The sequence below is a fragment of the Tamandua tetradactyla genome, chromosome 25 (assembly GCF_023851605.1).
Source record: "Tamandua tetradactyla isolate mTamTet1 chromosome 25, mTamTet1.pri, whole genome shotgun sequence".
Taxonomy (NCBI): domain Eukaryota; kingdom Metazoa; phylum Chordata; class Mammalia; order Pilosa; family Myrmecophagidae; genus Tamandua; species Tamandua tetradactyla.
The window spans coordinates 34,326,059-34,470,237 of record NC_135351.1 but is presented as its reverse complement, the minus strand read 5'-3'; the positions used below and the strand labels follow the sequence as shown (position 1 = coordinate 34,470,237).

The 144,179-nt window shown below is 40.1% G+C and overlaps 2 protein-coding genes and 1 long non-coding RNA gene across 5 annotated transcripts; 1 reads left to right on the top strand and 2 right to left on the bottom strand.

The window, feature by feature from the left end:
• Positions 1 to 38,716: 38,716 nt before the first annotated feature.
• On the bottom strand, positions 38,717 to 39,844 carry LOC143669334 (uncharacterized). Its single transcript, XR_013168862.1, has 2 exons — positions 39,675 to 39,844; positions 38,717 to 39,029 (listed from the first exon to the last, which is right to left on the bottom strand). It is a non-coding gene; the product is annotated as an uncharacterized LOC143669334 (long non-coding RNA).
• On the top strand, positions 39,420 to 99,796 carry SLC2A12 (solute carrier family 2 member 12). The gene is made up of 5 exons (XM_077144049.1): positions 39,420 to 39,770; positions 56,004 to 57,344; positions 80,643 to 80,765; positions 84,005 to 84,137; positions 98,965 to 99,796. Exons 1-5 carry the CDS (start codon positions 39,668 to 39,670, stop codon positions 99,116 to 99,118), a joined length of 1,854 nt encoding a protein of 617 aa, XP_077000164.1. The 5' UTR covers positions 39,420 to 39,667; the 3' UTR covers positions 99,119 to 99,796.
• Positions 99,797 to 102,883: 3,087 nt separating this feature from the next.
• On the bottom strand, positions 102,884 to 140,171 carry TBPL1 (TATA-box binding protein like 1). Of its 3 annotated transcripts, none has more exons than XM_077144050.1 (7): positions 140,062 to 140,171; positions 110,095 to 110,273; positions 107,981 to 108,063; positions 107,773 to 107,836; positions 106,091 to 106,194; positions 105,894 to 105,988; positions 102,884 to 103,427 (listed from the first exon to the last, which is right to left on the bottom strand). In XM_077144050.1, the coding sequence occupies exons 2-7, from the start codon at positions 110,227 to 110,229 to the stop codon at positions 103,348 to 103,350; spliced, it is 561 nt and encodes a 186-aa protein (XP_077000165.1). In that variant the 5' UTR covers positions 110,230 to 110,273; positions 140,062 to 140,171; the 3' UTR covers positions 102,884 to 103,347. The 3 variants fall into 3 exon arrangements, with proteins under 3 accessions (XP_077000165.1, XP_077000168.1, XP_077000166.1); XM_077144053.1 differs by lacking the exon at positions 140,062 to 140,171 and adding an exon at positions 139,651 to 140,040; XM_077144051.1 differs by lacking the exon at positions 140,062 to 140,171 and adding an exon at positions 138,963 to 139,221.
• Positions 140,172 to 144,179: the final 4,008 nt, after the last annotated feature.

The window sequence follows — 144,179 nt, the reverse complement described above, 5'->3', positions numbered from 1 at the left end:
TCAGTAGATGGAACTAGCTGATGTTCTCAAGAGGCTGGGCCTTCTAGGTTTCAGGACTTATCTGGTCCAGGAATCCATCTGGAGGTTGTAGGTTTCTGGAAACTTACCCCAGTATATGGAAACTTTTCTCCCTAATTCTTACTAAAATTCTTAGAGAAAGAGTAATATATGAAAGCTTGCAACACTGAAAAGTAGGCCTTGTAGTATTTCAGGCTCCAAAATAAATTTTCCTTAATTTGAAGGCGATAACCTGGGTTGACATGTCCAGCCCGTGCTGTGATACAGGAGGGTGGGTGATCGAATGCTTTCCAAACCAACTGCCCCTGGACTAAATGCAAAGCCTGGACTAAGAAAAGAACCAGGAGTCTCTCACCCTCCTCTATGGCTTCTGCTTTTTAGACTGAAAATTGCCTTTTCTACCACCATCTACTGAAAGGCAAATGGACAAGAAGTAGGGAAAACATTGAGCCAGGGAGTCTCCATAAGTAAAGTGTGGTAGGCCAAGAGCTTCAACTCTGGCCTTTTCATTGTTCCTATTTTCTTGTGTTCGTTGCCAGAGTATGGGTAGTGGGGATAGAATAAAACCCTATAAGTTCCACATCTAACTTCATCATAAGTTAGATGAAGGTTAACTTGATAGCTTCCAGAATTTGAGCTTGGAGCTGAGTATACCAACCTATAAAACAGACACAGATCTACAGGGAGAATTTAACCAGTGTCCAACCGTCAAGGAGTAAAGCCAAAAGCATCTATATACTCTCTTTGGCGAACTCTGGGTCTGGGGGTTAGTTATTACCTCATGGGACTATGAGTGCGCAAGTAAGCAAATGAGAAAACATGGTGGATCCGTTAGCTATTGAGGTACAATAAACAACCAAACATCTTAGTGACCGGGAATGATGTATATTTAGTTTTGTGGATCTACAGGACAGTCTGGATTAGCTGTTCAAGGCTGGGTACAATTGAGGAGCTCTGCTTCAAGCTACAGGCATGGCTGAGCTGGCTTTTTTTTTAAAAAAAAAAACATTTTTATTGAGAAATAGTGACACACACGCATACAATCCAACCATATTATACAATCACTGGCTCACATTATCATCACATGGTTGTGTTTTCATCACCATGATCATTTTTAGCACATTTATATCACTCCAGAAAATAAATAAAAAGAAAAAAAAAGAACTCACATTTCCTATACCCCTTACCCCTCCCTGTCATTGACTCACAGTATTTCAAGCTACCCAATTTTTGCCCTTTATCTCTCTTATTTTTATCCTTATTATTATTATCATTTACTCATCTGTCCATACCTTGGATAAAAGGAGCATCAGACGCAAGGTTTTTACAATCACACAGTCACATTGTAAAAGCTATATGGTTTTAAAGTCTTCCTCAAGAATCAGGGCTGCTGGAACACAGTTCAACAGTTTCAGGCACTTACCACTAGCCACTCCAATACACTATAAACTAAAAAGGCATATCTATAAATGTGTAAGAATAACCTTCTGACTCTGTTTGAAATATCTCAGCCGCTGAAACTTTATTTTGTCTAATTTCGCTCTCCCTCCTTTGGTCAAGAAGGGTTTCTTAATCCCATGATGCTGGGTCCTGGCTCATCCCCAGGAGTCAGGCCCCACATGTCCAGGGGGATTTAGAGATTTACACCCCAGGAGTCATGTCCCACACAATTCCCAGCCAATAAGTTCATCTGCCAAGTTAGCTTAGAGAGAGAGGCCACATCTGAGCAACAAAAGAGACTCTTATTGACACTTAAGAAGCATAATTATCAGTAGGCTTAGTCTCTCCTTTGTAGGTTGAGGGCTCATCTATTTTAATTGGTTGTCCCCATTGATTGTGAGAATATCAGGAATTCCCCAGGTGGGGAAGTTGAATATTTCCTCTTTTCTCCCCAGTCGAAGGGGACTTTGTAAATGCCTTTTTATTCTCTGCCCAAATTACTCCAGGATATATTGGAGCATCGCACTAACCTATACAAACCAACAAGATCTCATGCCCTATTCAAGGTTCTATTAGTTGGGCTTCTTGCTCAGCTCAGCTCACCTATATTCATTTCAGGTTCAGACTGAAGGAGCCACAGATACCCAGAGAATGTTCTTCTTATGGCCAAAGCAGAGACTCAAGATGGTACCCTAAAATCTGCAGGCGCATGTCAAGTTCTCAATTGCATCATGTCCCATTAGACAGAGGAAGTTACATGGTTGAGCCATAGTCATGAGGTGGGGAAGTATATTCCCAAGGAGGGAAGTATATTTCTCCAAGGAGGTGTTGTCTGTTAACAGTCATCTAATCTATTATGCACTCAAGCAAAATTCATGTAGGTTTTGAAAATGTACCACAGAACAAGAAGCTCATAATACTGAAAACTCAAAAAAACACACACACACAAAAAGTAAAGGAAACCTCTTTTATTGCAGGTTTATTATAGAACCCAGAAGAAAATCTGAGAAAACGCTTGACAATATTCAATAAGATTTAAAATTATATAGTCTATATGAAAATATAAGATCACAAAGTTATAAGGCAAGAAAAGGCTGACAATTAAAAAAGAAAAAAAAAGCAGGCTAGGATGATGAAAGTAGAAAGATGAGCTCAATGGAGCTTTAAAATGCAGAAACAGAAAAATCCACATTTGGAGCAATAAAGAGCTGATTTGATATTGGATAAAATTAAATCAGTGATAGGTGGAGAACTCTGTATAACGCAGAAATGATTAGAGAATAGAAATTCAGGACATAAATTTGAGTTCCCTCAGGAAAACTCAAGCAGTTGAAACAATTGGGAATTACAGACATTACTGGAGGAAAACAGAAATTTCCTGAGTTATGCCAAGGTCCTTCGGCCAAAGACCAACTAGGACCCACTTGCACTTAAACGAAGTTGGTTTTGTTAAGTCGTTGCAGGGAAGGAGAATGCAAACCCTGGGCAGCCGTTTCACATCTCAGTTACAGGTGTGAGCATAAGCTTATTATAGCACCTGGACCAGTGTCAGATGATTAGGGTGGGGAGGGTTCAAGTAAGCAGCATAGTTCTTTGGATTTGCTTTTGTCAGAAGGGTTACTCTATGGTTCGGTATGTTGGTAAATCTTATCTAGATAGATGGAAAAATAGATGGGCTAAAGCTATAATTGGGTAAAGCAGCAGCAATCACTCTCTACTAGCCAGGTGAGGGGAATGCGCGGTCAGTTTTGTGGTTTGGATCATGTCCATGCCTTTGCCTGCGTTGAGACACGATTACAGAGTGGCCTTGGTTTTGTCTTGTTCCATCGCTGTCATAAATGGCCTTGTCTGGTGTTAATATTCTGTGAAATTGTTTTTGGTTAATAAGGTAGGACAAGACAGCTGTGAGTACCGGGCCAGCTGTGAGTAACCCCAAGAACTAACCGAAAGGACTGGGGCTGCACCCTGCCCTCATTCTCAGTTATCACCCCATTTGGTCAAAGGTAGATGAGGTCAGACAACTGGACGTCAGCCTGTGATATCTGGATCTTCACTGTGGCCAAAGTCATGCTAATTAGGTGGCTTTTCGGGGATCCTAGACTGTACACCTCTATTGGAGCTATTTAAGACTTCAAATTTAGCTCTTATGTAACTCTCCTTGGGGCAGTGTGAAATCGTTTTTTGTTTCTCCCAAACAAATGCCAACTTTATCCTAATTTAAGAATTGCCAGCAGAACAACCCAAATACCCCTAAAGATTCAGAAAGGGATCAAAGGAGAAGGAGGAGTTATAACAGAGAAGACAGGATTCAACAAACAAGTATGATTGCTGAATGATAATACTGATATTTCTTTTAGCCTCCCATGTCTGGAGGAAGTTAGAAGGAAAAACCTGAAACTGTGGAACTGTGATCTGTACTAAACTCTGCAATTTGTTCTGTAACTACTTGTTACGGTGTTCTTGGAAATTTATTGCTTTTTTGTGTGTATGTTATATTTCATAATAAAAAATGTTTTTAGAAAAAGAATTGCCAGTAGAAAGGCAAACTAGAAAATGTGTTTTCAAAATATATGAGGCCGTCAGTTCCCTATGTTTTATATAAAGAGAAAGGCTGATTCCATTCCATGGAGAGTCAAGGATAGAGAACTGTGCTTAGATGTTTGTTGAATATATGGAGCTTTAGAGAGCTTGTTTCATTAAAGAAGTTCTGAATTACTGTGACAGTGAGAACTATTTCTTCCTAGTATTTCAGCAAATGTGAAAGGGAGAGGTGTGGGTTTGGTCATTACTGGGAAACTTTTAAATTAAAGCTGCACAAGGCTCCAGATTTATCAGTGGCCAAAGGATAATAAATTTGTTCCAAACCAGCCTAGGGACTTTGTATTTTATTAGTAAGTATTGAGTCAGTTGCCTCCTCCTATTCCAGCTATAGGTAGGGTCAAAATACAATTTCTGGCAAAAATGTTCTGGTTTTATCATGAAATGTGTCAAATGGAACAATTTTTGAACAGTGGCAAAATTTAGAATTAAAGAAAACGCATACTCAAGACACTTGTTTCAGAGCAAATTTCACTGTTTTTCGTAGAGTTGTACTTAGTATTCCCTTAAAATAAGCAATCAGGATGAACTTCACTAAACACTAAAGATCAGTTCAGGCTGCTTCTTTTGGTTGTTTTCTTATCACACTTTTGCTGCTTAAAAACTTAGTGCCACTTCAATTAAAATAATGGTTTATCTGCCTATTTCCACCTCCATTCTCCATGCCCTACTTCCCCGGCCTCTAAGGAGGTTCTGTACAAGAGTTTAGAGAAAACAAAGCGTTTTTAAGCTTCTAATATGTACTATGTGGTTAATGGACTTAAATTCTAAAAAAATAAAAGGAAAAGAAGAAAGGAACGGAGGAAGATTCTGCAAGTCCTAACCTTAGTCACCCTCTTCCCTTCTGGGCAAATACGGACACAGAATGCAAATTCTTTTACCATTGGTCTCAGCAACGCAATCGAAGTGGCTAATATTTGGCAAAAAATGTATTAAAATCATAATATAGGGCAGTGCAACAGTGGCTCAGTGGCAGAGTTCTCAACTGCCATGCCGGAGACCCGGGTTCGAGTCCTGGAACCTGCCCATGCAAAAAAAAAGTAGCCTAAATCTTAACAGCAGCATGTTGTGTTTTGGTTGCCCTGAGTGCTGAGGTAGTGTGTTGCAGCCAAAGGCGCTGAGCTTGGCTCAGTGGGGCTTTCTTCCCTCACAAACTCTGAAATCTTAGATTATTGTTCAGATACCCCATTTCCTCATCTGTAAGGTAGGGTAATAATACCTAAAGCCATGAGGGAGACCCGGGTTCAACTCCCAGCCCATACACAACGCCCCCTGCCCCCAAAAACCCAAAAACCTAAAAAAGATAGTTTGTTAGGATTTGATGATATAATAAATGCCGGTCAACAAATATTAGGTTTTTGTCCTGTTCCTTTTTCTTCTTTCTATACATTTCTACATCTGTGTAGATCCTAAAAGAGAAAGCACTGTATATAGTAGTGCTTTAGATCGTAATTGTGCTAAGCATTGTTTAAACCTATATACAGTCCATCAGAATTATTTGCAGATTTCATATTTGTGAATTTGCTTACTTACTAAAATTTTTTGTAAACCTAAAATCAATACTTGTGGTACTTTTGTGATCATTTTTCGATATGTGCAGCAGAACAAAAAATTTGAGTCGCCAGATGCACATTCCTAGCTGAAATCAAACAAGGTGATGCTCTGCCTTCTTGTTTCAGCTCAGACTGTGAACAAGTGTCTTTTTTGTGGCACCTTTAGTGCCACATTTTCCATGTTGTTGAGCTTGGTGTGAGTGATCTCGCAGTTTAAAATGGTCCCAAGCCTGGTGCTGCAGTGCGGTCCAGTGTCCAAGGGCAAGACGGCTGGGATGTGCCTCTAGACATGAGCTAAAGTGCTGTGGGTTTTGAGTTCTGTGTTAATGAATCAATGATATTAAATGAGGGGTCTTTAAACAGAGACACACATAAAACAAGTCTCTGTGACCAGAGACTCGTAGGAACCTAATCTTGTATTTCCCCTCAAAGCAATGGTTCAGTATTCACTAATTCAGAATTTATGGACCTTAACTACAGCAAATAATAATAATCTACTGTTTTATATATACATGTATGTATGTAGACACACACACACATACATATATATATACAGAATATATACTATATATGTATACATACACATATTTGCATATACATATAATATGTATCACATTCATTCATTTTAGTTGTCAAAGATCATATAAAAGGAATGGAAAGGCCCTTAACTCTCCTGTTTATCAGTCCCTTTCCTCTCTCCATCTGCTTCACCATCTTTTCTCCTTGGCTTTCCCATGACCCCATTCTCTTCCCTTTCCACCTGAGCCTCCAAATCTTCTTAGTCTGGGCTCCAATGTGTGTCCTGCTCCTCAATGCATTCTTGACCCTTGATTCACCTTTTAATGAAGTAGTTCTCAAATTTTAAACTTTATGGATGAGTAGACATTTTTTAATAGGAAGGACCATAATAAAGTTGCTCAGTTCTTATTTCAAATAAGTACATAAAAAAAAAAAAAGCTAAGGAACTATTATCCATTATTGGCATTGTACATGTTTTCTAAAAATGAAACTTGAGTACCAAAAAAATAGATGGAGGAAAAATCTCAGAATAAAGGGAAGTCCTTTAAATTGTGGGGATTTACATTTATCAAAACTCTCAGATGGTTTTTATTTTTCTTATTTTGCTTCAGCCTGGTAAAAACTTGGTCCATTGGCTGGGCTTAAAGAAGTCTTTCTGCTCTCCTCTCTTTCCTCCTCGGCCTCCTCATTCTTCTCCTTTTCCTTTCCCTTCCCTCTCATCAAAACCCAACTGCCTTGTGCTCTATTTCTTAAAAACCTGCCAGGTGACAAGAATTAATTTAAGAAGCTCATGGTAGAAAGTAGCTCAAGATTTGACCGTTCTTTTTAAAGTTTTCTACATATCTTAACTTGTCATCCCAAATAATGAAGACATTTTGTATTTAGGTTACTCAAAATTTCAAAGGCAGGAGACGGTAGGTTTGATTTATAAGTAAGGGCTCCACGTTTCTCCTTTTATTCTTCCAGGTTCGTAAATCTGGCTCCCCCTGGTGTCCACAAGATTGTGGGAAACAGGACCGGGGGGACTTGCCCACCCAAATCAGGGAAAGAGCCTGCTCACAGTTTTACTGAGTTAGATCTTGAGGTTGGATTTCCTGGTAGCAGAACTGCTTTGAATGTCTTCTTGAGCCAGACCTATCTTTCAGCTGTACCACCAGAAGGCCCATTTGGAAGGGCAGAATTAAGAACTGATGGCTTAATAACTGGCCAGAGTCCACTCTTTCCAAAAAAGTTTCCTTCTTTCAGCCTACAATTATTGGCACTGTAGATCAAATCCATAAAGCTACTAAAAATTTAAATTTCTTTTGAAAGGCTAGCCGTTATTGAGAGATTTGGAGAGGGTGGTGGATATGAAGGGAAAAGACAGAACTTCCCTATATGGACACTTACGTAGAAAGTATAAAAATTGGCCATTGTTTTGCATAAAGCTATACTGTCCCTGGAAGAAAATCCTAATTGCAAGTAATCTTGGTTCAAAAAGATGGAGGTAGGGCGGGCCACGGTGGCTCAGTAGGTAAGAGTGCTTGCCTGCCATGCCCGAGGACCTGGGTTTGATTCCCAGTGCCTGCCCATGTAAAAAAAAAAAAAAAAAAGAAAGATGGAGGTAGAAAGTTTCTTTTCGTTCTTTAAAAAAAAAGGGGCTTAAAATGTTGCTCTCTGTCCTCCTTGTATAAACACTTTTAAAGCTATTGCACAGAGAAATGAATCAAAATATATTGATTCAATATCTGTCAGATTTAAATTAATAGCCGAATCACCAAAATACACATATTTCTGAAAAGCCAACAGCATTTAATCTGACAGGATAACAAGAAAACAATTGTCTTCCTCAGGACCTTTGAAAAAATTAATTGCAGTCCTTATACCTTGCTCATTTCAGAAACTCTAAGGAAACATTTTTAAGATCCTAAAATGTTCAAGACTATTGTTATACTTACTTTTAACTCTTGCCTACGATAGGATCAAATGCCAAAAGCATTGAAAATTTGTCTATTTCCTCTTCATTTATAATACTTGCCAAATCTAAAAATGGAGTATGAGAAACAGCTTTAGTTTAGTTAAGATTTTAAATATGTGTGTGTGTGTGTGTGCGTGTGTGTGCGCACGCATTAGAACAAAAACAGCTTACTTCACCAATCCTACCACATTCTTGTGATCACAGAAAGTTGGGCTTAATTTCCAATTTTGTTGCAAAATTGTTCCCAGGCAAATAGCTCTTTCTCAGCAAAACTGTGACGAAGACAAATGCTTTTTTTTTAATGTACTATTTTATTGCAATACACTCACACACCATACAGACCATCTGAAATATGCAATCACTGGCTCACAGTATCATCACATAGCTGTGTGTACATCCCCATGATCAATTTTGGAACATTTTCATGACTCCAGAATGGAAATAAAAATAAAAAATAAAACCCAAATCCTCCCATGCTGCTTATCTACCCCCCTCCCTCCATTGACCAATAGTATTGGTATGGTACATTTGTTAACTGTTAATGAAAGGATATTAAAATATTACTGCTAACTATAGTCCATAGTTTGCAATAGGTACATTTTCCCCCATGTGTCCATCTATTATGTTTTTTAACATTTGTTTCCCCTATTATTTGTTTATTTTTAATCCATATATTTTACTCATCTGCTCATACTGTAGATAAAAGGAACATTAGATACAAGATTTTCATAATCACACAGTAACATTACAAAAGTTGTATCATTATATAATCATCTTCAAGAAACATGACTACTGGAACCACAGCTCTACAGTTTCATGCACGTCCTCTAGCCTCTCTGATACACCTTAGACTAAAAAGGGGATGTCTATATAACGCATAAGAATAACCTCCAGGCTAACCTCTCAACTCTGAAACCTCTCAGCCAGTGACACTTTATTTTGTCTCATTTCTCTCTTCCCCCTTTTGGTTGAGGTTTTTTCAATCCCTTGATGCTAAGTCCCAGCTTAATCTAGGATCTCCTTCCCACATTGCCAGGGAGGCTTATACCCCTGGGAGTCATTTCCCACATAGAGAGGAGGAGGGCAGTGAGTTTGCTTACCATGTTGGCTGAAAGAGAGAGTCCACATCTGAGCAACAAAAGAGGTTCTCTGGAGGTGATTCTTAGGCCTAATTTTAAATAGGCTTAGCCTGTCCTTTGTGGGGATGTTTCATATGAACAAACCCCAAGATTGAGGGCTCAGCCTATTGATTTGGTTGTCCCCACTGCTTGCAAGAATATCAGGAATTCTTCAAATATTGTCTCCCATCATGTAGGCTGTCTTTTTACTTTCTTGACAAAGTTCTTTGATGCATAAAAGTGTTTAATTTTGAGGAGTTCCCATTTATCTATTTCTTTCTTCCACGCTCATGTTTTGGGTGTAAAATCTAGGAAACCACCTCCCATTATAAGATTTATAAGATACTTCCCTACATTTTCTTCTAAAAGTTTTATGTTCTTAGATCTAATGTTTAGGTCTTTGATCCATTTTGAGTTAATTTTTGTATAGGGTGTGAGATATGGATACTCTTTCACTCTTTTGCATGTGAATATACAGTTCTCCAGGCAGCATTTATTGAAGAGACTATTCTGTCCCAGGTGGGTTGGCTTGACTGCCTTATCAAAGATCAATTGTCCATAGATGAGAGGGTCTATATCTGAATACTCTATGTGATTCCATTGATCAGTGTATCTGTTTTTATGCCAGTACCATGATACTTTGACCACTGTAGCTTCATAATATGCCATAAAGTCAGGTAGTGTGAGAACTCTGACTTCATTTTTCTTTCTCAGGATATTATTAGCTATTTGGGGCACCATACCTTTCCAGATAAATTTGGTTATTGGTTCCTCTATTTCTGAAAAGTAAGTTTTGGGGATTTTAATTGGTATTGCATTGAATCTATAAATCAATTTAGGTAGAATTGACAAATTAACTGAAAATGTTGAGGTCATCTACCTTAACTGTATTTAGTCTTCCACTCAATGAGCATGGTATGCCATTCCATTTATTTATGTCTTCTGTGATTTCTTTTAGCAATTTTTTAGTTTTCTTTTATAGATCTTTTGTATCCTTAGTTAAATTTATTCCTAAATATTTTGTTCTTTTCATTGCAATTGTAAATGGAATTTTTTTCCTGACTTCCCCCTCAGATTGCTCATTACTAGTGTATAGAAACACTATGGATTTTTGAGTGTTGTTCTTGTAACCTGCCACTTTACTGTACTCATTTATTAGCTCTAGTAGTTTTGCTGTGGATCTTTCAGGGTTTTCAACATATAGCATCATATCATCTACAGTGAGAGTTTTACTTCTTCCTTTCCAATTTTGATGCCTTGTATTTCTTTTTCTTGTCTAATTGCTCTGGCTAGAACTTCCAACACAATATTGAATAACAATAGTGATAGTGAACATGCTTGTTTTGTTCCTGATATTAGGGAGAAAGTTTTCAGTTTTCCCCATTGAGGATGATGCTAGCTGTGGGGTTTTCATATATTCCCTTTATTGTGTTGAGGAAGTTCCTTTCTATTCCTATCCTTTGAATGTTTTCAACAAGAAACGGTGTTGAATTTTGTCAAATGCCTTTTCTGCATCAATCGAGATGATCATGTGGTTTTTCTGCTTTGATTTGTTGATATTGTGTATTAATTTTCTTATGTTGAACCATCTTTGCATACCTAGGATGAATCCTATTTAGTCATGGTGTATAATTCTTTTAATGTGCTGTTGGATTCAATTTGCAAGAATTTTGTTGAGGATTTTTGCATCTATATTCATTAGAGAGATTGGTCTGTAATTTTCTTTTCTTGTAGTATCTTAATCTGGCTTTGGTATGAGGATGATGTTGGCTTCATAGAATGAGTTAGGTAGCTTCCCTCCTCTTCAATTTTTTTGAAGAGTTTGAGCAGGATTGGTACTAATTCTTTCTTGAATGTTTGGTAGAATTCACATGTGAAGCCATCTGGTCCTGGATTTTTATTTTTGGGGGAGCTTTTTAATGATTAACTCAATTTCTTTACTTCTGATTGGTTTGTTGAGGTCATCTATTTCTTCTCAAATCAATGATAGTTGTTCATGCCTTTCTAGGAAGTTGTCCATTTCATCTACATTGTCTAGTTTATTGGCATAAAGTTTTTCATAGTATCCTCTCATTACCTCCTTTATTTCTGTGGGATCATTGATTGTGTCTCCTCTAAAATAAAATTTCTGATTTTATTTATTTGCATCCTCTCTCTTCTTCTTTGTCAACCTTGCTAGAGGGAGGACAAATACTCTTAATGTATATATTTCATTTAAGAAGTTGTGGATTTCCATAAAAATCATACAGAAAATACAGAGTTTCCATATACCATCCCCATTCTTAAAACCTTGCATTAGCACTGCAACTAATGCTATACAACTGATGAAGAATATTATACTGTACTATTAGCTATAGTCCATAGTTTACATTAGAGGTCACTGTTTGTACTGTACGATTCTCCATTTTTATTTTTATATTAGTAACATATAAACAATCTAAAATTTCCCCCTTTTAACCACATTCAAGTATGTAATTCAGTGGTGTTAATTTCATTCACAATGCTGAGCTATCATCAAATACTCTTGACCTATTTGATTCAACCTTTTTATGGCCTTAGGCCTCATGCCATCTTCTTATTCCACTGTGGTCTTCCTGTTTCCCTACTAGAAAGCTCTACATCTTGGTTTGAGGGTGTCCTCAAATAAATTTTAATTTGAAGGATGGATAGATAGAAATGCAAATGAACAAAATGAGGTGAGCAAAGGCTTCAGTACAATTGCGCATATGCATCTGTATCATGATGTCACACTGTGCTATTATATATTATAAATATCCGCCCACTAGGAACATGCAACCCTGGTATTCTCTTTCATTTTTGTGACTCTCATGCCCAGCTTAGGCTGTGGTACACGGTAGACAGTCAATTCATTTTTGAACAATTAATAAATGAATGGATGTTTTGAAATTTGGACACTTTGACAACATGACCAGTCTCTAAATTCTACCTCTAGTTTCAATTTCATCATTTCTCAAAGGACATGTTTGAAAGTTAGATCTGAGCTACCAGAATGGAAATATAACAGCAAAAAATTGACAACTTAATTCTTACTCTTCATTGCTTTTTCAACCCTGCCCTTGGAGGTATTTCCCTGCCTAGTTGGATAAAAATCCAGGGCAGACCTCATGAATCTTCTCATAACTCTCAAAAAAATAATAAAAAGCCTACAGTTGCCTCTAGTCCTAATAGAAGCTTTATTTCAAGAATCGATATATCTCATTTCATGTAGAATAAAAATTTTGAACTTCATTTCAAGGGAAATCTTCTTCCTTACCCAACTCAGGCCTCCTCTGTCTGGAAATTTGCCATGAGAAAGAGGGGCACAGTCTGTTTTCTTGAGGCACCCTCTCTCTCTCTACCCATTTATCTAGGGCTCCCATCAAGGGTGGGTTATGGGGGCTTGAAGATGACTCTTTTTTCCTCCAAGAGCATTTCTGGACTTTCCAGAGGCCCCTTACAAGACCTCATGTTGTCCAGTTCCCAGATATGGGTGATGTGCTCTCCAGTTGAACTCAGGACAAATCCCATACTCCATGCGCACCAGCCCCCAGTGGGGTTCTCTCACCCAGAAGCTGATAAGATTCCCCCACCCAGCTGCTCTCCTGGGTGGGGTCCCTTCCCAACCATTCCAGTTACGAGCCTCTTTGTCCACGTGGCCCACAGTGAGGTCAAGCTTCCTTGAGTAGACCGCTGCTCCCACCGCAGCCTTCTTTGCCTCCCTGTCTTCAGATGTGGCTTCTCCTTGGCCTTCTACCTTTGGCTCCATATGCATGGGCCACACAGTTTTCCAAACTCTAAGAAACATTCATGCAGCTTTTCAAGTGGGTCTCTGAAGTCATTATCACCAGGCTGGAGCTGGAGGGAAGCATCCCTTTGCCTTCCCCTGAAATGTTTGTAGGTGGGGGAGGAAAAATGGCACAGTTTACCAGAAAGTTATCAAAAAAACTCCCTTTTTTGCAAGCGCTGCATAGATGTTTCAACATCTCACTTGGGAAAATGAAAACATATATCATCTATTATGTTCTACTCCCCCATTTAAGGCTGCAGTCAAAATTGAGAGAAAAATTGTCCTACTTAACAATCCTATTCAAGCACAAAAGCTAGGATTCATCATTGTTTCAAACCCAGACTCTTTGCTAAAATATAAGGGTTAAGTTTCTGGCTCTAAATGTCAGATGAGCATATGTGTTCCAAGTAAAGAAAGAAAGGGATGAAAACAGCCATGACAGCACTGGGGAGAGAGAAGGGGCAATGAGTGGACTAGAGATTTTGACTGATTTTGACCATGGAAAGAAGCTTAGACAGCATCGAATGAATGACAAGACAAGCCAACTGAGCACTCCCCAGGGGAAGGCTGCACCTATGAGGGAAGCTGGTTTCCTATGCAAGCACCAGTGAGGCATGAAATGTAGCATGAAGCAGGAGAGGGAAGCAGGGAAGAGCAGAGGGATTTATAGGGAGGCTTTCTGCAGAGCAGGGTGCCTGGGGCTGCCTTTCCATTCCTCTTCCCTAAACCCACAGTTACCAAGGAACTGGCCACCATTGTGGTTAGCTCCAGGAAAAAAAACATGGTGAGGTGGTCTCTAAAGAAACCAAGTGACCGAAACAGGCTGGGCTCAGGGCTCCAAGTGTGGATGCTGGCACACCAGAGTAATTCAGTCAACAAAATTATCCTATGTGATCCCTGAAGAGCTTCTTTCCAAAAGTAAATCTTGTCATTTAGTGTACACACACAAATGCAGACATGCACGCACATACATGTGCGCATAGTTACTCATGCACACAGATGTGTACACACACTTCCACACACAGTAACATGCATGTACACACACGTGTGCACACATGTGGGCACACACATGCACACATGTGTATGCCCCTCTCTCCAGACAGTATCCTGCTTAAGGAAGAGTTTTGTAGGGAGAAGAGACCTGTGCAGCGGTTGTGGAAGCTATGCCCACCACATACCTTAATTGGCACAACCCTTCAGGTATAAATAGAAATGGACAAGTAAGGGTCACCAGTTCATCCCCAAAGGGAGCAGCCCAAACACCAGAGGCAATGCCTGGTGGACAATAGGAGCAGAAGGTGCTCAGATCCTGGGGTTCTCACGCCCTGTAGGGAGACACGCATGAACTGGGGAGCAGCGAGCACTCAGGGGGGCTGTGCTCCAGTAGGGGTACCCTGAGTTCCTGATGCTCTCATTTTGCATAAAGGGCACATGATAATGATATTATATTGAGAACTAAATCTTTTGGCCCCAGGTACTCACAAGTCTGTGTTTAAGTGCCAGTTATTTAGAACCTGCTGGGGAAGGTGAGGGTTCCTGCTTCCTTGAGTAGTTGGATTTGAGCACAGTATCTTCCAGTGGAGGCTGGGGGGTACACTTGATTACAGGGAAAATTGCAATCTGTCCCCCCGGAAGACGTTAATCACAGCTAGCTTGTTGCCAGGTAACCAAGAACCTTTTCCCAAAATTAATTGTCAAAATAGTAGGACCAAAAAGAATAAACAGAGTGACTAATTCCGGAGAAATCAAAGTTCCCCAGGGAACCAAAGAGTTTTGTTTTTTTTTTAATCTGAAATTCTCAGAGAGACTCGAGAAGACATGGTGGCTGCCATACTCCCACAGAACATCTGCCCACCTGCCTGCACTCGGGGCAGGAGGCCCCATCCTCACAGGAGACTCACTTCCGGGAACCAGGCACTGAAGTGCTACCCCTTCTTGGTGAAACCCAATTCTGTCAGACACAGCATTCAAAAAATGTCTCTTTCGCCGTCTTTCAGAGGTACTTTGTTTTCAGATTACTGCTTGGTTTCTGAAATGTATGTGGAAACAGTGTTTTCAAAGGAGGGCATTTAATTGTATACTCATCCATTCTCCAGCCATTCACGACCCATAAATTCCAGGCTTACTTACAATAAGCAATCTGGACAGACTTGATACAGCCTGTTAAAGAGTTTGTTTGTTTATTTTTTTAAATAGGGAATTTTTGGCATCTTTCCAGAAAATGTCATCAACATATTTACAGGGCTGTTCAAGGTCAATCATTGCCCTCCCACTCCTCTCAGTGGAGAGGGGATCATTTTCCTACTATTAGCCTTTTCCATCCCCACCATCACTCTTCTGGTTAATATGGATAAATTGTCTATGGTTTCATCTGAGGCTAACCTTTCCACTTGTGCATTGGCTCCTATCCCCTCTTATTTATTAAAAGTCACTGCTCCAGCGAGTGTCCCTTTTCCCTCCTATATCAATTTATTTTTTACTCCTTCTTCCCTGGATTATTGCCACCAGCATACAAACATGCAATGATTTCTCCCATCTTAAAGAATCCTTTTCTTGATCCTGCATCCTTATCTAATTACTTCCCCATTCTTTTGTTCCTCTTAATAGTAAAGTTTCATAGAGTTGTCCATACCTTCTCACGTTCTCTTATTTTTTAACAGTTTTGTTGATATATAATTCATATACCATGCAAACAGCCATTTCAAGTATAGATTCACTGATTTTTAGTATATTCAGAGATATGTTTAGCTTTCACCACAATCAATTCTGGAATGTTATCATTACCTGTACACCTTAGCTATCACTTCTCAACCCCCTACCTACCACCATAGCTCCTTAGCAACAACTAATGTGTTTTCTGTCTCTGTAGCTTTCCCAATTCTGGATTTTCATATAAATTGAGTTATATAATACATGGACTTTTGTATATGACTTTTTTTATTACTCCAAAAACAATAAAAATAAAAGCAAAAAAGAACACCCAAAACATCCCATACCTGTTATATCCTCTATTGTTTATTTACTTTTGGTCTTTATTTTATTACTCATCTGTCCGTACACTGGGTAAAGAGATTGTCAGTCACAAGTTTTTCACAATCACACAGTTGCACTGTAAAAGCTATATAGTTATACAGTTATCTTCTGGAATCAAGGCTACTGGATTACAGTTCAATGGTTTCCGGTATTTCCTTCTAGCAACTCTAATACACCAAAAAACTGAAAAGGGATCTCTATGTAATGTATAAGAATAACCTCCAGAATGACTCTATTTGCAATCTCTCAGCCACTGAAACTTATTTTGTTTCATTTCTCTTCTCCCTTTTGGTCAAGAAATCTTTCTCACTCCCATGATGCCTGAGCCAGGCTCATCCCGGGGATCAAACCCCATGTTGTCTGGGAGTCATGTCCCATGCAGTGGAGAGGGCAGTGAGTTCATCTGCAGAGTTGGCTTAGAGAGAGAAGCCATATCTGAGCAACAAAAGAAGTTCCCTGGGGGTAACTCTTAGGCATAATTAGAAGTAGTCTTAGCTTCTTCTCTGCAGGAATAAGATTCTTAAGTGCAAGCCTCAAGATCGAGGGCTTGGCTTATTAATTGGTAGTTCTCAATGCTTGCGAGAATTCAGGTTTTTTCCAGGTGGAGAAGTTTAATATGTCCACATTTTTCCCCAATATCTCGAGGGGACTTTGCAAATACTTCTTTTTCTTCTGGCCAGATTACTCTGGGATGTATCAGGGCATCACACTGACCTGTACAAATGTATCTAACTTCTTTTACTTTGCATATTTTCAAGGTTCAACCTAGTTGTAGTTTGTATCAGCACTTCATTCTTTTTTATAGCCAAAAAGGAATATAGGAATATAGGAATAATAAAGAAATTTATTATTACATTATATGGCTACGTCACATTGTTTATCCACTCATCCATTGATGGACCTTTGGGATGTTTCCACATTTGGGTCTTGTGAATAGTATTGCTATGTATATTTGAATGCAGGTTTGTGTGTGTGTATGTGGTCATCTGTTTTCAATTCTCTTGGGTAAATACCCAGGAGTGGAATTGCTGAGTTATATGGTAACTATGTGTTTATTTGTTTGAGGAAACTTCAGGCTGTTTTCCAAAGTGATTGCACCATTTTATATTCCATCAGCAGTGTAGAAGGGTTCCAATTTCTCCACATCCTTTTCAACACTTGTTACTATCTGACTTTTTGATTCTAGCCATTCTAGTGAGTATGAAGCGATAACATACTGTGGTTTTAATTTGCATTTTGCTGATAACTAATGATGTCACGCACCTTTTCCTGATCTTATTGGCTATTTGTATGCCTTCCTGGGAAAACTATCTATTTAAATCCTTCACCCATTTTTACTTGGACTATTAGTCACTTTATTATTGAGTTGTAAGAATCCTGTATCAGTTTGAAACTGCTGTGTACCCTAGAAAAGCCACGTTCTTTAATTCTTAATCAATATTGTTGGGTAGGCTCTTCTTTGACTCAGCTATTTCCATGGAGATATGACCCACCCAGTTGTGGGTGAGACTTTTTAATTTGGTAGTTTCCATGGAGATGTATCTCCACTCATTGAAGGTGGATCTCAAGCCGCCTACTGGAGTACTTTAAGAGGGAACCATTTCAGAAAGAACAGACAGAAGCAACAGAGCCAACACAAGACCCAGATATTTGGAAATGAAGGAAGAAAATACCCCCAGGGAAGCTGTTTGAAACAAAAAGCCAAGACCTCAGCAGACACCAGCCACGTGCCTTCCCAGCTGACAGAGGTGTTTCGGACACATCAGCCTTTCCTGAACCAAGGTATAATTTCCTGGATACCTTAGTCTGGACATTTTTATAGCCTTAGAACTGTAAACTTGCAATGTAATGAATTCCTTTTTTAAAAGCCATTCCATTTCTGGTATATTACACTTCAGCAGATTTGACAAACTAAAGCAAGTCCTTTATATATTCTGGATACAAATCCTTTATCAGATTTATGATTTGCAAATATTTTCTCCTTTCTGTGGGTTGCCTTTTTCATTTTTGTCCTGTTATCTTTTCTGTTTTGTTTTTTAGGTGCATGGTCCAGGAATTGAACCCAGTTCTCCCACATGGAAGGCGAGCATTCTATCACTGAACCACCTGTGCACTCCATCCTGATATCCTTTTAAGCCCTCAAGTTTTTTATTTTAATGATGTTTAACTTCATTAACATTTTTTCTTTTATGGCTCATAGTTTTTGTGTCAAATTTAAGAATTCTTTGCAAATCCAAGTTTATGAAGATCTACTCTCACATTATCTTCTAAGAACTTTATCATTTTAACTATTACATTTAAGTCTTTGATCTATTTCGGGTTCACTTTTGTATACGGTGTGAATTAAGAGCCCAAATTCATTCTTCTGAATTTGGCCCTCCAGTTTCTCTCAGAACTGTTTATTGAAAAGACTGTTTTTTCCCCATTAACACCATTGTCAAAAGTCAGTTGGTCATAGATGTATGTGTGTGTGTTTTTAATCTTAGTCTTATTTCATTGATCTGTATGTCTATCCATGTGCCACTACCTCACTGTCTTGATTACTGTTGCTTTGTAGTAAGTTTTGAAATCCAAAAGTGTGAGTCCTACTACTCTATTCTTCCTTTTCAAAGTTGTTATAGATGATCTAGGTGTTTTGCAATTCCATATAAATTTGAGAACCAGTTTGCCAAATAGCTTGAATTTTGATGGGGTTTGTGCTGAATCTGTAGATCACTTTGGAGTGTATTGGCATCATAACAAAGTTTAGTTTTCCCATCCATGTACATGGGTGTTTCTCCGATTACTCAGAGCTTTAATTTCTTCCAACAAGTATTTGTAGTTTAAGTTGTACAGTTTTTAAAAAATTTACTCCTAAATATTTTATTCTTTTAGATGCTATCATAAGTGATATTCTTTTCCTAATTTAATTTTCAGATTCCTCCCATTCTCTTTTGAAGCCACTCCAAATAAGCTTCTGCCCACACCCTTGTACCAAAATCATTCTTTCCAAGGTCACCAATTATCATATTTTTCTAAATTCAACGGTCAATTAACATTCCTCATCTTTCTTGACTTGTCAACAAATGATGCATAGTTTAACATTGTTGATGACTCCCTCATCTTTGAAATACATCCTTTACTAGACTGCCAACACACCACTCTACTGTCTTTTTCTACTACTTCATGGTCCTCTTATTCTCAGGCTCATTGGGAAAAACAGAAAAATAAAGGAGAGGAAATATTCCAGGGCATAGATTAAAGGGGGGGAAAAAGATCTAAAAAATTGAAAACTGTGTTGGAAAAGGTAAGGGATCTGGAATGCAGAGGGTAGGCTTTAGGGTGATAGTCCATGATCCCTGCTTCCTGATGTGTGTGTGCTCTTACATGATCTTTCCCCTTGGTATGTGTGTGTGCTCTTACATAATCTTTCCCCTTGGTGTGTGTGTGTGTGTCTTTACATAATCTTTCCCCTTGGTGTGTATGTGCTCTTACATAATCTTTCCCTGTTGAATGTGAGCTGACCTGTGTCTTGCCTGTAACAAATAGAGCATTGCAAAGGTAACGGGCTGCCACTTTCATGATTCCGTTACATGATAGAAGCCTATCTGTTAGCCAACTAGGTGTTCTCTCTTCTTCACTGGCTTTGAGGAAGTGAGCAGATGTGAGAGTTCCAAGTGGCAACAATCTGAGAATGGCCTTAAGTAGCTGAGAGCCATCTCCAGTTGAAAATCCTCAACAAGTTGGAGCTTTCAGTCCTATAGTTGCAAAGAAATGAATCCTGTCAAATTAACAGTAGATTCTCCCCCCAGCTGAGCATCCAGATGAGAATGCAGCACAGCCAACACCTTAAACACAGCCTTTTGAGACCCTGAGCAGAGGGTCCAGGTAAGCTGGACACATGGAAACTGTGAGTTAATTAATGTGCTTTGTTTCAAGCTGCTAAATTTGTGGTAATTTATTACACAGCAATAGATAGCTAATACATGGGTCAATTCAAGTCTGGTCATTGGGAGTTCTGGAAATAGAAATTAGAGAAAATAAAAAGAGGAAATAATAAATTAAATAATACGAGAATATTTCTAAGGTAGAAAGAAAAATTTCCCCACTCAGATTGAAAGATGCTAAATAAGTTTAATAGATGGTGGAGAAAACAATTCACTGACGACATAAAATTTCAGAATACCAGGGATAAATAAAAGTTTTTAAGTTTTTGAGAAAAAGAAGAAGAAAGAGTTTCTCTAAAAAGAATGCGAATCAAGTGGGCATTCAATTTCTTAATCTATTGCTGGATGTCTCCAAAGTTGAGAGGAAAAGTTATTTAACCTGGAGTTCTATACTAACTCAGCCATTAATAAAACTGGAAGGCAAAATAATGGTACTTTCAAACATGCAGAGATTCAGAGGGTTTTTCTACCATTAATCGATCTGAAAAAAACATTGAGGCTATGTTTCAGTAAAACTAAAATATAGACCCAAGGAAAAAGAGGGTATGAGGTCAAGAATGAAGAAAATAACCCAGAGCACTGACTATGCAGCAGACCTAGAAAGCAACCTATTGAAATTAAAACAAGAAGTCAGTGAAGGCCAGTGGTTTCACATTGACAAATATTAAGGAGCTAAATGATCTTAGTAAAAAGGTAAAGGCATATGCTTATTTTAGGAAAAAAAACAAAGGCAATTAGAAATGAAAAGAAAAACATATCAATAAGAAAGTCAGGGCTCAAATATGAAGTAACCTAAAATGTGGCATAATTTTGAATAGTTGATAGTGCAAGAAAATAAATGATTTGATTTTAACACTTGGAGTATTTTTCTTCTAGTGCCCCAGCTTTTAGTGACAAATGGATAAATTTATTTCAATGTTTCCTATCACATTACTTGCTTCAGTTCTACAGAGAATATTATATTCTTAATTATACTGTTATAAATGCTACATGGTGAGTACCAGTTTTTAGAAAGTCAGTCTTAGACTAAGCATGAATAAATGTATTAGAGCTTGAGAAATGAAAACATAAATGCTATAAGCAGTGGCAAAATAAAAATAAGTTTAGTTGACGTTGAGAGGTGATATAATAAGAGCTAAAGTCATGTGGAAAAATGAAATAGAAAAGTACACTATAACTGCAATGACTGAAATTGTAAAAACCGAAATCCAGTCTTCCAACCCCCATGAGTGAGAGGACTCTGTTGGGCTAGAGGGGAATCTTTTTCTAATTTGCACAAGGACTTGGAAGAGGAAGGGGGGCCTTTTGGGGGGGGTACCCTGAATTCCTTTCTCTGAGATTCTGCTTCTCGCTCCCCAACCCCACCCCAAAATACTCAAGGAAGTATAAGTATGTTGGGGAGAGTATTGCTTCTGCAGATGTGGAACTCACAAAAGCCCCCATTCCCTTTCCTGTTATGGGGTGGGGGGCCCTCAAAATCTCCCTCTCACACAGCCTGGCTCTTTTCAACACTGAGCACTCCATTTGCTCTCCTCTCAGGCAGCATAATTCCCCTCTACCAGCCCCGGCTCAGGCAGAACAAAAGCCAGGAGGAGGGGTGTCTCCTCGGTGCCTGGCAACCACAACTTCCTGTGGTGCCTCACAAAAGCCTTGCAGGCTAGCAACACAATGGCTGAGCTATCTTCTAGGGTAGGGGAGGTAAGCAAGAATGCAACACAATCTGATATTTTCAAAGAATGATCTTACATTATTCTTCTCTTGTTCTTACCTCCCCAAACAATTTTTGAGTCTCTGAGGAGAAAATGTATTTCCAATCCTGATGTCCCTCCAGGAGGGCTAGGCCTGGGTTTCCCAGGATGTTAACTCTCGGCCCAAAGTGCCTTTTCTGTCTCTGAGTCATCGCTCCACCTAAGGACTAGGCAGGGAAGCCAGGTCTGCAGCAATTGTGCCCCCAACGGGGAGGCAATTCCCCAACTCACAATGCACCTCCATCTTAGATTTTCCAGTCTGGGGAAGCCTTTAGTAAATCTCAAATTTGGTTAGTAAATATCAGGTTGCGGGGAGTAATGGTTAGCTTGTAAGCAGCTGAGAAGGAGGAGGGCAACCTTTTAACAAAAATATATCTGATTATACCCTCTTTCTTTTCATTATACTTCCTTCCTTTTTAGTACTCTGTAGTTTGGGGTAAAAGGAAAAACTCAAGGGGCTGCAATTGTATGCTAACAAATTAAGCAGCCTAGATTAAATGGAAAATTCCTAGAAACACACAAACTACCTACACTGACTCAGGAAGAAATAGAAGGTCTCTACAGACCAATAATAAGAGATTGAATCAGTAATCAAAAACTTCCAACAAAAAGAAACCTAGGACCACATGGCTTCACTGATGAATTTTGCCAAACACTCAAAGAAGAGTAAAATGAATCCTTTTTAAATTCTTCCCAAAAAACTAAGTGGAGAGAAGACTTCCTAATTCATTCTAAGAGACTTACATCACCTTAACACCAAAGCCAGAGAGAGAGATTGTGGAACAAGGAAATTAAAGACCAGTATCTTTTATGAATATAGATACAAAAATCCTTAAACTACTAGCAAACCAAATCTAACAGCACATCAAAAGGATGATACAGCATGATCAAGAGGAGTTAGCCCGGGGATGCAAGGGTGATTCAATGTACAAATATCAATCAATGTAATACACTTCATTAATTGAATAAAGGAAAGAAATTACTAATTCAGATGATGCAGTAAAAACATTTGAAAAAATCTAGTCCACTTTCTTAATAAGAACACCCAGAAAAAAAGGAATGGATAGAACTTCCTCAACATGATAAAGGGCATATAGGAAAATCCCACAGCTAATGTCCTATTCCCCCTAAGATCAGGAAGAAGACAAGAATGTCTACTGTCACCAGTTATTAAACGTTGAATAGGATGGGCTAGCCAGAGCAATTAAGCAAGAAAATGAAGTAAAAAACAACCAAGTTGGAAAGGAAGAAAAACAGCTATCCCTATTTACAGATGATATGATCTTATATCTAGACAATCTAGAAGAAACCAGAAAGTTACCAGAATTAGTAAATGAGTTCAGCAAAGTGGTGAAAGACCAATATACAAAAATCAGTGGTGTTTATGTACAGCAGGAAAGAATAATTTGAAAATGAAATGAAGAAAATAATTCCAATCACAATAGCAACTAAAAAAAGTTTAATTTATTCCTAGATATTTAACTAAGGATGTAAAAAAGAAAACTATAAATTATTACCAGAAGAAATTAAAAAAGATCTGAATAAATAGAAGGTCATTCCATGTTCATGGATTAGAAGACTAAATATTGTAAAGATTTCAATACTACCCAAAGCAATTTACAGATTTAATGCAATCCCAACAAAAATTCCAACAGATTTCTTTGCAGAAATAGAGACTCTAACCATCAAATTCATATGGAAGATCAAGGAACCCCAAACAGCCAAAATCATCTTGAAAAAAAAGAACCAAGTGTCAGGACTTACATTTCCTGATTTCAAAATGTATTGCAAAACTATAGTAATCAAAACAGTGTATTATTGACATAAGGACAGACATATAGACCTATGGAATGAAATTGAAAGTGCAAAAATAAGCCCACAGATCTATAGCCAACTGATTTTTGAAAAATGAATTAAGTCCACTCAATGAGGACAGAACAGTCTCTTCAACAAATGATGCAGGGAAAACTGGGTAGCCATATGCAAATGAATGAAAGTGGGCCCCTATCTCACACCGTATACAAAAATTAACTCAATGCAAATCAAAACCACACCTTCTAGGATAGCTATTATTTTTTTTGAAAAGGAAAATAATAAGTGCCATAGAAGATGCAGAAACTGCCATGCATTTTTTTTTTTTTTGCAAAATGAAGATTAAAAAACATTTTTTTTATTGAGCTATTTTCACACACATACATTCCATACATGGTATACAATTAATGGCTCACAATATCATAACATAGTTTTGTATTCACCACCCTAATCATTTTTTTGAACATTTGCATCACTCCAGAAAAAGAAATAAAAAGAAAAAAAAAAAAACTCATACACACCATGTACCTTACCCTCCCTCTCGTAGTCCATCTACCCAATTCATTTTACTCTTTATCTCCTCTATTATTTATTTATTTATTTTATCCATATTTTTTTTTACTCATCTGTCCATACCCTGGATAAAAGGAGCATCAGACACAAGGTTTTCACAATCACCCAGTCACATTGTAGATGTTATATCTTTATACAACTGTCTTTAAGAATCAGGGCTACTGGATGTCATGCATTTTTGGTAAGAATGTAAATGGTATATATCCTCTGTGGAAAACAATTTGGTGGTTCCTCAAAAAGCCAAACATAGGACTGCCATATGACCCAGCAATCCCACTTTTAGGAAAATACTGAAAAGAAGTGAAAGCAGGAATTCAGACAGCCACTTGTACACAAAAATCATAGCAATATTATTCTATGCCAAAAGGTGGAACACCCCAAATTTGCATCCACAGAATTGAATGGATAAGCAAAATGTGGTATATACATTCAATGGAATATCAGCCTTAAAAATGAATGAAGTTCTGATACATACCACTACATGGATGAACTTTGAAGACATCATGATGAGTGAAATAAGTCAGATACAAAAGGACAGAAATTGTATGAAATAACTAGAATTCGCAAACATAGAGAAACAGAAAGTAGAGTACAAGTAATCAAAAGCAGCAGGGAAGGGAAATAGGCAGTTAATGCATAATGGGTGTAAGGTTTCTTTTGGGGATAATAGGAAAGTTCTGGTAATGGATGGTGGTGAGGGTAGCACAACATTATAACTGTGATTAAGCCCATTGAATGGTGTGTTTGGGGGTGATCAAGATGAGAGAGTTCATATTTTATATATATTTCCACAACTTAAAAAAGAGCTACTTACGAGACAATGACAAATGCAAAACATGATCTTGGATTGGATCTAATGATGGAGGAGAAAAGGCCCAAAAGAATATTATTGGGCCATATGAAAAAGTTGGAATATAGAATGAAAACTTTAAATTAATGCTAAAGTTCCTGAACTTGACGTCTGTACTTAAGGTGGTTACATAGGTAAATATCCCTGTTCTTGGGAAATGTGCATGTAAATATTAAGCATACAAGTAACATTATATATACAACCTGCTCTCAAAAGTTTAGAACACTGTAAGTAGTCAGACAAATGGCTTGATAGATAGAATGATACATCAAACGTGATAAAATGTTTAACTTGGTGAATCAGGGGGAAGGGTGTATTGAAATTCTCTGTATGCTTTTGAATTATTTTTGTAACTCTCCTGCATGTTTGAAATTATTTCAAAATAAAACGTGTAGGGGGAAAAAAAAACAACTCTTAAGGAGCCAGCATAATCCTAATTTCCTGCTGTTTGGTGTGGCTGAACTCTCTACTCCCTCCTTGATTTTCTAGGAGCTTCACAAACCCATCCTAGTTTCTTCTAATCAGTTGTTAGATGGATGCAGTCTACAGTACGAAAAGCAAAAGTAAGCCCACTGAACTTCCGTAAACTTGCAATGGCTGCCTCCGTGTCTTCCTTCATGGGGGCAAAGTCAGGCTCCTTATTTCCACTTACCTCCTTGTCGCAGTGGTTCCTTTTGGATTCCAGGCCCCTTCCTCTAGGGCCATTAGAAGCCATGTCTCTTTGATGGGGAACCAGAGCAGAGGGAACTCTGTGTTTCAGCTCCCAGTTACCACAGTGCCTGCAGGAAGGTAGGGAGGCCTGGGGGACAAACTCACTGTCTCAGAAAATTGTCCAAGCAGAAGTCATACCAAGTTTGGCAAGTCGATGTGGAAAAAACAATGTTCTTATGTGAGTCTCCAGATTTGGATTTTTCTATATACCAGTGTTTTGGGGTTCCTCATATCTTCAGTTGTTACCCATCCCTGAAGGGCTCAAACTCGGAAATAAGTATCAAAAAATGGCCTCAACCACGAGTAAGAGCTGTCACAGGGTCCTTGCTGAGTTGCCCCTTCCTTTTGCAGGCACAGAGTCTATTGAACTGAATAACATGAATGCTTTAGGTTATCTGCTTTTCTTTTGCAGCCTAGCTCCTTCTTAGGTGCCAAGGGAGGAGATGGAGATATAGAAAACAGGGTGCAGGAAGAGAGAAAGTTGAAGACCACCAGCTGGCAAGCTTCCCTAGAATTGTGCAACTGATACTAATCAAAAGTGGGTGGGTTCTCTGCCCAAAGCACTCAAGTGACCAACTCCTAAGATACTGGGGTTTCAAAGACTGAAAGAATGTATTGCTAAGCACAAAGCAGGAGATCAGATGGCCTATTGGCCTAAAAATCTGTCTCCCTGAACTGCAGTAACTCTGATAGTTTTATAGTGTCAAAAGATAAGCAGGTTTTAGGATAATGAGTACAATGGCTCCAGATGACGAACTTAGAGCTGGTCTAATTATTGAGTGTGCACAGATTGATTACATGCCTAATCATGGACCATATATAAGAAAATGGTGGCCTTAATATGATGAGAGTGATTTTTAGTATTATAATGAGGTACAGGCCGCTTATAGGTTGAAGTTTAAGCCTCTGTGCATGTCAGGTGGCCCATTTTTGGTTAGATTTCGCTCCATCTAGCAAGATAGTTTAGAAATTGGGGTGGGTTAGTTCTAGGCAGAATTAAGGCCCCTCATTAATAAGTATTAGGGTTTGTCCTTAGTGATCATAAGACTCCAAAGCTGAAAAACAGGATAAAGGGGTACAAGTGGGAGTCAGGCACAGGTTTTTACAATCACAAGAGAAAGGTTTTACAGTTATACAATCCTTATCAGAGATCAAGGCAGCTGCTTTACAGTTCAGCAATTTCAGATATTTCCTTCTGGCTATTCTGCTATACTAGAAAGTAAAAAAAAAAAGAGATATATCTATATAATGATTCAGTTACCATAATCATTTGTTAAATCCTAACTTTTTGGTTACATGACTCCACTGTGGGGTCAGCAGCAATAATCCACAAAAGAGAAGTAGGTCACATGAGACCTCCTCCTGCTTCTGCTGCCTGCTCCCATGCCCCCCCCCCCCCATCTTGACCAGGTTCTTGCCCTCATTTCCCACAGTGTAGCTGGGACCAAGTGTCACCATTTGCTGATGCTGTAGACAGTGTAGACACGGAGTAATTTATAACGGCTATGGCCCAGGGGCCCAGAGCTGGTTGGATGTTACCCTTACTGCTCCTTATTGGCCTGCCTCCCTGTCCAGGAGCCAACACCTTTCACCATCAGGCCTCCAACAGGAGCTCCCAAAACTCATCCTTGCCACTGGTTCTTGAACCTTCTTCCCCAAAGTCCAAAAGAAGGGAATGTTCTCTTACTTCCACTCAATCTCAGCCCTGACCTCTAAGTTTTCCTTTTTGGTTCCCAGATCTGCCCCTTCCCAGGATGAGTTTGGGTACTTTCAGGTGCTTCATAGAGCTGCTTCCCCTGTCCAGAGAGTGGACTTCTCCTTGGGCCGCCAAGACAGTGATATCAGCAACCAGTAGAGCTGTGTTGTCACCGGCCGCAGTTCTCCAAGCTGGCCTGATTTTACCTGCTATGGCACCACCTGTGAAACATCAGCCCAGCTCAGACTGGGCTTGGTCAAATCCACTCCAGGTGGTGTCTTACAGTTTTCCAACATGAGTTGAGGTTCGCACCTGCCCAGTCCTCTGCAGGAATCAAGTCTCAATTTCCAACTCCTGGCAAGCCTCCTTTCTTTCTGCCATCTATCACCCATCTGTTTTAGAGTAAGAATTGAGAAATTAGGTGATTGTCACAGATAATGTATATTAATCTGTTTGTTTTCATTTTAAAGTGATCTTAGATATTTCTGGGTAGAAGATAAGTATTGTTTGGTTCTTTGACTTAACAATGAGACCTTTTAAGATATGTGGCGGAAGCTAGCCATGAATTACAATCTCTAGCTCCTGTCTTTTAAGAAATAAATGTTTAAAATATATAGAATATACACTCCTCTGGAAAATACAGACTTTGTAACTATTTTGACTTATAGTAAAGCAATTAAATGTCAGCTTAAAAACATGTGAAGATACGTAGTTTTTCAAATTCTTTTGTGACACACATGAGCAAAAAAAGTTTTAGCTGGAAGAAATGAATTAAAGGAGCAAAATTAGCTTCATAATTCACACAGTAGCCACGCTTTGGGACATTATTGTAGAAAACACAATGCATTAGTTACCCAGAACAATCCCCAAATAGTCAATCCAGTTTATCTCCCATGCTAACCAAGGCAGGGAAGTGGGTATATGTATTAGAATGGTGACTGAAATAAAATTTCTTCTCAGAATGTTCATCGAAAAATTTGCTCATCATGTAAGTCCCTGACAATGCTAAATTTGGTCAGGTTATACAGTTTTAATTGCTCAACATGATATTTAAATGCTTTGTCATATGGAGAAGGAAATAGAAAGGAAGTACCGGAAGAAAGAGAAAATTATCTCTCCTAGTGCTTAGCATCCTTTGCCCTGTTTGTCATCTAAAGTTAATAATTCTACTACCTAGTAATTAAGAGTTTCCGTTATAAACTAAAGCTGGAAAATAAGTCACTATGTAGCCAATTACTTAACCATTTAAAGCCTTGATTTCTCCACCTCTCCAAGGGGAACCCCAAGCTAGACTGTCTCTGAGGTCATTTTCAATCCTTAGATTTTGAGATTCTTAATAATAACACTATAAAACAGAAGAGAAGAAAACAACCAGCAATCAATTTACTTAGTCATTGGTGTTTGCACATCAAAAAAGATCTCTCCTGAGCCCTAAAACAGGTAGGCTGTTGGTAGATTGCTCTGGACAAACGCAAATTTCCTCTTTCCAGAACGAGTCTTCTGGAATCTAATCAACAAAGGCATTTGGATGTTGCTCTTTGGAAAGCTGCTCATTCTTTGAATTAATATGTTTGCTCATTCCTTTTTATTAGATTTCTAAGAGGTTCAGGTCTTAGGACTTGGGTTTTCTTCTCTTCCATTCTCAAATATTTAATTAAGAGTTAGAAGGATTGCTTTGAGAGGAAGAAAGTTTAGTGTGAATGAGCTCAGATATGGACTAAGGCTCTCGGGTAGATTATGTAGATTGTGGAAAGAATAAAATCACAATCAGTCATTGTGATGACGCTCTTTTGGGAAAGACCAAACTCTGGTTGCTGGTGAACCGGGTGATGGAGACAGGGACGGAGAGGCGAGGGGTCGGTGTTGTCTCACCCACCCCAATGTGGGCTCTGGTTCTTCTATCCTTTCTAGAAGGCAGAGATAAGGTGCTGTTTATGCCTGTCTGGCACAAATCCACAGATCAATTTAGAAAGAACCATTTTTTCCCAGCCAATGAGTAATATACAGGAGTTAGAACCATGCAGAAGAGTTTAGAGGATTTGACTGCACCTCAGAGCTCCCAAAGCCCCAGAAGTTGCAGCTTATTTGGAGACCAGATTGTGAATATGCATCGATTTCCATGTGCCTAGAATAAGAGGAGACTCAATTTTCGCTTCCTCAATTTTATTATATTTGTCAGGAAATACCATAAAATAACCTGATTAGAGGGAGGAAGTGTCTCAGCCTGCCATGGCCACTCTATGGTGCTTTGCTGTAGAACTAAACTTTGGAATTTACCAGTAGGTACTTCATTGCCATTGAGAAGTTTCTACGCAGTTGGAGGGAGCTGGAAAGGGATGGGAGGCTAGAAACTGCCTCATGAATTTTATTTTCCTGGAAAAATTCCAAAAATGTTTTATTTCTTGTGAATATCTAAGGTTGATGACATCCTTAGATCTTAAGATTTCATAAAATTTCTCCCCATAGTGAACACTTTTTCATGCCCAGTGTTCCTTCAAGTGCCTTTTTTTTGTGACCCACATTCTGCTTCAAATCTCAGTGCAAGACAGAATCAAAAAATAATTCTGGAGATAATAAAAAGTGTACAAATCTGAAGAGGTCATTTGTAACTGGAAAACAAAGTGTCCTTACTAAATAGTATTTGGAAGTTGCAAAGCTGCTAAAATATGGTTGTCAGGTAAGATAAGAGGAAAGAAATCAAGATCAAAGTCTTTTAGAGTCACATTTGGAAAGGAAGGATATTAGGTGAGGCACAGGTGCAATGAATGTAGTCAGACAACCTGGAAAATTCTCTGGTTCCTCCACGAGAGTGCCATGTTCATTACTGCATTCCGATCACCTAGCATTGTGCTATTTACGTAGTAAATATTTGGGTAGTTAGATGGATGGATGGATGGATGAGTTGGTGAACGAAGTCTATATTCCTTTCACTCCAAGGCCCAAGGACACCTGAGAAGGCATAGATACAGTGCAAACAAGCACTTAACAGGGTCATAAAAATTGCGTGGAGCAGTTAACAAAAGCCACGCCCAGGATTTATGTGGCTCTCTCTTTTTCCACTAGACAGTGGCAGCAACTTGTTACAGTCTCCTTCCTCAGTCATTTGCATCTGGAAACCTGCTCCTCCTGCTGTCTATCAAGAGGGGGCAGCAGAGAAGAGCAAATTCAGGGTTGGGGCCTGCTGTGAGCAAAGCAACTCCTTCCTCCCCAAATATTTTAAAACAGATTTTTCTCAAATGTGTCCTTCTAAATGGTTTTTTTTTGTTTGTTTGTTTGTTTTTTTGGTGGTTGTGGGGAAAAGAAAGATCCAAGATCAAAGAAGTTTGGGGAACTCAACATTAAAGTGGTTTAGGTTTCTAGATGGTAATAATTACTTAGTTATAAAATGCTGTCTGATGTCTGAAGAACAGGATATCATATGGAGATTTTCTCGAACTGTTTAACTTCTTGTTTTTTTTATTCCCCTGAAAGTTTCTTAACATCTCAAAGGACACCAGAGCTGTGTAGAAGACAAATTAGGATGCACAGGACCAGCTAATCCCTCCCCATCTTTATGCCAAAGTGAATTTTCTCAGCTCAATAATATCAACTCTTCTTGCCAAAAGGAAGAGAAGTACAGCTTTCACCACTGCCATTTCATGGAGTATACTGTCTAAAGATGTGGCTTGAAAATTAAATATACCTCCTGATCATTTTTACTTGCCTCTCCCTTCCTGCATAGCTATCTCACCACTCCTGGTGGTAAGGTTCCAGCTCCCAGGTTGTCATCTAGAGTTAAAGGTGTAACTGGGAGCCTCCAGTTGGGTATGTGACTCTATGAAATGTTGAGTCAGGTCCTGCTATTGTAAAGGCTGGATATTTGTGGACTTTTCTGGCTCTTCACCACTGTATTAGTTGCCAGCCTACTGTCATATGCTGCTTCAGTCCTTATTTAGAAAGACAGAGCATGATTTGAATGGAAAAGCAAATGAATTGAGCATTCACTTGATTCTCTCCTACAGTTCCTATTGTCGTTGCTTTGAGAGTATATTCACACAGTGCTTTAGCAGTTTTCAAGGTGCTTTCAAATATTTTATCTTAAATAAAATCCCTTGAGAGGATTTAGGACAGAGATCTTTGGACTCTGAATAATGTTAGCCAAAAATGAATTTGTTGTTTGGCTTTGGGGTGGTTTAATGAATGGAAGGAGAAGAAAAAAATAGGCAGAACAAAATCTTGGGAGGAACCAGGGCGGGTCTGAGAAATGGGTAATAGACTATTCTGGTTTGCTAGCTGCTGGAATATACTAGAAACAGAATGAATTTTTGAAAAGGGGAATTATTAAGTGGCAAGTTTACAGTTGTAAGGTCATGAAAATGTCTCAATTAAAGTAAGTCTATAAAAATGTCCAAATTAAAGCACCAACAAGAGGTTATCTTCATTCAAGAAAGGCCGATGAAGTTCAGGGTCTCTCTCTCAAGTGGAAAGGCACATGGCAAACATGGCGACTCTGTAGCTTTCTCTCCAGGCCTCTTGCTTCGGGAAGCTTCCCCGGGAGTGTTCTTCATCTCCAAAGGTCGCTGGCTGGTGGACTCTGCTTCATTCTCCCGCGTCTCTCCTGCTCTCATCATTTTCAAGCTTTCTCCAAAATCCTGCCTTTTTTAAAGGATTCCAGTAATGTAATCAAGGCCTGCCAGGAATGAGTGGAGTTGCATCTCCCTCTATGCAGAAGTTAATACCCACAATTGGGTGAGTCACATCTCTGTGGAGATAATCTAATCAAGTTTCCAACCTGTAGTATTGAATGGGATTAGAAGAAACGGTTGCTCCCACAAGATTGATTAGGATTAAAACATGACTTTTCTAGGGTACATAAATCATTTCAAACTGGCACAAGGACCTAGCAGATGGATTTCTCTGAGTACTGCCACCATAATGATTATTCCACTCAGGCACGGTCCTTGGGTCACTTTTCTAGGCCCATGTTCCAAGGACAGGACATCTAAGTGGTGGGAGGCCACTCCTTGGCTTGGGAGTCATGTACCTTGATCCACAGAACGATATGGACTGCAATTTTCCCAAAAGGGAATTACAGAAATATTGCCCAGAGAAAGGAGTGTGGATGCTGAGCAGGCAAAAACAGCTGGTTGTAGGCAAGGCAATTGTGTGTCTCCCTATCTTAGAGATGATGAAACTGAACTTAAAGGGATTTCATTTGAATGGGCTAACAAATGGAAGATCCAAGATTAGAATTTAAATGATCTTACTCCTAAGCCAGTATTTTTCCTATCATTATCTTTTACTTCCATGATGTCCCTTAGAGACAATTAACAACTGCTGTCCTTTTTTGAGGATCATCGTGGTCAGATACTGTTTTAAATGCTTTCTGTATTGTGCCGGTTTGAATCTGTGGTGGACTCCTGAAAGGCCATGTCCTTTAATCCTCATTCAATATTGCTGGGTAGGAGCATTTTGATTGTTTCCATGGAGAGGTGACCCACCCAATTGTGGGTGGTAACTTTTGATTAGATGATATCCATGGAGGTGTGTCTCCACCCATTGAAGGTGGAAGGGTTGCTTACTGGAATCCTTTAAAAGAGGAAACATTCTGGAGAGAGTCCCTTTTGTAGAACCACAAGAAAGCTAGCAGATGCTGCCATGTTTGCCAAATGCCCTTCCAGCTGAGAGAGAAATGTTGAACTTCATCAGCCATCTTTAACCAAGGTATTTTTCTCTGAATGCCTTAAATTGGACATTTCTATAGACTTGTTTTAATTTGGGACATTTTCTCAGCCTTAGAACTGTAAACCAGCAACTTATTAAATTTCCCTTTTTAAAAGCCATTCCGTTTCTGGCATATTGCATTCTGGCAGCTAGCAAACTAGACCATGTATACTAATTCATTCAATCCTCACAGGAACCCTTTGTGATAGATACTGTTGTTGTTGTTATCCCATTTTAGAGAGGAGGAAACCAAGTCATAGTGAGGTTCCAGAGCTAATAAGTGATACACTTATTAAAGAATTAAGACCAAGATTGTCTTTAAGACCCACTCTCTAATCCAAGCTATCTTGAAACAATGCAAGATCAATCTGAAGTTTTGCTAATTACACCCAGTGGTAGGCTGAATGGCTCCCAACAAACACATGTTCTTTATCTTAATGTGTCCTTGAGAGTGTGAACTCATTGTAAATAGGACCTGTTGAAGGCATTGTTTTTAGTTAAGGAGTAGACAACCGAACAAAGCTGGGTCTTAATCCAAATTACTGGAGAATTTATAAAGAGAAAGCCACAGGAAGACGCCAGAAGCAGGAAGTCAGCAAGAACCCAGAAAAGAAAGGAAAGGACTTGGCCCAAGTAATGGGAAAGCCAGCCCCGGAATGCCACAGTCTTCAGGGAGAAAGCATGGCCTCCCTAATGCCTTGATTTGGGACTTCTGAACCCATGAGCGAATAAATTCCAGTTGTTCAAGCCAACCCATTGTGTGGTCTTTGTGAAAACAGCTCAGGCAAACTCAGACACAGCCATTTCTCCTCATTTCCCTTTCTCCTATAGTTCTTTCAACAATTATTTAGCGAACAACTCAAGTTTTCAGATACAACACTAGCTTCTGGATGATTAGCAGTGAATGAGGCGCTGGTGTTCACAGACATCACAGTGCAGTAGGGAAGACAGATTGATAAATTCCTGTGGTACTCTAAGCTCAAACTGGGTCAATGCTGGCCTGAGCCACGGAAGTACAGGAGGGAGCAGGCAGGAAAGAGAAGCATGCAAGCAGATGAGTGTGGCGTGGGGAAGATGTAAAAAAAGTGTTCTCAATCTCTCAAGTCTTTAAAGGCAATGATAAGACACAGTCAGGCTTCATAGCATTTGATACTGGAAAAACAGATACGAAGATACTACTTCCGAGACCACAGACCTCCACCACTCTGCTTCCTTCTGTGATTTTTCATTCTTCTGCTCCATCTGTGCTAACTTTCTTTTATTTTGCATGTTGCCTTTACTCCTTGTGCTAGTTTAAAGGTGTTGTGTACCCCAGAAAAGCCATGTCTTTTAATCCTGATTCAACATTTTAGGGTTGAAACCTTTGATTAGATTGTTTCCATGGAGATTGACCCACTCATTTGTGAGTGTGAACTTTTGATTAGATTATCTCCACAGAGATGTGACATCCCCAATTGTGGAGGTGACCTTTTAATTAGATGGAGATGTGGCTCTGCCCATTTAAAGTGGATCTTGATTTGTTTACTGGAGTCCTTTAAAAGGGGAAACATTTTGGAGAAACCTCAGAAGTGACAGAGCCAACAGAGACAGACATTTGAAGATGCTGAGTGCCTTCAGAAACAGCAGACACCTAGACATGGACATTTGGAGATGCAAAGCACAGCAGATGTCACCATGTGCCTTCCCATGAGATGCTAAGCAAGCCAGAACCCAGAGTTGTGTCCTGAAGGAGCTAAGTAAGCACAGATGCTTAGAGATGAAACTACTAGCATGAGAAGCTGGAAGCAAGGACCAGCAGACACCAACCACGTCTTCCCATGTGACAGAAATTGACTCTTCTTGAGTCAAGATATCTTTTCTGTGGATGCCTTAGTTGGACACATTTATGGCCTTAGAACTGTAAACTTAATAACTGTATACAGTTAATATTAATTATTAATAACACCCCTCTATGTAACTGCAACTTGCACAAGCTTTGGTCTGCGATGGCCCTGACCCCAGGCCCAACTCCATGTGATTCATCAACTCAAGTATTCATCCTGATGGAGGGTACTGTGGAGTGACTTTCTCAACCTCCATTCTACTCTTCCTTGACTTGGGGAGATTGGAAAGTGACATTTCCCAGACTTACTTGCAATAGATATCTGGATATTTGCATAAAGGTGGATAAGATAAGTAAGCAATTTTTTTCTGCCTTGTTGGGGAGTTTCTCATAGCATACAGATCAGGCAGGTGTGAGATTTTTCAGAGCAGCATTCCTGCATCCCGTCAAAAACTTCCTGGAGAAGGCAGCTATGGGGGAAGCAAGGGTCTGAGGCCTAGGTTCAAATCACATGCTCTTGGACTCTTTGCTGCATTAGGTGGCCTTAAATGTAGGAGCACAGCTGATGAGTCAGCCCTGTGTTATTCCAGGAGTTGTTCCCTAAGGCTTGGAATTTGATCTTTTTGGCCTCCCAATGGTTTTATAAGCACCCAGTTCCCTTGGTTAAATTCCTTTCTGCTTAAAACACCCACATTGAACTCTGATTGATACAACCATCCCTTAACTTAATTCAAAGGCCAAGGATTCACTGGCCTGGCCTGCTGTGGGATCCCTGAGCATGAGGGGCTGGGCTGCCCTGGTTTATTTATTTGTGTTGGTGGTGAATCAGGGCACCTGCAGTGAGGATTGAGAGTCGAAAGAAGGTTGGGTTGCAGAGGCCAGGATTTCTTTTGCCAATCTGTGGTCCCCAGTGGGCTTCGATTGCAGGGTCCACATCAGGAAGGGCCAGGAGACTGGTCTGACATTTGAACCCACATTTAGGAATTTAGACCAAGCCTAAGAACAGCTGGAAGCTGGAGACAGGTTTAAAACAACTGGAAGCCATTTAAGGGCTTAGATTTTTAAAAAAATCACGTTGCTTACAGTACAGAAAAGAGGCTGTAAGGAGCAAGCAGCTGTCACGGACCCTTATAGCTGTCCATGGGAAGAGGTAAGGTGGCCTGGATTTAGAGAGTGGTAGAAATGATGGAGAGAAGGGAATGGATTTGAGATTTTTAGTGAGTATGGTTATCTGGACAAAACTATATTCCCAACATTCACAGCAGAAAATCAAACATTTGTGGAACCTGACTTTATAAAATTGGGGCCCCTATTTTTCTATTTAAAGAATACAAAATTAAACATCAATGTGAATATTTATTTAGACAAATTACAAATGTTAAAAAGCTGAAAAGTCTTACAAATATCACAAAATCCAGTGATTACCCAGCATACTTCTAAAATACTTTTCCGTGATTTTGGTTACATACCCTTTCATCTCCTCTTTTGTGATATTACTTCCTCCCAAGAAAACAAAAAATCCATCTCCCTTCACCACGGCTCCACACCCTCGCACTGGGAGCCAGGAAGCAGGTCCCTGCTGATGACCTCTGGCCCTGCACCCCATCATCACCGAGCCTCGTGGGTGATGATGTACAGCATGTGCCACATGAAATGCACCGTGTGTTATGGGAGAATTCCTGGAAGACCTTCCCATACCAGCTGTATCAGTCAGGGTTCTTCTGAGAAACAGAACCAACAGAACACGTGTGCTTGTGCGTGTTTGTTTTAGGATATTTATAATAAGGAATTGGCTCACACAATTGTAGGGGTTAGCAAGTTTGAAATTCCTAGGGTGGGCTGACATACTGGAAACTCCAGCAGGAGCTGATGTTGAAATCTTGGGTCCAAATCCATAGGGATACCAGAAGGCTGGAAAGTCAGACAAGAGTAGAGGTGGCGGTTTTTAGGCAGAATTTTTGTTCTTTCTGGAAGTCTCTGTTATTTATCCTTGAGGCTCACTCACATTTTTGAGCGTAATCTCCTTTACATAGAATCAATTGATTGTAGAGGCTAATCCCATCTTCATATGATCATAACTTCACAGCAACACCTAAGCTAGCTTTTTGTTTTCTATATTTTTATTGATAAAACAACATACAAACACAAACATTCTTAACATACAAACATTCCATACATGGTGTACAATCAATAGCTCACAATGTCATCACATAATTGTGTATTCATCACCATGATAATTTTTTAGAACATTTGTATCACTCCAGAAAAAGAAATAAAGAAAAAACTCATACATATCATACTCCTTACCCCTCCTTCTCATTGAACACTAGTATTTCCATCTACCCAATTTATTTTAACCTTTGTTCCCCCTATTATTTGTTTATTTTTTATCCATACTTTTTACTCATCTGTCCATACTCTAGATAAAGGGAGCACCAGACACAAGATTTTCACAATCACTCAGTCACACTGTAAAAGCTATATCATTATACAATCATCTTTAAGAAACAAGGCTACTGGAACACACCTCTACAGTTTCAGGTACTTCCCTCTAGTCACTCAACTACACCATAAACTGGAAAGGGATATCTATATAACGTGTAAGAATAACTTCAGGCTAACCTCTCAACTGTGTTTGAAATCTCTCAGCCACTAACACTTTATTTTTTTTCCTCATTTTTCTCTTCCCCCTTTCGGTCAAGAAGGTTTTCTCAATTCCTTGATGCCAAGACCCAGCTCATCCCAGGATTTCTATCCCATGTTCTGGGAGTCATGTCCCAAGTGTGGGGGGGGAGGGCAGTGGGTTCACTTGCCATGTTGGCTTGTAGAGACAGGCCACATCTGAGCAACAAAAGACATTCTCTGATGGGGTGACTCTTAGGCATAATTTTAAGTAGGCTTAGCCTATCCTTTGCAGGAATAAGTTTCATAGGGGCAAACCCCAAGATTGAGGGCTCAGCCTATTGATCTGGTTGTTCCTACTGCTTGCGAGAAATTATCAGAAATTCTCCAAATGGGGAAGTCCAATCTTTTCTCCTTTCTCCTCATTTCCCCATGGGGACTTTCCTAGGCCAGTTTTGGCCAAACTGGGTACCATAGCCTAGCCAAGTTGATACAGGGCACCTAGCAAGAGCTTAACTAAATACCCTATTGCCTGAGAGCCACATAAATGAAATCAAAACCAAGTATTTTTCTAACTTAACTGCCCCTCCACCAGATCCCGAATATCCCAGAGCCACTCCTATGTCACCTGACTCAAGAAGTATGGCGGGAGAGATGCTAGTGTCAAAGAGCAAAGAGTCAGAAGTCTTAACTGACTGCAGTTCAAAAAACTTAATTTGCAAATCTTACAAAAACACCTGAATGTGTTGCTGGGCCCATCCCAGCTTCTACCTATGTGGGCATAAATTCACTGCCTTGTTCAGAGACATGACCAGGTCAAAATGCCATATTGTATAGCATCTTCTTAAGACCAAAAAGGACTGAAAGTGAATGAAGCCAAAAACAAAGTCAGAGAAGGATAAGGCTGAGAAAATTAGGATAGAGGAGAGTCATAGCCTTAGACCATTTGCTTCATCATCTCCACTCTACCACCTGCCAGCTGTGTGACTTTCTAGGTAAATTACTCAGCAGCCTCCATTTTCCCTTAAAATTGATACCTGCTTCACAAGTTTTTCTTTTCTTTTTTTTTTCCCAGAAGAATCATTTGAGTCAATGTCCTTAATGCAAAATTTCTGGCACACAATAAGTGTGTGCCATAAATTTTAGTTTTTACTCCTAAAACGATCCCAATTTCCTCAAAGTTTCTCAATAAATCAATCTGCTAAATACATAACTCAAGGTAAAATGTCATCACTCTGTAAGTCCTTTAATGTAAACATTTTCACAAATCAGAAAAAAAAAGTTCTTCTTCTTATGATGTATTCTGATTTTGTTTCAGATTGTGTGGATCATTTGAGCTGGTCTTTCTCAATGGGCAGTACCTGCTCCCACTGGCAGAGACACAACTCCGCAGAAGATTTAGAGTTGGTCCCGCTCTTAAAGACCATTCCGCATAAATAAATTGGATTACTTTGCTACAATCCCAGGGAATTCAAAGTCTAAAGAATCCCCGCATTCCGAGTTTGTCTGTTCTTGGTTTCAGGCCTTCACTTGTCCCGTGAACCTTGGGAAGAGAGAGAGAGAAACATGTAAATATTCACCTAGACCCAAATCAGAAGGAAACAATAAAGTCGTTCTTTCCTTTGTTTAGGCTGGTAAGTGCGGCCACTCTGGGAATAACAATCTCAGTGGCAAATGGACATGCTTCTCCTCCAGGTTTGCCTTTGCATAAATTGTCCCTCTTTTCTACAAGATTAACTAATACCATCGGTGATTTGGGGCCTCCACTCCCAGCTTGCTCTGAACTCTGCCTGCTTCTTTTCTCGGCCTCCCTTCAAAGGTGCGAGAACAAGAGCCACCCCTCGCCAGTGGCAGAACCCGGAGTGCGAGCCGCGGGCCCGGGAGCCGGTTTAACCCCTTGCTTCCCACGCGCCATCCCCAGGCGCAAACCCCGTCCTTCCGAGGCAAGGCCCTCCCCCGGCCTGTGATAGGCTGCTGGGAATAGCAACGGCCTGTGTCACCGCAAAGGGCAAAGCCTTCGGAAATAGAAACAAAGTTGGTCACAAATCACATTGGCTTTGCCCGAAGTTTTCCCCTCACTCTTCACGAACATGCTACCATGGGGAGAGTGAGCGCTCCCGTCCCCGGGGGGGCGTCGGGGTGGTCGGGTGCGGAGGGAGAGGCTGCGACTCGTCGGTGACCATGGTACCTGTTGAAAACACCGAGGGCCCCGACCTGCTGAACCCCAGGGGCAGAGTCGCCGAGACGCAGCGCAGCGGCCGGCATCCTCCCGGCGCCGCCAGAGGTAAAGGGGGGCCGCCGGCCCGGGGTCTGCGAGTGGGCTCGGGGCTCCCCAACCCGCTGCCCCCGCCGCCCCCCACCCCCACCCCGGCCCGGGGTGCGTGTGCGTGTGCGCGCGCGCGTGTGAATGTATGTGCGTTTGCATGTGTGTGCACGTGTGTGCGCGCGGGGCGCGTGGAGAGAAAGGGTCTGCTGGGAAGTGGGGAGCTGCATGTGTGATGATTGATGAAGCCTCGTTTCGGCTTTCTGGGTTGAGGAAATGTGAGTTACACACGCAGCGCTGTTGTGACAACTCCCATCGATGGTGTTTACATCGCACAATGTAGAAGAAACCTTTTTCATTTGCAGGAGGTTGACTAGCAAGATTGTCACTTGCACAGCCGCAGGCACGCTGTTCCATTTATTGTCACATGCTAATAAGCGGACTTTTTAACCACCATTTTAAAATTCAGCGTTGTAAGTAGGCCACATGAAATTGTGAATTAGGTAGTTCATGGTTTAGGGGATAATCAATGATTCCAACTTCCCTTTGAAATTCCCAGCCTCTGTTTGAGATGGATTTGATCGCTATTCAGAACCTGAATTCTGGCTTCACTTGCTCCTGCTTTCCTTAAAACTGGTCTTCTGAGTGGAGGATGGCTTAAAGCTTTTTCCTTCCAGGGGTGAAATTTGAAAAGCTTCTAATGTATTCCAATTACCTTCTTTAAAACAAATGCTTTTCTTCCCTTCCACATGTACAATTCTCACTAACACTTTCTGCTGCTTCTCATTCATTTAGCTTGTTACAGAGGAATAGGGAGTAACTGCAACATTAAATGACATTGAACACAAGTAAATCTCTGCTTTCTGCTTCTTCCCCATCCCTGTTCCCTCTAGTCGTATAATACATTCCTAAGCCATTTACTGAAATTTCATGAACAATCCAAAACACTAAATAAGACAAGAAGCATTTACTCTTTGCCTTGGAATGGGGTGTGCATACTTAAATGTTTGCACTATGGGTTTGCCTGCTTTGGAATTATATCCACGACCCCACTCAGCCTTTCTGCTCTTTACCATTTCAGGTCAAGAATGAGTTTCTGGGGTCATCTCTCAGTATGACCTGGCCCTAAGCAGGGCCGCCCCTTTCCCTAAGTGTGCTGGTCCCCTGCCTGGCTCCTAAATTCCCTAAGGGCCAGGTAAAGGAAATATGTATTCTGGGCTAAAAGGAAAGAGTTGCAAAGTTCTTTTTCCCAAATTCCTGAGACAATGGCTTGCTGAGCTGGGATGGCAAGAAAAGCGTCAGTGATGAAGCCACAAAGAAAACAGCAAGAAGCTGGTTCAGAAGAGGCCTCTGCAGTAATAGTTAAAAATTGGTTATTTCATTTTGATATGGTTTTGGAAATACCATGCACTCCGGTAGCTTCTACTGTACAAGTTCACAATTATCCCAAAGGAAGGTAACATGGAATTCATGTTTGCAAAAGTTGAATGCAAGCATGAAATTCAATTTAAAGTGCAACTATATATGTTGTTGTAAAGAAGTGGTAGGTGTGTTTATTCATAAGCAATTAATAAAAAATTATCTTCTATATAATTTTTTTGAATTTAGTTTTTATTATATGGAAAGGGAAGCTGATTTCCCTAAAATCTCAAATGAATACAGCTTTGATTTGTGCTATATCTAGTTTGTATTTAGCTGAATGCAAACCTTCTACTACTTTTGTAAATTTCCTTAAATTGTCGTAAGCTTCTCTGGGTACCAAAGGCAATTATATATATAATGAATACAGAGTGCAGACTGAGTGGTTTTGACAAGCTATTTAACCTTTCCACTCCTTAATACTAGAACTGTATTTTAGCCTGTTTTATGAAGACCGTGAGTTTAATGAAATAATATTTGTGCAGTACTCCTTTGGATTTCTTTAAGCTTTCAACTTCCATAGTTTCTTTCACCCAAGAAACTCAGAACATTTAAAATATGCTCAATATTTAGCATAATATTCCTGCATTTGAAGGTAGAAAGTTTTTCTATATTCCTAGATGAAAAAACTCAAGCACAAGGAGGAGTGAGTGATACAACCCAGCACAAGGTAATTTAATCATCTGAGATACTGAAAAACAAAACAAAACACCCTAAGCTCTGCCATTGAATTCCCTTTATGGCTAAGGTGGCACAATGACCAATTTTGGCAGGTCTCCTCAACCACCCTTTCAAACTGAAAAAGTGCTCTGTTCTGTGGACCAGAAGCTAATGAACTGAAATTCATTTTCAAGAAGCTATGACTCAAAGTGGATGTATTGTTCGTAAAATGTTCAGGTTTGTGGACATGTTAACAATTGACCTTGTAAGATGGAGTAGAGCTTACTTTGAAACGCTGGTGTCTATAACCAACAACAGGTATATAGATAGGTGAGGTGCAAAAGCGTAGACTTCTGGAGCTTCTCAAGCAGAGAAGCGTGAGCACAGAAGATGCAAGGTTGGCCAAGGCCACCCCGCCATTGGTGCAGAAGGCCCCTGGTGGCCTCTGGCCTGGTCAACCTGTTGCCTTCCCGTTTACCTGCCCTTTCTGCAGGACACAGCAGTGGGCCAGGGGACGCTTCCTTCTAGTCTCTCTTTACTCCCACTGCTCTTTCCTTTCCATTTTGGTCAGAAAACAAGGACAGTGTTTACCGCGTGGGGGCGAGTCCTCAGCCTTGCAGACACAGGTGTTCCCGGGGGCCCACAACTCCAAGAACTGGAGCCACTGCCCCATTGGAAAGGGCTGACTCCATCCCCCTGAATGCAGCCTTTCTGGAATTTAGGGAGTACGTGCTTTTGCTAAGCAGATGCTACCCCAAGGCAATTGTTCCCCAAACCTTGTTAAGGCTGCTAGTGGAGCTGAATTGATGGTTCGGGTCCTCTCCCAGCTTCTAGTTGTTGAAGCAGTTATTTATTCATAGCATATGAACAAAAACTGATGCAATTTTTAATTTAAGCAGAGGCGGGGTTCCCAAGTTCAATTTTTTCCTCGTGAACAGTTTTCTCCAGATGGGTGGGTGATTAAAAAAGTCAATGAAATGAAAGCCATTTGAAGGACACCCAGTGATGGTGGTGGGAAAAGAGGAAAGTTGGACTCATCTTCTTCTTTGACCAAATAGCAAATGGGGATGATTTCTCAACCTGTCTTTCCTCACAGAGTTCTCAGTCTCAGTTGAAGGCACAGGGCTCAAAATCCCACAAAATACTTCCCAGCTGAAACACTGAGTCAAACATATTACCTTCATTGTAAATAATACATTTCTATGGGTTTGCTTTTATTTTGTTGTTCATTGGTATCCTTTTGTCTCCTATGTCATATTTTACTCTATGCATTTACTAAATGACTGCCTCAGCAAACTACACATTTTTTTCCATACAATTTAAGTCAAAGCAATCTATAAGACTATAATAATTTATAAGATCATTCTAATCTTAGGAGCTTCCATTATTGCTGAACAATGACTCAATTTACACTGTTCTCCCAACGTGTCAGAGAGAAAATGCAGTCATTCGCTTGACTTACAGGAGTAGTTTTTTCCTTAAGTGAGGACTTTAACTTTAAACTATTAGAGTTTGCTTCCATTGGAAGTAATTATTTCTCAGAAACTCTCATGACTCACATCTGTCTGGGATTGTTGGGCTCTCAGGCTGTTAGCTGTGTCCCTATTTTATGCAAAATGTTTCACTCCTTCCTTCACCTGACTTTACCTCTGGTTGGACTTGGAGCTATGGGCTCATTTAGAAGCCTGCCTGGAACCAGCTCTGCTTCAGATGCACAAGCCATAGTTAGATTCAACTCCTATAGTGGGTGAGAGAGTATCCCAAAGAAGTGAAATGTTTCTTTGGCGCTGGCAAACTAAACTGTAGAAATTCCAAGGCAGAAATCATGGGAAGGATTTTTTCATTATGCAAGCCCACTTATGGAGGTACTGCCAATTTTGAAAACAAAGGAATTCAGAAATTCATGAAAAGGCACCATTGTTATGCTGGAATCAGATCCCATCGTAGTCCCTTGCCATCAGTAAAAGCAACTGTTTGAAAGTTCCACCTCCAGAGGATGGAGATTTGACCCCATAGGTTCAGATTAAACAAACCTTTGTTGAATGGTGACAGTGGATCATGTGCTTCTACTACTTTAGTCCCTTCTGATCTTTACAACCCATTGAGGCACTATTGTCCCCAGTGCACAGGAGAGGAAACTGAGGCTAGGAGAATGACAGCTAGCATTTACCAAGCACTCTTGGCATTCTTCTATCCTATTCATTCTCACAGCCCCGACTCTATGAATGAAGTAGTATCTTTATTCTATGAATGTGGACACAGAGGATCAGAAGGATTAAGAGATGTATCAAAGCTACTTGCTGGTAAGTGGTAGAACCAGGATTCAAATCCAGGTCGCTTTGACTCCAGACTAACTTTTGCCATTACACTGGAGAGAAGCAAAGTTACTTGCTAACAGGTGGCAGCGCAGTACTCAAACCTCTGTCTATAAATCCAGTCCAGGGTTTTGCTTGCTTGGCCTGTCATACCATCCAGCGCCAATATTGCCACTTCCTATGTGTCTGTGCTGTAAACTTGGGTACCCAGTTCACTTACTTGAGAACTTTCTTGCATTCTATTTCAGCTAGTGTTCTAATTTTTCATGTAATGTGTCTTTTCCTATAAGATATAAATTCCTGGATAAAATATATATTCTGGTACCTATCAGAGCTCTGAGCAGAATGGAAATGCTCGGAAGGTACTGGGTAGCTTACAGCAGGTAGGAATGATGCCTGGCCCTCTGTCTTTCCAGCCTGTATATCAGAGATCATACACATGGGGCATGAGTACCACCATCCTGTGCCATCAAATCCAGATGTGACCTAGGCACCATCTCAGCACAGTGCCCACAATACGCCCTCCAGATGAGCATTGTCTGCTGTCTCTGCCCCAGAGAGTGCTGGCACATGGCACGGGCCTCATGGTGAAATGAATGAATGACTGAAAAAGTTTGTTGAGTAGGATTAAAAGCATTTTAGTCTGGCAAATAGTTATCGAGTGCCTACAGTGTGAGAAGCACTGAACTGGTTGCCTCAGGGTTAAAAAAAAAAAAAAAAACTAAGACATTATCCCTGTCAATAGACTTTTCCAACCTATCAGAAAGATAAGAAGACAATTGTTCAGCAAATAGTGAGTGTCTACTAGGAATCAGATGTGATGCTAGGCCCTGGGGTCCAATGGTAAATAAAAGAATTGCATGCAAACCAGATGCTTTTTGAAAGTTGGGGGAATCAGGCAAGGCATCAGGAAACCTATACTAGGGGAGAGGGACGTGTACATAATACTATAGTGATGTACAGCAGGCAACTCACCCAGTTTTTTGTTTGTTAGTTTGTTTTTGTTTTGTTTTAATTAAAAAAAATTTTTTTAATCATAACAACATACAAACACGAACGTTCTTACCATATGATCATTCCATTTTTGGTATATAATCAGTAACTCACAATGCCATCACATAGTTGTATATTCATCACCATGATCATTTGTTAGAACATTTGCATCTATTCAGAAAAAGAAATAAACAGAGAAAAAAATAAAACTCATCCCCTTACCTCTCCCTCCCATTGATTGCTAGCATTTCATCTACCCAATATATTTTAGCTTTTGTTTCCCCTATTTTTTCTATACCCCTTATCACTCCCTTCAATTGATCACTAGCATTTCAATCTAATAAATTTATTTTAACATTTGTTCCCCTATTATTTATCTATTTTTAGTCCATATGTTTTGCTCATTTGTCCATACTGTAGATAAAAGGCGCATCAGACGCAAGGATTTCACAATCACACAGTCACATTGCGAAAGCTGTATCATTATACAATCATTTTCAAGAAACATGGCTACTGGAACACAGCTCCACATTTTTAGGCAGCTCCCTCCAGCCTCTCCATTATACCTTAACTAAAAAGGTGATATCTGTATAATGCGTAAGAGTAACCTCCAGGATAACCTCTCGACTCTGTTTGGAATCTCTCAGCCAATGACAATTTATTTCGTCTCATTTCTCTTGTCCCCTTTTTGGTCAAGAAGCTTTTCTCAATCCCTTAATGCTGAGTCCTAGCTCATTCTAGGATTTCTGTCCCACGTTGCCAGAAAGTTTACACCCCTTCACCCAGTTTTTGAAGGGCTCCACAAGACAGTAAGGCTAAGCTGAGTCAAGTTGGTATTTGGCTACTGCAGATATTCAGTGTGATGGAAACAGAGTTCCAGGTGGGGGAGGGGATAACAAAGGTAAGCAGAGACCACTTCAGGAAACCCTTGTGGCTTAGTTTCCCGGGGCTGCTGAAACAAAGTACCGCAAACTGGGTAACCACAGAAATTTATTCTCTTACAATTCTGGAAGGAGGTAGAAGTCCCAAAACCAAGATTTCAGCAGGGCCAAGATCTTTCTGCCAGTTCTAGAAGAGGACCCTTCCTTGCCTCTTACAGTTTCCAGCAATCCTTGGTGTTCCTTGAATTGCAGATGCCTCGCCCCAATCTCTGCCTCCATGTTCACATGGCCTTCTTTCCTGTGTCCGTCTGGTTCTGTGTCCAGTTTTCCCTCTTCTTTTAAGGGCACCATTCATGTTGGCTTAGGGCCCACGCTAATCCAGTTTGTTCTCATCTTAAATAATCACGTCCTCAAAGATCCTCTTTCCAAATAAGGTCACATTCACAGGAGTGGAGATTAAGATGTGAACTTGTCTCTTTGGGGGACAAAATCCAACCTACAACACCTTGTGAGCTAAGTACCAGGAGAGGGGAATTCTTGGGAAGGACAGTTTAGAGAAAGCAGGAAAGAGTTTCTGGAAGTGATAGTGCTGGCAGAATTAGGAAATCTTGGAAAGCCCCACCTGCCTGTTTCCAAATCCTCCAGCTTTATGGGGGTCATCATTCTTTTCATATTTAAATAACAATAGTGTGAAGTCCAGCATGCTTCCTAGCTTTCCACGCCTCCTCCCACCATCACAAACACACACGCGCGCGCACACACACACAGCAGTATTCCTCAGGAATCTTATAGTTGTTCTAATCATTGCTTGCATTAACTTCCTATTTCCTTGGATTCTTGCCCTTCACTTCCTGCAGCTGAGCTTTTCTCTTATCCCTGCTTCAGTTCATATTTGGGGTCCAGGCCCTTTTCCTTGACATTCTAAAATCCCATGCACACAGGCTCTTTGCATATTTTCACTGATCAGTTAAAGAGGGACCTAGGGCAACTGATTGGGAAGTAAGCCCATTCTTAAAAGTCTTGTGTCAAATCCATCACCAGGAATTTCTTGTAAAGTGACTTTTCCAGTATGTATAGGCCTCTTGTCCTATCGCTGTCTTGGAAACTCTGGCCACCCCCATCCTCCAGAACTTGACAATGTGTTCTGACATTTCTGGGCTCTCTTAGTGGTTCTTTCTTAACACGCATATATGCCCAAATTCTCCCTTTATCTTACGTAAAACATCTCAGCCTTTTCCCTGCCATGCTCCTCTCCTTCTCCCTTCTGGAGTCCACCATTGTCAACGTGCCCTGCAGGATTCTCCTCCAACATCCACGTGGCCATTCGGGTGTTTATTTTAGTAAATTAAGTGCTCTTCCACAGCAGACTCCCATCTACAGACTTTCAGTATTATTTGTTTTCTTCCCATTTCATTACCGTAAATAAAGCACCAGGGGGGATTCTTACCAGTTTTGAGTACACAAACTCTTTTTTAAATAGACAAACAACTTCATACCTTCTCATACTAGTATTTGTGGTTTTATATTCATTGATTAGAAAACATAAAATGACAGAAAACTACTATGCATTCACTAGCACTTTGAATTCTTTTTAATCTCTTTAAACACGTTTGAAATCTTGAAGTACAAATGCATATGCTACTATTTTTCCCGACATTAAATAATCACTGGTGGAATCCCTTAGAAAGACTCTGTTGATCTTCTAATGTCTGCAGCCCACCGCATCTCAGGCATGCTAGGACTCCCCATCGTGGAGGTATCAGAGGTCTCTAGGTAGGAAAGCAGCTGGTTGTCCTTCAGATCCAGCCCACCCCCCACTCTCTTTGAAAACTCTTATAAACTCATGGAAAGAGATGGAAAATTACAATAGCACCAAAAGCTGCAGATATTCATCAATGAGTTAGGATTTAACCTTAAATAAAATGCTGATGTGGACCTCATTTATAAGACAGGACAGTCGAGTGTGAGAGTTCCTCAGATTCCCACTGCACATCCCCACTGGAGAGGAGGACGTTCACCAGCCAGGGAAAGGGAGCACATCTCCATGGAGCCCTGGAGCTGCTCTCCCAGTGGGTCAGACAGTCCTGCTCAGTTCTTCCCACCCCTTGGGAACATTACTCCTCTGTATCTCCAGGGGCTACAATGTCCAGGATTCCAGCAACTCTGGGCTGGATGGGAAAGACAGTGGCTCATTGCATTTTGGAATCTGAAATCAGTGTTCAGAAGGAATAAAGCCTAGGTGAGCCGCTGGAGTGGTGTGGTTTTAGATGTTGTAGTTTTGCGTGTGCTGTTTCTGACCAGCAAAGAACAACAGACTGCCTTAAATTATCCAGGAAAATAAAATTATCCAGGAATGATATTCCTTCTGCAGAGGCAGGGGACCAAAATGTGGAAGCAGGAAAATCCTTTCTCAATCCATTGGAACCATACCAGAAAAATAACTTTCAGACACCAGAAATTTGGCTAGTTGCTATGCACATCAATTGCTTCTCCAGTTAAGGCCCAAGAGGAGTTTCCAAGTGCAACCAGGAAGCTAGAATTAGGGTGTCAGTTATTTTCTACTCAAAAGCTGCTCCAGCTCCTTTCTGAGCTTCTGCCTTTCCTTACCAGGGTAACTAAAGATTCAATCTCTCTTGCAGTTATGTTTGCCCACATGACCTAGTGGTTCTGGTCAATGAGACCTTAGAGTAAGTCTTCCAGGTTGCTTCTGCACAGGAAAAGGCACACAAGGGTACACCCTTGCCCTGAGCTGTCTTCTACTCTCCTGCTTTTACATTTGCTTGTGAAAAGGCCCCAGGAGTGGGCAGGAATGGAAGGATGGGCGATCCCTGACCAAACCCAACTTGCTCTTCATGTTCCTTTAAGCCCCTGTTATTCAAGTCTTGGGTTTCTTGCAGTCAAAAATAACATAATTGACTTGGGAGTAGGCCTAAAGGGAATGCAGAAAATCTGGTTACTGGCAAATTTATTTCAAATACAAAGGAAAAAGATGCATTCTCTAAAATTTCTTCTTGTGGGAAACATAAATAAATTTTGGAAAGCATCTGATTTCTGCTCTCAATATAATTTTTTTTTTAAACTCTGAAAACAGATGTAGGAAAAAAACATCTGATGACAGAAGTAAACTGAGGTGAAGATGGAGCCGGCTGAGGACAGAGATGCAAACAGACTCTTTCAGACATATAAAGAGGATGAGAGACTACAGGGGCATATTTACTACCTGAAGTCTGTGATGTGGAGGATAAACCCGAGAAGCTATTCTAGAATGCACATAAACAGGACAAGAAGGTAGAGATTAGAGAGGAAATTAATATATATGTAACTGCGATGGTTAATTTTCTGAGTCAGCTTAGCTAGGCTTTGGCGTCCAGTTGTTTTGCCAGACATTGGCTTAGATGTTAATGTGTAGGCATTTCATAGATGAGATTCGCATCTACCCTCAGTTGATTTAAGTAAAGGAGATCACCTTGGACAATGCGAGTGGGCCTTATCCCATCACTTGAAGGTCTGCAGAGTGAAGAACTGAGGTTTTCAGAGGCAGAAAAAATTTATGTCAAGACTACAGCATCAGCTCCTACTGACACTCCAGCCTGCTGGTCTCCCCTTTGGATTTTATATATAAAATAAAATACACACACACATACACACAAACACACACATCCTGTTAGTTCTGTTTCTCTGGAAAACACTGGCTGATACAATAACAAATAGATTATTATTCCTAAAAATTAGAACAAAAAGTATAAAAAAAATACTAGAAGACAATTTTTCTGATCTGAGGAACTCAACGAATTGCAGAAAAATTTAGAAGAAACACCCAGATTTATCCTACTGTTAGTTTTGAGAGGAAGAAGGAAGGGAAGGAGGGAGGGAGGGAGAGAATGCAAAGTCATTCATGTGACCAGGAAGAAAATGATAGCTAACAACAACAAAGCAAAACTCATGGATGTGTTGATAAGTAATGGCACCCAACCCCTTTATAATACTATAGCCAATAGAATTTAGAGCACATTAGATTCAGTAATTTCTGTGAAAGTTCTAGTAAATATCAGTTCTAGGATTAGAAAAAAAAGACAAAAAAAAAAAAAAAAAAAAAGCAAAGCTCCTGTCTTTTTTTTCCCTAGAAACCCCAAACATGCAGGTATTGAGGAGGCCAAGTTTTCTGTTGGCTGAGTTTCACTGAATGATAAAGAGGGAAACCCTTCACCATGCTTTCCAATGCTTGTTTTCTGAATTTCTGTATGAGGCAAGTTTCTGGTTAAACCAGGGCATCTCCTTAATGCAACATCCAGTAGCCTCTACTGAGCACCAGCTTTGTCCTTTGTAGGCTCCCGAGGGACTTCCAATCCACGGTAGGAGACAGATGACCAAATAGAATCCAGTAGATTGTAAAGCCGTGGAGGCAAGAGAGAAAAAAGAGAGTAATACTAACTGAGGAAGGGGGCTTGGGAAAGCTTTGTAGAAGAGCTTTTTGATAGTTGAGTTGGACCTTAAAAGAGCCAAGAGTCAACTGAAGTTCTCCCTCCTCCGTGAAGACCCCCTTCAGAGCAATATCCAGGGCCACGTTTGATGGAACAACTGGACACCATAACCTAGCCAAGGTGACTCAGAAAATCACCCATTACGGTTAAACATATTAACTTCTCTCTCATGTCTAGCTTCCTGTCTTTTTAATTTGCAATATGGAACAGTTTTTACTATTTGTTCTACACCTCGCAGCCCAGCATTCCCCTGCCCTGGCATATTCTTCTGTGAAGGAAAGGGAAGGATACAGTGGTCAGGGGTAGAGTGTGAAGAGAAGTTCATATCTGGGAAAGTGCTCAGGTTTTTCTGCAAACAAGTGGTGCAGCTAGGCTGGATAACAGGGCACTGGAGAGTTCTATGGAAGATGAACTAGAGAACAATTCCATGCATAGGGCTGATGCTTAATAAATTCTTAATATGCAAGTGACAATGAAGCATTCTGTAATCCTTGCAATGCTGCTATAATAACTAGCTAATGAGATTGCTGAAAAGCTTTATAGAAATGCTAATAGGTGCCGAGTCAACTGCTAAGCATTTATTTGAATATAAAGTCCCACAGACTAACCACTACATACCACTGTGTATTAACCCAAGTCAGCTGATACAACTGTGGGGAGGAGAGGACCTGGGGACACTGTTTTCTGGAGTGCTGTTTCCTTTCATTTGTTTATTGATTCATTCAGCAGACATTTATGGAGTATTTACCTTGTGCCAGACAAAGACTAGAGCTGAGGATACAGAGTAAAGCAGGGTCCTCGCCTTCAAGGAACTTTCAGGCTATGGGAAGGACAAACAAGTAGATGAGTGAGGGCCTCCGTGTGTGAGACGTGCTCTGCAGACACCTTCTGTGCACAGTGCAGGGTGGCACAGAGGGCCTGGTGGGGCAGCAGGATAGGGCAGAGCAGGGCAATGATGGGGACACAAGGGGGGTCTTCCTTCCAGTGTGACTCAGGTTGACATTTAAGGAGAAGGAGCAAAGAAACAGCAGCTAGACCTGCAAGCCATTTGGGAACTGCAAGTTTTCTCAAGCTAAATATGCCGTGATGTTGGTGGTGGGGGGAGGGTGTCTCTTAAATTGTGAAGTTGCTACAGTCGATCAAACTGCATGATGACTGTGCTGACTGCAACCGGGGCCTCTGGGCACATGCTCTGCAGGGTGGCATATCCCTCGAAAAGCAAAACTTATATGTTATGTAAATGCAACATTATAGGCATATGGGGAAGAAAAGAAAGAAGAAAACTGCAGAAACATATATTATGAAAAATCAAATGTTTCGTGTCCCGTGCCAGTTGTGGTCTCATCTGAATCAGGGTGAGCCGCAGACAACGCAGCTATGGTGGCAACTTCCTGCCCTCCATGCTCTCACCAGGGCTCAGCACTCTTTGCATAAGGACTCTGGAAGACAAGCATACCTTCCATAGGAATGGTTTTACTTAACTCAATAAAGAGTCATCATTGCCCCAAAGGGAACCTGGAAATCTCCCCATTGTAGCTGCTGATCTTCTAGCAAAGCAGCAAGACACAGAGGATTGGTGCTCTGTGTCCAAACAGTTTCCAGTTCTGCGATACCTATGAAGGCTGAGAGTTCCCTAAGGCTCTTTTGGGGAGAAGAGGCATGGAAAGGAAGGGCCCCTGAGAAGCAGGGCAGTGAACAACATGCCTGGGTATGCAATAACATTAAGCACAGACCACTCGCCTTCAAGGCTGGATGGTTTTTGGAAAGGTACAAATTATGACTCGTCTTTCCTTCCCTCTCCCTGAGCACTGGCTGCTGCTTCTCTGTCCACTGACTGCCCCCAAACTCTTATTTTCATGTTCAGGCAAACAGAAACCCCATTGGGCTGCCATCACTTCAAACCACAGCCTATCTCTTTCCTCCTGTTCAATGCCAAATTTCTTGGAAGACTTCCTTCTACTTTCTGTCATCCTTAGGATAACATCTAGCTTATATCTTCTCATTAACCACAAAGTAGACAAAGGGATACGTGCACCCTGATATCTCACTTCATGTTTTCATAAAGAAAAGCACCAGGTGTGGCAGCACTGCGATCTTGAAATCCTTCTCACTGAACTGGAATGCAAGAACCCAAATGGGCAGCCAAGAATTCCTAGTGGAACCTCAGTAGTACTAAGTGGTAGAAGTAATTGAGGTGCATGGGGAATCCAGTTCTAGGCAGTACTTCTTAAAGCACATAACGGAGAAAATACACACCTGCAAATAAATGCAAATGACCAAGACCCTAGTTTAATTCTGTACCATATAGCTTCATGTTGGCAAAGCCTCCCTTGCCCCCTATGTGAGAATAGGATCATGGAATGTCCTCGTGCAACTCTTAAGCTTTAAAAGGCACTTTGCCATCATATGCACATACACCCACACACATGTACATGAAGAGAGAGAAATATGCTGTGAAATATATAATTTAAAATAAAGTTATCAATCCATATTGAAATAATTGTATTATATCTTGAAGAATTAGACCTATAACTGGGATGGCTTCCAGATCCTTTGCTCACATCCATTTTGTCAATATCCCATGAGCCCTGACTAAAAGAACTGGGCATGGGAAGTGAAGTCCAGGAAGTGGAAGATGAGTCTGGACCCCTCTGTCAAGAGGAATTGTCTCTAGACCACAGTGAGCTGACTTTGTGTCTTGTCTCCCCATTTCCCCTTTACCCCCCATGTCAGCCTCATGGTAAGAGAGAAAGGCAGGACTCTTGTATCTCAAGGTGTCTTTCTTTTTATAAGGAAATACTATTTCCTTCATAATAAGAGGAGAGAATGAGGAAAGGGAAGGATAAAGACAGGGTGACAAGGACGATCTCCTTCTGCTACCCAGGTACATCCTTACTCAGCATTGTGATGGTCTCTGCCTCACCCAATCCGCTGCCCATCTCAGCCCTCCCCTGGGTTCAGGCACCAAAGTCACTTATTTCTCCAATCAGAGCATTGGAGGCCATTTAACAGTTGGCAAAACACACACACTGATCAACCACAGTTGTGGCTGTGATACCAAACACAGATAAAATGAGCTATGACAAGTAGAGATAAGAAGTGACTCAATATTCTGTTTACAAGGGGCAGAATTTGATAAATGATAGGAGAAGTTGTTGAGGTTCTTAAGATCACGTGGAAGAAACAGTGGTGGAAACTGAGGACACAAATGAACCTCCAAGAAAGTACCTTAACATCAAAGGCATTTTTACATTAAAAATGTAAAACAATGAAACAGGATAGACTAGATAATGGATAATAGAGAAATTGCCTGAATATTGAGTTTCTTGAGTTTATATATATAAATATCCCAATATCTGAGAGTCCTTGTCATATTGTAATGCTAAATACTTGTTTTGTGATTAACTAAGAAAGAGAATAAACTGCTGATTGAATTTAATGGCTTTTGTTTGCAGTGTTCATAAAGTAGTTTTATTTTCTTATGGATTACTTGCATCTTTATTGGCACCTCCATTTAAATATTTGACTTTTTAAAATTTGCATTTTGGAATTGCCCACTTCCCATATCTCATGGGGATCCCAGAGATGCAAAATATCTTGGTACTTGTGGAGGGCAGAGATGTATGTAGATCACATCACATAACCTGCTCATTTCACAATGACTGAAAAACCTTTCTTTAACCTTCCCCCCCACAGGTAGGTTAGTCAGCCTAGGGACACTCTGTACCCAAGCACGTGTTTCCAGCCCATGTTACACACTCTTCGGTTCTGTTTCTTCTCCATCTCCTTTGCTGGTACCTCTTCTGCTAAATGCTGTAGGTCCCATGGTCCCAGACCTAACCTAATTCCTGCTTCTCCTTTTCCTTTGTTCCTTCTCCCTAAGTGACCTCATCCATTCCCATGGCTTTAAATGAAAATACATGCTGCTGACTCCCAAGTTTATATATGTATACGTGTGTGTGTGTGTATGTATCTCTAGCTTTGACCTACCTCTTAAGTAGACCCAATCCCCTACCTAACATTTTTTCCCTGAATGTCTAACAGGTGAAACAAATAAAACACTTTAATGTCTGAAATGGAACTTGTTTGATGTTCCCGCCTCCTCTCACCCCCATCCATAAGCAGAGCTGTTCTCAGTCTTCTCTGGGCTGACAGACTGTCCCAACAGTGTTCTGTGTAAGGTGTCTGCCCACCATACCCTGGGAGCCATTCACAGAGCCGTCTTTACTTCTGGCCTCCTTCCCTACCACCCACATCCAATTCATGAGCAAGCATAGTCATCTTTACCTCCAAAATAAGTCTTTAACCCCACTGCTCATCTCCAATTCCACTCCTAACACCCAGCGCCCAAGCTACCATCACCTCTTCTCAAGACTAAGCAACAGACTCCCCCCTGCCCTCAGTCTTGCCCCTCGAAGAACTTCTCTTCACCCCATGGCAATAGTCTCCTTTAAAAACCAGCAACCCATGGCATCAAAACCCTCTAGTCAACCCTACTGTACTTGGAATACCATAAAATGTGGCTGTGATCTGCAAGACCCTAGGAGATATGCTCCTTACCTCTTCAAATTCTTTCTCTGCCACAGCTTATCTACCTCTCCAAGCTCATTTTGGGCGCCCACACGTGAGGTGCTGGCCATCGGATAGTCCTAAACATGACCAGAGCTTTTCTGTCCTAAGGCCTGGATCTGGAATGCTGTTCCCTATGCTACCTTTTGTTTTGCTCTGTTTCCATTTTAATGAGTTACAAACCTGTAATGTAACAAACATCTATGTTCCTACCACTGAAAATTAATAACTGTGAATATTTGGCCATCTTTCTTTACATTTTAACCAAAAAACATAGAACACAAAAAAGTTCAATTTCTTTTTGTTCTCCCCATGTTCCATTCCCCTTACTTTGTGGGTTCCCTACTGCCCTATCCCTCCCTCTCTCCTTTCTCTCTAACACAGTCCTGACCTTGTTAAGGCATTCTCGCCTACTCACCCACCACGACATCCTCTTGTGCTTCAGCTAAAGCCAATTTTGGCCTGAGTCTGGCCAAGGAAACATGAGAGCAAGTTTCCTGGAGGCAGTGGTTCATTCTGACCCAGATTATACAGTGAAAAACGTGTGGCACTTCTTGAGGCATCTACCCTGTACTAAAGGATTTGCATTTAGAGAGTTGGGTTATTTTAATTTCTGATCCAATTCCATGTCATGAACTAAACCCAGCCTTCGAAGCCATCTGTTATCTGCTTCTCATGCCTGGTGTCTGCTCTAAAGTAAAAGCAAAGTCAACCTCAAAAAGGGAAGGAAACTTGGCTTCTGAAATGTCTTCATTCCCCTCCTCCCCCCAAAGAAAGAAGAATGCCTTGTCCTTCTGTAATAATTTTTGTTGTCAGTATATTATGTCTAAACTCAGTGCTGAGAAAGGCTCACGCAAGGCTAAGTCTCAGTTCAGATACAAAGTACTTAAAATAACAATTCCGAACTGACCTCTTTGGTTTCTCCTCTGCTTGTAGGTTGCGGAATGTTTACTTTCCTGTCATCTGTCACTGCGGCTGTCAGTGGCCTCCTGGTGGGCTATGAGCTCGGGCTCATCTCTGGGGCTCTCCTCCAGATAAGAGCCTTATTGGCCCTGACCTGCCACGAGCAGGAAATGGTGGTGAGCTCCCTTGTCATCGGGGCCCTGCTGGCCTCTCTCACTGGAGGCGTCTTCATCGACAGGTGCGGGAGAAGGGCTGCGATCATCTTGTCATCCTGCCTTCTTGGACTTGGAAGCTTTGTCCTCATACTCACACTGTCATATGTGGTCCTTATCGTGGGACGCATTGCAATAGGCGTTTCCATTTCCCTCTCTTCCATTGCCACTTGTGTTTACATCGCAGAGATTGCCCCGCAACACAGAAGAGGCCTTCTCGTGTCACTCAACGAACTGATGATTGTCATTGGCATTCTTTTGGCCTATGTTGCAAACTATGCATTTGCCAATGTTTCCCACGGTTGGAAGTATATGTTCGGTCTGGTTATTCCCCTGGGAGTCTTGCAAGCCATTGCAATGTACTTTCTTCCTCCAAGCCCTCGGTTTCTGTTGATGAAAGGACACGAGGAGGCCGCCAGCAAGGTTCTTGGAAGGTTGAGAGCAATCTCGGACACAACCGAGGAGCTCACGGTGATAAAATCATCCCTGAAAGATGAGTATCAGTATAGCTTTTGGGATCTGTTTAGGTCAAAGGACAACATGCGGACCCGAGTCATAATAGGACTTACATTGGTATTTTTTGTGCAAATCACTGGCCAGCCAAACATATTATTCTATGCATCCACCATTTTGAAGGCTGTTGGCTTTCAAAGCAATGAGGCCGCCAGCCTTGCCTCCACTGGGGTTGGGGTTGTCAAGGTCATCGGCACCATCCCAGCCACTCTTCTCGTGGACCACGTTGGCAGCAAAACCTTCCTCTGTGTAGGCTCCTCTGTGATGGCAGTTTCATTGGTTACCATGGGCATCGTAAATCTCAACATCCACATGAACTTCACCAATATCTGCAGAAGCCATAGTTCTATCAACCAGTCTTGGGGTGAGTCTGCACTTTATGAACCAGGAAACCTGTCAGCTGGCAACAACAGTCTCAGGGAGCCATTTGAAAGGATCACTTCTCACAGTTGGAGCTCCTTAATGCCCATGCGAAGTGGCATGGATAAGAGAGGGGAGGTGACCTTGGCCTCCTTACCAAAGGCTGGACTCAGCCAAACTGAACACCAGATAGTCACAGACCCTGGGGAAGTCCCAGCTTTTTTGAAATGGCTATCTTTAGTCAGCTTGCTGGTTTATGTTGCTGCTTTTTCAATTGGTCTAGGACCAAGTAAGTATTTTGTTCCTTGTTTTTCCCTTCTCTCTTCCTTTGTGTTTTGGTTTGTTAAAACTGATGAAATGCAGTATACCAGAAATGGGTTGGCTTTTGCAATGGGGATTGATTAACTTACAAGCTCATAGTTCCCAAGGCAATGAAAAATGTCCAAATTAAGGCATCAACAGGACAATACCTTCTCTGAGGACTGGCTACTGGTGAGCTTGGGCTCCTCTATCAGATAGCAAGGCACATGGTGACATCTACTAGCCCTTCTCTCCTGGGTTTTGTTGCTTCCAGCTCCTGGCTTTAGTGAATTCCCCTCAGCTTCTCTGGGACTTTTTCTGTGAGCTTCTCTTAATTTCATCTCTTAGCTTAGCTTCTCTGTATGTTTTATCCTCTTATAAAAGACTCCAGTAAGAGGATTAAGACCCAATTTGAATGAGGTGGGTCACATTTCAATAAAAATGACCTAATCCACTCCCCTCAAAAATTAAAATAAAAAAAAGTTCCCACCCATAATAGGCTTACACCTATAGGAATGAGTTAAATTTAAGAACATGATTTTCTGGGGTACATAACAGCTTCAAACTACTCTGTCTTATAAATGTTAACTTATTGCTTTTGAGCATACAGGGCTTCCTACTAGTATAGCATGCAGTATATATAACTACTAGAAGTAAGACGAGGGTAATATTGGCCATCTGCTATTTCTGTTAATGCAGAAAGTTGTACTTGGCTTATACCTGCTTGGTGGAATGTGCAGGGCTTGCTAGATGTAGTCACATTCAGCAGAAGGATATGTTTACCATTATTTGTCAGTTGAGGATACATTAACTTCAAAATTGGGGATGAACCAGACCTGGAAAGATATTTCTTGTCCAAGGGACGATGCTATTTTATGAAAGCTAAGTTTACTGGAGTAACATTTTCCTCTCTATCGTTCCGGAGTTTCTTCATAGGTGGAAGAAGAAAATCTCAAATGTTTAGATTTTTTCAAAGACATAAAAAAAAAAGAGGCATTCCAGCAATATTGAAGAAGAAGAGAATTGTTTCTTTAAGTACATTTGATTCACAAGGGTACTTGACTGTTTTTCATTAAACAAAATAATGGAAGTCTTCTCTGGTTGTTATTCCCATTCAATACAATACCAGGAAAGTTACCGGGATACAATCACAAGCCTGTTTTATTTACATGGCCAGACTATTCCAATAACAAAATTGAAATATTTCCTTTGAGCCAACATTCTTAGAGATGGATTTGGTAGAATAGGTTGTTCTTTTCACTTCTCCAGACCTTGAGCCTCACACCCAAAGTCAACACCTCTCTGTAGCGAAGTTGTAAGGGATCTTTTGTATGGTTCAGTAGAAAAAAAAAGTGCTTAGAAAACAATGACAGCCTCTCTTTCTCTCTCCCTGTTTTTTACTGAGTCTGTATTGAAACTTCTATTTACCAGGGTTAAGAAGTTCAGATAAAGGAAATTACTGGAGGGTCAGGAACAATGGCTGTTGGGTTGAGGCAGAAAGAATCTCATGGACAAATGTAGGTTTCCAGTGCTATGAACTAGACCGTGTTTCTGGAAAGAAGGCCACATTTGGGCTGGCTTGTCAGCAGGAGTTCATGAATTTTCACTTTAGTCATCCACAGCTAACTCATTAACTATCCATTCAGGTGACATATATTGAGTGACTTTTGTTTTTGTAAAACCAGGAACTATGCTAAGTACCTGGGAAACAGTCATGAGCAAGACAGACATCATCTCTAGCTTCAAGGAGATTATAGCTCGAAGGACGTTGCTGCACTCCTTGTGTTTGCTTCTTCCTGTTCAGCAACCAGCAGATTTTCCCTGCCTGATGCTCATTTAATCAATAACTGGATTTGCACATGCTGATATGGCCCCTCAGCCTCAACTCTGCCACCTCATCCTTAAACATCTTCTCCAAGTCTTAGGTGGATGCTTGATCTGCCTCTGGTGCAATCAGCTGTGGTGAGATTGGGTCACCTGGTCTAACCCATGGATAACCAAAAGCTGGGCTTCTATCTGGCATGATAAGCAGGCAGATTTCTCCAGAGGGACTGTGAATGGGCAGACAGAGTAAACATTCCAATATGTTAAGCCTCTGACACTCCAAATGGTTCCTTAGAGAAAACTAAGGAACCATTAATGATAAGCATCATTAATGAACCTAGAAACCACGTTTTCTGGAAACATATACAAACTACCACATCTTGTAATAGATGTGGTATGTATGTATGTATGTATGAGGTATGTATGAGGCTACTCTTACACATTAAGTTAATGACGTTTGAACACACATTTTATTTATTCTTTATATCCAGAAACTCTGAAAGGTATCAGAAGGGCAAGATATAGGTGCTATCTTGTACCAAGGAACAACTTAACTTTGTTTGTGAAAGTTTTTCTATATTAACAAGTACAATAAGTTACTCATTTGATAAACTTCACATGGTAGTTATTGTTCCATTGATTTATTTGCCTACATGCCATTTAGGGGTTGGGTTGGTTATAGTCTATATTCGTCATAAAACTAAAAATATTTTCCTTCTTTACCTCAATTTTCTTGACCCAATTTTTTGAAACATCTAGAATCCAGCCAATGTTGACCAAAAAGAAAGAGATGTTTTTTAAGTTTTAACTGAAGGAAACCAAACTGGCAGAGTTCATTCATGGCACTTATTGAAATGAGAGACTTTAATCTTAGACTTCCAGAACCAACCTATTCATGATTAGAGTTTGCTCAGCTTCAGGTTAAAATCTTTCTTTAGTTTCTCCATAACTTTGAAAACCACAGCAAAAAAATTTTTTTTAAATAAGAAAATAAAACCACAACAGATCCTTCAGTCTCATTAACATATTAGTCAATGCATTATTGTATAACAACAGGGTTTCCCTTTCCAGGAAACTCAATCTGACTTTGATAAAAATCACTGGAGGCTTTTTGTGACTTACCTTCTAGAATATCTAGAGTGGTAGTCTACACTAATTCTTTTAAGATGTCATTTAAGCTTTAAATTTGACTAATATTTCTTGACATCTAAGTGTCAAACACTGTGGCAGGGAGCTTTACATACTTTGGAGTCCTTCATTTTCCCTTTACAACAAACCTGTGAAGAAAAAAGTAGTCACTAAATTTTGCAGAGAGGTTAAATGATTTGCCTAAACAACTGGAAATAACAATTGTTTTTTGAAATTCAGTGTTAATCATATTCCAGAACAAGACTAAGCAGTCCCGTGTTGGCCATAGATGTAATTAACTGACTATACATGCAAAGCCATCTGTGAAATACCTTCACAGTAACAATCAGGCCAGTTCTTGCTTGATTAAACAATTGGACATCATAACCTAGCTAAGTTGATACATGAACTTAACCATCACAGTTCTCTCTATGCACATACAATAGAAGAAGTAATTAGTCTCTGCAATAGCTAGAGCAGGGTAGTTCTGAGCTGTGGAGGGGTGGGGGTGAAGGTTCCAGGGTCAGCTAACTAAATCCTATTTCTCCAGACCGTATTGCAGCCAGTACATTAATATTGATCCTCAGTCTATTATGATGCCAGTTAAAAATATTAAGATGCATTTTTAAATTTCATCATCCTTTGTTTGTTGGAAAAGAAGGGAAGTGCACAAAGTGCAGCCAGTTCAAGGAAGGCCTTTTATAGACAGGGCCGGGTAATCTGTGACAGTGTGAACAATTTTATCAGGGAAGTAAAACCACTGTGAGTGATATGGAAATGGGAATTTCTTATAGGGAATGCCCCACACAATTGTGGGGGAAGCTGGAAAAATCAAAGGTTTTTGGAAAGGGATGATTAGGGCATAAGACAGAAGTCTGCCTCAGGGCTGTGAAGGGAAACTGCTGAAGAAGTCTGTGGAAAACTGTTGCTTCTGATGTCAGAGAGTGGCTTAAGATTTGAAGATCAGTAGGTGGGTATTTGGGCAGAAAAGCAGCCCTAAAAGCAAGGGCAAGCAAAGACAAGCTGAAGCCTGCTGGGACGAGCTGGAATCTCTGAAACCAAACTGGACCCCACATCTACCTCTCACAGAATCAACCCCAATGAGGCAGGTCACCTGCAGAAAAGCTGGTGCCCTTTGCCACAGAGCTGCATCAGTATGTCTGGCCTTGGACTTTGAAGAATTGAAGGAGGAGATCTGGTCTACCTAGCTGCTCCCCCAAGCCAAGGAGAGCCTTCTTGTCAAGTGAGTTACAAAGTGAGCAGACTGCAGCAATGTTTAGGTCCCCACACCAACCTGGCCTCAAGGGCAGCTGTTTGTTCACTCTGGCCTTCCAAATTTCATTCAAATTTCTCTTCCTGCCAATCCTAACCCAAACTACACAGGGAAGGAATGCCGGGAAATAGAGTTCTGGCTTAGATAAACAAACACGGTGCAAAATCACGGCAGTAATAAATTCTGGAATAAGAGAGAATAGATTCGAATTTGGAAATGGAAATACTATTTCAAAAGGTCAAAGCCCCTGGATTCTGTTGTATAATTGCTATCATTGACATTTATTTCTTTTAATTAAATTAAATTTTAATTAATATTAAAATTTATTACTAGCTTCCATTTCCTGTACTTCTAAAAATGAGATGAAGTCATTTCATTAATGTCTCTTGGCTTTTGTTTCTTTAGTTATAAAACTAAAAAAGCACCCTTTTGCAAAATGCACTATAAAAGCATTGATATTTATTTTCTCAGGAATGTTAATTTTCTCCCTTGGGCTCCCTCTTATCTCCAGTTCCATCCCTTCACATGATTTCCGGTTCTTTTTTCCAACTCAGTTCTAGACTTTTCCAATTTGATGTTTCACTGTTGTCTAAACACAGCAAGCCTGCCACTGGATATTCGCACCCCCTCCCCCTTATACCAGGGCCCCTTACAACTTCCCATTCTTTTTTCATGGGATAGCCATTCTTCCAGTTACTTAGGACAGACACTTGGGGCCCTATCCTAATCCAGTCAATGACCGAATGCTTTTTGGATTTCCCCTCAAGAATGGCTCCTGTATTTATCTTTCCTCTCCATTTCTGCTATCCAAGGCTACCCCTCACTATCTCATTCCTAGATAACTGGGAAAAAAGAAGTCCTTTTTCCATTCTAACCCTTCTAATGTCCATCAATTCTCCATAGCAGTATTCCTAAAATAGCATTTTCCTCATGTCACTAATGTTCACATATCTTTCATGGCTTCCTACTTTCTACCATATCACAGAAGTCAAATAATTTATGAGATGAAAAGCAGATTAGAAATAATCTAGTCTAACATTATCCTTTTATATAAGAAGGAAACCAGGAACTCAGAGAGATGGAAGTCCCACAGATTAGGACTCAGGCTTCTGGAGTCTAATTCCTATGCTCTTTCCACTGCTGTACCACACATCCTTGAGGGCAAAACTCTGCCTAGTTATCAAGGTTCTCAGTGGTAGGTTGAATGGTGACCCTCCAAAAAAAGGCTCACATTCCAATTTCAGAAGCTATCAGTATGATCTTGGCAAAGGGGACTTTTCAGATGTAATTAAGACTATCCAGATGAGATCATCCTGGTTTATCCAGATGGACCCTAAATCCAATCACAATAGTCCTCATGTCCTCATGCACACAGGGGAGGGACATAGGGAGAGAAGGAGAAGGCCATCTGCAGACAGAAGCAGAGATGGAGTTAAGTAGCCACATTCTCAAGAATATCTGGAGCTACCAGATGTTGGAAGAGCAAGGAAAAATTCTCCTGTAGAACCTTGGCAGGGAGAATGGGCCCCTGCTGACACGTTGGTTTTAGACTTCTGGCATCCAGAACTGTGAGAGGAGAAATTTCTGTTGCTTTAAGACACCTAGTTTACGGTGCTTTGTTACGGTACCTAAGAATCTAAGAAACCCTCCATCATCTCACGCTACTCTTTTTGGTGCCCCTATATAGCACAACTCCAGGGAGAGCTATTTGCCGTATGTTCTATGGAAGTTGGGCTCCAGGGCCACCATTCTCATGGAAGCCCATATAGACTCCACATAGAGAAAAAAAGAACATGAGAGGGTACTTAATTTATTTGGGTTCCTTTGCTTCCTACTGCTCTACACTCAAGTCAATAGACAAAGCATTTGTTGACGTCTCTTTTCCTCCCCCCTCTACTCACCCCAAATCTTTCCTATCTTCCATGCTCAATGAAAGTCTAATCTCCTCCATGAATCCACTCCATTTCCTAGAGGACTTTGTTTGTACAAACTACTACTAGGGTATCAGTAGTGTAGAGTAATTCAGTTCTGTGCTACCAAGAGCCTGAATTTAAAGTCAGGAAATCTGAGTTCTTCCTCTGGCTCTTCGGCATTTTTCTTCCCCGGGGCTGTTCTTAATCATGAAATTGGTGTAGTTCCTCATAGATTATAAGTGAGCCTCAAATGACCTAGTGCAATGAGAGTGTTTAGGATGCTATAAAGTATGATGTAAATGCTGTCACAATGTGGTCCTTATTTATATAATGGATGGCTTCTGTATGTTTGTTTGGTTTCTTACCTAGACTAGAGTTACCAGATTGTAAATTCTTTGAGGGAAGAAATGACGTCTCCTATTTTTCTCTCTGTCCCTACAGAGTGGCTATGGCATATGTCCATCTGCAAACCGTGCTGGGTAATATTTGTGCTTTTGAAAGGAGTTGGGGAGTGAGAGGAGATGTGCTTTAAAACTAAGATGCAGACCTAGTAAAGACATTAAAGTGGGCCTGTTAACATGGGTCAAACCATGTGGTGGGCAGGCTAAGCACTAAGTAAGCTAAGAATGCTCAGCTGCCAAAGAAACTCCTGTTCCTGAAAGGGGCCAACACAAGGTTTTTTGCAGAGCAATCTATCATTTGGACATTTTTGTTGTTTTTTTTTTTCACATGGGCAGGCACCAGGAATCGAACCCATGCCAGAACTCTGCCTGCTGAGCCACCGTGGCCCACCCTGGACGTAATTTTAAAAATCTCTTTCTGTTTTTATCTGTAAGAAAAGATGCAGGGCTGACATAAGTAGAGCTCAGAAGCAGCAAGTGGGAGGCATTTAGGACTTTCCTTTGTTAAGTCATAAATAGTTATTTGGGAATTGCAGCCTCAGAGTGCTCAAATGTAGTCCCAGATTGTTTGGACACAGGCTTTTGGCTACAACAAGGGGAAGAGTCTTTTGGAGAATTTTTAGACCAACACGAATGCTAGTGAGATGCAGAATCAAAGTTAAAGGAGGTTTGGGCATGGGAAAGGGGTAAAAAACCCTGGTCCAGCTCATGTTTTCTCCAACCTATAACCATAACTGCAGGGCCAACAACTGACCTGGGCATTTGTGTGTGAATCCAGGAGACATGCTGTCCAAGCCAGAAATCCCAATCGCCCTCTCTAGAGAGAACCATGAGTCATTTCACATTGGTAGTTTGGGGCTAGGGATTCCCCTGGAGTTTTGAGAAGGGGTCCAAGTAATTATCATTTTTCTTTCTAATTAAGGGTCAATAAGGTCAATAATTTTTGTACACCTTCATGTCGTAGTTTCTTTTTCTTTCTTTCCTAAAGAAAACATGCCATAAATATGCCAAGCTTATCTATAAAATTGTATCCTCAAGTATTGTACAAGTTGGAGTTGAATGAAGACTTTTATTAGGAAACGAGCTTTTGATACCAGACCTTGAATGCATTATCAAACTTATTAACTTGATGTGATTACAACTTATGTATTTCCTTTAGAGAGTTTGCTTGTAATAGAAGCAAATCCTTTGTGCAAATAGAGGTATAAATGGGAAAGTACTCAGTGTTCTAAAGTAAAATTGAAAGCAAGATTAAGCAATCCTTATTAATCCTTCTTAAATATGGATTGACTTAAAACAACATTCCTCAATGGTATTAGATCATGGCAGGGTTTTCTTCTGCCACAAAAGTGTTTTTATTCTTAGGTTAAAGTGTATGCCCTAAATATTTTCTTTTCTGGCCCTCTCTTTCCCTATGTGTAAAATAATGGAGTTGTCTTAGAATCTAGAATTCAGGAGGGTGTATACATTTGGTATCAATTCACCTTAGGAATTTTATTTTCTATATTTAGAATATTATTCTAAGAAAGAGTCCATAGGCTTCACCAGATTGCCAAAAGGGTTGATGAACCCAAAACATTTAAGAGCCCTGCCCTCGATTTCTTTGTAACTAATACTAGAACTCTCCCCTCAAATAAAGTCAGTGTACATACTCCACTGCCTTTATTAAAGACTTCGATGACCTATTCTTTGTCCTTACCTTATCTTTGCATCAATCACTTCAAAATAAGTTTGGAGTCTTAACCTCCCTCTTTGTAGTGTTTCTGATCATTATCTCAGCTCCTTTTTACTGAGAATTTTTCCATCACGATTCAAGCTTCAGGGTGGAACCACCTATTCCTGACTTTGTGAGGACATAAAAAGCCACAGAGAGATTTCTTTTCTGCTCATGCTTCAAAAGTTAAGTACAGATGAGCCCAAACCAAGATGTAAAGTTATTATCCCATGAATTCATTTGAGATGACACTTCTGGAGCAACCAAACCTTCCTCAAAATGGCCACTGTAACTCTGAAAACCATGTGGCTTTTCTTTTTACAAAAATCGATAGGGCTTTTTAAATCCCCAAATCATATTTACATAAATTAGTTCATTAACCTTCTCTTCTGTCTCATGAATCTTCTCTTCATTATGAGCAGATGGAAGAAATTTGTTCAAGGTCTCATATTCAATTTGGTCCCGAGGCTGAGGCTGTCACCCTTCATGCATTCTGAAGACAGAATGACCAATGACCAAAGCATCGGTCAATGTTTTCTACCAGTTCAGAAGACTGAAGGAGGGAGGGATTCAAGCAAGAAAGCACCCTGGAGTCACAGAGAGGAGAACAGAAAGGAGAGAGCTGCGGGAGTTCACTCAGACACCCACTCCTTTGGCAGGTGTGTAGTGCTTGCCCACTCTGCCCTGGCACTACACCTGGTGCTGGAGAGACCAGGATGAAGGGCTGAGCCCCACCTCAGCCTTGTGGAGCTGGCGGGGAAGGCTGGCAAAAGCAAGATGATTCCAGAGGAAGATGAGTACCACCTTTTAGGTGGAAAGAAGAGTGATAAAGAAAAGCAAACAAGCGAACAAGCATGCTTAGGGGAAGGCTGCTTCAGCTATGATGGCCATAGAAGGCCCTTCACAATGGGGACATTTGCACCAAAGTTTGTATGACATGAGTGGCAAGAAGGTCTGGGAGGAGGGATTTTTAAGCAGGGACAGCAGCAGGTCAAATGGCCTGGAGAGGGACATGAGCTTGGGGAGCTAGGAAAAGAGCACAGAAGCCTATTGATGCCTTCTAATAGAGTGTTTGAAGGATGTGTACAGCTGGTATCAGCTGCCTGACATGGAATGCCAGTACCATCAGTGTAGGGCTTTGGGAAAGTCAATGTCTCTGGGCTTCAGTTTCCTCATCTAGGGAAATGGGCAATAGTACTGACCTATTAGCATGATCATGGAGATTAAATGAAGCAATCCCAAGCAAAATGCACCTCATTCAAGTCTGGGGTGAGGCGTGGACTCAGTACACTTAGTTATTAGTGTTATCACAGGCCTGGCAGTAGCCTAGACGGATGAATAGCTCTGGTTGTGCCAGCTCTGACAACACAAACATTCTCCTTTGTTCGTCGTGTACAGAAAGTGCTCCCTGGTTCTCTGTTGAATTGTGCTGCCATGATCACCTTCCTACCTTTCTGTGAACCACTCCAGTTGGGCCAAGATTAAACAGAAGAGACTTTTGGCTTTGGGAAATCGGTCCTTCCTGGATCACCTACAGTCAAGAGGGCTTCCCAGGAAACCAGACAGGTTTTAAAAGAAGTCATCCGGCTTTGGTGTGGTGTAGGTTATGGTGAAGGATGTGGTTTGGGCTGAGAACCCCCAAAGTCAGTTCACTCTCCTAAGCTGATGCAACTAGCTTGGACTCCTGCTGCGTGCACACGTGGATTGTGTCCATGTGATCACTGTGGTTTCCTGAAGTCTGACACAGGGCATGGCCACAATAGGGCTTAATACATATTTGTTATCTGAATCAAAGAAGTGTTTCTAGAATTCCCTCAGTTTCTGTGATTCAGGGGATGCTCTCCAAACTGGGGTTGAGAGGACCCAATCTCCTCTGGTATGAATCTGAGTCTCTATGTAGGGAATGGGAGGTGAATGTGGTTTATATGTAATAGCATATCTGAAAAAAGCCACTCAATTGAGGATACAGGGCCATGTTTCAAATTTATGAAAATTTAAGTGATTTTTTAAAATTTTAGAATGTTAGACAAAACGTTCATTTCCAAGTTTTTCCATTTTTTTCCCCCAGATATGAGGCCCATGGCCTTCAATTAAAAAAAAAAAAAAAAAGACTGGGGTTAGTGATATGTGGGATCATTTTTCCAACTTTGGTTTAGTAATTAAATATATTTAAATGCGACTTTTTACCAAAAAAAATAATAATAATAATAATAAAATAAATAAAAATTAAAAAAGGATTTGAGGCAATTCCTTTATGGTTTTTCAAAGAGAAATATGTGATCCTCTGAACCTGGAATTTGGGGGGAGGGAGTGGTTTTTTTGTTTTTGTTTAACCTCATTAGCATTAGGGTGTCTAAAAGTATTTCGATGGATTATTTCAGGCTTCAGAATTGCGTCATATCCTTCAGATGTGTTTTGGGAGTCCAAAGTGAATAATAACAAAAGACCTTTGTTTGAAACTCCTATCAGCCCACTACGCGGCGGCGGCGGGAATGGGCGGGCGCGGTATCTGGGGGAAGTCCCTAGGGGGGGGGCCGGGGAAGCCGGGAGGTGACTGGCGGCGAGGGTAGGGGAGAGTACGGTTTGGGGAGATCGTCTTAGATGGAAGAGGGCGGAGACAGCGTTTAGCGGTTTCTCTTTGGGAGGCGGGCTTCCCCGCCTGAGTTTTCCACCGTCCTTTCCCCTAGTTCTGAGCTTTCGCGAAGGTGCCGGGTCAGAGTTCGCGCACCTCCCTTCAAGGAGGGGAGCTCAGACGATAATGTAGTCAGAACGTTTCAATCTGGGAATTTTGAGGGCAGAGAGTGCAATAGAAAGGTGTGCGTGTGTGTGGAGACAGGGTCGGGAGTGAAATTACTCCCCCATCTCTAGCCTCATTTGTTATACTCTTGGAGTTCTCGAGAGAAAAGGTGACTATTAACCTAGGTTCTGTTGGGCCTGTGCGCCCTTGGCTTGAGGGCGGGAAGTTTACCTCGTCGTATTTGATCCCCGGGGTCCAGACTTCATCAAGCTCTTGCTGAATCCCGTTCGCCCCATATTTCACTCACGCAGGAAAATCAGCACCCGGTCAGATCTAGATGGGTGGGAAGTATCGTTAATAGGACTGTAGTTGAGCACCAATGATTGCATCAGTTTCCATGCTCTTAGGGGAAGAAAACCCAATAGAGACAATTGGTCTATGCCAAAATCTACACTTTATGTAATGTAGTTTGGTTCTCTGCACTTCGTGGAGTTTATAATTTGTAGTTTGTACATTTCTTTTTTAAGAAAAAAAAAATCAGAAGACGGGAAGGCCAGGACTTTAGTAAAGATTAATCTCTTGACACTTAAAACAGGGCATCAGAAATTGCAGTATTATTCCAAGTATTTAACTTACAACAACCAGTTACTTAACTGTTCATGCTCTATGCAAACCCTAGTTATTTTGGGGACTATGGCTTCAAATGGAGAGCCTATCAAATTGTCGCATGTCTGGGAACTAGTGCAGAACAGTATAGTCGGTTCAGCAGCAAACAGAAGAAGCTACTGAAGCAACTGAAATTTCCAGAATGCCTAGAAAAAAAGGTGGGCATGAGCAAAGTAAATTTGGAGGTTATAAAGCCCTGGATAAAAAAAACGAGTAACAGGAATCCTTGGATTTGAAGATGATGTTGTGATTGAGTTTATATTTAACCAGCTGGAAGTAAAGAATCCAGACTCCAAAATGATGCAAATCAACCTGACTGGATTTTTTAATAGAAAAAAATGCTAGAGAATTAATGGGAGAACTGTGGCCCCTGCTGTTAAGTGCACAAGAAAACATTGCTGGAATCCCTTCTGCTTTCCTAGAACTGAAGAAAGCAGAAATAAAGCAGAGACAGATTGAACAAGAAAAATTGGCATCTATGAAAAAGCAAGATGAAGACAAAGATAAGAGGGATAAGGAAGAAAAAGAAAGCAGCAGAGAAAAAAGGGAAAGGTCTCGAAGCCCAAGAAGACGCAAATCACGATCTCCTTCCCCTAGAAGACCATCTTCCCCTGTCAGGAGAGAGAGAAAGCGCAGTCATTCTCGATCTCCCCGTCACAGAACCAAGAGCCGGAGTCCTTCCCCTGCTCCAGAAAAGAAGGAGAAAACTCCAGAGCTCCCAGAACCTTCAGTAAAAGTAAAAGAACCTTCAGTACAAGAAGCCACTTCTACTAGTGACATCCTGAAAGTTCCTAAGCCTGAACCTGTACCAGAACCTAAAGAACCTTCTCCAGAAAAAAATTCCAAAAAGGAAAAGGCTCGACCAAGATCTCGGTCACGTCCAAATCAAGGTCCGGGACTCGTTGCCGCTCTCCGTCTCATACTTGATCTAGACAGCGCCATAGATCCCGATCAAGATCATATTCACCTAGAAGGGGGCCAAGCCCACGACGACGGCCTTCTCCTCGGAGAAGAACTCCACCAAGACGAACGCCTCCTCCACCAAGGCATAGAAGGAGTAGATCTCCAGTGAGACGAAGAAGGCGCTCATCAGCATCCTAGTCTGGGAGTAGCTCATCATCATCTTCTTCTCGTTCCCGGCCACCACCAAAGAAGCCTCCCAAGAGGACATCTAGTCCCCCTCGAAAAACTCGTAGGTTATCTCCTTCAACACGTCTTCTGAGGGGAAGGCACCAGCCTTCACCTCCATCAACTCCACCGCCAAAAGCTCATCATTCCCCAACACCCCAGCAGTCAAACCCTACCAGAAAAAGTCGTGTTTCTGTCTCTCCAGGGAGAGCTTCAAGTAAAGTGACAAAACATAAGGGTACTGAGAAAAGAGAGTCTCCTTCACCAGCACCCAAGCCTAGAAAAGTAGAATTGTCTGAATCCGAAGATAAAGGTGGCAAGATGGCAGCAGCAGACTCTGTGCAGCAGAGGCGCCAGTATAGACGACAAAACCAGCCGTCTTCATCTGACTCCGGCTCCTCCTCCTCCTCAGAAGATGAGCGACCCAAGAAGTCTCCTGTGAAAAATGGTGAGGTAGGCAGACGGCGGAGACATTCCCCTTCCCGGAGTGCCTCTCCATCACCACGAAAGCGCCAGAAGGAGACTTCCCTTCGGATGCAGATGGGAAAGCGATGGCAATCGCCAAGGACTAAAAGTGGTAGACGGAGAAGAAGTGCCTCCCCACCACCTGCCAGAAGGTGACGTTCTCCTTCTCCAGCTCCTCCTCGGCGACGCAGATCTCCCACACCACCACCTCGACGAAGGACTGCTTCTCCTCCGCCACGTCGGCGCTCACCTTCCCCGAGAAGATGCTCTCCTCCAATACAGAGAAGATACTCTCCTTCTCCACCTCCAAAGAGAAGAACAGCTTCTCCCCCTCCCCCTCCTAAAAGAAGGGCATCACCATCTCCACCGCCAAAGTGTAGGGTCTCCCATTTTCCACCTCTCAAACAAAGAAGCTCCCCCGTCACCAAGAGACGTTCACCATCGTTATCATCAAAACATAGGAAGGGGTCTTCCCCAAGCCGATCCACCCGGGAAGCCCGATCTGCACAACCGAACAAACGGCATTCGCCCTCACCACGGCCTCGAGCTCCTCAGACCACCTCAAGCCCTCCCCCCATTCGAAGAGGAGCATCATCATCACCCCAAAGAAGGCAGTCCCCATCTCCAAGTACTAGGCCCATTAGGAGAGTCTCCAGAACTCCGGAACCCAAAAAGATAAAAAAGGCTGCCTCACCAAGTCCACAGTCTGTACAGAGGGTCTCATCCTCTCGCTCTGTCTCAGGATCTCCTGAGCCAGCAGCTAAAACACCCCAAGCACCTCCATCCCCTGTTCAGTCTCAGTCACCCTCTACAAACTGGTCACCAGCGGTACCAGTCAAAAAGGCTAAGAGCCCAACACCAAGCCCATCTCCAGCAAGGAATTCAGACCAGGAAGGAGGCGGGAAGAAAAAGAAGGACAAGAAACACAAAAAGGAGAAGAAGCACAAAAAACACAAGAAGGAAAAGGCTGTGGCTGCAGCTGCTGCAGCTGTTGTAATCCCTGCAGCCGCTGCTCCCACAACTACATCAGCACAGGAAGAACCAGAGGCAGAGCCAGAAAAGGAGACTGAAAGTGAAGCTGAAGATAACCTTGATGACTTAGAAAAGCACCTGCGTGAAAAGGCCCTGAGATCAATGCAGAAGGCTCAAGTGTCCCCACAGTCTTAGGTGGAAATGTTTGTTATGATGTAAATTTTATTTGATTTGTATGCAATTTAATTTCAAAATTGCTAAAATGTGTTTGAGCTTTAGACTATAACCTTTGTTGTAATAATTGCTAGGTTGAAGTTCACCATGTAAAAAAAGGGGGCATGGATTTACATCACAAAAAGTGTCCACAGTGTATTAGTGAAGTTCTTTCATTGACAGTTCACATAAATTCATTTAGAGTGAAATATTCTAAGCCAAAAAAAAAAAATCCTCTTTTTAAAAAGGGGGTTTAGATATGGTTGGCATTCTTATGGTTCTTTTAATGCCTCTGGCTATTCCCAGCATTGGTGTTTTTTTCCTCTCTTTTGAGTCTTAGCACCCATTTAAGTTACGATGCCTCCGACCCAGTATGGTTTGTAAGCTTGCCCAGAAATAAGACCACTGTTTGAACTGCCACAAAAGTATAAATGACTATTTTAATGCCACAATCTTTCCTGTTGCCTGTGGAGTCTCTGCTGAAATGAATCAAGATTTGAACTCTAGGGGTAAGACAGAAAATGAAAGCATGTTGTTTGCCAGGACACTGTGGGTTTATATTGATGTGTAACAAGTTGATTTGGAACACTGGAATTTCATTCTATTCTGGTTTTGGTGTTTTGGTTTTTTTTCCCTCCTTTTCTTTTGTAAAGGCAATTATCTACTCCCAGGAAGGATCCTTCAGTTATATAAACTTTTGTTTTATGAAATGTCATGGGTCCATTCAAAATTTTGTCTTGTACTTCCATTTGATACACACGACTTTCAGAGCTCTTGTATTTGGAAGGCTGGAAGGGTCTAGACTTTGAAATAGTGTTTGTTTTCATTCTTTTTGTTTTTTTGTTGGTTTGTTTGTTTTTTGGGTTTTTTTAACTAAAGCTATATAAAGCTTGTGGATTAAACAATAAATTTCTAAATTAAAAAAATCATATCAAAGCCACATGTAATTAAACTGTCAAGAACTGCAAAAGAACTGAGATTTTACTCCACTTGCAAGCTAACAAGTTAGCCTGTTGCAGTTTCACAGACACTGGCAAAGATAGGAGACCCCTTTGTCAGAGACAAAGGACAGTTCATTACTCATTGCAATAGCAATAGCCAGAATATCAGTATTTACTTTAGTCCCTTAAGTCCCTAGCCCCAAAGTGCAACACGAAGAGGCCAGGTGACACATGCACACGCAATGGGTTGATCTACAAGAGAGGAGTCCTACGCTTAGGGAACCCAACTATTTTATAATGGACAGTAGGCAGCCTGTTCTTTTTCCCTGAGGAAGACATTCTCTTTGCTTTCCTGGACAGTAAACAAACCTGCCCTTTGCTCCAGAAAGAGGCCCTATATCTTCCAAAGCTGTTTGTTAAATAAACATTCTTGCAAAGATAATCCAGAACAAAGGCAGTCATTGCCACTGCTTTCAAGACATGCAGAGACATAAAAGACCCATGGAGAATTGTCTTTCAACTCAAGTATCCTAAAAATACCCTTCTTCTGTTTAAAATGAGACAATAGAATTTTTTTTTAAAAAGCTAGTTTTTTGTTTTGTCTTGTCTTATGGAGTTTAACCAGGCTTTTGGGGGATGGGTGTTATGGTTTGGTAAAGCTGATGAAATACCAGAAATGGACTGACTTTTGACAATGGAGATGTATTAGCTTACAAGTTTACATTTCTAAGGTCATGAAAATGTCCAAATTAAAGCATCAACAGGATCATACCTTCTCTGAAGAGTGGGTACCATGAACTTGGACTCCTCTGTCAGATAGCAAGGCACATGGCTATAGCTGCTGGTCTTTCTCTTCTGAGTTTCATTGCTTCTATCTTCTGGCTTCAGTGGTTTCCTCCTTCAGCAGCTTCCTCCCTCAGCTTCGCTGAGGCTTTTTCTGTTGAGCTCTCTTAATTTCATCTCTTAGCTTAGCTTCTGTTACTGGAGTTCTTTATAAACGGATTAAGACCCATCTTGAACAAGGTGGGTCACATCTCAATTGAAATAACTTAATCAAAAGGTCCCACCTACAATAAGACCTACAGGAGTGAATTAAATTTAAGAACATAATTTCCTGGGGTCCATAACAGCTTCAAAGTACCACAATGGGCATTGGTTGGAAGCATTAAGAGTCATCTGCCATAACACTTAAACTTAGATTTTATACCCAATTGACTCCAGCTCTTCAAAAAGAAATTGTTCGTGTGATATTTCCACAGCTAAAGGCTATGACAGCTTCAGGGGTGTGGAACAGCAGGTTCTAACTTGGAAGATTACTTAGCTGTTTCACTCCAAGTTATAGTGGGTTTAGGACCAAGACATTTATTTACACACTAGAGGTCCATCAAATGCATCAAAAGAAATTTTGATATTTCTTCTTTGCTTCTAGGTTCCAGGCCCCTAACTTTCAGACCCGACACAGTTAGAGCCTTTGGAGTTGCTCATCTTCCTTTTCCACCATTCTTATGAATAATTACACATTTTTAGTGAAAAGGTGTATTGCATAAATTACTTTTAAACAGGAGAGTTTTATTATTAAATGTAGCCATTATACAGTAATATTCACATATAAGTTACGTGTAAGTGACTACATTCCAAATCTTTCAAAGCTTTTTGTTTTTTTTCCTTTTAAACCTCAGTTTTCAGTTATTAATATTCCTCTACACCCGCTCCCTTTCCCCAATTAATTAAATTAAAGGTCATTCATGTTTGGTGAATTGGCAAAGTATCTGATTCTCTGGTGTTAATCATGCAAATAATGCAAAGTAAACAAAAAATAGCTTCCATATGGTTCTATACGACATTTATATCCAAGCAAAAGAAAGAGGAGAAACTTCAAGAAATATGTGCAAATAATTAATTAAATCCCATCTTCCCCTTGAGTGAGATGATGCAGCAGAGGTCCTAACAAACCAGAAAAATCTGAACCTGCACTTTGGTAGCATAAACACAATTAAACTCAAAATGAAATGACACCATCAGTAACGACATCACCAGCACTTTCCACATCGTACAGCTGTGCTTCATTCTCTTCACATTCCATCTCTCCAGTTATAATCCTGTGCCCTTGAAATTGATAAACATTGGGCAGTAAAGCCATTAAAAAGACAGAGGAAGGTTTTAACACTATCTAAATAAACACAGCATTCGTCTGTTATTTTATCGTTTTCCAGAACACAGTGTTAAGAAATTTTTTAGGGAAATTTGTAGCATTAAAAACTATAATATTTTTTGATTGAAGTCCAAAGAGTGAAAAATAAAAAAAAGCACAACATAAAATACTGCACATGAAGCCATGACATTCAGTTATAGTTCAAAGGAGAAAAGACTACTTACTTGTAGCTTTGTTTTAGATTTTGAACCTTGGTTCAGAGGTCTGCAAAATGGGGTGTTCGTATTCCTTACTTTTTGTAAGTACTACTTTAATGATCTATTAAATTCAATTGCTAGATCTTCAAGTTCCAAAGATCTGTTCTTAAAATTTCTCCCCATCTCCCCAGTAATAATTGTTCTAAAAAAAAAAAAAAAAAAAGTACACCTATGATACATGTCCCAAATTATAAAAACTTTAGGAACACTAATCAAAAAGATAATTGTAAATATTGATGTAAGTGTTCAAAATGACTCCAACAATAGATAATAATCCTTTCAGAAGTCTAACAATTCATTTTCAAGAAGACCAAAGTGTGATTTAATCAAGTTATCAGCTGATATGATATTACAAATAACTTTTGTTGTTAATTCAAAGAATTTAGCGACACTGCCATTGTACAATTTCTTCAGCTCCCCCATATATTTTCATTATTCTGAAGAACAATAGATGCCATCCATTTAAAAAGTAGAAATGTGCTATGTTATTCTAGAAATAAGTGACACTCACAGAGACATAATAAAGAGAAAAGCCATCTATCTCATTAAGAAATACATTTCCAATAAATTTTCACTTTTAATACTTAATAGTTATTTCTAAAAATGTATATTTCTATAGTTTGGACCCACTTTGTATTAGTAATTACTGTACTAATAACTTAGAAAAAACAACACTTAGAAACTCTTAGAGGAAATAAAAAGCAATGTAACATTTCAATTTAAGGTCATATTCTTGTTACTGAGACATATGATGGGGTGATAAATAAAAGACTTTCAAACTTATCAGTGTATCACAGTAGGGATAAAGTACTATGGAGGAAAAAGAAGTTCGGAGTGAAAAAATAAATCATATAAAATCTCTAACTGTTTAATACCTTTTCCCTATATTTTTAAGACAAATGATTATGAGTGCCAAGTGTAATAGTTACTTGGAAATTTTCACATAAAGTGACATAACCATTCCATCTTTAAATGTTAGGGTTTATAATACAATAGAAACTGCATCCTTTGCAGTTTCTATTGTATTTAAATTTACAGTGAAAAGTGTAAGATGTCAACTTAAAAACGAAACAGGTACTTTGTTTTTCAAATTATTTCAAAGGCTACACAATCAAGAAATTGTGACTCTTTTTTATTCCCAATTGGTACCTAAACATGAAAGGGTTTCGTGTTTTATTCTGGCATTCTCTATTGAGGGTTATTGCATTTAGTATAATTCCCCCTAAAAATATATTAAAAAAAAATAATTTCCTTCGGTTTAACTAGAAATCATTAGGGCAAAAAAATTAGGGACCATTGAGGCGCTACATCATTGCTTCTTGATTTATAATGTAAGTAACCCAAGACACTATTCTTGAATAAAGTATTTATTTTATAAGAGGGCACCAGTGGGCAGGACTTAAAGAGACTGTGAGAAGCAGGAACAGAAAAAAGAAAAATAAATTAAAGCCACCACATCATTGTTGAGGTTGGAGATCTTGGTCTTTGTTAGAGTATATTTTTTAAAGAACATAATTTTTCCACTTAGGGAATATTTGATGCCTGAATATAATGGTGGGTGGAAGGGAATGGGCATGTTCCCTCTCTATTCATGTTTTAAGTGCCTCTTCGTAGTCAAAGAGCCAGAGCTGCTTTATACCTAAGCTGGAAAAGTTACAGGATTTGGCTCCACTCCTTCAGATTTTAGGGTACTGGCTCCCTGTGAAATCAAGGTGTTGAAAATTCTTGCCTGAGTATAGAACATCTGCTAATGTATCTAGAAGTTCTCTGGTAAGAGTGTCAAGACCTTCATGAGTCTTTGAACCCCTGGTGAGTCTACCAGGTGGTTCAGGAAGAACTCTAAGCCAAATATAAGTGTGTCTGCAGGACTGCGGGGCTCAAATCTGAAAGCACAGCATGTGTGTGTGAGTGTGTGCGTGTATGCACGTGTGTAATGATAGATTACATGGGGAGAGCTTTGTCTTGGGCCAGGCATATCTAGTACCTAGGAGGGAGGAGAGAACCATGCTTGCTTACTTTTGGCAGGGCGAAGACATTTCCATTTGAGGGCCCTTATTAATCCAAGTCCCACTCCTTAACTGAACTCCAAGAAACATCCACATATTTGTCCTTTGCAGTCACTCTGCAGCTATAAATGCTCTGTCTGCAGACTTCATCTGGATCAGGCAGGTTCTGTTGATCACCACCCTGGTGACTTAATTCCATGTGAAAATGAGTCCCAATATCTGTGGAACTCATATCTAGGAGTCCATTAAGTCCTCAATCACTGGCATAAGGAAGACTTTCAAGACATATGCGGACTCTGACATTTATAAGGAGCACAAATTGCTGAGCTAGTCTAGAACAATGGGGTTGAAAGTAGAATCACAGGGATCTGGGAGAGTTATTTCAGGGCCTGCGAAACGGCAGCGGCTATGCTCCTGAAGAGCTCCGTGTTTCTCTGCAGTGTCAGTATGTCCTCTGTGGATAGGACAAAGCATCTTCTGCTGGCCTAGCATCAGGGTCGAGGATGAAGAGGCTTCTTTCCTCTCTTTCCCCTGTGAGGGAGCAGTGCTTCCCAGAAAGAGCCAGCCACCACTTCTTCTGCAGTGGTGAAAGGGAGCTCTTACATGTGGCAATAGCTTCATTTTCCTGTGAGAAATTGAGCCACCTTATTGGAAAAGATACCAGTGATTTTAAGAAAACTTCTATCTGTTATTATAAACATCCACAAGTTAAATCCCCACATGATGGTTTACAGCTCTCAAACCCTAAGCAGAGCTTCTACATTCCTTCTGCTCTGGGCAGTCACCACACCCAGCCCAGGAAACAACAGGGCCTGTCAGAATCTTATGCTATCTTGCTCCCAAGTCTCTCTTGGAAAGTCTTATCCCCCTCCCAGTAAGTTTCATCTTGCTGCAAGTGTCCCTTTCAGATTATTACTTTATTCTCTCTGGATCTGAAAACCTGGTTTTATGGTTCCAAAATCATTGTTGAAAAACATTTCCTTTACTTTTGCCTTGACAGGCTCTATGGTGGGAGATTGAACCATCCTTATCAAAATACTGGCCAATTGCTGCAACATCTAGTCCATCAATATTAAAGAAACCCATGAATCAACTCTTGAGTTCTTCACATTAGATAAAAAAAAAAAAAAAAAGATGAAATAGAAACATTCAGCAGTGACACATTTTTCTTGGAAACATCAGGTACAGGGTTTCCCTGGGATGAAGTTCCCATTAGGAAAGAAATTGAGACAGATCTGTTTTACAATATGCAGCTCATTGCTCACCAACAAGTTAAACTGCCCAAGGACTTGGCTCAACTGCTGGGTTGAGTTAATGCCTAGGCCAGGAGTTCAGTGTAGATCATGGGATTTTTTTTCTACAAGGTCCTGACAGCTCAGGCTGAGCACAACTGTCCCATCTTCTTGTTGGTCAGATCCAGCACTGTCTGTGACAGCAAATCAACTGTTTTTTTTTTGTGATACCAATATAGTCTGAAGACTCCATCAGAGATTCTGCCTAAACCAAGCAATCCAAGAGGCCATTTTGATGAAAGATGGGGAAGAGAAGAAGGGGGTTGAGAGGTGTTGGGATAGGAGTGAAAGAAGAGCAAAGAAACTAAAACAAACAACAACAAAACAAACAAAAAGCTTGTGTTAACTCCGCTACTAAACGGACATGAAAGAGTTCTTCTCCCAGCACCTCCTCATGGTGGCTGCAGCAAAAGGAGGTAAGGGACCTCCAGCTCTACCCAACCTGTCAAATACCCGGGGCAGGAGGACCAGAGGGAAATTGGTCTGTGCATTGATTGTTTAACTTAAAAATTTGGATTTATGTGATTTTATCTTGTGCTTGCCCAAAGGCAGGTCTGCATCACAAAGGCTTCACTAGCATTGTGCAGAAATCACTTCACTCTGAGCCAGGCCTCATCTTGCATGGCTTGAATCAAGGTCACCTGAGAATTACCCTGGCCTCATTAAGAGAAAAAACCATTACCTTGACCTCACCAAGGATATAATCTGCAAGCACCTGGTAAAGGCCTTCAGGGTGGGGTGCACAAGGATGCTTCGGAATTTTATTTTTTAATTCTTTATTAATCAGAATAATGATGTTGCTTTTGTTACAATTATCTTCAGTGCCTTACATGTAACCCTGGAGTGGATAATCAAAAAATATATATTTTTCCTGACTTCTACAATTCAATTTATTTTTCTTACTTTGAAATAGCAAAGTCACTACCAGCAGATGTTTTCTCTGCAGAATGTGATCTTGTCATGAGTGGCAAGTTGTTAAACTCTTGGCACAGCAGACTGCTCGAGTCTGGCATGGATAGCCGGCATGACTGCAGGCGGGGGGAGCTGTTCTGGCTTCCTGCTGCTTCCTCCTGCCACCTCCTCTGGTCTAGGATTACGAGTGCGTTGGTATATCAACACTGGCTTTCCAAAGAAAGGAAATTAGCCAACAGCAAGCTAGGGCTGGAGCGGTTTCCACATCCTTTCCTCAGCATCAAAGGTGCTTACACACCATGTTTATTCATTCATTAACAAATATTGAGTCACAACAAGAGATCAGTGATTAGATAGCATGAGCTCCAGAGTCTGATAGTCAGGGCTCAACACGACTTACGCCATTGACGAGCTCTGTGATATTGGCAAGTTATTCGCTCCTCTTAGCCTCAGTGTCTTCTTTTGTGCAGGAAGGATAGTGATCGTTTCTACCTTGTACAGTTTCTTCTGGGAGCATTGATAAAGTTGGCAAGTGCCCAGCCTATAGTAAGAGCTCACAGCTATTTGATTAAGTAAACTGGTCTTGAGAAGTTGGGAGCAGAAGACAAGTCAATTCCCTTCTCTTCTGTCCTTTCTAATTCCATTTGGCAGATCTCAAATGTTCTCTGTCACTCTCAGAGAATAAAAAGTCCTCTGACCATCTTAGTGCCAAGAAGTGTCTCATTTCAGAAATTCAAATATTTAGTCTGGTATTATAATCAAATCATTGAGTTCTATCTAATTTAGAGCTATTGCCCTAGGCCAGGAAGCCCAAGTACAAGGAGGGGGTGTAGCGAGAAGGAGTAGCTCTTCCCTCCCCACGTATGAGCTGTGACTTCAGACGACTCCAAGGTCAGAGAAAGGAGGTTCCAGGAAGGGCACAGTCTTATGGCAGTTATGGCTGGCACCTGGCACCTGGCACTGGTGCTGGGGCTTGGCTGATGCCCAAGGCATTCTCATCGCTGCCAGGCTGGGAGCCCCAGCCCCTGTCCCTCCCTCGTCTGGGTCAGGGGCCAGTCGTGTTTGTTCCCCTAACTACCAGGGCCCTATGTCAAGCTGTCCTCGTTCTCCTCATTCTCTCTCACCTGGCTGGAGGTGAGAGGAGGCACACCCCTTCTCTGTCCAGCCCAGGTGGGCAATGCCACACTCTCGGACCACAGCCCCCGCAGGCCCGGGGCTCAGACCAGCCGGTTTGTCTCCATCTCAGTGGCTTAGCTAATTTCGCTGATGCCCACCTGTGTCCCCTTCTTTCAGTGCCCTGGCTGGTGCTCAGCGAGATTTTTCCTGGCGGGATTAGAGGACGTGCTATGGCTCTCACATCCAGCATGAACTGGGGCATCAATCTCCTCATCTCCCTCACATTTTTGACTGTAACTGGTAAGAAACCTTTGATTCCCTCCAACGGATTTTGTGTCCTTTGAATTAAGCACACCCACCTCCCTAAGAGAAACTATTTTACTATGGAAACTTCCAAGCACACTGAAAAGGAATGAGAATGGTGAAGGACAAGATGTCACCATGACCCAACTGAAACAGCTATTAACCTTAACTCATTTATAATCCCACTTCACTGGCTAACAAAGAATTTTGAGACATATCCCAGAAAACATATCATTTTGTCTAAAATTTTAATATGGATTTCTAAAAGGTAAGGACTTAAAAATATATAGTACTGCAATATAGTTATCATACCTAAAATGTTAATAACAATCCCTTAATATCAAATATCCAGTCTGTGTTCCCATTCTCCCAGTTGTCTTATATTTATTTTTTTATAGTTTGCTTGTTTGGATCAGGTGCCAGTGCATAATTTATGATGGGGTGATATGTCTCATAATTTGTAGATTTCATCTCTACCCCTCACCCCAGACTTAACACTTTTTGTTGAAGAAACTGGGTCATTTGTTTCACTGAGTTTCCCACACTCTGGACTTCGCTGATTGTAGACTGTGCCCATGTAACTGTCCCTCTGTCCTTTGGGTTTCCTGTAAACTGACATTTAGTAATAGAGGCATAAAGAGATCTAGAGTCTGGTTTTGTTTGGGAGCCTCCCCCGGTGCTGCTGGTGAGTCCTGCATGCAGGGGCTCATCCCATCCGCCTGTCCATCATTTTGGAATGTTGGCCAACTTTGGTGATCATTGCTCAGACCCACGGTTTTCATTCTACCATTCCTTCTAAATTTACTACTGGCAGTATTCCAGGTAATATAAAGAATATCTATAAAGAGATATTTCTCCTCCTTAATTATTTGGCTACTCCAAAGTATGGATCATAGAACAGGCAATAGAAATGCTTGGAACTTTCTCTTTATTTTCCAGTCTTCAACATAAATGATGTGACTCCCCAGTATGCTCCAAAACTGACCAATGAGTAGGCTTCCATTTCCCCCGCTTTTATGTATGTGTGTACAGTTAATATATTTAGTTAATTTTCAAAAGTGGATGCGTAATCAAATCATATGTATATACATATATATATTATACACACACACATATATGTAAACATTTTTTGAGTATGCATCCACTTTTGGATAAAATTTTCAAACGCTTATGTCCTTTGTTTTTAGTAATAGCATAAGGTTGAAGAAAATAAAACAGCTGGCTATTAGCACTGACCACATCTCCACTACCCTCTCCTACCCCAACATGTGTTGGCATATGCCCTTCATCTTCGCCCCACACACATGCAAACACACACCCCCACCCCACCCCCACACACAAACACGCACACACACACACAACTCATTTGCTCTCTGGTGTGGAGGAAGAATGGAAATAAGGTATGAAATAAGATAACGGAAATCTCTGGAAGGAGAGTTAGTACATTGGATGAGCCAATGAATACCCTGAAACAACCTAAAACCTTCAGGAGACATTTAATTGGAAGATGTTTGAAATTCTGTACCTGTTTTCAAAAATCAGTTTCCCAAGTACAGGACAGAGAGGCCTAAAAGATGTAAAGACTCGACTGGGCTGCAAGCCCTCGGTTACCAACATTTGTCCTGCAATTTCAGCTGTGCAAATAAGAGCAGAATGTTCCACAAAGACACGCTTACTCTGAGGGCCTATGAAACACACACATGCTGGGAAGACTGTAGGAAAGTCTGGCGTGTTTGCCTTGGACGAGAGGATACTCAGGGAAGGGAAGGGAAGGAGGTGCATTCAAAACCCAAACGACTCTCAGGCCATTCAGAGGGAGGAGACTGGTAAGTGCGCAGTGTCGGAGGGCAAAGCAGATCCTCTGAGCAGAAGTTACTGAAAGCTAGATTTGGACTCCAAAGAAAGTACTTGTTTAGAACAGAGTTTTCACACAGTGTAGTGAGAATCTTTGTGCAGTAGTGAGCAGCACACTTACTGAGGGTATTCAAGCAGAAACGGGACAGGCTTGATAAGATGACCTTTTTATTCTCTCTAATTTCAATTTTCTGGTGTTATGCCCCAGAGATGGAAGAAGGACCCATTGTACAAGGCATTTTATGGAGCAAACATTTGAGCAACACCCTGTGCCAGCAGCACAGAAGAACACAAAGGGATGGTCAAAGAACTGCAGTGCTGTCCCTTGCTCCTGCTTCTCTCTGTCTCGGCACAGTGGACTGACAAGCAGTTAAAAGGCTTAGCTCCTTCTCAGGGTGCACGCACAAAACTGCCTCAGGACATAACTGCTCAGTTTTCCTGATTGATCAGCCACGATTTGTGGCTGCGCTGTTAATTGAGAGGCTGTTTGCAGTTCTTAAGTCTGTCATTGGTCTGAGCCTGTTTTCAGAAACAGCTTGTGTCTTTCTCACTCCTTTCTGCCAGACTGGACTTGCTGCTGCTGAACCAGGGGGAAACACAGTTCGAATGGCAGACTCAAGGGCTTTGGAGACCGTCTCTCCCCAGTTAATGTACCTTGCCTTTTGGTCAGTGAATACAAAGGGGCTGGGCCTGAGGCTAGATGGTCTGGTGAGCTCCATCAAAATGCCAGGACCCTGCTTCTTGCTGATGCATCATAGGGAGTTGATGCCTTTCTTTAGAGCCATTATCACTTTGAACCTGGGAAGAAACATTACAACGACACTGGCAGCTATTTTAAGTGATAAAATAGTGTCAGTAAGAAATGATTTGATTTATTCAAACCTGAATAAAGAAGGGTGAGCTTATTACAAGGAAATTCACCTGCACCAATGTTATTAAAAATGTCCACCAAGACAAAACCAAACAGCTACAATGGTGATTCCCAAGAAGAGGAATTGTGCAGGGTCAGGGAAAGGAAGGCGATATTTACCTTCTGCATTATATGCTTTTGTGTTATTTGAGCATGGACTTTTCTCCATTAATGAAAATACATTACTGTTTTGAAAAAGGAGAGCATGCCCACCAAGCGGATGGCATTGGGTTTAAATTGTGACTGTTACCAGACTGCTGCTATTTACTTTCCCAAAGAAAGCTGGGGTCGGAAGACTGAGAGGCTGATAACGGTTTTAATTTGGGATTCCTGTTTCCCTGGATACTGTATACTGCTTATAGGATTGAAAATATGTGTGGTTTTAAGTATAAACCCTAAAAGGCATCTGCCCTCGAATGGAACCAAAACAACACGAAACACATTTCTAACCAACTTCTTTTGCCCTTTCTAGACCGTATCGGCCTGCCATGGGTGTGCTTTATATATACGATAATGAGTCTAGCATCCCTAGCTTTTGTTGTTGTGTTTATACCTGAGACAAAGGGATGTTCTCTGGAACAGATATCGGTGGAGCTAGCAAAAATGTAAGTATCACACGCATTGCTCTCTGAACAACACTCTGTGTTCAGAAGGGCAGCTTTTATATACAACTAAATAATAACAATATCCAGAGGTATTTTAGGATCCTCCATTTGGCATAAGACCAGCTCTCCAAGCATGTCTTTAATTTGGGTGACTTGGCTAAGTAAGTGGGATAACCGGTGCTTTCTAACAAGTGAACCTTTTAAGGCTCTTTTCGGCAGCCATCACAGAACCGCAACCTCTCCCATCTCCTATCCCACCCCCAACAGGAGGTTTCCTTTGTTTGGGTTTCCAGGTCAGTCCTGGCACATGCTGCTCACCCTGGGTTAGGGCCATGGGCTTCTGTTCTTCCATCTGCGTCAGACTTGGAGGGCTTTTTGTGCCCCAAATGTTTGCTAAGTATGAGATGATGAGAAAAACCAGTGGGCTTAAATGTCTACAACTGATCTAAACATGGCACATTCAGGTAACTTTAAGAAAGACAGTTTCTTATATGAATAGACATTTAGAAAGCCGGTTAAATACATTTCACGTGCAGCGATTGTGCTTTATTTATAAATGGGCTGTAGAAAACGCCTCTTTTCTTTAAGGGGCAGAACTCACAGTTCCAGGTGCTGGCGCAGAGGCCTGGGTGGGTAGGGGATGCTTGGGGGCGGGCGGTGGGGAGGCATGAAGGGGAACCTATTTCTCTCTCCAGGGTGAAAGCATTATACTAGCAACTTTGGGGTGCATATTCTTGGGTTTAACACACTGGGAGGAAACTACATGTTTACAGCCTGTGACTTTCTTTCTAAGAAACTTTTAATAAACTAAAGAGAAATGTATGCTTTCTACAGAAATTGTGGGCACAGTGATTGTTCTGCCTTTATCTGAAGGAAGAAGACATATGACAGGTGAAAGGGTGGTAGGTAGGTCTACATGGGCATATATATTTTTACGGACCAAATTATTATTGCTGGTTATTTGGGGTATAACATGTAGGACTGGGGCAAACTTTCACTTTTTTTTTTCTTTGGCATAGGCAGGCTCCGGGAATCAAACCCGGATCTGCGGCATGGCAGGCAAGAATTCTGCCACTGAACCACCATTGCACTGCCTAGTCTATATACTTTTTTTTTTTTTTTTTATTAATTAAAAAAAGAATTAACAAAACAATTAGAAATCATTCCAATCTACATGTACAATCAGTAATTCTTAATAACATCACATATCTATATACTTTTTAATGGTTTGAATTTTTAAAATATGTTAGCATATTTTAGAAAGCAGAAAAACTTTTAATCCAAGCCGTAGTTAAACATTGAGTTATAGGCTAATTTCTGATCTAGACAAAGCCCTGTTTTTGTTTTTGTTTTTAAATAAAATGGAACAGATTCATTTACAATGAGGAGTGTAATTACAAAGAAAGTTGAACATAAACTTTGGCCTGAGCAGCGCATTCCCAGGTGCTACGCAAGGTGACGTCAAGTGATTAGATATCTTGGTGAGCAGAGGCTACAGGAGGCTATTAATTACTAATTCATGATTCAGACCTTGGTAACTCAATGCATCCACCTGTAATCCAGGTGCCTTCCTGATGATTCAGGTTTTTTCCAGAATTGAGATGCCAGGACTTCTTTGTAGCCAAATGGATGAGTTCTTCTTCCAATTTTCATCCTTCCCTATTCCTTGCTTCACATCCATTACTATGGATGCATAACAACTATCCTGAAATGTAGTGGCTTTAAACAACAATGATTTACCATAATGATGAGCCTTTGGTTTGGCTGGGCAGGGCCTCAGCTGGTTTTGCCTGGATTCTCTCCTGCGGCCTAATCAGCAGGAGGCTCAGTTGGACTGGAAGGTCTGAGAGGGTGCCCCTCACCTGGGTGGCAGGAGGTGCTGGCTGTCAGATGGGGAGCGCCGCTCTTCCTCACGTGGCCTCTCATCCCCCAGGAGGCTAAAGTGGCTGGCGCCTGTGATGGACAAGATAGTGAAAGCAGAAGCCGTAGGACCTCTTGCTGTTTTGGCTGTGGAATTCACATAGCCTCACCCACCACTTTCTATTTTCAGTGCAAGTACAAGCCAGCCCAGATTCCAGGGATGTAGAAATAGACTTGATTTTTTGATGGGAATGAGGGGTAAAGAATTTGTGGCCACATTTAATCTACCTTATTTGCTCTTTCTTGGAATCATCTCTTTAACTCCTATGAAACTATCTTTTTCACTGACTTTCACTTCTGGTGTTTCTTCTTCTATTCCTATGTTGCAATTATCTTTGAGGCTTTAGCCCTATGTCCTTATGTCTTAAGGTCAACTCATATCCTCATCCCAGAAGTCATCAGTAACACTAGCCCTGGATAAGCATTATTTTCTCCTGGTTTTCAATATTTTCTAGTCCCGTTTCCTTCTATACTGCTTTCATAAGCACTGTGGTTGTTGCACCTCCTTCACTAGGGTATAAAGTTTTTCTTTGCCAGGTATATTCTCTGCTGATTATCTCTCTTATAGAACCACAAAATTAAGCTAGCTTAATATTGATTTCTAGCAGATAATTAGGAAGTATCCACAATTTAATTGGATAACTTGTGGGGGAAGCCAAGGCTTAATTCATTGTGTGTGGGGATCGGATACGAGGATGGTAACCCCATGTCCCACATCATGGATTAACAGTATAAAGGACACAGGTTTTGATCTGTATGCCAAGGGATGTGATTTAATCTGTGGTCTCACACAGTCTGGACAATGGGAGCAGGAGGGCATATGTATTATACATGCTGGCTACACCCTTCCCCATCACTTAGGTATTGTTCATTCAGCCCCTTGCTGACCATCTGCTATGGGTCAGGCACTTTACTAGGAAAGAACGGAAGATAGAGGAGTCAAAGAATACATAAGGGACAAAAAAGAAAACACATTGGTGCAATACAGTGTGTTGGTGAGAAAAGTCTCCTGTATTGAAGGAATTATCTGGGCAAAAAAGGTGTGCATGGAGGTCAGGGGATGGCTCTCACCCAGGAGCCAGTCCTCTCCACGATGTGGTAAGATGAACACATGTTTAACCTGGGAATTGAGAGATGAGCCCAGTGCAGGGAGCAGTCAGGTCGGATCTCATCCATCTTGGTAAGGAACTTGGATTTTATCCAGAAAAAGGCAGTGCTGTGTGCTTAAAGGAATACAGCAGTAAAATAACCAGATTAGCATTTTAGAAGGTGCACTATGGCAAAAACATGGAAAATGGAAGTGAGAGATGCTGAAAAAGGAGGTCTGTGAGGAATCTGCTGGAAGACCCAGACAAGAAACAGAGGCACGGTGAGGTGGAGGGATAGAACTTTAAGACTTGGAGCTTGATTAGAAATGACAGCTGAGGGAAAGGGGGTGCGGGGCGGGCTAGAGAGCGGGCCCAGTATCGAGTGGTGACGTTCACTGAGGCAGGAGATGGATGAAGAGGAAGAGCGGGTTCGGGAGGCAGGAGTCTGTGGGGGAAGTTGAAGACACCGGTGAGTTCTGTTTGCACATATTATATTTGAGGTGCCTATGGGGCAAACAAGTGGAGGGGAAATTTAAGGGTACTTTGGGATCTAGAATTTAGGAGAAATGTTTTTGTGGGAGATAGAGATTTAGGAGTCATCCACACACACATTAGGTATATAAATGGGCAGATTCATGCTTTGTGTAGCCTCAGCATTTAAAGGCCTTGTTTCAAAAAAAAAAAAAAGAAAGCTTGAGTTCTGAATACAAAATCAAACATGATTATGTGGGCTTTGGAAGGGGCTGTGTAAGTACGAGGCCCTGAGGATTCAGCTTCATTGGTAGATCCACCTCTGTGTCTAGGCACTACTAGCTTTGAGAGCAAAATTATTTTACAAAAAAATCTCTGTAAACAACACTAATTAAAAAATTGAGTCAGGAGGAAATTAGCAGTGAATTAACTGAACAAAACTAAAGGCCTGCCTTTCCTTGTTTGGAGAGGTAGGGAGAACACATAAATCTGGAGGTGGGGGATGGAGGGCTCAGCCTCACCTTGGGCTCAGACCATTAGAGCGGGAAAGAAAGCCAAGGGCAGTGGTGAGGAGGAAGCTTTCTTTTAAGGAGGTGGAAAACAAACTGAAGACTCACTTCTACCCCTGGAGAGTTTCAGAGGGTTAGATGAGATGGCAGGATTTACTCTTGCCGCAGGGTCACTGATATCTCCTCAAGCGTCTAGTTTCTCAGTATTTTTTTTTTTAATAAATGGAGATAGAGCCTTGATGACACCTTGTCTTCCCAAATGTTGCTTGATCTCCTTTTCCTTCCTTAGTGCTTAAACATTTCAGAGGCTTTAACCAAACTCCTCCCTATGACAGAATTTTACTTTTCAGTTCCCACCATTCCCTCTAGATAGTAAGCTTTTGCATAAAATCTGCATATCTATGGAGTAGGGCTTTGTTGGAAGAGGTGCCTGCCTTCCCTCTAGTTGCACCTCTGCTTCTGGCCCTCAGAAATAGTGGGCGGGCGGTGATTCAGTGTGGAGGTTTTTTGTTTTTCAGTGACTAGGTCATGAATGTTTCCAAATGGATTTTTATTACTAATGTTATTATGGTTCTTTTTTTGAAATAAAAATTCTGAATGTGAAGAAAACAATAACTAAGGGCTACTTTGCTATCCTTCCCCAATGTACCCTTTCTTTAAAAAAGTACAAGTTAGCAATATATTTAATCAGCTATATTCATATGGCATCAAATTATAAACCAAATGAAAATTTGGGGAAAGAATTTGAAAAAAATCTGATCTTTCCATGTAGTAGACCTCTAGAATAAAATATTCCTCATGAATATATGATTTGGATATCCAAAACTCAATAGAACTTATGAATTCAGAATTTGGGGTGGGAAAAGAGTCTGTCTAAATCAGTAGGCCGCTAAATGATGAAATGTCTTTTTTAAAGTTTCATGTCTTTTACTCTCAAATTATGTAAATTTCTCACTTAGAGCTAAACCCTCTCTAAGATTATAAATTTCAAGAGAGGACCAAAGACCAATGTCACTGTCTACCTCTAAACAAAGTATGAGAATACTGTATTGAAGAATAAAAACAGATGCAGGCACTGCTGTGAGAATTGTGGGGAAAAAATTCTGCATTTGAAGTTCACTTAGAGGAGATAAAGATAGATGGAATAAATAGATGATTAGGTAGGGAGGGAGAGAGGGAGATGATGGATGGATGGATGGATGGATGGACAGATGGATGGATAGATAGAATCATCTATAGATGAAGATATATAGTTTTGGAACACGACCAGTTATTTTTTGGCATTCATTTCTAATCTAAAAGACTAGATTGTAATGGATGGGAGTAAAGCAAATTACTATATTTACATTTTTATTTTTATAGTGATAGATTAATTTTCTGTCTTGGACTCTTTCTCTTGTCTCTAAACCTCGCTTTAACAGATTCCTTTCCAAACACAAAAGGTACCAAGTTTTCTGAGCCTTCTCTTGACCTTTCTCCCAGAGTGCAATGCTGCTTCTCTGTGCTCCCCTCTGCCCTGCCCGAGCACTGCTCATTTTAAATTGCGATGACACACTTAGCCATCTGCCTCCCTCTGTGGTGGCAGGGAGCATACCTTAGTCATTGTTTCAGTTTGCTAAAGCTGCTGGAATGCAATATAACAGAAATGGGTTGGCATTTACAAAAGGGATTTATTATGCTACAAATTTACAGTTCTGACGCCATGAAAATGTCTGCATTAAGGCATTAGGAAAGCCTGCTAGCATCCAGGGCACATCTGTCGCCTGGGAAGGTTGATGGTGATGTCTGCTAGTCCTTTTCTCCAGATGTCTCAGCGCATTTCTCTCTTAGCTGCTCTGAGCGCTCTCCAAAAATATCTCTCCATCAAGGGGATTAAGACCCACCTTGAATGGGCTGGGTCACATCTCCACGGAAACAACCTAAGCGAAATGTCCCACCACAATAGCTCTGCACCCATAGGGATGGATTAAAAGAACAGAGGCTTTTCTGGGGTGCGAAACAGATTCAGACCATCACGGTCAGCACTGTACTCTAAGCACTCATATAGCAGATGCTCAGTAGATGCTTAATGGATTGAGGGATACCACATAAATAATACAAACAAACTTTTCCATGTACAAGCCAATCAAACAAATGGGAATTATCTGCTAGGCCATTTCCACTGGTTTAAAATAATGTTTCAGTTCCATTCCTTTCTCTTTGCATCTTTTTTTTTTATCATACTTCTAAAATTCTGGGATTCTTTTACAAAGAATTTTGTAAAAGAATTTCCTTTTTACAAAAAAGGAAAATTGGTGTTGAACTTAATAGTATGCACCCAACCTGTTTATGTGGACACTCGGAAGTATTTCCAATGTATTCATCTTCACAATTCCATGGGTAGCTTTTCTGTTACAGGCAAAGCTCAGAGAGATTGCAGGTTCCATTCCAATCCAGCACAATAAAGCCAATATTGCAGTAAAGTGAGTCACACAAATTGTTTGGCTTCCCAGTGCAACTAAAAGTCATGTTTACACTATTATAGTAGTCTATTAAATATGCAATAGCATTCTGTATAAAGAAAAAACCAATGTACATACCTTAATTAAAATGTGACACAAAGACATGAAGTGAGAATATGCTGTTGGAAAAATGGCACCAATTGGCTTTGCTCAATACAGGGTTGCCGCAGAACTTCCATTTGTAAAAAAATGCAATACCTGTGAAGCACAGGTGAATGTGAAGAGCAAAAAAATGAGGTATTTTGCTGCTGGTGAAAAAAATAGGAGCTTAGTTTTAATGTGGAAGTTAGTACTACTGAGTCTCAAAGGGTAATTTTCTTAGTATATTTCCTACTCAAAACTGATAGCTAAAGGAAGTGGCCTGGAGTAGTACAGAGAACTCTGGAGTTGAGATTCACTGAGGGCACTGGGTACCACCACAAGGAAGATATTTAACCTAGTTGGGTCTTAGTTTCCTTATCTGTAAAGCAAATGAGGTGAAATATATGATTTTGAAGATGCTTTCTCACTCTAGAGCTCTGATTTACTATCTACTCTTTAGAGGTTTGACTGTGTATAACATTTTATATGGGAACAAGTTAAATTCAATTCAAGAGAGCCTCTGCTCTATGCAAGAGGGACAAAAAGATATATACTACATCTTCCCTGCTTTCTGTAAAATTATGATAGTAGCAGGGTAAATATATTTTCAACTCTGTTCCCATATGGATCTCCAAATCCCCATACTCTCTAAGCCCCTTTTTCTCTTTCTTATTTCTCTAATCTAAAAACAGCATAAAATTCTAATACTTACATTGCTCTCATCCCTCCAAATCTCAATCGAAATTATTTGGAAGAGAATAGAAATAAAACAACCATTGTAAGTAGTTTGTACAGGCAATCACTTATTTACTGAGCACCTACTATATGCTAGACAACGTTTTAGGAGTGGAGGATACTGCAGTTCACTAAACAGAAACAGTCCGTCTCCTGGAGCTCACCTGCTAGCGTTCTGTTAGAGGACTCGAAACAAGGAAATGTTGGCACTGGGTGTACCCACAAGGAGTTCCAAAGCAGAGTGGATGCAGGCAGTCATCTTGAGGAGGTATCCCAAAGTACATTCCCTCCCCATCACCTGAAAGTGTACGGCTGATTCCTCGCAGTCTCTCCTCAGCCCTTCCCCTTCATATCTGATTTCTCCCCCTGGCTTTTTTTTTTTCTATGCATTTTGAAAGGTTCTTTAAAAGGGAAAATTGAAATACCGAACAAGTTATTTTGGGCCAAGAAGTGAACATATATAGATAAGTCACACACTTGAGGGAACCCTTTGAAAAATTCTGCATGTATATAAGTGACCTGCAAAGCCTCATCACATGGCCCTTGCCTTCCTAGAGTGTTGAATAGGATCAGAAATGCGAAATGTGGGAGAACTTCGGTCTTTGGAAAAGGAGGAAGGCACATATCCCCTTTCCTATTCTTCAGGAGCAGAAAACAATAACCTTTTCTGAATGGCAGCAGCAACATCTGCTAAGGTATATTGCTGCGGGGAAGCCCAGTGCTGAGGGCAGAAAGAAAAATAGGTTGCTGTTAGAAATCTTGGCTAACTCCTATTTATGCAGCTAAAGAGGCTGGAGCTTGAATGAGCTTGAATCTGCAGGTTGGCAAAGGCTTTTAAAATGAAAGTGCAAGCCAGTGGAATAATGTAAATTGACCCAAGTATGTATGAAGTATGAATATTTAACAAGGTTCCGTGAGGGGAAATATCAAGGACTGATCGTGATGATGATGATAATGGAACTGAAAAGTTGTCACATTAAGTAAAGAAATGTAGGCCAGTGGAAAGCCCACTGAACTTGACAGTACACAGGAGTACAAGTTCCTTGTACTGTCTTCAAGGAACTTGAAGACCGAGAGAGAACAGTGCTGTGGAACAGGGAGCCTTTGGGAATTTAGGAGTTTCTAGACAATGAATCAATTTTATCACCAGGGAAACAGATAGTCCTTATGTCTAAATCCCAACATGTTTTTGTAAGGAATAAGAAAGGAAGCTATTTATGATATCAAATTAACTTCACATTTGAGCTGCACGTTACCATTTTTGTCTCTCGTGTTTGGAGCTGGGTTCTTTTATGCCTATTTCTATGAGGCTGAGAAAACAAATATCCTCCCAGGATGTTTATCTTTTAATAAAATAAACAGTGAATCAGCTGAGAGGTCAGAAAAGATTTCAACAATAATGGAATTTGAAAGAATTTTTGGTTGAATTTCTACTCTGCCAGCTACAAACTCAAAATGGGGTGTCTGCTATATTTGCTATTTCAGCTGTGACTTACTCTTTTCCCCAGTTTAAGTGTAAGCATATAGAGAAAATAAGCAAGACAAGTTAATGTTGTGCAAGTATTTTAATTCTGAGGCTTCATGCTTTTCTTTCACTTTTAGCAGTTAATCTTAGTGTTCATTCATTCATTCATCATGCTTGTTCATTTGTTCAATAAATAATTAAGCATCTATTATGTGCCAGGCACTACTCTAGGTGCTACTACAATAACAACCTATCAGTGAGTAAAACTTCCATGAGGAGGATTAAATCAAGGGGACATGGTAGAAAGTAACTGGGGAGCTAACTTTTGATTGGGTGACTTGAGAAGGTTGATCTGAGAGGTAACATTTAGGAGCAAATCTAAGTGATGATAAAAAGTCAACTCTGTGAAAAAAAGGGGGAAAGAAAATTCAGGCAGAGCGAACAGCTTGTGCAAAAGACAAAAACAGAAACACTCTTGATCTGTCCCCGGAATCAAAAGAAGCCCAGGAGGCTGGAATCTTGGAGATTTAACTTAGAAAGCAGGTAGCAAGAGGCTAGAGTGTCAGGAGTTTGCATTTCATTCTAAGTGCAGAGGGAACCAGGAAGTGACATGACACAGACACATACATTGAATGTGGCTGCAGAAGGCACCAGGCATAGTGCTAGGCTTCATTTTAAAACCCTGCCCACCCTAAGAGTCACCCCCAAGAGAACCTCTTTTGTTGCTCAGATGTGGCCTCTCTCTCCAGCCAACACAACAAGTAAACGCACCACCCTCCCCCTGTCTACATGGGACATGACTCCCAGGGGTATGGACCTTTCTGGCAATGTGCGACAGAAATCCTAGAATGAGCTGAGACTCAGCATCAAGAGATTGAGAAAAACCCTAGAATGAGCTGAGACTCAGCATCAAAGGATTGAGAAAACCTTCTTGACCAAAAGGGGAAAGAGAGAAATGAGACAAAATAAAGTGTCAATGGCTGAGAGGTTCCAAACAGAGTCGAGAGTTTATCCTGGAAGTTATTCTTACACATTAAGTAGATATCACCTTGCTATCCAAGAGGAAATGGAGAGGCTGGAGGGAACTGCCTGAAACTGCAGAGCTGTGTTCCAGTAGCCATGTTTCTTGAAGATGATTGTATAATGATATAGCTTTCACAACATGACCGTGTGGCTGTGAAAACCTTGTGTCTGATGCTCCTTTTATCTACCTATCAACAGACAAGTAAAACATATGGGATAAAAATAAATAATAGGGGAAACAAATGTTAAAACAAATTTAGATTGAAATGCTAGGATCAATGAAAGGGAGGGGTAAGGGGTATGGTATGTATGAATTTTTTACTGTTGTCTTATTTCTTTTTTTGAACTGATGCAAATGTTCTAAGAAATTATCATGATGATGAATATGCAACTATGTGATGCTATTGTGAATTATTGATTATATATGTAGAATGGGATGATCAAAAGTTAAGAATGTTTGCATTTGTTTGTTGTTACATTTTTTAAAAAAATTAATAAAAAATAAAACCCTGTCCACCCACTCAAGTGGGCTTCCAGGCTGCCTGACAGTCATACTTGTATCTGATCCATCAACTCTGCCTCTCCCCTAGAAAACTATGCAGTGCCACCTTCTCATTCCTGAAACTTACCCCCTTCCCTAGCCCTCCTCACTTCCAGCTGATGGCCTTGCTTCTGAGCTCCCTGAGAAAATGGACATAATCAGAAAGGAGATTCCATACATCAACCCACATATCAGTATTTGTACCCAAATACTCACCACCAACCCTCTGGACTCTACATGTAATTCCGTCTTTCCTCTGTGAGGCTGACTGTTGTGTCCTCTCCTCTCTGAGACATTCTTCAATAACTCTCTGCTTTCCTCTGCATTGTCCAGGTTTTACCTCTCTGCTGGATCACTCTCGCCAGCACAGAAAATGCTGTGATTCCACCCCCTCCCTTAACACCCACTATTTTAAAAAGAAGCTCTTTTGATCCCATTTCCCTCTCCAGCTTGTGCCTTGTTTCTCTGTTACCATTTATAGCAAAATTCTTGAAAAGCACGCTCCATCCTCTGTCATCAGCTCCTCTCCCCCCATTCTCTCAGGAACCCTGTCAGGCCTTTTTATGCTCACCACTCCACCAAAACCGCTCTTTTTAACATCCAATAACCTCTATGTTGCTAAACTCTGTGGCCCGTTCTCATTCCTCATCTTATGGATTTTCCCTACCTGTGACATGGGAAAGCAGGCCTTCTTTCTGGAAACACTTGCTTCACTGTCTTCCGGATTCACCTCCTGATTTTTCCTACCTTAACAGTCACCCCTCCCCAGCCTCCTTTGCTGGCTCCACCTCTATACTTCCTATGATCTTAAAGTTGGGGGGCCGTAATGCCTAGTCCTCTGTCCCCTTTCTCTACCACCCTCACTGGCTCCTCATATAGTTTTGGTACCAGTTAAATGTCAGTGACTCCAAATTGACATCTCCAGCCGATGTCTCTCCTGAACTTGTCTGGGCACCACCTGCTGTGTGTCCTCTCGAATGTCTCATAGCTCTCTCACGCTTAGCAGGCCCTTCACTGACTCCTGATCTGCCCCAAACCTTCTCTACTCAGCCTTAACCGTTTCAGCTGCTGTCACCTCTGTCCTTCCACTTGCTCTGGTCACGAAGTTTAGAGCTTTCCCTAACTCCCCTTTCTCTCACACACCATGTTTGATCTGCCAGGAGACTGTTGCTCCTACTTCAGAATAATGCCGAGTCTGACCTTCCTCTCCTTTACCTCCCTGATCTGAGTCATCAGCATCTCCCTCCTGGATTACTCAACAGCCACTACCTGGTTCCTGTCCCCACCCTTTGTCCCCTCCAGCTGATTCTCAATACAGCAGCTGAGCGATCCCTTCAAACATGTAAGCCATGCCCTTGCTGAAATTTCCCAGCAGCTCTGCATTTCAGAGAAAAAGCCTTATGGCCACCCAGGGGGGCCCTCCTCTCCTCCTCAGCATCAGACACACTGGCCTTTTTGCTAAACTTAAGTACATTAGGCATCCGGGAGCCTCAGGGTCTTTGCACTTGTTTTTGCAGCCTGGAGTTTCCAGTCACCCCATTCAAAATCACAATCCTGTCACAACTCTGCCTCCACGTTCCTACATTGGTTTCCATCAAAACCGACATGCTATGTATTTTATCAAGTTTATTGTCGATTTCCTCCCACCACATTTACATCCCTAGAGGGCAGGGAATTTTGTATATTTTGTTCACATTATTTTCCAGTACCTAGAACAATTCCTTGGTATATAAATGGAGTTCATTGTTGAATAAATGACAAATGAATGAATCAGTCAATCAATGAATCAGGTATAGCAGTAAGATGAGAATTTCCAGGATGACCCCTAAATATTTTGCTTGAGAAATTGGATGGAAGGCATTATTATTTGCTGAGCTAGGGAAGCCTGGAAAAGGGTTGGGTTTTCAGGGCTGATTGGGATACATTACATGTGCGGTGTCTATTACACATCTTATAGATAATTATTAGTGGGCAGTTGGATAGGCAAGCCAGGAATTTCGCAGGCATTCCCAGGGTGGGAGGGTCAGATGTGGGAAGCCATCAGCTTCTCCATGGAGCCAGATGAGATCATGCGATTAGAGTACAGCTGGAGAAGAGAGGAGGTCCAGCAAGGCCTTGATTGTCACAGCCCAGATCTTGTCATCACCAGTAAGTGCTCGACTCACAAGCAGCCCACTCACCCTGCACATCACTTTCTTCTTAGCTCACTTCTCGATTACCTGCACTGCAACTAAGTACACATCACCCATGTCCTCAGTTCCTTTTTTTACCTAGATTCCATAGACCACCACACCATCACTCCTTTGCATATCCCCTTCTGCTCCTTTTACCCTGCCCTCACTTCTTCCTCACTTCAAATCTTATCTCTCATTAAAGCAACCCTAAGTTTATTTTATCCCTGCATTTGAGGAGCTAAGCATGGCTGCAGAGAACACACAACTAGACTGACAGCTCTTATTTTAAATGAAAATCTCAAGTGGTCCTTCAGGAATGCCCTGCAATCTCACACATTTCCCTGGTGAGCTGACTTTCCTACTTGCCAAAATATTATATCACATCTTATAGTCTCTCCTCAAATCTCCAGCACTCCCACTTCCTCAGATTCTGCTGAGGATCTTAACTTTTAGATTGCTGAGAAAAGACCACCTCAGCCTCCACCACATGACCTACCAGCCCACGCACATCTACACCCACACACTCGGCTTCGTTGCCGAGTCAAATTTAAGGTCAAATTTTTCATTTGTGCTCTGATTATATTGCCAATTTGCCCCAGCAATCACACACACTCACACGCACACACAGAAAAAGTGCTGCACTGCAGACCTCAAATCCCTTCCAGCTACTAATCCATTTCCCTGTTCCTACTTTGAGTAGTTCCAGAGCCTCTGTTTGTTATCTGCATGTCCTCACCTTCCATTCTCTCTTGATCTTACTCCAGTTTGGCTTTCTTTCCCACTTTCTTACTTGCAAGGCTTTTCATGACTTCCACCTTATCAAACTTTAGGCTCAGTTCTCAGACTTCACATTACTTGACTTCCCAGCAGCACTTCACTCAGTGCATCATTCTTCATATTTCAAAGCACTATTCATCACTGATCTTCTGGAACATCATACTTTCCTGGTTTTCTTCTACCTTGTTAGTTGTCTCCTTTGCTTCCTCCTCCTCCACACCTCTGCCCCAGGGCTCAATGCTTGGACTTTAGTTGATCTCATCTAATCCCATGGCTTTATAAGTTATTCATAAATTGAAACCCCCCAAACTTCTATCTCCAGGCTTTGACCTTTTCCCTGACCTTCAAATTCCAAAATCCAACCACCTACTTAACAACTTCTCTTGGAATGCCTAGTTGGTATATCTAACATGACCTATACAGACCTTTTGATTCTCGAGCTTATTCACACACATACACACACACACACACACACACACACACATTCTTCCACGAGTCTTCCCCCCAGAGGGTCCTTGGGTCCCAAACTTAGAATTCGTCTTTCACTCCTGTCTCCTCTGTGCCACATCTCAACTGACTGCAAGTCTTGTTAGCTCTGTTAAACTATACCATGAATCTGACCCTTTCTACCAGTATACAGTCTCTCCACATTTCAAATACAATGCATTTCTCACTATGCATTTCTTCCCTACCCCTGCAACCTCATCTCTACTCATGTGCTCGTGTTCCAGTGATGCTGACTTTCCTGCAAGCATGCTTCACAGTTCTTCACAGGGCTCCCTTCCTAACTTCATTCCAGTTTATCAAATGCCACCTGTTTAGAGAGATGCCACCATGTGATATTGTCCACCACCCCATTCAATCATTCTTTTTTCCTTTCCCTGTTTGCTTTTTTCATTATCACTTTTACCACCTGAGATTATAAGTTTGTGTGGTCTTGACTCCAACTCCGCAGCACCAACTCCATAGTGCATGGCCCATCATGGCCACTCACTTAATTGGTTAAATTACAGAAAAAGATGTTTGAAGGGGAAAGGGGTGCTCAAGAGTGGCTTTTTCTCTCTCTTTAATCAAGGTAAAACACTTGGGCATATTTTTATGCTGGTGGGAACAGTCCGGTAAAGAAGGCTCTGTTAAAGCATAAGTGAGGGAATAGTGCAGAAGGCAGAAGACATAGATAGAAAAAGAGGCATACTGGTAGATTTTGAGACATGAGGGGGATAAAGGAAATAGGAGCTAGGATGTCCTCATTAGCTCTCTGTATGCAATACTGTGCTTAAGGTCCCTTCCTGCAGATGGAACCACCATGACAGAGTTGAGATGACAGCCCCCCTTCCTAACACCTTCCAGGAGATGAATCAAAGTTCTCTGTTGTATGGAATTTCATGATAAATCAACAAATTGTAATACAATTATGCCTTCTTTTTTTAAATTACTAAAACATTAAGACTCCAGGGTGATCTTAAAAATAATAGTCTGCACATTTTTTAAAGCACTGCAAACTAAGAATGATATTTTCATTAGTACCTCTTTCTCTTTCAGGAACTATGTGAAAAACAACATTTGTTTTATGAGTCATCACCAAGAGGAATTAGTGCCAACACAGCTGCAAAAAAGAAAACCCCAAGAGCAGCTCTTGGAGTGTCAAATGCTGTGTGGGAGGCGACAACGGAGGCAGCTGTCTCTGGAGACCTAATGATGTCAAACCTTCCGAACGTCCATACAACATGAATGCACTTAGTAGGGTGTTGCTGTGTCAATACAGTTTTGCTACCCCTGGGCTTTTCTTCAGTGTCATGGAGCTAGTTCTATAGGTATATTCTGAATTTATGAAGACAACCTTTAATTCCCTTCTAAAAGAACCTTAAAAGGTAGATGAGGTACAAGGGTGATCTTTTTCTTATTCTGAGCAGGTTACAGGTTAAAAATATGCTGGCTGGTTCAATGCTTTCCATCTTTTTCACAGAGCAGCCTTTGAAAGACTATGCCCTAGTGATGAGCTCAACTTCTGCCTTAAGATATGTACTGATAGAGACCATTTGTAGTTTTATTATTCAGTTGCCTAAGTGGCCTGAACATAGACTTACAGTTTTTGCCTAAGACACTATTTGTGCTGGCTCTTTTATAAAAAAGAATGAGGATACACTGTGGACAATTTAATTGCACATATGTTCTAGACTAGGATAGGGTCCTAAGATTCTAGCGGTGATTCTTAGTTCGACAAGTACAAAGATTATGCAGCTTCTTTTAGGAATTATGAACTACAGTTTAGTGCTAAATATCCCATTTTTATGAATTTTATGTTAGTCTTATAAAAATATTAAAAGAAAATTCTGTGATAGTTGAGAAAGATAAGCATTTTTCCATTTCTTTTTTTTTTTTAAATATGAATAGAAAGGAAAACTGCAAAATCATGGGACCATGTTTATTTAAAAGTAGCTATTGGTGAAACACAGAAAAGGAATTGGGCAATATGTCATTTATCCAAATCTTTAAGCAAGTAGGTTTGGATTATTCCATCAAGCATACAGAGTTCTCTCCTTGTGGGGTTTTTACGAATACTCAGTAGCAAGCTGAGTTTTCTGCAGTGATTGACAACTCCTCAGGAATATCACTAGCTCAGGGTATAGCACATGGGCCACAATCGCTCCCAACTTTCAGATGACTGCAGATGGAATAAATGACATCCAGACATCAGGAAGGTTCCCTCACTAACCTCTTTTCTGTGATGAAGCACAGACGCCTACTGGAGCAGGAACTCGGGTTTTCATCCCCACCCAGCGGAATGCTTTCCTGTGTTTCTCCAACTGCATGTTAAAACCTGTGAGGCTTAGGATATGATGATAGAAAATCCACAAGTCTTAAATCACTGCCTTAGTAACACATCAAATTACTATTGTATAAACTATGGAAGTCACTTAGAAAACTTAAAACACTTAAAACAACCTAGCATGAAAAAAGTTTTTTTTTTAAATATGATTAACCTGAAGATAAGAGAATCTAAGAGCCAAAAACCCTTAAAGAGAAAGAGGAAAACCTTCATTCAGCTTGAAATATTCCTTATTGGCCCTTCACAAACTCTCCCAGTTTGATATAAGGTTGACTACATTCCCTCATAACAAAGTAGAAAGGCTATAAATCTATGTAAGCAATAATAAATGTTTTACTTGAGAATTAGGAGAACTAAAAGTCCTGCTTCTGACAGGTACTATCTTAGTGAAAACTGGCAGGGGAAATTATGAGGAAAGAAGATTTGAGTTCTTAAATAAAGCTATCTTGGTACAGTTCATATAAAAGTTAGAGAATGCATTTTTGTATGTTTTGGAAGGAGAAAGGAAACTGTTCTGTAGAGAATTTAAGAGATTAATCGTGAATCTTCAGTGGAATTATCTGCTGAGGTTTAAAAATCAGGAAATGGGATCAATATGATTTTCTGGGTTTTTTGCCAAGTATCACAGATTTAAAGATATTTAATAAAATTGTTAGATATTTCCTTCGAAGTTCAAACACTACATGTATTTTAGTTATTCCTTGGCTTAGCCATTCATTGTAAATGGGAAGGAAATTATTTATAAACCTAGTTGGCTTACTACTGGTGTTATCAATTTAGGTATCAAACATTCATTTATATTTTTCTTTTACTATTCTGAGTTTATAGGTAAACAATTATGTCTTCAAATTAACTTTACTCAATGCCCCCCCAAATCAGACGTTTTTGATTTTCAAAAATAAAAAAGGGGGAATACTTATCATTTGTACTGATACATTCACATCTTTTATTTATAAAAAAATTTACAGCACTTATAAAGAGCCAGCAGAAAACAGCACACTCATTCATTTCCTCTCTTTTGGCCAGCCCAGTGAGTTCCCCATGTACTCTTTGCCAGGTGACACTCACTTGGTGGCCCTGAAGCCAGACCTGTCAGACTGTCCTTCCTCCTCTCTGAAAACAAAGCATTTTGATGAGACACTGAGTACCCACTATTCAAGTCGTTCGAACACTGAACATGTTAAGACATCTGGATCTGTACCTCGGGTATATAATCAGGTTTCATTTTCCCTTTTCATTTACTATAAACACTGTAAAACAGGAGGCCACTTATTACTATTAATTAAAATTAAGTGATCTCAGATTTTTAAAAGTCAACCCATAACCTTTGACATTTTCCATCTAATTTTGTTTTCTGTATTTTATGAGGTTAGCTATCTTATTGTATTTTTAAATGAAGCAAATAAATATGAATGTAAAAAAGAGAATAAAAGTATGAAAATTACAATTAAGTCTTTTACAAGAATAAAAATAAAAAAGTCAGCCTTTGTACACACACATCCCCTAACACTTTTGAAGGAGAAGCAGGGTGGGGGTAAGTCATGGAAAAAAGATTTAAAAAAAAGAAATAAGTAATATGTATTGTTTTGTGCTTAAGCTAATTTTTCAAAATTTTATAATCTGGTAAGGAAACTGTATTAAATATGGAAGTTAAGATGTTGCATTGTCCACAAAGGTTTCAAAACATTTTGGTAATAATTCAGGTTTTAGTGGACAATTATGCTGGAATATTACTTCTATTAAGTTTCTACTGAGACGCTAATTCGACTTTCAATGCCGCTTTACTTCTAGATAAAACCAGTTATCCTCCACTCCTAAATGCAAGAGGGATAGCCCCGTGACTGCTTGAGTGTGCACTGCCATTCCAGGGCTCCTGGTGAGCCATAAAGACACTATTTCACAAATGCATATTTATTATAAGTTTGAGAGTTAGCAATCCCATTTTTTGTACTATACTCAACAGTCACTCTTTAGCTCCATTAAATAAGACACCGCAAGGGGAAAGACATAGCTTGCACAATGGCTTTCAAGTCCAAGTTGAACTATATTATAATTATACTGTGGCACAGAGGCAGCTTGTGGGCACTTCTTGTTAAAACAGCACAATGTTATCGACTTCTGGCAAGACTCTTAATATAGCCTTGAGCACCAACCTAAAATTAATGAGCCAAGAACCTCACTTATTTCCTACAACTACAGTTGAGTCTTTCCAGAATAACAAATGTTCATGAGGTACAACTCATCACAGCTTCTTTCTCATATCCATCTTGTGGGTAAAGATTCTCTTTTTAAAATTACAATTTAAAAGTTATTTAACATTTTCTATCATATTAAATTAGCAACATAAAACATTAGACTTTATCTCTAAAGTTCTACTCTGGTTTCCTAGAGATTATATACATGTTTTCACTTCTAATTTGCAAGAAAATTCCTAGTTGATATTTGGTAACACAGCATTAAAGAGATACTATACACATGTGTCATATATATATATATGTATATACAAAATACACTTCAAAAAGAAGCCAACACACTTTAGCAAAAGTCTAAGCTTGCATAGTTTAAAAAAAGAATTATGAATACAATTTTTGTTAAAATAGAAAATGGGGAAGAAAAGTTATTGAATGGATATGAAGAGAGATCTTTTCCAAACTTTTATTTGTGCACATTCAATTGAAAAAGATAACTTTTACAGGTTCTTTGGTGCCCATATTCAGCATACAAAAATGGAAAAGACTATTCACAAATAAAACATGTTAGCTCAAACCAGAAAAAAAATCAACAACGACAACAACAAAACAATTTAAGGTAGTGCACACTGTGACAGCTCTACTTAGAGGACATGAGAATTACTGCGGAAATAAATAGAATGTCCTTTTGTAAAAGCAGCAATGTCATGTCTTGTAAACTTCTTTTTATATTACAGCAAGGTTTGAAATAAAACCCAAAGGGACTGGAGCTTATACTGCAGTCGTGACTGAGTAAGAGTCCACTTTCTCCACTACTGTTGGTCCAGTTTCCTTTTGTTTTGAGTCCAATGTGCAGCAGGCTTTAAAAGGTGCTCAGGTAGGGCTTCTAACCAATGAAGTGATCAATTATAAAATTTCTTTTCTGCTTTCAAACACAAATGGGTAAATCTGTTCCACAGCAGTAGCGACAGCCTTGACGTTGGGCCCTGTAACAAACAGAGACAGGAAGGGGTGAGGAAAAGAAGAAAAACAGAGCACCAGGAAGACCCCATTTCCCAGAGTTAAAAACATGCAGTAATTTAGAACACCAGATTAATTTTTTAAAAAAATCTACACTCGCATAATCATACAAAGAATAATAAGAAGAAACAAAAGAACAAAAGTTTTTTCTGGGTAATTAAAGGAAAGTTGAACCACAAAAATTATGTTATTCATTTTATTTTAGGTCACGAGTCTGACAAGGGAATATATAAAAAACTGCACATAAACTATCATGGTGAGAACAGAAAGCACTTAATATGCTTATAGAGAGGATGGAATGACGAATAGGACTAGTCAACCTATACCTTTCTGGCTACTGTTGCCTGGTGCTCAGTTAGATCACAAAGTGCTGGGAAATCAGAGGGCTGCTTGGAACCACACAGGCTAATCTCAACAGATTTACCAGTACTCACACCCACAAGCTGATGACTTATTTGGCCATCCTGCCCCCTCAGCCTCCCCAGTTGACAGGGAAAAAAAAGTACAAGGGGGTGAGGTGACCCTACATATAAATCAATCCATTTAACATGAGGAACAACTTTTAAATAAGCAACCTTTCTAAACAAAAACATAAGAAAGGCCCAGGAAAAATACTTTCACAAAAGCATAAAGACATTCAAAGACCCTTAAAACTGATGCATCTACCCACTGAGAATTCTTTGAAGGTACTGACCATGTCCTGTCTCAGTAGGTCCCTTCCTGACTCACCCCCATACCCCCCCATTCCCCACCCAGCAGTATTCTGCCCATGGAAACCACTCAGTATATAATCACTGGGTTTTTAACGGTTCATAATTAACCAGGTCAATTACCTTCAGTTTGTTATTGCTCTAATTATCTACTAACTCAATAAAAGTAGATTTTGCATATGCATCAAGTTTTATTCTATACTTATGTGCTGGTCTGAAAGTGTTGGGTACCCCAGAAAAGTCATGTCCTTTAATCCTGATTCAACACTGTAGGGTGCAAACTTTGATTGGATTATTCCAGTGGACATGTGACATGCCCAATTATGGGTGTGACCTTTTGATTAGATGGAGATTGTGACTCTGCCCATTCAAGGTGGGACCTAATTAGTTTACTGGACTCCTTTAAAAGGGGAAACATTTTGGAGCTGCTTCAGAGCTGACACAAATAGAGACATCTGGAGATACAGTAAGAAAACAGCCCTTCTGTTTGAAACCTGAAGCCAAAGGACCAGCAGATGCCAGCCACATGTGTCCCAGATGACAGAGGTGTTCTGGACCCATCAGACTTTCTTGAGTCAAGGCGTCTTTCCCCGGATGCCTTAGCTTGGTCATTCTTATGGCCTTAGAACTGTTAACTTGTAACTTAATAAACTGCCTTTATAAAAGCCAAACCGTTTGTGGTATATTGCATTCCAGCAGTCTTTAGCAAACCAAAACAACTTAGAAGGGAACTATGGATAGACTTTGGAACCTTCCAGAAATCTGGACTCAAAACTGTAGAAACAGAAAGCCAAAGAGGGGAAAAAAGACTTGCCTTCCACTACTCTATTTTTAAGAGTCAGTGGGATTCTGGCAATAAATTTTAAAAGTCCCCAAGGAAAATGTAAAAACCAAATGGAATGTGTCAAAGCTAAAGCTTATTTGTCAAAGGTTTAAAAAGTGTTAGTTAATAACTACTATTCCCATCTAGGGACTGAAGGGAGAAAAAGCAAAATTCAAAGACTCTAAAGCAATTTCCCTTAATTAGATTTTGCATAAGGTTGGGCCTGATTTCCCAGCAATGCTTCTGTACAAGGTATTGCCACAGTGCCCTCAAAGTCAACCTACAGGCTACAATCCTTTAATATCTATACCTAGTTTTCTGAAACCATCTGTTCTGAGTACTCAAAAGATATGAAATTCATAAAATAAGTTTCTTGTGGGTATTTTAAATGTTAAGATATCTTAAATAAAATATATTATGGGGTGGGCCATGGTAGCTCAGCAAGCAGAGTTCTTGCCTCCCATGCCGGAGACCTGGGTTCGATTCCCAGTGCCTGCCCAGGCAAAAAAACCAAAAACACATTAATATACTATGGACATATGCACTAGGATATTCTTAAAAGCTGTAAACTGGAAACTACCCCAACGGCTAGGGACATTCATGCATTAGACACTACAGAGCAGTGAGAATGAATGAGCTACAGACATGGAACAACAAGAACGAACCTCACAAGCCAATTAAGAAAGAAGACACACCCCAATAGTACAGGTAACACTGACAAATAATATATAAGTAGGAAAACAAATCTAAAATGTTGAAAGTCAGGGGACTAGTTCCTTTTGAAAAGCTGAGGAAGTGATTAAATAAGACAAATTAGACATCATTTCTATTTTGATATGGACATTTCTTATCTCATTCAATCCATAATTGACAAGTTGGTTTTCCGGATCATACAATACCTGTTACTGTGATACTTCCTGTTGAAAAAATCTGTAATGTAGCTCTTAGAGATTTTATTCTATAGCACACTGCAGGATGAAGTTCAGGTTCGTAACTATACAAAAAAAAAAAAAAAAAAACCACAATTAATAAAGCCTTCATGACCTAGCAAGTAGCTCAAATATAAATAAGTGATTTTGGTTTTTCAAAGACCTACCTGGCATGAGGTCTATTGTTCTTTGTGAACTCTGGCAAACGGATTTCAAATGGCATGTTACACACTGCCAAAACATTAACAACTTTAAAATCTGTAAATATTACCTTTAGGAGAGAAGTAAAACTCAATGAATTATTTTGAAACAAAAAGTCTATTCATCAGGGCAATCCTTATAATTAAATTTCAATCCTTAAAAAAAAGAAAAAAAAATCATACCTGATAAAACAAAAACATCTTATAACATGAATTTAATATCATAAGTTACTGGTGGCTCCTTAATCCTATAATTAAAGGAAAAAACCTCAAAAACTTTATTTTAAAAAAAGTAAAACCTGATATTTGCAAGATTAAAATCGGACATCTGGAGTTTTTTGAATCTTGTTTTTAGTTTAATTTTCAAATAATTTAGATGGGCTATTTAAAACAACTGCGTTATAAAAGAGAAAATGGGAAAAAAATTAAAGCAGTGTTCTCCTTTTCATGAGTCAAAAAACAGAAAAGCTATCATTTTAAAAAGTCAATAAAATGAATGCACACTGAGTTCCAAAGACAAGACATTTTCTTCTATGCAAGAGGATAAAATGACATCTCTGTGAGTTTAGTTAGAAGTTTGTTTTCTTTGGGGAGACAGACTGTGGGATAGAATGATAGAATTGTATTTTTAATTAACTGGGATTTCTCTTAACACTTCTAATGCTATGCTAAGAAGAGAAGCTCCAAAGCTGAAAATAATGTCCTCAATATTATTCACATCTTCAGCTACTCCTATTGATATCACATCATTATGTCCTGGTAAAGGCGATAAGCATACTATCCTCCAACTCAGAACTTGTACAAGGCAGTTGTAGGAGGTCATCGAAGTGAGCAAAGTGGCACCAACCTCAAGTGGTGATGCTGCACCAAGGTAGGGCTCTCTCCACTGCTGTTCTCCTCTCCCACCACCACCACCACCACCACCTGCCCCCTAGCCCCCAGAACTTCAGTTCCCTCCTACCACTGTCTACTTCAGAGAAGACTAAAGTCATCAGAAACTCTCAGTGTCCAATCACTATATCTACCAACTTAGCCAAATCCAGACAGCCCACCTGATTTAGGACCATATCTCATCTTTATCTTTCATTTACTCATCATTTGCAAGTAACTTAGCAAGTCTATGCTATGTAATAATTTCATTTCAATTTATGCCTCTATAAAATTATATTTGAGAAGGGCAGTGGCAGAATTCTTGCCTGCCATGCCAGAGACCTGGGTTCGATTTCCAGAACCTGCCCATGCCAAAATAAATAAATAAAAAATTATTTGATAAGGCCAATGTGCCAGCGAAGTCACTTTCCAAGTGTGAGGGCTGCTAGCCAGGAGGAGCCCATCCCTAGCTTTCCACTCTTTCTCTTGACTTGGATCTCGAGATAAGCAAGAACAGGGTTTCTTGGGAGAAGTAAAAACTCAGAGTTGAAAAGGCAGTTACCTTGAAAGGAATGAGATCTCTCTGGAAAAGGGGTTTGGAATCCTTTACAAATACAGAGGTGAATTTGGGGACTAGAAGAGTAGCCTCACACTGAAGGATACTGTGACAAACTCAGAGTTGCTGTAGTTATTTCTTTAGTAAGGTAAACTGAAAATTTAAATTTTACAAAGATAAAACTTAAGTAGTTGCAGTTAGGTATTTTTTTTGGAAACATTACCTGAAAACCTAGTTTTTGCAGACTGCGTGCTAATCGTCTGGCACCAAATTTAGCCTCTTCTTCACTATGGTTTTTTGGAAAGAAAGAAATTTCAGTTACACAGGAAATAAATTTTCTGAGGAACATGACTAACTTTATATATGACTTTGTTTTTAAGGTCTAGGAAAAAGTTGTTTTCATGAAGGGAAATTAAAAACCTGACATTTACCTTGTTGCTCCAGTGCAAATAATTTTTCCTGAGGACCAAATTGTAGCTGTAATTCTAGGTTTTCTAAGCTTCATTAATACTTTCTACAAAAAAACAAACAACAACAAAAAAAACAACAATCAGATGGTATAGTAAGTGTTAATTTCATGTAGGGTTCTGCTTTATGTGAACCTACTCCCAGCTTATCCAAGGATCAAACAACTGTTTGCCAAATCACCCATCATATATAATACTGAACACCAAGAACATACTAATTAAAAACATCATTTAATTAATTAAAAATTCAAGTTCCATGGCAAGTCTTTCACAATATATTTGAAATCACCACACTACGAGTTGATAACCACATCACCTTCCAGTCCGCTGCTGTCACAGGACTGGAATCTGCATGAATTCTCAAACATGCCAAACTTGTTCACGGCTCAGGAGCTCTACAAGAGCTATCACCTCCACCTGTACTATTTTTCCCTCAATATTCTCACTTCATTCAGGTCTCTTACAAATGTCACCTCCATAGATAGGCCTTCCCTGACTATTCCATTTCAAACACCCATCCTCATGCTCTTTAGCTTCTTCTGCTTTATCCCACTTCACGGTAATCACCATTGGTTCACGCTACATCTTACAGTTAAGAAGCCCATTACATACTCAGGTACGACCTGCACACCTCCAGCACAGGAGAAATGTTGGAGCTGGAGGTATCATTCAGAACTCTTAGACAGGAAAGGTGTTTAAAACAATGGGTTTGAATGAAATCACCTACAGAGTATAAATAGGTCAAGGATTGAGTTCCCAATAATGCGTCAGTTTAAATTTTCACTGCAACTTTTCATTGATGGGAATATTTATCACATGCCCATTATATGTAAGAGAGAGAAGAAATGTTTACTAAATAATGTGATACATAAATGAATCAAGGTTTCTCCTTAAAACTTGTTACATTTTGAGTGCCTCCCCCACTCAGTTATATGCCATATTATCTAGATAGAAAGCTTTAAAATCTCAGGAGACTCAAAATTTACCAAAGATCATAATGGATTTAAAATGAAAATATATCATAAAATTTCAAACACAAGTAACTGAGAAACAATGGACTTAGTTATTCAACATTTAATTGTCTCTCACTATCAGTTTGTCCAAAAATAGATTTTTCAGTCAACTTCTGTAGGAAAAATGACTACTCTTCCACGTGGCAGGCTTAAGTATCAATACAGTGTTAGGTGTTTTCCTAATGAAATGTTTTAGCCAGACATATTTTATTTACTTTTTAAATAAGAACAGTATTATTGGTGAACTTGAAAATCTTTAACTGTGGGTTACTGAGAATTTTAATTGAATTTAATTATCCTTACTTAGTTCCTAGTATTAAAAACTAATGATAGGGTGGGCCATGGTGGCTCAGTGGCAGAGTTCTCTCCTGCCATGCCATAGACCTGGGTTCAGTTTCTGGTGCTTGCACATGCCAAAAAAAAAAAAAGTAATGATAATTTACTAGGCATATTGGTAATAACTTTCATAAGAGCCTTCATATACATTCTTATTTAATTATAGTGCTAAATGTATAAACTGTATATGTTATTATATACCATCATTCTTTGGTTTATAAAAGCCAGGTAAATACCCATTGTCATTTACAATGTTAATCTCAAAATACTAAGCACATTATCAATTTTTATTTTAAATAGTACAAGTTTAACAAAAACTAAAATTTAAAATGTCCAGATACGAGCCATGTTATTTTTAGCAGTTTGTTACTAAAGAGAACCACCTATTTCAGCTAACTAGAGGAGTATGACAATTAACACATTACAAAAATTAAAATATATTTGAGCATCATTCAAATATAATATTTGAACAAATATATATACAAAAGTAAAAGTGCTCCTTTTTTTTTCAGTTAAAAGACAGTGGGAAGACAATACAATCTCCATGGAACCAGTGACTTCACTGCTAAGACACAGAGACAGGCAGCTCTGAAGTTATCACCTTCGTGAGAGGAGAGGCCACTTTCTACTATATGCTGTACAACTAGTGTGTGGTCGGGGCCTTGAAAATTATCTGTAGCACTATAAAACTAGGCTCTGTTGTAAACATACGAAAAATGAGATACTTACTCCAACATCACGCTTATAAATTACATTTGCTCCCTCCAAAGCAATCTTCCGTAAATTCAAATGGCATCTTGTTCTAAAAACACAGACTACATTTGTAATCAGAATGTCCAATGCAACATCGCTGTCTGCATCCATTGGGGTAGTTTAAAAACTTAACGTCCCACCACGAAGATCACATCCTGAGAACAGAACCAAACAAAGCAATTAAACTTCAATGCCTGTTAATTTATTTTTCACAAATAATCTTGAAAATTAAAATGCAAGAAATGAATCAATATTACTTAGTTTTCAATGGTAACTCAAGTCAGTTATGCTGCTTCCTCTTGCCAGTCTCATTTTTTAAGATAACATGGCATACGCTGCCCTTCGAAATGTGGATCTAATTTTCGTTCTTTCAAATGAATAAGTAACTTCAACATGTCAAGCACTTTTCAGACTTATCTTGGGCCACTCGCTTTCACCACCACCATGTTCCAGGTGCCCTGCGGCTCTGGTGCACCCCCAAAGATACCCAGCCCACAGTCTGGACTCGGCTTGAATTATCCTTGCGATCCCAATTTCATCCACTGGTGGTGTTTTAACCCACTTTCCGTTGCTGGGGTGACCAAAAGGATGAGCTATTTTTTTCTACTTCAGACACAGTAATTGGTTTAAGTTCCGAGAAGCAGAAATATTAATTAAAACATTTATTAACAGACTTTTCTAATTTATTAATCATTCATTCATTCTTCACTTACTGAACACCTTCTATACTCTGAGGTGAGAACACTGGAGAAAAGCAAAATTAAAAAGGCAAAGGCTCCTGCCCTCAAGGAGCTCATAAACAATGTAAGGGAAGGGGAAGATGAGATTTCCCAGAATATATATTTTACAAAACTCCTATAAGAACTTTTCTATAAATAAACAAACAAAAGAAACAAACCTTAGTGCTTACTAAGTACATGCCCATATGCAGCTAAAAAATTCACTCTTGGACTGTGTTCTCCAGAGAAACAGTACCAACAGGAGACAGATCTGTATCTACCTATATAAATATTATGAGATTTATTATAAGAATTGACTCAAACAACCATAGGGATGGGCAAGTTGTAAGAGCAGGAAGCAAGTTGGGAATTTCCATGAAGGTTTAGATGAATTTCCCATGAGAAGCCAGCTAGGAGAAGTAGAGAGAGAAATTCCTCCTTCTGACTGCTGAAATCATCAGTTTTCCCTTTAAGGCCTTCACCTGATTAGATGATACTTCTCTCATTGTTGAAGGTAATCTCTTTGGCTCACTGTAGACCTAACAGGCCATCAATGCAATTGATTAATGATTTAAAACCACCTCTAAAATGATTTAAATATCCTCCCAGTAATAATCATGCCAGTGCGTGCTTGACCAAACAACTGGATCCCAACCATAACTTAGCCAAGTTGATAGATGAAATTAACCATCACGGCCCTAGTTTCCACAACTTAAAAAATAATGGTGATGGGGTGCAAGGGTAATTCAGTCACAGAATTCACACCTGCCATGTGGGAGAATTCACAGCTGCCATGGTTTGATTCCCAGCCCATGCACTTTCCAAAAACAAAACAAACAAGCAAACAAACTGACAAACAAAAAACAAAAATTCAACAAAATGATGCTGCAATAACGGGATACCCACTTGGAAGAAGAATGAAATGTGACCCCAAACAAAAAAAAATACCAAAAATTCAACAAAATGATGCTGCAATAACAGGATACCCACTTGGAAAAATGAAATGTGACCCCTGCCATACAGCACACACACACACACACACCAAATATGTATATTAAATAAGGGTGAGTCCGCTTACCTAACCCACAAAAAGAAAACCAGAAAATAGTATTGATACTATAACTGTCTTATATTTGAAAAATTAGTATTCTTTGCAATTATTCCAATTATTACAAGACCAAAACAACGAAGATGCCAAGAGTCCAAATAAAGAAAATTCACCCTTGCTTTTCTGGTTTTTGGTCTCTGAGAACACAATGATAAATAAGGCAGGCCAAGACTTCTAGGACTTCTCTGGGTCCACATGGCATTCAATTCCGTAGATCAGTTGTACCCCATCCTCAGTATATTTTCTCACCCTTACATTCCCATATTCCCTTCAACCTGCTTATCTTTTTGTTTCACTGTGTGACTGTTTGAGTCACCTCAAATCATGATTTTTGTACAAGAGGTGAGCAGGGCAGCAGTGGACCTGATGGACAGGTAGACAGGTAGACAGATTAGTGAGCAGACGTAGCTATCAGCAGTAGACATTCAGTGGTAGACTCAAGGCCTCACTTGCCACTTATTGGTCATAAGAACTTGGGCATATGGAGTCTATCTGTGCCTTGGTTTTCTCACCTGTAGCACAGGATAATGTCTATCCCAGAGTGTTGCAGGATTATATAAAGTGTGTGAAAACTAATTAGTACATATGCCTGGGAAATAAAAACATAATAAACGACAGTGATTATTGGTGAAATAAGTTGGGATCATCAAGCAGAGGTGATATTTCTTAGTGTCATTTACCATGATATTACAGCCCAGATATTGAGCCATCTGGACACTACTAGGTTTTCTACTATTTTACTATAAAAATTGTAAAATAACCATGAGGCTTATAGTTGTTTACCCCAATATCCATTCTGCAATTCCTTCATAATTAACAGAACCCACATGTCTAGATGGGCACAATGTAGCAGGAAATATATCCTATTCTCTTGAGTCTCCATGGTAATAGGTATGGCATGTTCTGGTTGACAAAATGTAAAATGATATGGTTGTGCTGTGTGTCTTCTGCAAAGTCTGCTTAGAGAGACAGAACCAAGCTAGTTAGTCTTTCTCTTCTTCATTCTTGTTGCCTGGAATTTAAAAGTAAGAGCTGGAGTTCAAGTGGCCATTTTAGATCATGAAGCTATGAGATATGGATGGTAGAACAGCACAATAGGCGTCTGGGCCACTGATACCATAACTCTGCTTATCATTCCTACACTTCTTTAACTCTAGACTTCATGAATGTTAGAAAAAAATTATTTCTTGTTTATGGTCCCCTTATGTTAGATATTTGTTATGTGCAGCCAAACCTAATTCTAACTGACACACATCCCTTGAATGTAATCTACAAAGAGCAGCAACTTAAGGAGAAACTGCATTATAGAGAAACTATGCCAAATTTACTGTTTCACAACAGAATTTTTACACCATGCAGGCTACAAAAACAATTCAAATTTACTATTTTGTCTTCCTACACTATTGAATTTCCTGATGGGAGTACACAAGGCCAATATTTAGAGTAAAACAAGTCAATAGAGAAAAGGCATAGCAAATCTTTGTGAATGCAAGGAAGCCTGGAAATTAATTCAAGATCGATGACTGTTTATATGTTCAACAACTTAAATTCTAAAATCAGGGTCATGGGAATAGTTCATCACAAGTTTGTTCATATTTAAGACTGGTAACCTAGCAAGCAGCCTCAGAAAATATTATGCTTTTAGTTTTTTAGTTAAGTATACAATACAAAAAAGTTAATACTTTAAAAAAAAGGCACCCTACATGAACAACCCTACACTTCCAAAGTGGTATTAACAAAAACAATAGCAACCATTTGCAAATCAGTTTATCTATTTTATAAACAAGACAGTAGTACTAGGTATTAACAAAGATTCACTTGTTTCTTAAAACATAACCCTCCTAAATAGGATACCTAGAATGGCAACTCAGTGTTATACAGACAAATCATGATTTTTATAAAGTATTTGAAGTATTACGTGATCTTTTTAGTTTTAAGTGTGGCTAAATAATTTATCAATGAGTAAAAAATGACTGCTTGAGTAAATTTTATTCTCAATTTTAAAGACGAATTGATTACTCTAAAAGAAGCATAAAAGGCTTAGTTAGTCCTGAAAACACACACACAACTTTTTTTTTTTAAACTGACATAAGATGATGAAAAGTAATTTCCACTAGGAAAGATATATTCCAAATTGTTTACAATTGTCATGATACCTATAGTTAAACATTTGGATTATCTATTTCCCCCATTAAATTCTCACATTCTTAAGGTCGAAAACTATATGTCTTAAAGAGCTAGGTATTTCCATTGCCCAGTACTATATCTAGTACCCAGTAAGTATTCAATTATTATTTGGTGAATGATTGCTACTAAATCCAACATTTCAACCTCCAGTCTACATTAAACTACTTATTTACCTAGAATGTCAAACTACTTCTTTTAATACAAGGTGTGGAAAAAATTTATGTCAAGCCTGAAACTTCCTTTCAAAGCACCTATTTTCATGATTGTAAAAGAGCTAACAGGCTTTTTCTTCCCTATGAGCCCCTTAACAGAATATCCATGAAAATGCCCAGGTATGATATTTTATTATACCTCATGTTTGTTTATGCTTAAGATAAATACTGTTTTACTGTTTTGTATAGCTCCAAGGGGAATATGTTTAAGCAATTCCACACACACACAAAATACAGTAGTTGACAGTGATGATATTTAAACTGACAAAGCTGTCAAACCTTAAGATACATGAAAGGGCAAAAGAATAACAGAGTGAACCACTATGTACCTACCACCCAGCTTAAAAAATAAACATCACAATATAATTGTGCCTGCCATGCCCTTTATCCCAAATGATATTCTCATCTCTCCCCCCACAAAGGAAACCTCTACTCCGAATGTGGTGTTTTATCATTCTCCCGCATTCCTCAAATTTATTACATATATATTACATCTCTAAACCCAATTAAGTCATGATTTTAAAAAATATATTGATGGGTTTGATCTGATATATCATTTCAGATTTAAACATCTATGCTCATAAGCACAGCTAGCCTTTAATTTTCCTTGCTGATACTATCCTTATCTGCTTTGGGTATCAAGGTTAGTTACACAAGACTCATTAGGAGAGTTAGGGAGCTTTCTTTCTTTTTTTATTTTATCCTCTGGAATACAGTTCTGAAGACCTTACCTGAAAACTGTCTGGACCTGTTTTTTCATTGTTTACTTGCTTGTTAGATTTGGAAAGACTAATTCAATTTCCCTAAGAATTTTAAAACAATTGATGTCTTCTATTTCTTTGTAAGTCAGTTTGGGCAAATTAAACTTTCTAGGGAATTTTCCATTTCTTCTAATTTTTTTTTTAAACTTACTGGCATAGATGCTTCATGGTTTTCATATACTCTTTTAAAATTTCTGCCGTATCTATGTTTATGTATACTTACCCTTCTTTCATTCTAGTATCACATCTGTATTTTTTTCTTTGTCAATCATGTTGAAAGACTTCTATTTTGTTAAGTCTTTCCAAAGAACAAACTTGGCAGTTGATTCTCTTCATTAATTTCTTGCCTTAAGTTCATTATTTCCTTCTTTTATTGATATATTCTTTCTCTAATTTCTTATATTGGAAAGTACTAACATCAGATACTTAACATGTCAGTTTTGAACTTTTATTCTTTCCTTGTATGAACATCTTGTATGAAGAGACTGGTTAAATAAAATGCAGCCCTCTTAATAGACCATGACTTCACCCCACCCCCATAGCAATTATTTTATACAGAGAGATGATTTTTTATTTTTTATTTCTTTCGTCTAGCTTTTGAAGAGTCTGGATTGTTCTTTTAAATAAATACATATCAGGTTTACTGTAAGAAGTAGTTATTTCCATTTTGATTTAAATTTAAATATCAATAATCTACCCGCTGCCTAAGACCTAACCTTATGACAAAGCTTTATCAGATGTTTTGCCATTTTTAAGTAAATGTCTAGCATGAGTTTGGTTTGTCACACATTTCTTTCTAATAAAAAGCAAAGTTCAAAACTGCAGCTGTCCTACCTACAGGAAATGTCATATTTCTAGATTTCGATTAAAATACATCATAAGAGTTGAACCACTGAATTCATCGGTTTTATGGACAAGCATAATACATCATCTATATTTTGGGTCCCTTGACTTAATAATGGTATTTGGGAAAAAAATAAGTTCAGCAATCACAAACAGCAGCCTTAACTCATGAGCTGAAAAACACTGCCACCTCCTGACTTTTAAGACAAATTGCACCAAGAACAATTACATTTAGTATTTTCCACACCAGGAAAGGTATTCAAACTGAAAGGCTGAAAGGCTGCAGCAAACACTGCCATAAAAACAGAGCAAAAATAACCCTAAAACCTAAATAAAAGTTATACAAAGGTGACGACAAAAATGAAGAATCTAGTTACTGTAAATGTATTCAAGTTGAAACAGGGGATACTGGGGGAGAGGCCTTGAAGGCTTAACTACAAAATTACCATCTATAATTTGAGAAATGGCAAAGGCAGCGGAAGACTGGAGATAGACCAATTTGCAAACACAACATAGACTCATGTGGTCTCCTACAGATTCCTCTTTTCTAAAAGAAAGACATGCCAGCCACATTAACTTCATGTTCTTTATAAAGCTCCTAAAATAGCAGAGCAGGAAAGAGACATTTGGTGTCCTGATTCCAACATGTTAACTTGACAGTCTCTCAACACACACCTGTGACCAAGATGGAGCAAAGCAAACATTCTGTCTTTAAGAAAGAGAGTAACCCTTTCCCATCTGACTGATAGGACAGCAGTAACCTTAAAAAGGGGACTGTGACTGAGAGTTCACATTTAGCTAATGTGACATGGGTAAGTTACTTAACCTCTCGCTAAGGCTTAGCTTTCTCCTCTGTAAACTGGTGATAATATCACTTGTACCTCCCAGGGTTCTCTTAAGGATTAAATATCCTTATCTATGTCAAGTACATAGAATAACGCATGTTTTTGCCAAATGGTAGCTATTATTGTTTGATGGATTCACTGGGCGCTGAATACTGAATTATTTAATGAATTGATGCAAAACTTGAGAAAGGTCACAGTAACAGATGGAAAAAAACAAGATCATGATAGGTTAAGCAGGGGTCAGCAGATTACATCCAGTGGGCCAGCTGCCTGTTTTCAGGCAGAAAAAAAAAAAAAAAGAAAAAGAAAAAAGTGTTAATGGAACCCAGCCATGGTCATGCATTTACGTAATGACTAGACAGCGCAGGAGAGCTGATATAAAGGAGACCAATATTATATAAACATTTAACAAGTGCTTAAGTAAAAGCAAAAGCGTTTGATGTAGAAAGCCATAGTTAGATGAAATTAAACAGTAATTATAGCATCTTCACTACATATATCTCACCTATTATCTATGAGACTCAATCTAAAAACCAATTCTGAAGACTGGCAGGCAGATAGAATTCATGAAGATAAACTGCATTAAAATTAATTGCTGTTATTTTTTATCTATATAAAAAGTTACAAAGATACTGGTTTTTACAGAAATTAATTAACAATAACAACTCTGAGAGTTGCCAGCAACTCTCCTCCATTTTATTACTATATTTTATGCTTCCAGTCAGTAAAATATTTGTAACGATGCCTAAAATGTGACAGGGGAAGATTTAAATGGGGCTGGTTTCCTGAATGAATGATTAAGGAAAGATAAGTTCTGATTTACAATCTTGTGAAAAAGTTGTGTTTGAAAAATGAGTATTTTGCAATGTGAGAATAGATAATCTAATATATAGCTTATATAGATTATTAGAGAAGTTGCAGGTTTACAGAAAAGTCATGCATAAAATACCCCCATTACTAAAATTTGCATTAGCGTGGAACATTTGTTACAAGTGATGAAAGGTCATTTTTTATAACTGTACTATTCACTATAGTCCATGGTTTACAAGAGGCCCATCCCACATTAATGTTTAAATAGTGGTCTATGTTTAACAAGTTTATTTCAGAACACACCAAGATGTAACTTCAAAGTAAGAAAACCTGGGTATTAAAAACAGTTGACATGGACTTTAACTGAACCTACATGACAATGGGCTAGATCCCAACTGCTCCTACCCTCATTTGTAAAATGCCAGAAATACCACTTATTGCATATGACAGTCTTGAGGGATTAATGAGCACCTCACGTATATGTTCCACACTAAAGTAACAATAGTCAACAGTAACATTAGTATTACTTTTAACTAAAGAACTATTGTGGATGACAAGGGGAATGCCACTTTAAATTGGGGGAGCCAAATTCAAATTGGGAAATCTGAAATACTGACTTTCTTATTATATGAAAACAAAATTCATTTTGGATAGCGTTCTTAACATTGTAAATAAACTGTCAACAATTTTTTAAAAAATAGCATGTCTATTTCTGATTACATAAGAAATACTTGTAGAAAAAAGTCACCTATAACCCAACCACAGTGATATCCCTGCTAGGACTTTGGTATACATTAGCCCAGCTTCCTCCTACCCCACCCTACCCCTGCCCAATGCTCATATAGGCACGTTTTTAGGTTGGTAAATCTGTGTATTTACCTGTACATTTCAAACATGATTGGAATCATATGCACATGTTGTTCTTTCTAACCAACAAAGGATATTATAAAAATCTTTGCCAACTTGAGACATAAAAAGTAGCCATACTGAATTGATTTTCCTTGAATAATAATGAGGGTGAACTTTCCAAATTTGAGTAACCATTTGTATTTCTTCTTATGTTAACTGTCTCATATCCCTCATTCATTTTCCTTCTGAGATTCTTACTGGGTTATAAAAGCTCTTATACATAAAGACTATTAACCCTTTGCCTGCTTATGCTATTCTTTATGCTGAAGTACTCTATCCCCACTTGTCCAAGGGGCTCTCACCTTGTTCTATAGCTCAGCATCACCTTCAGTCACAAGATGATAATGATGTACTGGAAACCTAAGTGTTAGGCCCTATATATTTGACAAACCTATCATCAGCACTTCTGCCTTGGAAGAGTGGACTAGTAGATGAGGATGGTTGGAAGTTAGGACCCAGTGCAGCAGCTCGGTGAGAGATGGTGGCGGCATGGACTGGGGTGGTGATGGATGGAGAGAGAAGACAGGCATTTTTAGGAGACAGAGTGAACAGGCAGTGGTGACTGACTATGGGGAGGAGGAGAAAGGAGATGGATGGTGAGCTCACATTTATGGCCTGAGCTATCCTTTACTGAGACAGCAAACTGAAGGGTGAGGGGGGTGGGTGGGAGAGGGAAGCGGAGGACAGGTAAGTTGAACTGAAGGCACCGGTGAGTCAGGCAAGAGGAGATACAGCACTGAGCCCAGGACAGGTCTAGGTCTAGCTGGAGATGTATATTTGGAAATCCAAATATAGAATGAAATAAAAACTATCATGGTTGAAATAAGAAATCTAAGGTACTAAGAAATCGGATCCCAAACACAGACTTTGGTGTTCCTATTCTCAGACCCATTACCAGGCTACTCAGTATAACTCTATCATAGCATTTCCTCCCACTGTACTATAGTGACATTTCCTATTCATATGTATCTCCTTGGTATATATATGAATATGGTATACCATATATGTATATATGAATATACATATACCATATGAATAGACTATGGTAGACCATAAGCTACTCAGAGGCATGATCAAAAACTACTTACCTTTGTATCCTACCTTAATACAGTTCCCAAGACACTAAAAACATTCAGTTAACTATCTGTGGAGCTTAACCGTTAAATAGGCACACACTCATGCACATACAGGCACACTTTTAAAGCAAAAGTTTCAGGAGCCCTGACTCTGTAGCAGATTACTTGAGTTAACTTCAGATTCTACCACTTTCCAGCGATGTGACCGTAGGTAAATGACTTAACACCTCTATGCCTAGATGTCTTCATCCTTAAAACAAGGCAGAAAACTGTACCCATATCCATGACATAGTGTTGTGAACAGTAAGTGAAAATTCATGTAAAGCACTTGGCAGAGTACTTGTCACAGAATTCAGATTTAGTTATTCTCATTGTTACTATTCTCCCCTTTCTTCATCTTCAATGGATATAGAAATAATCAAAAATGGAAAGGATTTCCAGCTAATTCTCATCAAGCTTTGGAACACAAAAACAGATCATGTTCTTTCAAGTCTGAAAACAAGGGGTAAAAAAGAGGGGCCAAGATGGCGGCTTAGCAATGTGCGCGTTTTAGTTCATCCTCCAGAACAACTACTAAATAACCAGAAACAGTACAGAACAGCTCCCGGAGCCACAATAGTGACCGGACACACAGCGTACCCGAGTCTGGTCCAGCTAGACGGGCTGCGAGTCTCCAGGAACCATGAGTTCCCCAAGCCGTGGCGGCCGGCGCCCGGCACCCCTCCCCCACAGGTGGCTTCCCACAGGGAAATGAAAGACACTCTAACAGTAGCAGGGACTGAGTCCAACCGAACACCAATTATGGCATTAATAAACAAATTCTGACTACTAAAATAGGCCCCCAGCTCAGGCGAAACTGGTCAAGGCGGAGGTCGCTTATTGGGCTAACCGAAAAAGAGGAAAGGGGACGAAACGGAAGTTTTTCTGGCTGTTTCTACGGAGGCTTGGCTGCCTCTGGATTCAGCGGTGGGACTACTCGGGTTGCAACTGCCCCAGACATAGGCAGAAACAGACTGCTTTCAGGGCTGTCTCCCGCCTGTTCCCCAGGGGAAGGGTGAAGCCCAAATTAGGTGGAATCCCTCTCTCAAGGAATTCAGACCCCAGGGCTTCACAATTTGAAGCCATTAAAACCAACCTACAACCTCTCCTCTGTCTCCACCACACCCCCAGCAGGGAGAGCCTTCCAAAGTTAAAGGAGCCACAACATCTTTTGCTGGTGGAACCCGCAGGCAGACAAGCGCCACAGACTGGGCAGGATAAGAAAAACAGAGCTCAGAGACTTCACAGGAAAGTCTTTCAACCTGCTGGGGCTCACCCTCAGGGAAAACTGATGCAGGTGACTCCTTCCACCTGATAGGAGGCCGGTTTAGTCCGGGAAAACCTGGTTGGAGTCTGTAATACCTATGTAGACCCTCCTAAGGGTGGGGAGGGAAAAGGCACCTTACAAGCAGGACAAGAAACAAGAAAACAAGAACTGAAAAATTACCCTCTGTTAAACAAAACTTAAGCTAGAGGCCCAAAAAAGTTGAACTGAAGGTCAAAGAACAGACAACAAACTCATCTAGCAAGAAAACACGAGGTAAGATAAGTGAAAGCAATCTCCAGAATAAACTAGTTAAGGTAATTAAATGTCTACACGCCAGCAAAAAATAACAAATCACACCAGGAAAATTGAAGATATGGCCCAGTCAAAGGAACAACCAATAGTTCAAATGAGATACAGGAGCTGAAACAATTAATTCAGAATATACGAACAGAAATGGAAAACCTCATCAAAAATCAATTCAATGAATTGAGGGAAGACATGAAGAAGGCAAGGAATGAACAAAAAGAAGAAATGGAAAATCTGAAAAAACAAATCACAGAACTTATGGGAATGAAAGATACAGTAGAAGAGATGAAAAAAACAATGGAAACCTACAATGAGACAGAGGTTAGGATTAGTGAACTGGAGGATGGAACATCTGAAATCCAAAAAGAAACAGAAACTATAGGGAAAAGAATGGAAAAATATGAGCATGGACTCAGGGAATTGAATGATAATATGAAGCGCACAAATATACGTGTTGCGGGTGTTCTGGAAGGAGAAGAGAAGGGAAAAGGAGGAGAAAAACTAATGGAAGAAACTATCACTGAAAATTACTCAACTCTTATGAAAGACCTAAAATTACAGATCCAAGAAGTACAGCGCACCCCAAAGAGAACAGATCCAAATAGACGTTCTCCAAGACACTTACTAGTCAGAATGTCAGAGGTCAAAGAGAAAGAGAGGATCTTGAAAGCAGCAAGAGAAAAGTAATCCATCACATACAAGGGAAACCCAATAAGACTATGTGTAGATTTCTCAGCAGAAACCATGGAGGCGAGAAGACAGTGGGATGATATATTTAAATTACTAAAAGAGAAAAACTGCCAACCAAGAAATCTATACCCAGCAAAATTGTCCTTCAAAAATGAGGGAGAAATTAAAACATTCTCAGACAAAAAATCACTGAGAGAATTTGTGACCAAGAGACCAGCTCTGCAAGAAATACTAAAGGGAGCACTAGAGACAGATATGAAAAGACAGAAGAGAGAGGTGTGGAGAAGAGTGTAGAAAGAAGGAAAATTAGATATGACATATAAAATACAAAAGGCAAAATGGTAGAGGAAAGTACTACCCAAACAGTAATAACACTAAATGTTAATGGATTGAACTCCCCAATCAAAAGACATAGACTGGCAGAATGGATTAAAAAACAGGATCCTTCTATATGCTGCCTACAGGAAACACATCTTAGACCCAAAGATAAACATAGGTTGAAAGTGAAAGGTTGGGAAAAGATATTTCATGCAAATAACAACCCGAAAAGAGCAGGAGTAGCTATACTAATATCCAACAAATTAGACTTCAAATGTAAAACAGTTAAAAGAGACAAAGAAGGATACTATGTACTAATAAAAGGAACAATTCAACAAGAAGACATAACAATCATGAATATTTATGCACCAAATCAGAATGCCCCAAAATACATGAGGCAAACACTGCAAACACTGAAAAGGGAAATAGACACATCTACCATAATAGTTGGAGACTTCAATTCCCCACTCTCATCAATGGACAGAACACCTAGACAGAAGATCAATAAAGAAATAGAGAAGTTGAATATTACAATAAATGAGCTAGACTTAACAGACATTTATAGAACATTACACCCCACAACAAGAGGATACACCTTTTTCTCAAGTGCTCATGGATCATTCTCAAAGATAGACCATATGCTGGGTCACAAAGCAAGTCTCAACAAATTGAAAAAGATTGAAATCATACACAACACTTTCTCAGATCATAAAGGAATGAAGTTGGAAATCAATAATAGGCAGAGCGCCAGAAAATTCACAAATACGTGGAGGCTCAACAACACACTCTTAAACAACCAGTGTGTCAAGGAAGAAATTACAAGAGAAATCAGTAAATATCTCGAGGCGAATGAAAATGAAAACACAACATATCAAAACTTATGGGATGCAGCAAAGGCAGTGCTAAGAGGGAAATTTATTGCCCTAAATGCCTATATCAAAAAAGAAGGGAAAAAATTCAGGAATTAACTGTCCACTTGGAAGAACTGGAGAAAGAACAGCAAACTAACCCCAAAGCAAGCAAAAGGAAAGAAATAACAAAGATTAGAGCAGAAATAAATGAAATTGAGAACATAAAAACAATTGAGAAAATCAATAAAACCAGAAGTTGGTTCTATGAGAAAATCAATAAGATTGATGGGCCCTTAGCAAGATTGACAAAAAGAAGAGAGAGGACGCAAATAAGTAAGATCAGAAATGGAAGAGGAGACATAACCACTGACCTCACAGAAATAAAGGAGGTAATAACAGGATACTATGAACAATTTTATGTTAATAAATACAACAATGTAGATGAAATGGACAACTTCCTAGAAAGGCATGAACAACCAACTTTGACTCAAGAAGAAATAGATGACCTCAAAAAACGAATCACAAGCAAAGAAACTGATTCAGTCATTAAAAAAGCTTCCCAAAAAGAAAAGTCCAGGACCAGATGGCTTCACATGTGAATTCTACCAAACATTCCAGAAAGAATTAGTACCAACCCTGCTCAAACTCTTCAAAAAAATTGAAGTGGAGGGAAAGCTACCTAATTCATTCTATGAAGCCAACATCACCCTCATACCAAAACCAGGCAAAGATATTACAAAAAAAGAAAACTACAGACCAATCTCTCTAATGAATACAGATGCAAAAATCCTCAACAAAATTCTAGCAAATCGAATCCAGCAACACATTAAAAGAATTATACATCATGACCAAGTAGGATTCATCCCAGGTATGCAAGGATGGTTCAACATAAGAAAATTAATGTAATACACCATATCAACAAATCAAAGCAGAAAAATCACACGATCATCTCAATTGATGCAGAGAAGGCATTTGACAAGATTCAACATCCTTTCCTGTTGAAAACACTTCAAAGGATAGGAACACAAGGGAACTTCCTTAAAATGATAAAGGGAATATATGAAAAACCCACAGCTAATATCATCCACAATGGGGAAAAACTGAAAGCTTTCCCCCTAAGATCAGGAACAAGACAAGGATGTCCACTATCACCACTGTTATTCAACATCGTGTTCGAAGTTCTAGCCAGAGCAATTAGACAAGAAAAAGAAATACAAGGCATCAAAACTGGAAAGGAAGAAGTAAAACTATCATTGTTTGCAGATGATATGATACTATACGTCGAAAACCCTGAAAAATCCACAGCAAAACTACTAGAGCTAATAAACGAGTACAGCAAAGTGGCAGGTTACAAAATCAACATTCAAAAATCTGTAGTGTTTCTATACACTAGTAATGAACAATCGGAAGGTGGAATCAAGAAATGAATTCCATTTACAATTGCAACTAAAACAATAAAATACTTAGGAATAAATTTAACTAGAGACAAAAGACCTATACAAAGAAAACTACAAGAAACTGTTAAAAGAAATCACAGAAGACCTAAACAGATGGAAGGGCATACCATGTTCATGGATTGGAAGACTAAATATAGTTAAGATGTCAATTCTACCTAAATTGATTCACAGATTCAACGCAATATCAATCAAAATCCCAACAACTTACTTTTCAGAAATAGAAAAACCAATAAGCAAATTTATCTGGAAGGGCAGGGTGCCCCGAATTGCTAAAAGTATCTTGAGGAAGAAAAACGAAGCTGGAGGTCTCACGCTGCCTGACTTTAAGGCATATTGTGAAGCCTCAGTGGTCAAAACAGCATGGTATTGGCATAAAGATAGATATATCGACCAATGGAATTGAATAGAGTGCTCAGATATAGACCCTCTCATCTATGGACATTTGATCTTTGATAAGGCAGTCAAGACAACTCATTTGGGACAGAATAGTCTCTTCAATAAATGGTACTTAGAGAACTGGATATCCATATGCAAAAGAATGAAAGAGGATCCGTATCTCACACCCTGTACAAAAGTTAATTCAAAATGGATCAAAGATCTAAACGTTAGGTCTAAGACCATAAAACAGTTAAGAGGAAAATGTAGGAAGATATCTTATAAATCTTATAATTGGAGGCGGTTTTATGGACCTTACTCCTAAAGCAAGAGCACTGAAGAAAGAAAGAAAGAAATGGGAGCTCCTCAAAATTAAACACTTTTGTGCATCAAAGAACTTCATCAAAAAAGTAAAAAGACAATATTTGGAAACGACATATCAGATAAAGGTCTAGTATCCAGAATTTATAAAGAGATTGTTCAACTCAACAATAAAAAGACAGCCAATCTAATTACACAATGGGAAAAAGACTTGAACAGACACTTCTCAGAAGAGGAAATACAAATGGCCAAAAGGCACATGAAGAGATGCTCAACGTCCCTGGCCATTAGAGAAATGCAAATCAAAACCACAATGAGATAGCATCTCACACCCACCAAAATGGCCATTATCAACAAAACGGAAAATGACAAGTGCTGGAGAGGATGTGGAGAAAGAGGCACACTTATTCACTGTTGGTGGGAATGTCAAATGGTGCAACCACTGTGGAAGGCAGTTTGGCGGTTCCTCAAAAAGCTGAATATAGAATTGCCATATGAACCAGCAATACCATTGCTAGGAATCTACTCAGAGGACTTAAGGGCAAAGACACAAATGGACACTTGCACACCAATATTTATAGCAGCATTATTTACAATTGCAAGGAGACAGAAACAGCCAAAATGTCCATCAACAGAAGAGTGGCTAAACAAACTGTCATATATACATACGATGGAATACTATGCAGCTTTAAGACAGCATAAACTTCTGAAGTATGTAACAACATGGATGGACCTTGAGAACATTATGCTGAGTGAGACTAGCCAAAAACTAAAGGACAAATACTGTACGGTCTCACTGATATGAACTGACATTAGTGAATAAACTTGGAATATGTCGTTGGTAACAGAGACCATCAGGAGATAGAAATAGGGTAAGATATTGGGTAATTGGAGCTGAAGGGACACAGACTGTGCAACAGGACTGGATACAAAAACTCAGAAATGGACAGCACAATACTACCTAACTGTAATATAATTATGTTAAAACACTGAATGAAGCTGCATGTGAGAATGATAGAGGGAGGAGGGCTGGAGATATAAATGAAATCAGAAAGAAAGATAGATGTTAAAGATCGAGATGGTATAATCTAGGAATGCCTAGAATGTATAATAATAGTGAAATGTACTAAAAATGTTTTTGCATGCGGAAGAACAAAGGAATGTCATTATTGCAGGGTGCTGAAAATAGATAATTAATACCTTAAAATGTCACTTTATGTGTGAGACTAAAGCAAAAAATGTTTATTTGTTACAAAATTTATATTTTGACTAGAGCATTTCCTAATATAACTCATGTAGATAGTTTGATTGAATGTCATAAGTACTTGGAATCTCAGATAGGACATGAGATTTTGTTGGTTTGTCTAGAGTGATGCCCCGATGAATCCCAGAGTGATTTGATCAGTGACCGGAAAAGTATTTGCAAGCCCCTTTCGGGGAATGGTGAGAGCGGGGAGAAATTCAACCTCCCCAAGTTGAATTCTTAATATTCTCACAAATAGTGTGGACAACCAAAGCTATAGGCTGAGCCTCCAGTCTTGGGGTTTGTTCATATGAAACTTAACTCCACAAAGGATAGGTCAAGTCTACTTAAAATTTAGGTCTAAGAGTCACCCCCAAGAGAGCCTCTTTTGTTGTTCAGATGTGGCCTCTCTCTCCAGCCAACATGACGAGCAGTCTCACCACCCTCCCCCTCTCTGCATGGGACATGACTCCCAGGGGTGTGGACCCTCCTGGCAACGTGGGACAGAAATCCTGGAATGAGCTGTGACTCAGCATCAAGGGACTGAGAAAAACCCTACAATGAGCTGAGAATTAACATTAAGGGATTAAGAGAACCTTCTCGACCAAAGGGGGAAGAGTGAAATGAGACTAAGTGTCAATGGCTGAGAGATTCCAAACAGAGTTGAGAGGTTATCCTGGAGGTTATTCTTATGCATTAAGTAGGTATTACCTTGTTGTTCAAGATGTAGTGGAGAGGCTGGAGGGAACTGCCTGAAAATGTAGAGCTGTGTTCCAGTAGCCATGTTTCTTGATGATGATTGAACAGTGATATAGCTTTCACAATGAGACTCTGTGAACGTGAAAACGTTGTGTCTGATGCTCCTTTTAGCTACTATGTCAACAAAAGAGTAGAACATATGAAATAAAAAATAAATAATGGGGGGAACAAATGTTAAAATAAATTTAGTTTGAAATGCTAGTGGTAAATGAAAGCGAGGGGTAAGGGGTATGGTATGTACAATCTTTTTTTTCTCTATTATTGTTTTATTTCTTTTTCTGTTGTCTTTTTATTTCTTTTTCTAAATCGATGCAAATGTTCTAAGAAATGATGAATATGCAACTATGTGATGATATTGAGAATTACTGATTGTATATGTAGAATGGAATGATATCCTAATGTTTTGTTTGTTAATTTTTAATTAATAAAAAAAGTTAAAAAAAAAACAAGGGGTAAATATATAGAAAACGATTCTAATGGATCTGGTATATGAAATTAGCATTTAAAAAACTAATTTCGACAGTGAATTAAAAAAAAAACTAAAAATAAAGAAACCATTTCAAACAAAACAGTTTCTTTGCTGTTGTACATCATGGGTTTTTCTTTTTGTTTTTGAGGGCTGAAGTGGGGGGAGTAAAGAGCATAAGAAGAGACAGAGAGAAAAAATAGTATTATAAAACAGATATACAAGTTTACTTAGCTATGTAGTTACAAAAACAGGATAGTTATGAAGTGCCCCAGGTTTGGATATTCGGTTGCAACAAAAGTTTCTCATATTCATTTCATTTACATTGCAAAATAACCCCATTTTTTGGAGCCAGTGTTACATGTGGACCTATCTTCTCCAATTACACACCACAATTTTTTAAATCTTTGAGAAGTTCCACATCTTTACAGAGAATCTTAGTAACTGGCCTAAATTAGTCATCCTATTGGTTATGATTTGTGAGTTCCACAGCTGATGCTAACAAACTTGCATAATTTTAAAAATTTATCATGTTCACAGGCAAGTTCTTTATGCTAATTTACTAGGTAGCTAACAGACCAAATAAACTTTCTTCCCACTTCTGGAGTCAAGGCTGGCATGCATAAAGGTCAAACTTCTCTGTTCTGAATGATTTTATCTCAAGCGTTCAAATTTAAACTGTAGAAAGCTGTTTTATCAGGTTCTCTAGAGAAACAGAACCAACAGGAGACACGTATAAATACGAAATTTATAAAGGTGTCTCACTCAACCGTGGAATGAAGAGTCCAAAATCCGTAGGGCAGGCCATGAAGCTGGCAGTTCCGATGAAGGTGTCTGGATGGACTCCACAAGAGAGGCTTGCTGGCTGAAGAACTGAAAAGGTCTCTCTTCCTTAAAAGTCTTCAGCTGATTGATTATCTCGTTTGTGGGAGACACACCTTAGTTGACTGCAAATGTAGTCAGCCACAGATGCAATCAACTGAATGATGATTTAACACACCAGCCTTCTGGTTTATCAACTAGCCACAAAATATCCTTACAGCAAAGGTCAGGCCAGTGCTCACCTGACCAGACAACTGGACATCATCACTCGGGCAAGTTGACACCAGAATCTAACCATCACAACAGCTAACCAAAAGATATTTCAAGTTGAAAATATAACAGATGAGATGTCCTATTTGAGTCTCCTCTCACCCGTTTTTACAGTTTTCCCTTTATCTGAACTGTCTACTCTCGTGTAGACAACCGAGTTAAGGTCTAAATCACGCGTGAGTGCCATTTTAAGAAAAGAAAGGTAAGAATATGAAATTAGCCCAGTTTAAACTTTTCGGATTATAAAATAATAAAAAGTTGAAACTGGACATACTTAAAGCAAATAGGATTACAGAAAAAATACTCTTTCACATGTAATCTTCCACATTATGTAATCTTATTTTACCCAGAACTGGCCCCCTCTTTAATTGATCAAAGGCTGTGTCACTCAAAAAGAGATAAATACAGAATACTTGGCTAAAGATCAGAAGACATCAAAATTTTTAAAGCTGAAAACCAAGACCTGTGAGAAAGGCTCAAAGAACACTGATTTAACTGGCACAACTGAAAGGTGAGTAACTTGGTAACATACAAGTAAAGAAAAGTTCTTCCAAAGAATGTGACAAGAGTGACAGGGAAGTTCTCTGATTGGAACATTGATTCTTAACTATTAAGAAAAAGGCACAATAAAACAAAATAAACAAAATAAAAACTCTTAAGAGGTTTGCCCGCCACCCCCCCCCCCCCCCCCCCACACACACACGATAATGACTGAACTGATTTGGGGGAAGAGTCCTAATGATGGTATTTAAAAAAAAAAATTCCAAGATGTTTCTAATGGGCAGTCAGTTGAGAACCACTGGGTTGAAACGTCACAATAGGTTTTCAAAATAATGGAATTTCCTTTTTAGTAGCTCCTTAAAATAGGATATATTGTCATACCAAGACTGTTTATCATGGAGCACATCAAGATTTCTACCCTCCGTTTACCATGCCTTTCTTCCTTAACTCCAATTCATGCATTAAATTGCCGCAATCTTCCTTTTCACGGTCCTAAAGCTTTGCAAATGAAAGGCTCATTGCTGAATCCAATAGCCCAGCTCAAGTGCTTTTCTACCTCGCCAGAGCATAAAGCACTGGGAACTTTGATTCTCAAAATTCTTCCTTAAGGACTCCCATCCTCGGTTTCCAAGGCACCTTTTCTCCCTGACTTCTCTGCTCCTTAAATGAGAAGTTCAATTAAATTTGAAGTCCATGACGTTCCTGAAAAGTTCAACATTAAGTTCCAGAGGTCTAGGAACCCCCTCAAATTATACACAATGTGAATGTGTACCTGAGGAAATCATTGTTTTCTTCTTATTCTCCAATGGGTTTAGGATCCCCAAGAAGTGTAAACCACCACCTTAAATCCTTTCGCTCTTCAAGCTTTCCAGGCTTCAACCACCATCCATAAATTGATGGTTCCTACACCAATCTCAACCTAACAAAGATTTGAATGCATAGTCCCAATGGTCCATTAGGCACAGTCACTAAAGTAAACCAACATATCCAAAACAGTACTCACTACTCCTCTCAAATGCCTGCTCTGTCTCCTGAGTCTTAATTTTGGTTAATTTCATCCAATACACATTTACCTGAATCAGAAATTTAAGGATCATCTTTCACCTCACCTTTTCCCCCGATGCCCAGTTAACTTCAAATCTATTCTTTTCTTCTGTATCAGGATTTTATTTTAGGCTTTATCATATGTTGTTACTGCTACGGCCTCCCAATGCAGTCTCCATTTCTAGTCCGTCTATCAAATAGCTACCAGACTTGTCTAATTGTGTGACACCCGTGCTTAAAGAAACATCTCTTGGATCTCATATATGGACAAAGGAGAGAACCTAATATGCTTGGCTTTGGCTTCAAATGCAGTGTGTTCCACAATGTCTCCAAATTTCCTTTTTTAGCCTCATCTCCCACTTCAAACACCTTAACATTACTCTTGCAATTGGAGATGCCATCCTGACTTCATATTTGCCCAGAATGCTGTTTCCCACTACTTTAACTTTCAGTGTGCAACTGATGTGACCCAAATTCTGGAGCTAGACACTGGGAATACAGCTCAGAACAAAACCGTCAACAAATAAGCAAGCAATTAAAATAATCAGAGAATGTGATCTTTTATATAGGAAATAAACAAAATGGCATGAGAGAAGCTTTAGGAGGAATGACCCAGGAATGCCTCTCAATTTCAAGGATGAGAAATGAGTCTTAAAATGAGATCTTGATGGATACCAGCGAGCTAGTCATATGAAAAACTGGAGAAGTGTACCCAGACAGAAGACACTGCAAATACTAAGGCACTACCTGTACTGTCTACTAGACTGCAGGCACTATGCTCCTTGAAGAGAACTATCTGATTCAAATGTGTCTTTAGAACTAACAGCTGGCCCTTGGTCCTAAACTCAATAAATAGTTGTTGAATTAAATGACTACTTTAAGGACAACTGAGAGAAAGAATTGTGGGTTTGTGGGAAAGTGGAAAGAGCAAATATTCGTCACTACAGTAATAAGAATCTTAATCCCAAAGCACTCAAGTTCTCCCCTATTATTTCCTTACTCCACATTCTGGTATGTTTCTTTCGAGTGTTTTGCAACTAACAAGTTTTCACTAGTTGTAGTTCAGCCCTAAACAATTTCCCTAAAGGGAAATTGTGATCCAGGACCTTTTTACAAAATTGTAAGTATAATACAGGCATGCTGCAGAGATATTGTGGGTTCCGTTCCAGACCACTGTAATAAAGTGAATACTGCAATAAAGTGAGTCACATGAATTTTCTGGTTTCCCAGTGCATATAAAAAACTGTTATACTACAGTTTATTAAATGTGCAATAACAATTTGTCTAAAAAACAATGTACATTTAATTAAAATCTGACACAAACCGAACACATATTGTTGGAAAAAAAACTGGAACTGATAGACTTGCTTGATGCAGGGTTGCCACAAACATTCCATTTATAAAAAGGCAGTATCTGGGAAGTGCAATGAAGTGAAGCACAAAAAAACGAGGTATGCCTGTACATTTCTGGTGTAAAGAATTATTTTCATTAGAACACATATGCAGACCCTCTGTACTTGTGATGTCCATTCTCTTTCTCCTCCCCTAAGAGTTACTCTCCTTTACTTTATCCCCAAGGGTCCTAACTCATTGACTTTCTAAGGCTATCTCATGATAGCTGCGCATCACAGAATGGCTACCCTGCCAGTCAGTCTCAGGATAACATCCATTCGATGAAAGAGGGTTTGATGATCAAACCTTATTTCTCTATCCTACAAAAATGAGACTTAATACAATAAAAAGACAAATAAATTACATTAAGAATATGGGTTTACACACTTGAATTGCTTCCAATTTAACAAGCTATAAACAAAAAGCCTGGCAAGAGAAAATAAAAAGGCACATGCTCTGAAGGCACACACAAATTAAACAATTATTCCAGTAGTTTTGCACTATGCATTGAAATGGAAGCTTCAAGATACTGGCCAGCTAAAGGTTCTCTCTACTATAATGACTTAAAGATTCAGACTGGCAATATTTCTGAGGAGCTGACAGAGTTATTATTCAGATTGCAGTTTATCAGTCGTGAGCCACTGAGCCACGTCACATCCCTCATCTCAGCACCTTCCATTCAAAACAAAAGGCAGAGAAATGAGGTAAGAAGGCAAGTGTGCCTTGGGAGACTAGCATACCCAGTTTGTACTGAGGGAGAGCTGATGAACTAGTGACCGTGCTTTCAACATGGTTGTGTCCCCTATGCCCACCCTAACCTGCAACCAGCAAAGATCCTGGAGTCTATTCAGTCCACGTGCAGTGAAAGGGATGCTAGTTACAACTCTACCTGCACATACAAGTAGCTGGAGAGACCCAGGAAGCTACTGTAACCATAAGCAGGTCAGAAAAAAGGCTGTGGGACTCAACAAAAGTATCAGGCCAATTAAAAAGGATGGGGTGGTTCTTCTTCCACAAAAGCTGTAGGTTCATGAGTCGTAGCTGAGGTACAGACAGAGGAGGTCTCTATAGATATTAACCATAGTCATAAATCGAAGCAAAAGCCAACTTCTGGCTTATACACTGGCTTTCTTATCTTCATTATCTGAAGGGTAGCAACATCTATGGGGGGGGGGGGAAGAGTGGGGTGGAAAGAACGCTAGGGACCACGATCCTGAAACAAGGCAAGTTTTATTCTGGACAAAAGAACTGACAGCTTAGAGGCCTGTTTTCCTAAAAGTCTCCCAACATAGTTCTCAAGGGATCTAATACCCCACGGTATTATCTCTTACCCTGATATGTCTTACATCCAGACTCCATGATGGTTATGTTAACAGCATTATATCAACACCAAATCTATTCCAGCCAATCTAGCTGCTCAACTAAATAAACAGTATCAACTAGGCTTCACTTTCTTTAAACAAAAAAACACAAGTTATACCTTCAAATACAATTATACTTACTAATCTCCTTAGCATGGGGAAATTTATAAAAACCAACCAAAACAAAACAAAAAAACAACAGGACAACTTGGAAGCTGGAATTATTACATTTTTACTCCTGTATATTTAAAGTAAAATTTACTTTTAATAATATATTTTATTTCTATAATCTGTATTTTCTAAAAAGACATTTCAACTAAAAATCAAGATCTGGATATTAGAAAGAACAGTTTGTAATTCATTTCATTTAAGCAGAGACATTTATTTTTTAGTCAGCAGTTTTAAATGCCCATACAACTAAAATAAAACATTTGGACTTAACATTAAAAAAATTAGCTATATCCATAGCAGCCTAAACCAAGGTATCCAATTATCTTCCAAATTAGGCAGTCTAGTATTTAGTTGCAGCTTTAAACAAATTTGAAACAATAAAAATAATGGTTTACCGCCTTAATTGAGCACATCCAGCGTTTGCTCTTGTCTCATGACTATCTCTTTGGGAAATTTCAAAAGGGTGATCATTTTATAAATATCTCAGGCCTTTCAGGCCATCTAGATAAATTTGAGTTTTGTTATTATGACACATTCAACCTTCTATTTAGAAGAGAAATGGAGTGTGCCTATTTGTACAGTTGTGAAAGAGCAATGATTTCCACCAGCATGTCATTAGTGGAAAGGAAGCAGGACGTATCAGAAATTTTATTCATCTGGTCTTATTTTATAAATAAAGGGTGCTAAAAATCCAGAATTTGGTTTAATAGCTGGTTTCGTGCTGGGGAATAACTTTACAGCCGTTCTTGAACCACCTGAATTACTGGAACACTACAGCCATTTCAGAGACTTCTGGAATTACAAGAAAGTTACTATTTAGAACATTAATAGTAACAGAGAAAACACAAGTTAAAATGCTTGACACTGACATACTAGCAAGTTTCAAGTTTACCATCCATTAAGTTATCCAAGTAAAAAGTAGTGTCTTCTAAAGCAGGACAAGTTCCCCCAGGTGAAACCACTGGTATCTTTCCCTCATATTCAGAAGGCTGTGGAGTCACAAAAGCAGCACACCCCTGGGGACTAGCACTGAAGTCACTGTGATGCCAGCCAGGCCACGCTTGGTTGACTCTCTTTCCCCAAGAAACAGTGAGGTCTCTTTTCACCTAGTCCACTGCCAGTGAGAACCAGATGCCTGTGTGACAATTCAAAGTAAAATAGAAGTACTCTCCCACCAAACACCTAAAAGCAGAAATGAATCCTCTAATAGCTAGTGATCACAAAGAAGAGATTTCACTGCTTCAGGCGAAGGCCTCCAAAAGAAAGTAACAATTATTCAAATGGCCTAAAGGTTCATCTTTAATATACTATCTAGTAACACTACTATTGGCACCAGCTAACATTTATTCATCTCTTAACTTGGCGAAGCACCCTCCAAACTTACTTTCCACAGCAATCCTATGACATAGGACTAATATTAATATTAAGCCCATATTGCAGATGGGAAAACTGGGACTTGGGATAGTGAAATAATTTGGTTAAGGCTATGCAGCTAAAAAGCAGCAGGGTTCCCATGCTGGGCCCAGGCAGCCTATGTTGAGAGCATACACTAAACACTACACAAAACTACTTCCAGCCCTCTAACCCAAATGTCAAGAAATTTTGATCAAAATTTCATTCTGTCTCAACAATGAAAATACTTGTAACTTATCTGGAGGAAGAGGGTAACACCCTGATTCCTCTGAACCACGTAGTCAAAAGAAACAAACATTTTCTTCTTTTAAGATGCTACAAGTGCTCACTAAGTTAAAAAACAAAACCATGCCATGGCCAATGTCTTTAGATGAATGCCTACTGTGCTAAGCACATCCAGTACTAAATCATCCACACAGGTCCTAAGAAAACTGTCCTTGACACATCACCTGATTTTCAGTATTGTTTCTGAAAAAGTCAACACTCAAATGCTTGTGCAGCATTTCGTGTGTGTGTGTGAAATCTTAAACAGTGTCATTACTGACTCCCACATAAAGGCAGATTTGAACTGCCCCAAAAGTTCCTTTGCTGTTTTTAAAACATTTAATGGGACCCCTAGCAGCACATGTCCGGTTCCAAACCAGCTATTAAACCCAAATTCTGAATTTTAAGGTAAGACCAGATGAGTAAAATTAGTTACAACGTGATTCCTTTCCACTAATGACATACGTTGTGGATTCTTGCTTTTTACACTACACACAAACACTCTATCTCTCATCTAATTAAAAGATTGACTGCCTCATAATGCAAAAATGAAGTCTGTCTACACCACCTGGAAAGATCTGAGATATTTATAAAATGATTACCCTTTTGAAATTTCTCAAAGGGATGTTGTGACAAGCACAAACATCATATCTACTTGTTATGCTTTTGACTGTTTCAAATTGGTTCAAACAATGCCTTAGTCATATTTGAGGAATTTTTGCTGTTTATAACTTACAGCCAGGATAAAAAGTTGGAAATTTTATGCATCGAGCACGGTTCTCTCATTCCACCAGCTAAGGCCCTCTTCATGGGCTCTCCTGAAGTAAAATAAATAAAATATCTGTCTGTGTGTGTATCCGTGTATGTGTTTCTCCTTCTATTAACACTTTTACCTCCAAAACACACACACATACAAGAACATACAATGTGATGGTGACTCATAATCTGGTCCCTAAGGAACTTCTAATTTAGCAGGCATCATGAAATATGTACATCAATAACTACAGTCCCAGGCAGTATGCGATAAAAGGGTTTAACGTTCCAATTTGTGTCTGCCATGTTGTTAGCCATACATGTCACTGCCCTGCCATCTATGTGCCAAAAGAGAGACACTTGTCATCCAGCTTTGTTTACTTGACAGGGCATTAGGTATAGAAAAGGTGCAGCAAACATGAATGTAAATTTCAGGAAATCTTCATTACTACCAATGTCACAATACAGCTTTGCTTTAAAAGCATTACAAGCTTTGAAACCAGAGACACTACGAAAACATTCTACTGTTAAGTCCTCTAAATCAACTTTATTTTTCATAGCCATAATAATTTCATCACATGGCCTATGATGCAACATAAGGAAATCATCAATCTCTAGCTTATTCTTGGCTCCTATACCTGAAAACAGCATGATCACACTCAGTTAGACTATTCAGTATTTGCTGATTTATGAAATATTGTGCCACAGCCATAAGAAATAATACTCTCCAACAAGAAAATTCAGCAGTGTGCTTCAGTTGTTTTTGCTCTACAGCAAATTCTGTACATCCTATATATGTATACTTGCATAAAAATTTTGATGTGACAATCTTTCATTTAAAATTTATGGATAGCACTTAAAAAGCTTCCTCAAATTTTGCAAAATGCATCATCAATCAAATATTCAGTTGCAAGATCATGAGAAAGGTAGGTTAAGAAATTATTTTTTGAAAAAGAACTATAAAAACCTAAGGTTCAATATAAGACACAGCAGGCATTAAAATACTTTTACCTTCAAAAGTGACTGCTTACAATGACAATATTAACACTAGTATTAGTATTAACTTAGTCTTTCAAAAAAACTTTCATTCTGAAGTTTTTAAATACCTTTTGCATATCATTTCCACACAATCATTTGGTGCTCAGCATAAGACTCTCACCTGTAGCTCATAGTTACTCAAAACACTGACATAGCTACTCCAATTTTCCAGATAAAGAGGAGGAACACAGAAGAAAACCCAACAAAGAGCAGAACTAAAAGGGTGTACAGGCTGAGTACATATGCTGAAAACCCAAAAGGAAGCAAAAATAATTTAATAACATAAAAAATTAAGACCCAGAGAGCTGGGAGAGCAGAAATTGGATTTTTAATAAAGATGGAAGCTAAGGTTTAACCTACACTTAAATATGGAAGGAAAGAGGAAAGAGCAAATACGATCTAGGTAAGTGAGTCTGATGGCAGCTCTGAGATAAGAGGGAATTCCTTAAGTCTCATGTGCACTACAAAAATTCTGGTGGCCTCAAGTAGTCACACACACACACACACCGTCCCCGACCCCGGGGCATGTCCTTTCTAGAAGAACAGCTATGTGAAAAGATTAAGCAACAGTCCTTGATTCATTACTCCAAAAGTGACAGTGTTGAGTTTTCCTTTCTAACAGTCTTAAAATGGGATTATAATTTCCCCAATGCTCATACTTCCCGTACCTGTTAAGTGAAACTGCCTACCTCTTTGTACTGACACAATATTCCTTTAATAAGAGAAACTGGACTTCAATTTGAGATTAACCGCTTAAAATGAAAATGCCCAACTGAATTTAAAACTCTATTTTGGCTAGCCCTCATTCAGGAGTCAACCATTCAATGAAGAACACTTACTGGTAGCTCATTATACTTTGATACTGATTTTGGGGGCAGAGGGGGTGAGGCTAGGGATAAGGACATCTTTTTCCTTAAGAGAAGACAAGTGTTGCCGAGAATGGTGGGGGACAACCAGAAGTTGCCGCTGCCATGACTATTTCTATGATTTACCAATATTGCTTTTATCTTTAATCGTGATTTTTACAGACAGAGCTTTGTTCCCATTGTACACAAAAATGGTATTACTGCAGTATGAACACGTGGCCTTTTCAGATTGCCACAGGCAAACCTCATTTACTGACCTAGAATGGTTTTGGAAAGAAAAAAAAACATTCAGTACGTTGATATAAGGCTTAAAGAGAAAGCATACACTGATGACTATTTCACTGGCCATATCAAGCTGTGAATAATTCCTTAAACCGGTTAGTAATCAAAGTCCCTTCTAGATTTGACTGAGGCTGTCATTTATTCAAACTTTCAAATAAAGACTGCAGACCATGCCAGGATGGCGGAACCTTCTCTTTAGATTTCTCTTTCTCAATTTCCCCGGGGAACGTGTCGTTGCTTCTTCATACAAAAATCACACCAAGCTTGTTCCCTTTTCTTGAGCCGCCAACTGAAGGCACCGTTCGTAGCCCTAAATACACAAGCCCACGCTAAGTTGCTGCCAGTGAAGCTTCGCAACGGCAGGTGACAGATGCTGCTGGAGAGCTCACAGATGTGGGTTTGCTGCATTTGAGTCTTATCGCAATAAGCGCGCTGACAGAGCCTGCAGATACACGTCCCGTGAGCAGCAGAAATTCTTACAAAACCGTCGTTTCCTCACAGATTCACTTTTAGGGCTATTCTTAAACGTTTATCCCTACTCTCATCCCTGACTAGCCCTATCCACAATTCATTTTAACTTCCTCAGTCCAGATCCCCTTTCATCCAACCTAATTTTGGTCAAAAACAATAATAACAATAATAGTAATAAAAGAAAGGGGGCAGCCGGCAGCGCCAGAATCAGGAACTGACGAAGCTGCTATTCGGGAGCCTTCCCGCCCAGGCAGGGAGGCCGCTGGAAGTTTTCTGGGAAGCAACGGAGCCTCAGCATCTCAGACGGTCCCTCTTCCCCGCGGGGAGGACTCCGCAGAGATGGAGGCGCTCCCTTGCCCCGCCGTCCCCGGCTGTGGCCGCCGTGGAAAATAAAGCCCCTCTTTTCTTCCCCCACCCCCGCCTGGAGAACGCTCCCGGCAAGTCACGCCCCACCCCCACCCCGTTATCCCTACTGGGATACCCCGAAATCGCTGCGTCCGCCGGAGGAAGGGACCTTCGCTCGGCCCGGGCTGCCCCCCAGCCGCCGACCCCCGCACGCACTCGCCGCTCACCGCCCGCCCCAGGCCGCCCCCGCCCAGGGGTCGCCGCCGCCCAGGGTCGCCGCCGGGGTTACCGTGGGAAGAGGGGGCGGCGGCAGAGGACGCGGCGGCAGCGCTGCTGCCGGTGGCGGCGGACGCGAAGGATCAGCTGGAGGACAAGGATGATGATGAGGCGGGCGCGCTCCCCAGTCTCCATGGAACTCCCGCCCCGCCCGTTGCTAGGAGCCCCCGGGGCGCGAGCTCAGGCTTTGGCGCTTTGTTGTTCCGGGTCCGGGGCGGCAGCCGCTTCCCCGCGACAATAAATAGAGGCGGCGCGGGGGAGCACAGACACGGCGCGCGGCGGCTAGAGCGCCGCCCGACAGGAAGCGCCTCGGCTCTCCGCTAGCCACCCACATCCGGTTCTCACTGCTCCGGCCCCTGCCTCTCCCCCACCGCCGCACGCTCTTCCTGCTTCCCCAGGCCGCGGGCCCCTTGCGACGAATGTGCCGGGTGGGGGTTCCCCAGGCGGTGGGGCTGGGCCTGCCCTTTTGCTCGAGAACCGTTTAAAAAGATTTTGGAAACACTTTCGCTCGCACATTTTTAGTTGATATGTAAACTGTATACGTAATTTCTGGCGTATAATATATTATAAACGGACTCTTTTTTTTTTTGGGTCAAAATCTGACAACTTTCAATATACAGAAAAGATCCGCCATTTAACATAACTGGCCGAGCCAGTTTCCTTAACAATGAAAGGAGACTTGTTTTGTGAAAAAGTCCTACTTCATTTTTTTCTCCCGGTTAGAATAAATGCTTTCATTTGCGGTATGCCGAGAAAGGTGTCGCTGAGGGAGTCCGGCCCTCCTCCACGCTGGCAGGCGGCGCCGAGAACGCGCGGGCGGGCGGACAGACAGGTGGATACCGCAGGGGGCCGAGGTCGCGCTTTTGTCGCCTGCTCCTGCGAGTCTCCTTCCTGCTTTTGGGTCCCCTCGGGAGCCCCGAGGCACTCAGAGGTTTCTGCGCCCCAGAGCCCGATCAGAGAGGGCGGCAGGCGAGGAGAGATCGGGGGCGGGAGAGGAGAGGCGGCAGGCGGGAGAGGGGAGGAAAGGGAAAGGCGGCAGAAGTGGCCGGTGAAGGGGTCGCTGCAGGCCAAGCAGGGGCGGTGAGCAGAGACCGGGGTAGGAGGGCGCTCACGTGGAAGTCGGGCGTCTGGCTACCGAGGCTCTTCCGCGGCTCTGCGCCCATGTCGCCCTGGAATGACCCGGGCACCGCGAGGGGCGCACACTCGCCAGTTTGAACCGCCGTGCCGGGGGCCTGCGGGGGCCCCTCCGGGCGTTCTGCGAGGCCCGGCGCGCGCCAGCCACGCTCCTGTAACGGCCCGGGGAGCAGCGCGGGACCCTCGGATCCCCCCGTCCCAGGCTGGCGCGGGCCCGTGCTCCCGAGCCCGGCTCCCTTCGTAAGCCTCTGCTCCCGCACGAGGCCAACGCGAAGCCCGGATTTCGTTATTACAGGAACATCAGGCGGGCTTCTGGGTGCCTGGCCTTTGATTGGTGTGAACCGAAGATGAAAAATGATAACGGGCACTGTCCTTTTGAAAGAGAAACCATGAGCTGGGTGTGAACCGAAGATGAAAAATGATAACGGGCACTGTCCTTTTGAAAGAGAAACCATGAGCTGGGTGTGAACCGAAGATGAAAAATGATAACGGGCACTGTCCTTTTGAAAGAGAAACCATGAGCTGAAGTCTAGGGGATTTGAGTGGTTGCAACCATTTGAGGATTTATTTATGAATCATCCAAGAATGCCTCTTGATCTTGTGCATCTCACTCTGGGTATTTAGAAAAATATCTAAACCTTTAAAAGCTCCCTAGAGTTGTGGAATTCCCACTTTCTTTGCGTTGCTATACTGGCATTATTGGAATAATATTAAATAATTATAGGGGCTTTTAAGGTGAAATGAAGAAAAGAAACATCAGGGTGGATTAGAAATGTCTATGGAGAGGTGGGGAGCAGACTTTTAGGAGGAGCTGAAATGGAAAAGGAATGGAGTTGGGAGTTATGCTCAAACAGTGTCCCAGGCAGAGGGAACAGAATGTGCTAAAAGCTTGCTGAGGTTGGCATTAGTGTGGCTGGGGCATCGGGGGGCAGGCAAAAGGAAGAGCAATGTAAGATGAAATTGGAGAGAAATTAGGCCTTGAACCCGCAGTTTGCTGCCTTGTAGGCCATAGGAGTTTGAATTTTCTTCCAGATATTAAGCTGAAAGTGATATGGTCTGATTTGCTAAGGAGGTGGCAGGGAAAAAATCTATTCCTGAGATTACTGTCACTGAAGAATAGCCAGTTTTGCAGCATCAGCGACCAATTAGACCAATTATGAAGTTCTCACGTGGCATCCTTCCTCAAGGGGATCCACAAACTATTTGATGTCAAGCATGCTAATTACTTTGAATTCCCTTTTTTTCACAGATTGGTCAACAATTTGCCTTGCTACAATAGTTCCTCATTGTGGAATTGGATTTGGTTTTGCTTCCAGAACCACTCTTCGTGGACTTACTGAACGCTTCTACACTGTCACATTACCCCATGCAGCATTCCTCTGACCAAATAATTCACTTCGCAGTGATAGAAGTCAGACAATGGGCCAAAGCCCATGGGCCTCACTGGTCTTATAATGTGCCATTCAGGTGTCAGCTGGGAGACAACACATTGTATGGTTCAAATATGTGGTCTATGGTCTGAACAAATCTCAATGAATACAGAAATTGGTAGTTTGAAATGAGGAAATGCAATTGTCAGATCTGAAAATGTAGAACTGGCTTAGTCAAGGTGAGGTGGAGACTGAAAAGCCATCTGTCCCAGGCTGGGAAAGTATCAGACATTGTGGGTTAGACCAGTGCTACTGAAAACTAGTAGTCGGCGATGAAATAAATACAGAAACTGAGAGAAGCATTTTGAAACTTTCAGCAGTTTGACATTGCCATGAAATCCAAGCATACCATTTTGTATTTTACAAAAGCATTTGCCCGTGGTGGTGGGTTAGTAATTAAAAAAGAAGAAAAAGTCCCAAACAATCTGATCCTTTACCAGAAAGTTTGAGAGGCACTCAAAACTTTCAGATTGCTATTTGTTATGCCTAGTAAGGCTCTAACTTTAAGAAACATGATTTTTAAAAAATAAGGCAATTGGAATATTTTGGCTATTTCTTGCCTTCCTCAGTTAGTACTATGAGAGAGACAAACTGTGGTTCAGCGTGGTCTTTCTGAAAGAGATGGGCAGTAGTGGCATAATTACGCAGCTTTGTTAAGAGAGGTACTTTCTGCCAGTGGTTGTTATCCTACACTGAAAAAGTCAGATAATATCTACTCTATGAATTCAAATAGCTAAATTTTCTGCCCTACATAAACTTAATGCATTAACTAAGAATGCAGAGATCCAGGGAAACTGGGATCAGGTATGCCTCATTTCCCAGGACTCTGGCCAGACATCTGCCATGTTCCCCTTCCAACTGAGAGAGGGCATTATCCCAATTGAGTGGTGTACCACTTAAGGGATGGAGTCTGACAGACTCTGTGGTGAAAACTGTGGAACAATAATCTAGAGAAATGGATGGAGTTACCAGGCCTGTTTCCAAGAGATAGAAACTGGGAGAGCAAGGTGCATATTCAAAGTTCACAATTGAATGAGATTTCTGATAGCACATTAATGGATTTCCCCCAAATCATAATGACAGGACTGGCAGCCAAATAAAGTTTCAAGGTATTGCAAGTATTCCTCAACTTGGCAAAAGGCACCTCCCATTGTGCTGTCTCAAAGGCAATGTTCCAGGCAGGCCTTATAGCTGTAGGAAGATGAAGTAGGTGGCCAGGGTAGTCCCAGGCAGGAGGTTTCTTCTGTCTTAGTTCTCCAAGGATGCTGTGACAAATACCATATAATGGGTTGGTTTCAACAACAAGAATTTGTTGTCTTACACTTTGGAGGCCGTAAGTACAAAATCAAAATCAAGGTCTTGATAGGCCGTGCCCCTTCCCAGAGTCAGTAGCATTCTGGGTGCTGGCTTGCTGCAATCCTGGGGTTCCTTGGCTTGCATCTCTGCCTCTGGCAGGTGGCTTCCTCTTCTAGTTTCTACTTCTCCTGCTCAGTCATCTGTGTCTCTATCTAGATTTCTTCAGCCATATGGATTAAGGCCCATCAGATTCAATTTGGCCTCATCTAAAAGTAGGGTCTTCAAAGATTCTATCCTCATAGGAATCCACACCCTGACCTCTCCTTACATCTCACCTTAGCGTATTCAAAAGTACTATTTACAAATTGGTTCACTCCTGCAGGAACAAGGATTATGACTTGAACATATCTTTTGTGGGGGATATAATTCAATTCCCAACACCTCACTACCTCTGTAAGGCAAAGTCTTGGAGGTCAACGGAACAAAGAAATCTTGCATTTGATTGGTTGATCAAAGATCTAAATTCTCTGCTAACCTAGTGATTCCTTATTGCCCTTGTCTGGTAGGGTATAGTATACACTCACATCCATTGTATATGCTTCTCATTTTTGCCATTTCTCTTTAGTTTTTCTATCCCATTTCTTCCCCCTTATTGCCTACTGGTGCATTGGGGGTAGATTCATTACTCAACATTTAGCAACATTGGGACTTCATTGAGAATGACAAGACTCAAATATCCTGAATTTGGAGCTGGATTCAATGGCTGGATGTTATGTGGATTAAGTACATTTGCAATTGCACATGGAATATGCAAAAAACAAACAAACCCAAAAATCCATAGTTGTTTTGTGTTAAGAGGACCTGGAAATATGGGGAAAACTATTTGGGTGTGTGCATGCCCATGTGTGTGCTAAGCTGCCAAAGGTTCAAGTGTAGAGGCTGTTTATTGTTTTTGTCAGCCTAACAGTCCTCTCCTATTTTGAAAATAGTACCTTTTTCCCCTTATTTGGGGAACAACTCTTCTCTTTCCCTACTACCAATCTTAAGATGTCCTTCAAAATAGGAGCTGCAATAGCCAAGGCAATTGGTGGAAAGGCAGATTTCTCACCTAAGCTGGGCCAACCATAGTACATATAACTAATTGATTTATTGCCTCTCAGTTCCAAATTCAGTCTTTTTGCCTTCTCTGTGAAAATGGATCTGGACTCTGTAAATATTCTTCTTTTGTTAGCTACCACAATGTTGAGTTTAGTCACTAAAGGATGCTGGAAAGAGCATGCAAAAAGGAAAGGATTTTGCTTCCTGGTTCCAGTGTACTCCGTTTGTTAGGTTCCTACAACCCTGATGACTCCTCTTGTGTGCAGTTCCTG

Coding starts and splice junctions, on each gene's coding strand:
- SLC2A12 (XM_077144049.1), top strand. CDS start 39,668: ATGGTACCTGTTGAAAACACCGAGGGCCCCGACCTGCTGAACCCCAGG. Junction 57,345..80,642: donor TTCAATTGGTCTAGGACCAA/GTAAGTATTTTG, acceptor CCCTTCTTTCAG/TGCCCTGGCTGGTGCTCAGC. Junction 80,766..84,004: donor CACATTTTTGACTGTAACTG/GTAAGAAACCTT, acceptor TGCCCTTTCTAG/ACCGTATCGGCCTGCCATGG.
- TBPL1 (XM_077144050.1), bottom strand. CDS start 110,229: ATGGATGCAGACAGCGATGTTGCATTGGACATTCTGATTACAAATGTA. Junction 108,064..110,094: donor TTTATAAGCGTGATGTTGGA/GTAAGTATCTCA, acceptor GTTTTTTTGTAG/AAAGTATTAATGAAGCTTAG. Junction 106,195..107,772: donor TGCAAAAACTAGGTTTTCAG/GTAATGTTTCCA, acceptor TCTCTCCTAAAG/GTAATATTTACAGATTTTAA.